The sequence below is a fragment of the Centroberyx gerrardi genome, chromosome 9, assembly GCF_048128805.1.
Source record: "Centroberyx gerrardi isolate f3 chromosome 9, fCenGer3.hap1.cur.20231027, whole genome shotgun sequence".
Lineage (NCBI taxonomy): Eukaryota > Metazoa > Chordata > Actinopteri > Beryciformes > Berycidae > Centroberyx > Centroberyx gerrardi.
Genome location: NC_136005.1, coordinates 14,945,925 through 15,089,055, shown reverse-complemented (window position 1 = coordinate 15,089,055; position 143,131 = coordinate 14,945,925). Strand labels below are relative to the sequence as shown.

Below are 143,131 nucleotides of genomic sequence, written 5' to 3'. Positions count from 1 at the left end.
TGGTCAAAGCAGAGGTCAGAGTCAAATAACACTGCCGCCGGTTTAATATAGGCCGAAAATCCGAAATAATGTTGCCAAGAGGGAGCATACAAAATGGAGAATAGCAGTGTTGGGCAAGCTACTTGGAAAATGTAGTGAGCTCTACATTAAATGAAGCTCCACTACATTGAAGCTATCCCCAAGAGAAATGTAGCTAGCTAAGCTACGAGCAACATGGCAAAAGTAGTTTGCTACATCGAAGCTACTTTTTTTTTTTTTTACATTGCATCGCATTACAACAAAAACAAACAAACAAAAAAACATGTGCTCCACATAGCCTAATAACATAAAGCAAAGTGCTGAGAGTGTGTGTATGTTCATCTATGTTTGTTTGTGTGTGTGTGTGTGTGTGTGTACACTTGTGTTTGCATGTGTATGCTCAATCTAGTGGAGACTTGGGCACATTAGCAGGATAAAGCTGTGGAGACGTACTTTAACAAACTCTTTTATCTCAACTCAAACCACAGTAGCAAAAGAGTAAAGACCTGACGCGTGTTAACTGTATTCCCTGCACCAGAGATGTCGTAGGCATCAGCCCAAGGATTGGTAAGTGATGTCACCGTCATACCGAAGTGCCTCCATCGACACAGTTCCTCCGTGTGGCGCTGGCATCACGTACCTATCCTTAGCAGTATTATTCCAGACCGCAGCAGAAAGCTCCGCTGCGCTTGAGCTTTAGAAATGCTTGGGAAAATGTAGCTTTTGTGGACGTTACCGCACTACTTGAACAATAAAACAGCTTCGCTACTAAAAACGCTATTTGATTCAAAAACAGCGATGCTACCACCACGCTACTGAGAAATGTAGTTAAACTAGTAGCGCCGCTACTTGTAGCGACGTTACTGCCCAACACTGGAGAATAGTAGAGGGCCAAGAAGTGACCCCTGAGGGATGCCACAGGTGATACCCACTACAGATGAACAAGCATTCCAACAACAGGGAAATTCCTCCCTGTGAGATAGGATTTAAACAGATTCAGAGCAGTATCAGTAATGCCAATGCAATTTTTCAAGACACCTAAGAAAGGTCAAGCAGTCGCTGTACCATCTAGCGCTATAAAATCAGACTGACATTTTTGAAAGATGTTATTGTTCGTATAGGATGTTAACTGTGTGGAAACTTCTTTCTCCAATACCTTGGACAGGAAAGGCAGTTTAGATATTGGTCTATAATTATCAAGGACAAGGAGGTTTTTTTAAGTAGTGGTTAAATTAAGGACATATTTGAAGTAGGAGGGGACAGAACCAGTAAATAAAATGTTATTTATAATTAGAGATGTTCCGATACCATTTTTCCCTTCCCGATACCGATTCCGATACCTGAACTTGCGTATTGGCCGATACCGAGTACCGATCCGATACCAGTGCGTTAAAAATATATATATACTATATTATTATTATTTTTTAACAGCTGTATACTACTAACCCTGTATGGATGCGATATGATTGCTATCATTGTTGTATGGCCTGGCTCAGGTTAAACCCTTTGTAAAACATGAACAAATACATACAGAGAATGAATGCCATAGAACTTTCTTTTATTATCTAGTTTGACAGTCAGTCATAACTTAAGAAGAACATAAATAAAACAATCTAGGAATAAATAACAATTCCTTTAAAAAACTGTTAAAGTGCAGCCACAATTTAGTAAAATAAAAGACATCTAAAATTTTAAATAGTACAGTAACAGTATAAAACAGTAGTGCAACAGCAACTTAAAAACTAAATAAATCTAGGAATAAATAACAATTCCTTTAATAAATTGTTAAAGTGCAGCCACAATTTAGTAAAATAAAAAAATGTAAATAGTACAGTAACAGTATAAAACAGTAGTGCAACAGCAACTTAAAAACTAAACATTCAAAAATAAACAAGAATTACAATTACAGTGTAAAACAAAAGAGCAGCAGTTACACAGTAAACAAAAGTTCAAACAAGTAGGCTACACATTGCAGTAGCAACTTAGTATTGCTCACAATTTCAAGAGCAATGGCAGGTTCTTCTTCAAGAAGATGAGCATTTCTGCTCTCTCTCCTCCTAGCCTGTTCCTCCTTGCATCAGCAATGTTGGAGGCTGCGCTGAACAGTCTCTCGCTATCCACACTGGTACAAGGAGCACAGAGAAATTTTGCAGCAGTGGCAGCCAGGGTGGGAAACCGAACTTGGTTGCCTCTCCAGTACTGGAATGGGCTGTCTGAGCGCGGGATAGTTTGCTCTGTCAAATATGTCTGTATTTGAACCTGTGTGCTTGTGCTGCTTGCCCCACGTTCCTCATCATGCTCCTGCAGGATTTCCTCAAACAGGCCCTTCAAGCTGCTGCTGCTGCTTGGCTGTGCTTCCATACGTGGGGCCTTTTCCGACGCTGGCTCTGCTGCCTCAGTTGTAGTCCTCCTCAATGACTCCTCCGTCTTCTCCACCTCTTGAGTCAGTGCATCCTTTGCATGCTTGATGCTGTCTGCACTTGTGAAGTATCTGAAATAACAATAAAACATAATAAATAAATGTCTAAAATAAACAACAACCTCCTCCATAGTAGCTCTTGGTGGTGACAGACATAGGTTAATGCAATAGTAATGCATATGATGCATGTGCATAAAATAATAACAATGCAATGTCTAGATATCTAGAACACTATTTCTAAGTTTTGTTTATAATATGGACTATTACATTTAATAAGCATACTATTAGACATACCTGTCTTTGAAACGCGGGTCCAAGAGAGTGGCAACTGCATACAAGGGCTCATCCTCGATGGTTCTGAATCTTTTGTTGACAGACTCTAGAAGGGTAGTTTTCATCGTTTTTATACCCGTGTCCTCCTGGTTCTCCCGAGCAAGCAGCCGTTTTAGCACTGTGACCGAGGGGATAACTTCAGCTGCAGAGGAGGTGGAGGAGCTAATCTGTCTGGTCAGTTCTTAAAATGGTGCCAGAACGGCGATGGTTTTCTCCAGCAAATCCCACTGGTTGGCTGTCAGGGTCGCTGGCAGGTCGTGGTCAGCTCCATATGATGAAATCGATCGCTTCTGCTCCAGTAGACTCTCGACCATATAGAACGTGCTGTTCCACCTCGTTGCCACGTCTTGGTGCAAACGTTTGGTGGGCATTTGGAAATCTTTCTGGATATCCTCCAGGTGTGTAGTAGCCAGTGGCGAGTGTTTAAAATGCCCAACTATCTTTCTACCATTCGCCAGCGCATCACTCACACTTCGCTGTGATAGTAGCCCTTCGTGCACCACCAGCTGGATCGAGTGGGTGAAGCATCCCAAACTCGACACGTCCATCTCGTCCATCGCTTTCTTCATGTTGCTTGCGTTGTCGCGCAAAACAACATGAACATTGGACTTGGGGATGTTCCATTTTACCAGCATCCCTTCAATTGTTTCGGCAATTGACGTGCCAGTATGTGACCCACAGAATTCATTTGCTTGCAGCACCGCACTTCGAAGAGCAAATGTCGAATCCGTGTCCACCCATTGTGCAGTTAAACTGAGCAAAGACATTGGGCACACGTCGGAGCTCCAAATGTCAGTCGTAAAGCTAATCGCCTGCACGTCTTTTAGCCTATATGAAATGTGTTCCCTCACTGTCTCGTATAGTTTGGGGAGGGCAGTTTTGGAGATGTATTTGCGACCTGGCAAAATGTACCGTGGCTCCAAATGATCCATTAAGCGGCAAAATCCCACGTTTTCAACGACCGACGGGTTGGTCGTCCAGAACAATGAATTCGACAAGTTTGTCGGTTATCTTTGTTGCTTTTGGGCTGTCTTTGTGGAATTTATCGCGTCGTTGGAATGCGGTTTCCAACGTTTGCTGCTGCAGTTCGTCCTTTTTTTCCCCCTTTGCCTTGGTGAACTCATCGTGCTCTTTCGCGTGATGCGTCTTCAAATGCTTTATAAGATTGCCGGTGTTGAAATTGGCAACACTAGTGCCACCCCTCGAAACTAAAGCCTTGCATACTGTACACGTCGCCGTTTTACTGGTGGGATTTTCCAGTGTAAAATATTGCCAAATTGCTGACATTTTGCTAGCTCTGACTAACATTACACTCTCCGCTAGCACCGCACGTGTTGTTGTTTGCCTGTGTAGCGTAAATGAAACAGTAGTTGCCAGTGGCAGCCTGGTGGCAGCACAGCGCAACTTGCTGTGTAGGCTACTGTTTTAGAGCGGCGAAGAAGAATTGATTTCCGTGAAAACGGCCGTTTTATCTGGGTGAAACTACTTTAAAGTTGTTTTTTTTCGGGGCTAATAAATGACGTGATATTGGATCGGTGCATAGACTCGCGTACTCGCCGATACCCGATCCAGCATTTTAGGCTGTATCGGAGGCATTTCCGATACTGGTATCGGTATCGGACCAACACTATTTATAATCAATACGATTTAAGTGCCAATTGCATCAAGAACATCTTTTAGGAGTTTAGTTGGAATCATGTCCAACATGAGGATTTGAGAAATAGCTTAATTTCTAGAGTAGACTCATCTGTTAAAACAGTTAGCAGGTATTGAGGATATTGTGTGACTACCCAATTCTGCTACCAGCATTTTGTAAATGAAAACTCTTTAGGAATTCCTTAATTTGGGCCCTAGCTGGTGTTTTTCTCTTCAACCAGAGTCACATGGCGGTTTATTTTGACTGCTTCAGAAATGGTCTTAATTGTGTCACCTCAAAGACCTGACCACAAATCCCAAAGACTAAACTAGCAGTGGATATGGGGACAAATGCATGGAACTAATGGAGAATACTTTGGCTGCTAGCTCAGTGTATCTAACATATTCCTTTCATATTCCTCATCTATTGTATCTTCCCAGTGAGCTCTACAATGTGAACAGGCCACTGAATGTTGGACCACAATACCAATCTGCTGTTTCTCTCTCAGTTTGCAGAGAAATATGGAAACATTTTCAGCCTTCGACTCTTTGGTGGAAGGATTGTGGTAATCAACGGGTACAAGCTTGTGAGAGAAGCCTTGGTCGAAAGAGGGGAGGATTACACAGATCGCCCTGTCATCCCGCTGTTTCAGGAAACGTTTGGGAATAAAGGTAGTGTGCGTTGCATTTTGTTTGAAAACGTTGCTAGTGATTGTACCTAAGTCTACTCAGGACAGTAGTATCAGGTAGGACACACAAATACGTAATGTGTCTAGTTTTGATTTTAAATAAAAAAGTTATTCGAAAGAATTGCCTTTGAGACCATCTCAAGTGTACTGTTTTATATTAAAGGATATGGCTGGTATTTTTTAATGCATTGCTTACCGTCAACAAATCCTATGAAAATAACATAATCAACAATGCGTTTGCTCTACTCCCGTTACTTTCTGACTTCCCACGTACCATTTTTAGCCGTCAATCCGGAAGTCATTGGCTCCAATTGTAAGCTAAAAACCTTTAAATACAGCTCACAAAGACATAGTTTCAATTTAAAAAATTGCTAACTGTTACCACGAAAAGTCATGCTGTTGTAGTTATTACCAAACCAAATTCAAATGGGAACAAATTCTTCATTACGCCGGGGACTATTTTCGGTGCTACGGAACTACTTTCCTGAGATCGCAAACGTCTTTACAGCCGGCTTATTAAGTTGTTTGAGGAAAAAGTCGGCTGGCCCGGTCCATCGCGATGATGAAATATGTTGCCCAGAGCAACGGCATGGGTCTTTGACGTGTTTTTAACCGTTTTTTTTAATACAATGGAGTTCTATGGCTACATGGACGAGACTTCTTGGCAAAACAAAATCATTGCTGATTTTGTTATTTTCATAGGATTTGTTGACGGTAAGCAATGCATTAAAAAAACACCAGCCTTATCCTTTAACACCTCTTTTGTGCAATGAAAAGGGATGAAAAACACTGTTGCTTTCAATCTACGCGTTCAGTCTACGCTGTTTTATGTTCCCAACAGGTTTGGTGGCATCAAATGGCTATTCGTGGAAGCAGCAGCGGAGATTTGCTCTCCATACACTCAGGAACTTTGGTGTGGGCAAGAAGACCCTCGAACCATCCATCCAGCAGGAGTGCCACTATCTGAATGAGGCCTTTGCTCATCAACAAGGTATTACACAAATGGTGGAAAACACTGTCTCAGGAAATGCTCCAGAATCTCCTGTAAGTGCTTAATTGGTTAAGATGTGGGAACAGGGCTGACCAAGTGAGATACATTTACATCCTTTTCATGGTCAACAAACCATTCTGTGACCGTGCGTGTCCTGTGGATGGGAGTATTGTCACCACTGGATGAATGTGATTACTCAGATTTGTTGTATAGTTCTTGACATTTACCCTGCTGTGGGTTCAATGGATCAGAACCATGCCAGTAAAAAGCAGCCCACACTGTAACACAGCCACCTCGCGTGTGACGACCCATCTGACCATATGACTTTTTCCACTGCTCAGTACACCGATGCTTGTGTTCTTTGTACCACTTCACTTGCAAAGGTGTATTTTTATGTGTAATAAGGGGTTTATGCACTGCAACCCAAGTATAGTATCCCTCTATAAAGTTTTCAAGGAACTGTTCTTGAAGAATGATGAAACTACCTGCTCACACCTTAGATTGACATGCAGTTGACTGATTCAGAATTGCTCATCCATGTTTCCTTGCATCCCGCACCAATGGGCATTGTGGCTTGGGAGTATGCCATTCTTTCAACAGCTGTGCCTAATTGATGATGTATTTCCCTGTAATTTGCCAACATCACTTGTCAAACATCAGCAAGTTGAGCAGTCTCTAACAGTCACCCCTCTCAGTCACTGAAATCTCTTCTTTGAGTTGTGGTAGTCAAGATATTGGATAATTGGGTCTGTCCAGCATTTTTACACATGAACTCTAAACATGATGGGATGTTAATTGCTTGATTATGTGAGGGACCACACCTGTGTTAAAACCTGTAAAAAAAAAAGCTAGACGTAGTGAGTGTGACGTCACCCATAGGTTCCTGAAGGGCTGTTTTGAAGCCAGAAGATTGGGTTTACGATCGCCACCATGTTGACATTTTTTAGGCGCCAGCGCAGCCAAAGCGAGCCTGAGGGTTGTCCGCAGAGTCGCAGCACCGCCTACTGTTGGTCTGTAATCGGCGACCTGTTGGTCACTGGGCAGGCGACCTGTCAATCACTAGGAAAACAACCCCGTTTTATATCTGTTATATCCTGTTAATGATACCATGTAAAAAAAATGTATTGATTCTATACTTTGAGTGAGAAGTTGGGATGTGGTCCCATTGACTTGCATGGAGTTGGGCCGGGTTTGGAGCCTTTTTGGAGCCAGCCCCTAGCAGACGTTAGAGGAATTGCTGCCTGCCGCCACTTCCTTATTGGCTTCAAAATTCACCTGTGGTTTTGGCCACTTGGTTAAAACTCAAGTGTATGCTTGAGTTTAGTAGTATGTATTTGTTATATCTACTTGGTCTAATCATGTATAATCAATATCCAATAGTGCTTTTCCTTGCTTGCGGCTCATTATACCTTTTAGGTTTTGACCGTTGGCCCTATGTTTCACAATGTTTCTTTCGCATTATCTCTTCATTTTTCAGGTGAGCCCTTCAATGCCCAGCTGCTGGTGAACAATGCTGTATCCAACGTAATCTGCTGCTTGGTGTTTGGGGATCGTTTTGAGTACAGTGACAAGCAGTACCAGTCTATCCTTCAGGACTTCAATGAGTTGGTGTACTTAGAGGGAGGGACATGGGCACAGGTGAGCCTCTACGTTACACGGAAGGACAGGCATTATGAGGATTTTTTATGTTAATTTAATGCAGTAACGTATAACAAGAAGAGCAATAATGTCATACACAAGGCTATATCCAGCCTGACCACAGAAACTAGCAATGAGCATTGATTGTTGAAGATCCCCATTTGTTTGCGTGTATGTTTGTGTGCGTGTGTGTGCATGCAAATCAGGCTGTTAAGCTGGCATCTGTTTGGGTAACTGTGTTTGCTCTATAGATTTACAACATGCTGCCCTGGCTGATGAAGAAGCTCCCTGGACCTCACCAGAGGATATTCGCTCTGACATATAAGCTGATTGACTTTGTGAAAATTAGGATCAAAGAACACAGAGAAGACTATGACCCCTCATCGCCAAGAGACTACATTGACTGCTTCCTCTCAGAAATGGGAGAGGTGTGTGTGTGCATTTGCTAGTATGTGTCTGTGTTTGCACATGTGTATGCAAATTTGTTGTATTGGGCTTAAAATAGTGTTTGTTTTCTGTGCATTTTCTACTAATGAAATGGCTGTGAATGTTGACAAGCCACTGATTCTTGCAGTTGCTTTGTTGTGTTGTCAGTAGAAGGAGGATCCAGATTCTGGGTTTGATCTGGAGAATTTGTCTTTTTGCGCCCTGGACCTGTTCGCCGCTGGAACTGAGACCACAACCACTACTCTACACTGGGGACTGCTATACATGATCTATTACCCACACATACAAGGTGTGTTTGCGTGTGTGTGTATGTGTGTGTGTTAGGGAGAGAGTGAGAGAGTGAATGTAGGGTGGGCGGCAGGTTCTGTGTTGCTTGCATTCTTCAAGGGTGTGTGGCTGTCATAGACATAATTTTCTCAGCAGCCATGTACGAGGGACACCAAATCAGACATTGTTTCCTGTTCTTTCTATGTGCAGAGAGGGTCCAGGCTGAGATCGATACTGTAGTTGGTTCATCCAGGCAACCCTCTGTGACCGACAGAGAAAACATGCCCTATACTGACGCAGTCATCCATGAGATCCAGAGAATGGGAAACATTGTGCCCCTGAATTTGGCCCATATGGCAACCAAGAACACCACGCTGGGCAAGTACACTATCCCAAAGGTACATGATGCACATGTGAGAAGGAATTGCTGTATGTGACAAGGATTGTCGTCTAGGACACTGGAGAGTTAGTTCTTGTTCTCACCCATAGTTCATTAGGCACCAAATGACAACCCAACACAACATAAATTAGACACCACCAGTGGGTAAGTCTCTCTTCAACCCCTCCAGGGTTGAATCAACAGTCTCTGTATAAATGTTCCCTTTGTGGGTATAGAGTCCATCAGTCTGCAGCCTTTTCAGGTCAGGCATACAGACACGCTCCCCTGCTTCAGTCCATGGGCTCCTCTCACATGTAGACCAGAGATTTTCTGTCTTGCAGCTACTGAGAGAGACATACAAATGGGAAAAAGATAATTTGGTGCTAATGTGCCTTGTTGGCCAGCTGGGCCACTCCTGACTCTCTGACTCCCAGCCGGCACTCGATCCCAGCCCCGCCTGCCATACTGTAAAATATATTGTGTAAACCACCTTGTCATGCTTGTTGTGTCGTTTGTTTATTTCTCCCTTGTTTTAATTATTTTTGTTTGTGAAACACTTTATGACAAACTTGTTTTGTAAACAGCGAAAGGTTGATTTGATTTGCTTTCTTGATTAATGCTCTAAACTCAGGGCACCATGATCCTGCCCACGCTGCACTCAGTTCTACATGATGAGTCTGTGTGGGAGACTCCACACTCTTTCAACCCTCAACACTTCCTGGACCAGGATGGCAAATTTAGGAAGAGAGAGGCCTTCCTTCCTTTTTCAGCCGGTCAGTAGTTACAACCAAAAATCAATTACATGCTGTTTTAACCAAGTGATAATATTTACTCATTTCAGTTCTATGGTGGATCCTTACTCTTAAAACCCCTTGCACCCTGAGTTTCCCCTAAATTTCTCCTTAAGTAGCTTCAAAATTCTTTTTTTTTTTTTCATACTGTATGACAATGTTACATATTCTGCATCTGCTCATTCCAACGCTTCATTGAAGCTGTAGCACGCTTATATTGAGTGAAATATTAAAACCCAAGATTTTTCTATGGCTGCACCATTACATCAAATGGAGAAAGTCATATTTGGTATCTTTGCAAACCTTGGGATCTTGACTAGAATTTAAAATAAAGTTCTGTGAGTTTGAACAAAGCTTTGCCACGAAATTGTGCATTTATAATGATGGTCCCGCCGGTTGTGAATCAAACTGAACTAGAGTATTATGTCTTCCCAGGTAAGCGTGCATGTCCTGGGGAACCACTGGCCAGGATGGAGTTATTCCTCTTCTTCACCTCCCTCCTTCAGAGGTTCTCATTCTCTGCACCCACTGGAGAGGAGCCCAGTCTGGACTTCAAGATGGGAGCCACTCACTGTCCCAAACCTTACCGCCTCTGTGCCATACCAAGATAAACCACTCACTGTCTCTGACCTGCTCTACCCTCTAATGATAAATCCCATGCTTAACAAAGAAATAAGACAAACGGCGCAGTACCTCAAGCAGCATAAACTTTAAAAATGTTCTTTTTATTGCCCAAGGCCGAGTGGCACTGTGCTTTGTCATGATAAACCGTCAATGCGCAAATCTTTATGAAAATTTTGATCAACATTCTAAATTTTATGTCTGTCTGTCAATTTACTCAAATACAGAAGTTGTTTTCCACAGCAGTTACCCTATGTTATACCTTGAAAAGGTCTTCTGTAATCTGTATCACCATGTTGTTTTAATGTCCTATAGTGTAAGCAAAACATAATTTGGAAACATTTTATTCTCAATAAGCCTGTCCAATAATCCTGTATATAATATTTTTAAATATGTAATAAAATCCTTGAAACAAAAGATGATGTCAACCTTTTTTAAAGAATTATCACTGAACTAAATTCAGAATACACTTAACATTGTATAATAGATCTGTTTGTACTTGAATGTAAATAAATTATCCTGAGATTCAGTTCCTTGTGCTCATTCTTTATCATAATCTTATAATAATGGAAGAATTTTACAACTTCACTGCATTAGATTCAATAGCAGTGTCATGTTTGTGACTTTCAGTCCCTGCTTCATTGTCTAGTTTTTGTATTTCTATGTGTATTATGGTCCCTGTCTAGTTCTACATGCCATGTTCTCTGTTTGCCCCAGCTGTTTCTGATTTGTAATCACCTCCCCATGTGTATATTAGTCTTGTTCCCCAGTCAGTCTTTGTCAGATCATTATTTCCTGTTACGTGTCAGTTAAGTGCTCCCGTCTCTGTTTACCTGTTGTTTCCTGCACCCGTTATATTAAACACCCAGTCTTGGGGTTTGATCACTACCTGCCTCGCTGTCCTGCATTTAGGTCCTCACCACACCTCATCGTGACAAGCAGGCCTAAAAAAAAAACCTCACTGTTTGAATGGCAGGAGAGCTAAGGCCTCATAGTGCAGCAGGCTAATATAGGCTACAATCATAAATCAGATGTGCTATATTGGCAATAAAACATTCAGAATAACATTTATTAACCTTTTTCAAATAGTTTTTTTCAAATTTGTTTTTTTGTTCAAAAGCTTTGTGAGAGGAGTGGAGGAGCCTGAATAGCAGGCTTCAAAAAACAAATGTTATGTAACACTGGTGGCCTCTCAGGTCTGTAGGGGAAAGTGGAAAACAAAGGTGGAACTTGAACTCTTCCAGTCGGGTTGTTTGTTCAACTTGGTGCATGAGTGTGTGTGTGTGTGTGTGTGTGTCAAGTCAAGTCAAGTTTATTTATATAGCCCTTTATCACAAGCATGTCTCAGAGGACTTTACAGAGAATGTGTCTAGCTAGGTCTAACTAAACACAATCAGTGGTAAACAAAATGATGTAGGACAAGCATAATGAAAAACACAAGGTAGGTAGGAGCAGATTTAGCGAGACAAACAATCTGCCTATTCTATATAGCCTAACCTACCCGGCACCCCAGCCTTAGATCCTAAATGCACACAAGGAAAAACTCCCAGGAAAAACCTTAGTGGGAAAACTTGGTGTGTGTGTGTGTGTGTGTGTGTGTGTGTGTTGTGTGTTAGGGAACTCTTCCAGACAGATTAGAATAAATAAATGAACAATTCTAAGACAAATTCTTATTTAGTAGACACCCTCAATGCAATCAGCAAATCTTTTACCATGTAAATTTTAGGCATATTTGCATATGTTTTTGAAGATTTTGACTTGTAGAGGGAATATCATTTTAGAATTTTCTCCACCTATATAACTCATGTATAAACGTTACAAATGGTACAAAATATTTAGTTGTCACAGCAGGGCCGGTTTTAGCCTGCTATATTAGGGTGGGCTGGTAGAAATAATAGGTGGGCAACTTGGGCGGTAGCTAGCCCAGAGGTTAGAGAAGCAGACTAGTAGTCTGAAGGTTGCCGGTTTGAATCCCTGGCCAGATTGCACAAAAATCTGGCAAAAGGACAGCTGGCAACCAGAGGGTTGTCAGAGTCAAGATCAGATGCAAGCTCCTGCCATTGTGCCCTCAGGCCTCTCCAGCTTATGGCTGTGTGTTTGTGTATGGGGTGTTTGGATGGGTTAAATGCAGAAGATTAATTTCCCCATGGGGATTAATAAGTAGTAAATAAGTAGTATTCTATTCTATTTTATTCTATTCTAATTTATAAAGAACAATTTGAAGCAGGGAAATTGGGAGGTAGTGAAGCAGCATTTCTAAGTTTGCTGCTACCCTATGATTTGAGTCAGTGGAGGGCAGATTGATTTACCCTAAAATAAAAAAATTCCTTCATCCAGATTTTAACATAATCAACTCCATAATGTTTCTTTTCATTGGATGAGCTTAGTTCTCAAATAAAATTAAAACCTAATCCAGTGAGACTTCTCACCATAGCCAATATTTACAAAAATAGAAGGTAGTCTTATTCAAACTCAAATTGAAAAGTGACAAAGAAAACAACTTTGAAAGCAGATTGACTTATCCTAAAATAAAATAAAAACCTTCATCCATATTTTAACATAATCAACTCCATAACATTTCTTTTCATTGGATGAGCTTAGTTCTCAAATAAAATTAAAACCTAATCAAGTGAGACTTCTCACCATAGCCAATATTTACAAAACTAGAAGGTAGTCTTATTCAAACTCAAACTGAAAAGTGACAAAGAAAACAACTAAATCAACTAACTCAAGCCTATAGGCTACTCAAACTTCAATGTAACTATATAGAAATATGGCATCCAACAGGGCAAAATCAGAACAACATTTTATAAAACGTTTTTTTCACTTTGTTAGGTACATCCAACAGCAACCTGAAAATCCATATGTACAGTATATCAGTGTCTTTCATAATCGTAATTGTGCTTTGGCAACACATGTCAAATACCATGCCAATAAAGCCTATTGAATTGAATTGAATTAAATTGAGAGAGAGAGAGAGAGAGAGAGAGCAAGAGCGGTTACGTTCTAAAGCACAAATAAACCTCCGCACAACCCTGCGGGAAGTGCCGCAACGCCTGATTTGGTGTGAATACGGCCACACTCTGTGCAGCGGACGGGTCTGCTTCAGAGGGGGGGCGTGGGCAGTGGGCGACTTTGGAGGCGGGCCGTAGGCTGCCCACCCAATCAGAAGTTAGAAACGGTACTGGTATTTTCTGTGCTATTTTTCCATTGGCTGAACAAAAACATTTTTTTCTTAACTTTTGATTGGCTGAGCCCACCCCTGCCCATAGCTACCGCCGGCCTTGTGTCACAGCCTACTATCAGTGCAGTAGCCTATCAGAAGCTCCGGCAATAATGTAATAAGCAATCAAAGGTCACTCACAATAAAACATTTCCCCGTTCATAATGACTTCACTGTCGACTGGCCCAGTCGAGCACTCATGTTACGGCAATCAAAACAGAATAACAAACACTTAACGTTTGCTGCTCCTAAAAATACCAAATGGAAACACTACATGACGTAATAGCCCTGGAATGGATGGACGGGAGGAGTGCTTTGATATTTGTGTGTGTTTTCTTGTTATTTGCTGATGTTTTGAAGAACAGAGTCCCGAGAAACTTTCCTCCTGGACCGTGGTCTCTTCCTCTGATTGGTGACCTTCATCGCATCAAACCCAGTGAAATACACCTGGATTTCACCAAGGTAGGTAATGTGACGTAGTTCTGGTCTTCAGTTCGGATTCTGTCACATTCGGAGCCTTTATAAAATATCCGATAAACACTGCGACCGTGTAACGGTGAGACCATGGAAACAGAATCAATACAATAGACACTTCCTGATGGATCAAGGTCATCCATCAATCCAAGAATGCCAAGTCGATAGGGGTCCACAGAACTTGAATGGATATAAACGGTCTTTCACTTTCAAATCAACGTTCCTGGATGGTCGGAGTGGCGGCCATTTTTATGTGAGGCTAACGTTAGCTCTGTATGAACTGACTTGCAGCAAGTCACTGCAGGTGAGAGGTTTTACAGCAACAACCAAAGCAGTGGAAAACTGGCATTGCAGCTGAATTAAGTTGTCACCTTGCCTCCACTGAGCTCTTTTATCAGCTGCTGCTGTCTTTGTAAGTAACGTAGGTCAAAGGTTTTGACATCTGTGCAGTTAGTGGAAGTGGTTAAAGTTGAATTCATCAGTTTAAGCCGATGTCCATTAGCTGGTTGAAGTTAGCGAATGCTAACTTTTCTTCTCCACTAAAGCTAGGCTAAGCTATGTTAGTTTATATCATTTAAGGGGCTAAAGTTGATGATGCTTACCAGCTAGGTTTGCTAATATGCTGGTTTTGACGAGAAGAGCTAGCGAGAAAAGCACAATCTTTGATAGTGCTACGTTAACCTTGTCGCTAACGCCAGCTTTCCATAGAGTTTTGACAAGTTGCTAAGTACTCATGCAACAGACTCGTCTGCAAAGTTCTCAAGCAAGTGTGACACACTTTATGGCCTGAATGCTCGGACTTGCGCTGTCACTATATCAACTAAAAATGGCAAACAGTGGAAGGACCATGTTATCCATTCAGGTTCTGTGCTTGGGTCCTTGTGGAGAACTTCTTCCCAAGTTGTCTTGTTGATAACGAAAGTAAGTACAAAGAAGCTTCCTTGCAGTTTGAGATGGGCTGTAACATTTTGGCTCTCAGACCCAAATCTGAGAATATTTTTATTGTTAGATATGACTTTGTCCAGAATTCAGAGACTATCTGTACTGTAGGCAGTGTTGTGCAAGTTCACACTTCACAAGAGCTAGCTCAAAGTTCAGTTGACACAGATTAAAATGAACTAGTTCGCGTTCATAGTTCACAATTTTGAATTTTGAACTAAGTTCACAGTCCCAAAAAATGAACTAGTTCACGTTCATTTCTTCCGTTTTTTTTTTTTAAATGAGCTGCTCCGAGCTATTCTTTTTCAATAGAACCTCCTCCTACCCATCCATCCCCAGCCCCCAATCACTGCCACTGCCCACTTCCCAAACTAAATTAATTACTGTATACTAATATAGAATCACAGACAGAGATTACTTTTAAAAGCCAAGAAAAACCAATGTGAGTATATGCTTTACCACTTGAACAATGTGTCATATTATGCAGAAAGTGAAAAAAAAAAAGTTGCAGTAAGGTATACTGTAGATGCAATGGAAATTTTATTTAGCCTGCATGAACCAAATTATGCAGCAGTTCAAAAACATAAAATAGATTCATATGCTTCCAAGCGAGCTGATACAGGCTCCACCACTGGCTTCATTACAGTCGCTAGCTGAAAGATGTGCTAAGATTTCAGTTCTGCAGAGCACACAATTTAGAGTATTTAGAGTACTTCAGCAGTACCGGTAGCTGCGTCTGAATTGCCAGTTGCACTAGCCATGCTGGGTGCCGTAAATCCTCGGGTGCCGTAAAACACAGTGCGTGAGCGTTGTTAACTCTTGCGGGAGTTAACGACGCTCACGTTCACGTTCATTAGTTGCAAACGGATACGTTCAGTTCACCGTTCATCAAAAACATGAGCACGTTCAATGCACAACATTGACTGTAGGTAGAGAGATAACAGTGAATGATGATCTAAATGATCTAAATAGTCATTCTTCTACATTCTGTAATTGCAGTAACTTATTGTAAATTAAATGATACTGAAGTTTAACAATTCATCAATTTGCTGGGGACCCCCTGAACCCCCTCAACTCAACTCAATGAGAGAGCTTCAACTTAGACCAGAGTATAGAAAATTATTTGTCAAGATCAGCAAAGGACAGATAGAATCTGATTTTTGTGATATTTCTCAGTTGGAGGAAGCAGGACTGAAAGACTCTCTTAACCTGTTGGTCAAAGCAGAGGTCAGAGTCAAATAACACTCTCAAGTTTCTAGCCACAGGTTTAATATTGGCCAAAAGTCCTAAATGATGTTGCCAAAAGGGAGCAAATGAATAGAGAATAGTAGAGGGCCAAGAACTGACCCCTGAGGGATACCACAGGTGATACCGACTACAGATGAAGAAGCATTCCCATCAACTACAGAGAAATTCCTCCCTGTGAGATAGGATTTAAACAGATTCAGAGCAGTATCAGTAATGGCAACCCAATTTTTCAGGACACCTAAGAAGGATACCATGGTCAACAGTGTCAAATCTAGAAGAGAGAACAGTTGCCCACATTAGATGCCATCAACAAATCATTAGTAACCCCTGCAAAGCAGTCTCTGTACCATCTAGCGCTATAAAATCAGACTGAAATTTTTGAAATATGTTATGGTTCAGATAGGATGTTAACTGTGTGGGAACTACTTTCTCCAATACCTTGGACAGGAAAGACAGTTTGGAAAGGATATCAAGATTCGTTTTTTCACTAGTGGTTAAATTAAGGGCATATTTTTTTAGTAGGAGGGGGCAGAACCAATAGTTAAAATTAAATAAACTATTTATAAACAATAAAATTGATGTGCCAATTGTATCAAGAACCTCTTTTAGGAGTTTTAGTTGGAATGATGTCCGACAGGAGGATTTGAGAAATGATTTCTACAGTAGACTCATCTATGTTAAACAGTTACCAGGTATTGAGGATATTGTGAATGAATGAATAAATTCATCTTTATTTGTCCGTTAGGAAATTTGTTCTGTACAATCATCGGTGGCAAACGACAAACAAAAGGAAATAAACATTATCACAAGCAAGACAGGACATCACATTAATGTCATAACAGGACACAAAACATACATGATTGGCAATGGGGGGAAATGGGGAACAATAGGGAACAGTGATCAGAGTCTGTTGTTGATTAGTCCTATGAATGTTTTATTTGTTCTTCTTGTCCTGTGAAGTGGGGTCCGAAACCTGCGTCCTGATGGGAGTAGTTCATATTGGCTGTTGAGTGGATGAGTTGTGTCTTCTATGATCCGGTTTGCCTTGTGTATCGCACGGGATGTGAACAGTGATGTAATGTCCCGGCATTTGATTCTGCAGATTTTGCTTGAGATATTAACAGGCCTGGAATTAAGCCATTTTTAGGGCAAGGCCACTTTGGCCTTTGATAAATACAAATTTATTGGGGCATCGCGGCCAAAATGTAGGGCACCAAGGCCAAAACCAATGGTTATTAAAATCCTTTTTTCAGTCCTTTTTCCTCAACAAAATAAATATCCTAATAGAAAAATTAAGTGCTGCAGTGTGATACAGCACATATGTAAGATGGCTCAGACTGCAAAGTTAGTTACATGTCCAGTAACACACGATAACGTAAGTGTAACCCAGGCTATTTTCTGTAGCTACAAATTACAAATGTCCCCTAAACTGTAGAGATTTTTTCCTATCTTTAATCAAGAGCGTGGTCTTTCAATTTGAGAGCATGATTTATTGATTTCATGTTCAGATTTTGTAATGCTTTCCCTCAAACCCTGTCCTCGCACTCAAATATCTCCTGCTTGCACTTAGATTTGCTCTGCTTCTGCTCAAACTGTATGCTTGCACTCAGATATAATGTTGCTTGCACACAGATTTCCTGCGCTCCAGCTTCAGCCCTTCTCCTCGCACTCAGGCTGCTTCTGTGCGCTCGTGAAACGTCTGCTCTCGGATTTCTGCTCTGCTCTCGGATTTCTGCTCTGCTCTCAGATTTTTTGTGCAACAACCCTGTCAAAATTCCCCAACCAATAGAATGCCAGGTGTAGTGTTGACCAATGAAATGATCCCTGCCTCGTTGCGGGTGCGTTTGCTTTACTTCTTAGAGCATCCCGTACGGGCGGTTACTGTTTAACCGGGTTCATCCACTCCCGCCCTCCGGGGCTTTATTAAATACGACTTTTGGAATAAAAGGACAGTTAATGTATATACCAGCGCCTGTACTTTTTCTTTTACTATAATAGCTACATAAAATAGTAGCCGTATAGCACACCGGCCTCCCGTCGGTGTGCTAGAGGAGAAAACAACGTCACCTTCATGACTCAGGAGCGGGAGTCTCGCGGATCACTGGCCAATATGGACCGCCAAAGTCAAGGACCTCAAGTAAGTTTTTTATTTTAATGGTGCTATTACTTCCTTCAAATTGAATTGGTTAAGTCATATTTGCGGCATAAGAATACATCCATGATAATATGCTTGGCTTTCAAGTGTTGTACGTTATGGGAACATTGTTGCTAGGCAACTAACAACAAAATGGACGCCGCCGTGTTTCATTTTTTTCCTGTATTTTAGTGTTTAGAAATGGGAGAAGTACCAACAGCAAAAGTAACCAGCTAACACATTAAGACAGTAGAAAACAAAAGTAAATTCAATGAGCAACTACATTTTAAAAACGCAATTGGTGTGTTGTGTATATATCCTTCTCTTCAAATGATGTTTACCTTTGCTGTGTCAAAGTCTGCTCTATCAGAAAGGTTTCACATATTGGAAATACGGTAAACACGTCCCCACTTGCAGGTATCATATCTGTAACATATCTACAATTAAATCAGTTACATTGCAGACATTAAGCACTAGCTTTCCAGTTGAACAACGAGGGGTCTGTTACTGTTAAAGCTGAGGAAATCCTTAAATTGTGTCACAGATATTATTCCAATTTATTCCAATCTCAGTTAATGCTACAGCGTGATTACTGGAGATTGAGATACACATTTAGCTACTCATAATTTCTCTGGGTTTGACTGGGTTTATAAGCATTAATTAATGGCTTCATTAATTTTTAATAAATCATTTACTAATGCTTTGAAAATCATTTAGAAGTCATTAATAGGCAATGTAACTGATTTAATTGTAGATATGTTACAGATATGAACATGATACCTGCAAGTGGGGACGTGTTTACCGTATTTCCAATATGTGAAACCTTTCTGATAGAGCAGACTTTGACACAGCAACGGTAAACATCATTTGAAGAGAAGGATATATACACAACACACCAATTGCGTTTTTAAAATGTAGTTGCTCATTGAATTTACTTTTGTTTTCTACTGTCTTAATGTGTTAGCTGGTTACTTTTGCTGTTGGTACTTTTCCCATTCCTAAACACTAAAATACAGGAAAAAAATGAAACACGGCGGCGTCCATTTTGTTGTTAGTTGCCTAGCAACAATGTTCCCATAACGTACAACACTTGAAAGCCAAGCATATTATCATGGATGTATTCATATGCCGCAAATATGACTTAACCAATTCAATTTGAAGGAAGTAATAGCACCATTAAAATAAAAAACTTACTTGAGGTCCTTGACTTTGGCGGTCCATATTGGCCAGTGATCCGCGAGACTCCCGCTCCTGAGTCATGAAGGTGACGTTGTTTTCTCCCCACCGACGGGAGGCCGGTGTGCTATACGGCTACTATTTTATGTAGCTATTATAGTAAAAGAAAAAGTACAGGCGCTGGTATATACATTAACTGTCCTTTTATTCCAAAAGTCGTATTTAATAAAGCCCCAGAGGGCGGGAGTGGATGAACCCGGTTAAACAGTAACCGCCCGTACGGGATGCTCTAAGAAGTAAAGCAAACGCACCCGCAACGAGGCAGGGATCATTTCATTGGTCAACACTACACCTGGCATTCTATTGGTTGGGAAATTTTGACAGGGTTGTTGCACAAAAAAATCCGAGAGCAGAGCAGAAATCCGAGAGCAGAGCAGAAATCCGAGAGCAGACGTTTCACGAGCGCACAGAAGCAGCCTGAGTGCGAGGAGAAGGGCTGAAGCTGGAGCGCAGGAAATCTGTGTGCAAGCAACATTATATCTGAGTGCAAGCATACAGTTTGAGCAGAAGCAGAGCAAATCTAAGTGCAAGCAGGAGATATTTGAGTGCGAGGACAGGGTTTGAGGGAAAGCATTACAAAATCTGAACGTGAAATCAATACATCATGCTCTCAAATTGAAAGACCACGCTCTTGATTAAAGATAGGAAAAAATCTCCATACTAAACGCCTCACATGCAGACTATCGGTAGACGCTACAATTTACCGATGTTCCCTAAACGCCTCATGCAGGCTACTGCTACTGATAGCGTTTTTGCTGCTCTCAACCCGGTTAATTTTGCTATATTCTTCATTACAGCGGCTAATTACCCGCTATACATTTAAACTTACACTAGTTCTGCTCAAGCACTCATAGCTCTCTCCTTCTTTTAGCAACTTTCTCGCTAATCCCACAGTTGTTTACACGCTTTTCAGATCTGCTAGTTACTTAGCTTAGCAGTTAGCGATGGCGTCTCTTTCTCCCTCTCAGTTTAATTAATAATTAGCTGTTAATGTTTACGTTAACGTTACACATATATTTGCGGAAGTGGGAGAAATCTCGCGCTACTGTTGAATTCCAGCGTGATGACGGAGACACTGGGAAACGTGAGTTTGTTTATTTGCTGCATCGCATGTAGTTTGAAATGAGGAAATCCGCAACTTTCTTTTAAAGACGAGATGAAATGAAAAATGCCTTTTTAACCCTTTTAGATCACATCCCCGGTCATACTGTGCACCTATTTAACAATATATGCCAAAAAAAATACCAAAAATCAATTTCATTGTATTCTTATATCAAAATTCAATCATGTTTTCTTCCTGTAAAACAAAATATGCCGTGTGCTTACGTAAGCATGCCCGTAACTAATTTCAACCAATAATATCATGACATCCACCCATCAATCAATCTTCAACTTTTAGCGCACAGAGCTAAGATTCATTAGTTAGCTAGCTAGCAACAGCATGGTACTTCGGTGTGTCTTCGGGTGTTATGACACACCCACTTTTCAACGTTCAAATCAAATTCCTTCCAACGTTATGTCCCGCCTGTCTTTCCTGTTTCACTCGGAAATACGTCACGATACGGAAGTTAGATACTCTCGAAATGCCGTTTCATCTCGACTTTAAGGGTACAACGGCCAGTTCAAAACAGGGCATGCCAAACTGGCCGCGTGGATAGTTAATTTTAGAAGGGGCATTACGGCCACACTCCGGGGCATCCACGGCACTGGCCGTTTGGCCGTGGTATAATTCCTGCCCTGTATTAATGATTTTTGTTATCTTGTTTTTATTGACGTGTGTTAAGGAACTAAACCAGGCGAGGAATCCAAAGTGTGACTACCCAATTTAGCTACCAGCATTTGGTAAATGAAAACTTGCATCTTTAGGATTTCCTTAATTTGTAGCCTACCTGGTGTTTTTCTCTTCAACCAGAGCCACATGGCTGTTTAGTTTGGCTGCTTAGGAAGCTGTTTTAATTGTCACCTCAAAGACCTGACCACAAATCCCAAAGACTAAACTAGCAGTGGATATGGGGACAAATGCATGGAACTAATGGAGAATACTGTGGTTGCTAGCTCAGTGTATCTAACATATTCCTTTCATATTCCTCATCTATTGTATCTTCCCATTGAGCTCTACAATGTGAACAGGCCACTGAATGTTGGACCACAATACCAATCTGCTGTTTCTCTCTCAGTTTGCAGAGAAATATGGAAACATTTTCAGCCTACGACTCTTTGGTAGAAGGATTGTGGTAATCAACGGGTACAAGCTTGTGAGAGAAGCCTTGGTCGAAAGAGTGGAGGATTACACAGATCGCCCTGTCATCCCGCTGTTTCAGGAAGCGTTTAGGAATAAAGGTAGTGTGCGTTGCATTTTGTTTGAAAACGTTGCTAGTGATTGTACCTAAGTCTACTCAGGACAGTAGTATCAGATAGGACCCACAAATACATAATGTGTTGATTTTAAATAAAATTAAAAAAGTTATTGGAAAAAATTGCCTTTGAGACCATCTCAAGAGTACTTTTATATTTTCTTTTATACTTTTTATATTTTTTTATATTGTTGTGTATATGTTTTATATTAACACCTCTTTAGTGCAATGAAAAGGGATGAAAAACCTAAACACTGTTGCTTTCAGTCAGTTCCAGTTGCTTCCAGTCTACGCTGTTTTATGTTCCCAACAGGTTTAGTGTTTTCAAATGGCTATCAGTGGAAGCAGCAGCGGAGATTTGCTCTCCATACACTCAGGAACTTTGGTGTGGGCAGGAAGACCCTCGAACCATCCATCCAGCAGGAGTGCCACTATCTGAATGAGGCCTTTGCTTATCAACAAGGTATTACACAAATGGTGGAAAACGCTGTCTCAGGAAATGCTCCAGAATCTTCTGTAAGTGCTTAATTGGTTAAGATGTGGGAACAGGGCTGACCAAGGGAGATATCACTTGCAAAGGTGTATTTTTATGTGTAATAAAGGGTTTATGCACTGTAACCCAAGTATACTATCCCTCTCTATGAAGTTTTCAAGGAACTGTTCTTGATGAAACTACCTGCTCACATTTAGATTGATTCAGATTCAGAATTGCTCATCTGTGTTTCCTTGCATCTCGCACCAATTCATGGGCATTGTGGCTTGGGAGTATGTAATTTTCTCCATACTTGCGCCTAGTTGATGATGTATTTCCCTCTAATTTGCCAACATCAATTGAGCCTGGTCCTTGTCAAACACGTTGAGCAGTCTCTAACAGTCACCCCTCTCTCACAATCACTGAAATCTCTTCTTTGAGCTGTGGTAGTCAAAATATTGGATAATTGGGTCTGCCCAGCATTTTTACACATGACTCTAAGCATGATGGGATGTTAATTGCTTGATTATCTGAGGAACCACAACTGTGTTAAAACTCAAATGTATACTTAATTTTGGCAGTTAGCCGTGGTATGTATTTGTTATATCTACTTGTTATAATCATACATAATCAATATCAAATAGTGCTTTTCCTTGCTTGCGGCCCATCATATGTTTTACGTTTTGACCATTGGCCCTATGTTTCACAATGTTTGGGTCTCTTTCGCATTTTTCAGGTGAGCCCTTCAATGCCCAGCTGCTGGTGAACAATGCTGTATCCAACGTAATCTGCTGCTTGGTGTTTGGGAATCGCTTTGAGTACAGTGACATGCAGTACAGGTCTATGCTTCAGGACTTCAATGAGTTGGTGTACTTACAGGGAGGGGCATGGGCACAGGTGAGCCTCTACGTTATATAGAACAGGCTTTATGAGGATTTTTATGTCAATTTATTGCAATAAAGTATAACAAGAGCATTAACGTCATACACAAGGCTATATCCAGCCTGACCACAGAAACTAGCAATGAGCATTGAATGTTGAAGATCTGTTGACGGATGTGTGTGTATGCATGCATGCAAATGTGTGCAGGCTGTTAAGGTGGCACACTATCTGTCTGGGTAACTGTGTGTTTGCTCTATAGATTTACAACATGCTGCCCTGGCTGATGAAGTGGCTCCCTGGACCTCGCCAGAGGTTTTTTGCTCTGTTGGATAACCTGATTGACTTTGTGAAAATTAGGATCAAAGAACACAGAGAAGACTATGACCCCTCATCACCAAGAGACTACATTGACTGCTTCCTCTCAGAAATGGGAGAGGTGTGTTTGTGTGTGCATCCTCTATGCATTTTCTAAAGAAATGGCTGTGAATGTTGACAAGCCACTGATTCTTGCAGTTGCTTTGTTGTGTTGTCAGTAGAAGGAGGATCCAGATTCTGGGTTTGATCTGGAGAATTTGTGTTTTTGCACCATGGACCTGTTCGCCGCTGGAACTGAGACCACAACCACTACTCTACACTGGGGACTGCTATACATGATCTACTACCCACACATACAAGGTGTGTGTGTGTGTGTGTGTGTGTGTGTGTGTGTGTGTGAGGGAGAGAGTGAGTGTATGGTGGGCGGCAGGTTCTGTGTTGCTTGCATTCTTCAAGGGTGTGTGGCTGTCATAGACATAATTTTCTCAGCAGCCATGTACGAGGGACACCAAATCAGACATTGTTTCCTGTTCTTTCTATGTGCAGAGAGGGTCCAGGCTGAGATCGATACTGTAGTTGGTTCATCCAGGCAACCCTCTGTGACCGACAGAGAAAACATGCCCTATACTGATGCAGTCATCCATGAGATCCAGAGAATGGGAAACATTGTGCCCCTGAATTTGGCCCATATGGCAACCAAGAACACCACGCTGGGCAAGTACACTATCCCAAAGGTACATGACGCACATGTGAGAAGGAATTGCTGAATGTGACAAGGATTGTCGTCTAGGACACTGGAGAGTTAGTTCTTGTTCTCACCCATAGTTCATTAGGCACCAAATGACAACCCAACACAACATAAATTAGGCACCATTAGTGGGTAAGTCTCTCTTCAACCCCTCCAGTGTTGAATCAACAGTCTCTGAATAAATGCTCCCTTCGTGGGTAGAGTCCATCAGTCTGCAGCCTTTTCAGTACAGCCATACAGACACGCTCCCCTGCTTCAGTCCATGGGCTCCTTGCTCTTGTAGACCAGTAATGTCAGCAAAAGGTTGATTTGATTTGCTTTCTTGATTAATGCTCTAAACTCAGGGCACCATGATCCTGCCCACGCTGCACTCAGTTCTACATGATGAGTCTGTGTGGGAGACTCCACACTCTTTCAACCCTCAACACTTCCTGGACCAGGATGGCAAATTTAGAAAGAGAGAGGCCTTCCTTCCTTTTTCAGCCGGTCAGTAGTTACAACCAAAAATCAATTACATGCTGTTTTAACCAAGTGATAATATTTACTCATTTCAGTTCTATGGTGGATCCTTACTCTTAAAACCCCTTGCACCCTGAGTTTCCCCTAAATTTCTCCTTGAGTAGCTTCAAAATTCGTTTTTTTTTTTTTCATACTGTATGACTATTACATATTCTTCATCTGCTCATTCCAACAGCTTCATTGAAGCTGTAGCACGCTCATATTGAGTGAAATATTAAAACCCAAGATTTTTCTATGGCTGCACCATTACATCAAATGGAGAAAGTCATATTTGGTATCTTTGGAAACCTTGGGTTCTTGACTAGAATTTAAAATAAAGTTCTGTGAGTTTGAACAAAGCTTTGCCACGAAATTGTGCATTTATAATGATGGTCCCGCCGGTTGTGAATCAAACTGAACTAGAGTATTATGTCTTCCCAGGTAAGCGTGCATGTCCTGGGGAACCACTGGCCAGGATGGAGTTATTCCTCTTCTTCACCTCCCTCCTTCAGAGGTTCTCATTCTCTGCACCCACTGGAGAGGAGCCCAGTCTGGACTTCAAGTTGGGTGCCACTCACTGTCCCAAACCTTACCGCCTCTGTGCCATACCAAGATAAACCACTCACTGTCTCTGACCTGCTCTACCCTCTAATGATAAATCCCATGCTTAACAAAGAAATATGACAAACGGCGCAGTACCTCAAGCAGCATAAACTTTAAAAATGTTCTTTTTATTGCCCAAGGCCGAGTGGCACTGTGCTTTGTCATGATAAATCATCAATGCTCAAATCTGTACGAAAAATTTTGATCAACATTCTAAATTTTGTCTGTCTGTCAATTTACTCAAATACAGAAGTTGTTTTCCACAGCAGTTACCCTATGTTATACCTTGAAAAGGTCTTCTGTAATCTGTATCACCATGTTTTAATGTCCTATAGTGTAAGCAAAACATAACTTGGAAACATTTTATTCTCAATAAGCCTGTCCAATAATCCTGTATATAATATTTTTAAATATGTAATAAAATCCTTGAAACAAAAGATTATGTCAACCTTTTTTAAAGAATTATCACTGAACTAAATTCAGAATACACTTAACATTGTATAATAGATGTTAGACTCGTTCAGGCCAAAATCCAACTTGTACTTGAATGTAAATAAATTATCCTGAGATTCAGTTCCTTGTGCTCATTCTTTATCATAATCTTATAATAATGGAAGAATTTTACAACTTCACTGCATTAGATTCAATAGCAGTGTCATGTTTGTGACTTTCAGTCCCTGCTTCATTGTCTAGTTTTTGTATTTCTATGTGTATTATGGTCCCTGTCTAGTTCTACGTGCCATGTTCTCTGTTTGCCCCAGCTGTTTCTGATTTGTAATCACCTCCCCATGTGTATATTAGTCTTGTTCCCCAGTCAGTCTTTGTCGGATCATTATTTCCTGTTACGTGTCAGTTAAGTGCTCCCGTCTCTGTTTACCTGTTGTTTCCTGCACCCGTTATATTAAACACCCAGTCTTGGGGTGTGATCACTACCTGCCTCGCTGTCCTGCATTTAGGTCCTCACCACACCTCATCGTGACAAGCAGGCCTAAAAACAAAAACCTCACTGTTTGAATGGCAGGAGAGCTAAGGCCTCATAGTGCAACAGGCTACTATAGACTACAATCATAAATCAAATGTGCTATATTGGCAATAAAACATTCAGAATAACATTTATTAACCTTATTCAAATTTCTTTTCTTCATCACGTTTAACCTGTAAAGTCCATACACTCAAACAGTGTCTGTAAATTCATGATAATCTTGTAGAAGACCTCTGTCAAAATCACAGTCTGAATGCTGTGGTGATCATGCAGACACGTGATACCCCACTTGGTGGTGTTCTTGTTCTTGGTTCAAAACCAGGCCCAGACGGCGTGTCACCCTCCTGCCTGAAAGTCTGTGCTGACCAGCTAGCCCCCATCTTTACACGGATCTTCAACAGATCACTGGAGCTGTGTGAAGTCCCCTCCTGCTTCAAACACTCCACAATCATCCCGGTCCCCAAGAAACCCTCTATCACAGGATTAAATGACTACAGGCCCGTCGCCCTGACGTCTGTGGTCATGAAATCCTTCGAGAGACTGGTGTTGGCCCACCTGAAAGACATCACAGGCTGCCTGCTGGACCCCCTGCAGTTTGCTTACCGGGCAAACAGGTCAGCAGATGATGCGGTCAACATGGGACTGCACTACATCCTGCAACACCTCGACTCCCCAGGGACATACGCAAGGATCCTGTTTGTGGACTTCAGCTCGGCGTTCAACACCATCATCCCAGAAATCCTCCGCTCCAAACTCACCCAGCTCGCTGTGCCAGCCTCCACCTGTCAGTGGATCACAGACTTCCTGACAGACAGGAGGCAGCAGGTGAGGCTGGGGAAAATCATATCCAGCACCCGGACAATCAGCACTGGCGCCCCCCAAGGATGTGTGCTCTCCCCTCTGCTCTTCTCCCTCTACACAAATGACTGCATCTCAGGAGACCCATCTGTTAAACTCCTGAAGTTTGCAGACGACACAACGGTCATCGGCCTCATCCGAGACGGTGACGAGTCTGCATACAGACGGGAGGTTGAACAGCTCTGGTGTGGTCATAACAACCTGGAGCTGAACAAGCTCAAAACTGTGGAGATGACAGTGGACTTTCGGAGGAGCCCCCCAACACTGCCCCCCCTCACCATACTCAACAGCACCGTGTCTGCTGTGGAAAACTTCAGGTTTCTGGGATCCACAATCTCCCAGGACCTAAAGTGGGCATCCAACATAGACACACTCATCAAAAAGGCCCAGCAGAGGATGTACTTCCTACGCCAGCTCAGGAAGTTCAACCTGCCTCAGGAGCTGCTGATCCAGTTCTACTCTGCAATAATCCAGTCTGTTCTCTGCACATCCATCACAGTCTGGTTTGGATCGGCCACCAAACAGGACAGGAACAGACTACAAAGGACAGTCAGGACGGCAGGAAAAATCATTGGTGCCAACCTGCCCTCCATTCAGGACTTATACATCTCCAGAGTCAGGAAACGGGCAGGAAAGATCACTGCAGACCCATCACACCCTGGACACAACCTGTTCCAACTCCTCCCCTCTGTACGCCAAAACAACCAGACACAAGAACAGTTTCTTCCCACAGGCCATCACTCTGATGAACACTTAAATCAGTCATACAGTGACAGAAACTATACCTGGGCAATAAACCTGTAACACCTACCTCATGTATATAGTATATAATGACCCCCCCCATGTATGTAATGTGTAATACCTCATGTATATAATGTAACCTGTTACACCAACAACTCCATATTTATTCCAGCATCTTTGCACTCTGCACCATTGCACTATTGTCCTTTGCTTACAAAGGATATTTGTACGTAGTAGTTAAATGTTTAGGCTTACCTCTGTTCATCTTGTTGTCCTTGGTTTTAGCTGTATATCTATTCTGTGTAAGTATATTGAGAGCAACGAAAAACCGGAGTCAAATTCCTTGTATGTGTACACAGGGGCGGAAATTACGGGGGGGACAGGGGGGTCCGGACCCCCCCTTCCTGGGACTAACAGAGAGATGTCCCCCTCAATATATCATTGTAAACATAACAATATAATTTTAAATAATATAATAATATGCATTGAAAACACTTGTGCTAATTATAGACGCAAAACAATGCGTTTTTAAGTTTCGAAAGATTGCGTCCCCCCCTCATATGCCTCACAGTGGTTTGGTCCACTGCCTACCTGCCTCCCCGAACCCCCCCACACACACATTAGCCCTCGGTACGAGTGTGTGTGGAGGATCTCTGGAAGTGTGTCAGTGGTGGCAGACCTCCAGTAAGAAGCTACTTTGCAAAGGTTAACTTAAAACAAAGGATGTGTCAGATATTTTTCTTTACTTCTACCACTCAATAGAATAAAACACATTCACAATTGTAACCAGACTACATTTTGTTCGCTCCATTACCTCGCGGTTGAATCTTGTGCGTCAGCGTGTTGGTACGGAGCCGCGTCTCCTAATGCATGTGTGTGTATGGAGGCAGGAGGTCTATCCACAATTAAAATCATCATAAATCACTGAATTTTCGACCAATTTTCAAGCGGTTTGGTTTGTTACAAATGCCAGACATGTATTTATGATACAGGATATTTGGTTAAATTAAAATGCGGGTTTTCATACCAAAATACTTCATCTTTTGTAGATGGTAACAGTAATATTTCTATACTATAATATTTAAGATTAACTTACCCTACGTAATTAGGTTCTAAGTATATTATTTTTTTCTTACTGCATGTAAAATGGCTGCCACTATGTTATTTTGTTCATAATTTTGGAAATAAATGAAGACTTAATTAATAAAAAAGACATAATTACAACAAACATTATGTTAAAATATAAGTAAGTTTCAGGCAGGCTTCATAGCATTCTGGACTTTTACACATTGACAGCAAAACATTAGAGATCTGCTTTTTAGGGAAAACTAAATCTAATTAGGCAATTAGCTTTAGTTCAGTTAATGGGTGTTGCATCTCACCTATTACTGTAAATAACCTGCATGCTGTGTGTGTGTGTGTGTGTGTGTCTATTTGTCAGCCAGTCAATTAAAATGGCAGAGAAAAGAAAAACAGACATCCGATCATTTTTCAGTGCACCGAAACGCCAAGTAGAAAGACCCCAGTAATATCAAAGGCAATTTGATAAAATCTTCATAAGAAAGGAATGAAGTGCTTATGGAAATGTTTCATAATGGACCTCTATATACATTTAATACAACAGTACTTTTGGCGGCACCTTTGGTGTCCCCTTCAGGAATTGCTCTTGAGAAATCTTTCTGTTTATTGTCCCCCCCAACAGTGAAATGAAATATCCGCCCTTGTGTGTACATACTTGGCCAATAAAGCTGATTCTGATTGTGATTCTGAAAAGCTTTGTGAGAGGAGTGGAGGAGCCTGAATAGCAGGCTTCAAAAAACAAATGTTATGTAACACTGCTGGCCTCTCAGGTCTGTAGGGGAAAGTGGAAAACAAAGGTGGAACTTGAACCCTTCCAATCGGGTTGTTTGACAATTCTAAGACAAATTCTTATTTAGTAGACAGCCTCCATGCAATCTGCAAATCTTTTATGTAAATTCTAGGTATATTTGCATATATTTTTGAAGATTTTGACTTGTAGATCCACCTGGATTTCACCAAGGTAGGTAATGTTGCGTAGTTCTGGTCCTCAGCTCTGATTGGCTGAGTAATGTTCAAAGCCGTTATATAATATCCGATAAACGCTGCGACCGTGTAACGGTTAAGACCATAGAAACAGAATAAATAGACACTTCCTGATGGATCAATTAAGGTCATCCATCAATCCAAGAATGCGCAGTCGATATTTGGGTCCTTGTGGAGAATGTTCTTCCCAAGTTGTCTTTGGGATAACGAAAAGTACAAAGAAGCTTCCTTGCAGTTTGAGATGGGCTGTGTGCTTCACATCGCACGCGTGATTAATTAAGACACACAGATGTTCAGTTTCCCACCTGTTTCAACTGGCTCTGTGTACTGTAGACCAGTGATTTCAACCTTTTTCATATCATGGACACCTAATTTAGTCCACATTTGAGCCCATTTGATGAGATTTTGTCTCTCGGACCCAAATCTGAGAATATTTTTATTGTTAGACTCCGTATTGTAGGTAGAGAGATAACAGTGAAACTATGATCAAAATAGTCATTCTTCTACATTCTCTAATTGCAGTAACTTCTTGTAAATTAAATAATACTGAAGTTTAACAATTCATCAATTTGCTGGGGATCCCCTGAACCCCCTCAACTCAACTCAATGAGAGAGCTTCAACTTAGACCAGAGTATAGAAAATTATTTGTCAAGATCAGCAAAGGACAGATAGAATCTGATTTTTGTGATATTTCTCAGTTGGAGGAAGCAGGACTGAAAGACTCTCTTAACCTGTTGGTCAAAGCAGAGGTCAGAGTCAAATAACACTCTCAAGTTTCTAGCCACAGGTTTAATATTGGCCAAAAGTCCTAAATGATGTTGCCAAAAGGGAGCAAGTGAATAGAGAATAGTAGAGGGCCAAGAACTGACCCCTGAGGGATACCACAGGTGATACCGACTACAGATGAAGAAGCATTCCCATCAACTACAGAGAAATTCCTCCCTGTGAGATAGGATTTAAACAGATTCAGAGCAGTATCAGTAATGCCAACACAATTTTTCAAGACACTTAAGAAGGATACCATGGTCAATAGTGTCAAATCTAGAAGAATCAAAATAGAACAGTTGCCCGCATTAGATGCCATCAACAAATCACTTTTTACCCCTATCAAAGCAGTCTCTGTCCCATCTAGCGCTCTAAACCCAGACTGAAATTTTTGAAAGATGTTATTGAACCTGGTTGACAGAACCAGTAGATACAATTAAAAATATAGCCGTAAGCGGCAATTGCGGGGTCAAAGCACAATTTGAAAAGACAGGTCTAGTATTGATTTTAAATAAAATTAAAAAGTTATTGGAAAAAGTTGCCTTTGTACAGAAGCGTATTGCATTCACCAAAGAAAAAAAGATCGGAGATGGTTTCTCGTAATTATGATTTCCGTATATCATAAGTATGACTTAAATACGAGATAAAGATCTTGTAATTATGAGAAAACTATCTTGTAATGATGAGATTTTTATCTCGTAATTATGAGATCTTTATCTTGTAATTATGAGAAAACCTATCTCATAATTATGAGAAAATTGATCTCGTAATTACAAGAAAAAAATGCTTCCGGTTTGGACGTTTGGCCTTCAAAATAAAAGCGCGAGAAATATGCAGCGTTTATAGTTAAAAATATTATTTTAATTTTAATTTTTAGTTAAATACAAGGTAATTGGTTTAAAACAGTATTTCTACATGTTTAAAATCTCGCGCTTTCATTTTGAAGGCTAAACACCCAAACCGGAAGTATTCTTTTCTCGTAATTTCGAGATAATTTTCTCATAATTAAGAGATATTTATCTCAAAATTACGAGATTATGAGATTCTAAATGGTGTCCCACAAGGGTCAGTTCTTGGTCCGCTATACTTTTTTCTGTGTACATGCTACCTCTAGGGCACATATTCAGAAAGTTTTGCATAAACTTTAGTCTAGTAAATTAGTTCTTGTTCTCACCCATAGTTCATTAGGCACCAAATGACAACCCAACACAACATAAATTAGACACCACCAGTGGTAAGTCTCTCTTCAACCCCTCCAGTGTTGAATCAACAGTCTCTGTATAAATGTTCCCTTCGTGGGTATAGAGTCCATCAGTCTGCAGCCTTTTCAGGTCAGGCATACAGACACGCTCCCCTGCTTCAGTCCATGGGCTCCTCTCACATGTAGACCAGAGATTTTCTGTCTTGCAGCTACTGAGAGAGACATACAAATGGGAAAAAGATAATTTGGTGCTAATGTGCCTTGTTGGCCAGCTGGGCCACTCCTGACTCTCTGACTCCCAGCCGGCACGCGATCCCAGCCTCGCCTGCCACACTGTAAAATATATTGTGTAAACCACCTTGTCATGCTTGTTGTGTAGTAGTTACAACCAAAAATCAATTACATGCTGTTTTAACCAAGTGATAATATTTACTCATTTCAGTTCTATGGTGGATCCTTACTTTTAAAACCCCTTGCACCCTGAGTTTCCCCTAAATTTCTCCTTGAGTAGCTTCAAAATTCGTTTTTTTTTTTTTTTCATACTGTATGACAATGTTACATATTCTTCATCTGCTCATTCCAACAGCTTCATTGAAGCTGTAGCACGCTCATATTGAGTGAAATATTAAAACCCAAGATTTTTCTATGGCTGCACCATTACATCAAATGGAGAAAGTCATATTTGGTATCTTTGGAAACCTTGGGATCTTGACTAGAATTTAAAATAAAGTTCTGTGAGTTTGAACAAAGCTTTGCCACGAAATTGTGCATTTATAATGATGGTCCCGCCGGTTGTGAATCAAACTGAACTAGAGTATTATGTCTTCCCAGGTAAGCGTGCATGTCCTGGGGAACCACTGGCCAGGATGGAGTTATTCCTCTTCTTCACCTCCCTCCTTCAGAGGTTCTCATTCTCTGCACCCACTGGAGAGGAGCCCAGTCTGGACTTCAAGTTGGGTGCCACTCACTGTCCCAAACCTTACCGCCTCTGTGCCATACCAAGATAAACCACTCACTGTCTCTGACCTGCTCTACCCTCTAATGATAAATCCCATGCTTAACAAAGAAATAAGACAAACAGCGCAGTACCTCAAGCAGCATAAACTTTAAAAATGTTCTTTTTATTGCCCAAGGCCGAGTGGCACTGTGCTTTGTCATGATAAATCATCAATGCTCAAATCTTTATGAAAATTTTGATCAACATTCTAAATTTTATGTCTGTCTGTCAACAACTCCATATTTATTCCAGCATCTTTGCACTCTGCACCATTGCACTATTGTCCTTTGCTTACAAAGGATATTTGTACATAGTTGTTAAATGTTTAGGTTTACCTCTGTTCATCTTGTTGTCCTTGTTTTTAGCTGTATATCTATTCTGTGTAAGTATATTGAGAGCAACAAAAAACCGGAGTCAAATTCCTTGTATGTGTACATACTTGGCCAATAAAGCTGATTCTGATTCTGACTATGGAAGTGTTTCACTAGTTAGTAGAAGATTAATTTCCAGTTCCCTGATTTGCTGATGAGGTAGTGGTGTCATTTAAAACTTTGTTTTAAGATTGTTTGATTTAAGCTTTGCATAGTTTGTTGGACTTCAGTAGCATAGTTTGATTTTAGAGAAGTTTTCATTCATCATTTTATTTGCTTCCTTGCCCAGCAACATTATCAACATTATCACCAAAAATAAAGCTGGTAGGCCATTGACAGGTTACAACAGCGTGACAAAGAAAGAAGAGTTCCCTGACTGCCCCGCAAGGCTTTGTGGGTATTAGAGTCTTTGTGATTATCACAACACAACAGTTCAAATGGCTGTATTTTCTTCAAATGTCAACATATCAACATGTTGCTTAGTAGAATGATGTTTCGAACCTACAATTTAAAGTGGACTGATTAGTATGTCATGATTTTACAGTCAGTCTAACTTTTTGCACACAGTTTTGTCTCGTCCCAGACGCATGCAGAACACATTCCCATAAACATCAGACATGGGTGCAGGAGCAGAAAATAAGTCCCCTTGTCCATCACGTGTCTCTGTTTGTCTCAGGACAATATTTTCAAAACAATATTACTTGCAATCAACAAGTTTTTAACATTGTTTTCTGTTACTTTTCTACTTCAACTGTATTTTTTTTCTGTTGGAGCAAAGTTCCCTGTAAATTCCAACATTTAGGTAATGTTTGTATACTCTGCTGCTGTAAAGTCAGTGGTGTTATGTTAGAAAATGAGGGTCTCATACATTTGAAGCAAGGAACTCACACAATTCTTTCACAAGGGAAGTATCAGTATCAGTGTTTGCTCCACCATTTAGTCCTAGTTAGAGATGGGTGGTAGTGCACTGACTGATGATCTATGTACATAACAGGAGAGAGAGTTGAGACATCCCTTTGTTAACCAAATAAGAGTACAGAGTACAGCAAATACAAATACAGCAAGGAATGAGATGAAAAAAGACCAAAGACATGAATATAACAAAAAGAGGAAAAAACAAAACCTTTCAGCCACCTCCCATCTCCTGTCTACTTTGCCTAACACCCCTCAAAATGCAGCTCCTCTCCCCTGACAAAACATTAGAGCTACCAAAGGATTATGCAGACTTTCAAAAGAAAAGCCATCACTGTTCTATCTCCAAAATCTCTGATGATTCCTATGATGTGTAAAGTGCAGGTCAGCTGACTTTATAAGTGACATAGATCTCTGTCCTAACATTAGTTTTAACCTCTTTGTTCTGAGAGAACTCAGTAGATATATTTCTGTTATTATTATGAACCTTATTCCTTTGAATAGTAAAATTTTGTAAAATGTTGTTATTTTGGGAACATTGCCACAGGTTGTGAGGATAAGAAAATGTCCGTATAGTATAATACAGATGTTTGCCTGATTGTAATTTTTTTTTAAAAATGTATATATGTATGTATGTATGTATGTATGTATGTATGTAAAATCTTGTATTAATAATGATCTTTACCCTTTTTCATTACTATTGTTATTTTGAGCATTATCTTATCTTATCATTGAGTATTTGTATTATATTGCTTCCTTGTCAGGACGGCAGGAAGAGCTCTCATTAAATTGGCAGCTAATGGGGATCCTACAACATAAATAAATGAATAAAAAATACAAAACACAATACACTTGCCATGTAGTTATTGGCCAAAGATGTGATAAAAGATGACATAGCAAAGAAATAATTTTTGTAATTTCAGCTAGAGTTGAGCCTCTTTCCTGGATCATAACAGTTTGTTTCTCCCAACGTGGTTTTGTCACTAAGTTGTTTTCTGTTACAGACCATCGGTTAGATAATTGATTAGATGAAGAGGCTTTATTGAGATTTTACATGGTTCAGCGAGCCTTGGCATAGACCTTGAAGGGATAAGGTGTGCGTGTAATTCCAACGATCCCTTCTGTACTCAACTCTACTCCATCCAGAGTGGAGAAAGAGAACTTCTGGAATAAACTGACGAAAAACAGGAACAGCTCCATCTTGGCTAGGCCTTCTCCTAGACACACACGTTTCCCTGAAGAATACACATGTAGGGATACAAGCTCAGGATCACATAATATTCCAGATTTATCAGAACAGGTTAACAATTAGGGATAAGTTAGTTTACCTGCAGAGAAAGGCAAGAACGCTTCTCTCCTCACAAACTTGCCCTCAGCATCCAGGAAGTGTGCAGGGTTGAAGGTGTCTGGAGTCTCCCATTCATTCTTGTCAAACAGCACAGAGGTCAGGTTGGGCATCAAGGACGTACCCTAAACACGACCCAGAGGTTAACACCAAGCAATGCTGCAACAACAACATTGGCTGACTTAATCCACATTTTTTCCAAGAAACATGAACAAAACCAAGCCAGTTTAGACTACTTGAATGACTGAAGTCTGAGTAGATGCACCTTGGGTATGAAGTAACCCCCCAGTGTTGTGTCCTTGGCGGCCATCCTGTGTCCGTTGAGAGGAACAATGTTTCCCATCCTCTGGATCTCATGGATGACAGCATCAGTGTAGGGCATGTTGGGTCTGTCGGCCATAGTGGGCTGGCGAGTCTGTCCAATCACTCTGTCTATCTCTGCCTGGACTTTCTCTAGGTAGTGAAATAGACAGATTTAACCTAATAGCAATTAGGGAAAAAAGGTTCAGGACAGCAACTTGATCCCATCAATCATCTTTATAGGCCAAAGCGTTTCAGAGCAAGCTCTTTTGTCAGGGCACAATACATAAATGAAAGACCATGCACATTAAAACATTACAGCAGACAGACATTATCTCTAGTATATTTCTATTCCCAAAAAGAAGCATTCTCATTCCCTGCCTCCCTACACAGGACAGGTGTTGCTGTTTCTCAAATCAAGTCTGCCTGAGTGTTTTAATGTGCATGGTCTTTCAGTTATGTGTTGTGCCCTGATGAAGTAGCTTCCACCAAATCACATGGGATAATGGGGTGATAAGGGATCAAATTCCTGTCCTGACCTTTTTTCCCCACTGTTATTAGTTTTAGTTCCCTGGAGGACCAAAGGACCCCTTTGGTCCTCAGGGTCCTTTGGGAAAAACTATTCTGTATGGTTAAAGCGTCTCACTACTACAAGGATTCAAGCTTTATAAAAGCAAATAAGCAAAGCATATCAATTTTTTTTTTTCAATTTCACAGTGAGCTCACGGTTTAGGATTTCACCTACCCTGGATATTGGGGTACGTGATGAGGTAAACAAAGGCCCACTGCAAAGTGGTGGAGGTGGTCTCAGTTCCAGCCAGGAACATATCAAGAGAGCACAGAGCCAGGGTGGCCTCATTGAAGCCTAGATCAGACTCTCCTTTGTGCTATTGAGAAATGGAGAAAAGATATACAGTATTGAATGAATGGTAGCTTGACTGACAGAAAGGGCAATGATTGTACAGCATGTGTGCAGTGTAGTTGCTCACATACATTTTCCATTTCCATGAGGAAAGCATCAATGTAGTCCCGGGGATTGCTGGGGTCCAGGTCCTGCTTGTGCCTCTTTATCTCTTGACTGATGAAGCCTTCCAAGTACTTGTAGTGGCTAAAGATTTTGTTGTGAGGACCTGGCAAATGCTTCATCACTTGAGGGAATGCGTCATACAGCTACAGGAAGAAAAGTGACGTTGGTTTCATTTATGACATTTGCCTTTACCTTCTTCACTAAATCTGTGTCCAGGGACAGTGTAGCAACTCATTCTCTGCCTGTGAGACCACATGGGCCCCCTGAGGATAGACCAACAGAGCTGCCCCTCTTTTTTTTACCCTCCTACCCTTCCTACTAAAGAAAAAAAATCTTAGAAGAGATGTCTCTATCTACTTTAAAAACACAATGACTGCGGGACTTCCGGGAAGATGGCGGAGGGAGTAGCTGCATAGTTAACCAACTCTCTCAAGTCGGTTAAAATAAACCCACAAAATACATGTAACTCGATAGACAAAAGTAAGATATGAGTGGGGGAAGTATGCGGAGAAGCCGGAAAAGCAACAAACAGCAAAAAAAGGTTGAAGAACAGATAATGGAAGAACATGAGGAACACGAGGAAGACCCAACGGGGAAAATGGACCGACAGGACCACGTGGAGACACTGCGAGTTGGGCTTGCTACTATCAGCAAAGATATAAATGAGCTCAAGCAAGAGTTACGACACAAAATAACTACATTTAAAGACGAACTGAAGAGAGAGATGAAGCAAGAAATCACCAATCTCCGACAAGAAATAGACCGTAAGCTCACAAAGAATAACAATGAACTACAGATACAAAAGGTGACCATTGCCGAAGCCCAGGAACGTATAGCAGAATTGGAAGAGTGGTAGACGGAGGTGAATGTTACACTGTTGGGGATGTCGGATCAGACACGTCAGATGCAAGAAAAAATAACCGATCTCGAAGGGAGATCAAGGAGAAACAATATCCGAATCTTCGGCGTACTGGAGGACACGGAAGGTAGCTCCGCTAGCAAATACCTGGAGCAACTCCTAAACACCGAACTCGAGCTGCCTGACGGAACTAATCTTCAGATCCAACGAGCCCACAGAGCCCTCGCCCAAAAACCGAGCCCGAGTGCTGCCCCCAGATCAATTGTGGCCAACTTTTTACAGTTTGAAACAAAAGAAATGATTCTGAAGAAAGCGTGGCAGAAGAAGATACATGTAGGGGGTAAACAAATCTTCTTTGATCATGATTACGCTACCGAAATTGTCCAGAAACAAAGGGCATATATGGGCATTAAAAAGGTACAGGGAAAAAGGAATCCGTTTTCAGACACCGCTCACAAAAATACGGATTCATTGGAACAACGGAGTGAAGACGTATGGAAACGCCAGGGAAGCCACACGGGACATGAAAGAAAGAGGCTACATGGTGGATGTACCAGGCGGGGACACTGAACCTGCGGCGGAGGGGAGGATCCGAGGAGGGTCAGAATGGCAGCGAGTGAAGGGGAAAGAATGAAGACGGGATACAGCGCACCGAACGAGAGAAAAGCTACAAGAATATCAGTGGAGATCTTAGGACTGTTTTGCTTAAGGGAAGAGGTAACACTGTGGATCAGAAAAACACAGGTATGGTTAAGGACCAAGACAACATGATTAGGTAGAAGAGAAGGGATGATGGAAAGGTTTAAACGGGCAGACTTTTGAACAAAGAATATTTGGTAAGCACTGAATGGAACTTTATCCACATACTGGATTAAAATGACTATGATACTGAAAAATAGATCCACAGTAGGAATATTTGAAATCTTTCAGACTTCTTTAAGTTATATAATACATTAAGAACCGACTGAGAGAGGTCGAGTTATTTAAGTTGGACATGTCTAGACATCGTGGAACCCCACTGGTTGGGTATAGTCCTAGGTCTAGGGAGGGGCCCTCTTTAGAGATGAGGATTTCCCCTACACCCACCAACGGTGATTTGGGGAGGAATGAGAGATTACCCCATGTTTTGAAGTCCTCTTTATTTTTGGTTTGTGTTAGTTCAGAACTGTTTGGGAGCACATATTCAGGGAGTAGCAAAACATAAGGATGTCTAACAATATCAAGATAATGTCACTGAACGTGAATGGTCTAAACTAGGGGTGTCACGATTTCGATTCTAAATCGAAAATCGATCAAAATGAGCGTTCGATTTCGACCTTCGAAATCACAAGCAGGTTCGCGATTCTCCCAGTATTTTTTTTCTCTCCACCCCTGCCTACTTGCACGTGTCTGAAGAAAAAAAAAAAAAAAACATTTCAATGACGACACAGGTAGCTGCTACAGAGCGCCCGTTCTATATTTCACTATAGCGCCCAAGAGCGCCCGTCATTTTAAATCATTTAAAATGTACCAAAAACTGAAAATCAAGTTATCAGCTTTGTTTTATACTTCAAGTTGTCATCGATGATGTTGGGGATTGTTTTCGAGCCACACACACTCTAACAGACACAAACTAACACAGAGAGACAGACCAGGGAGGCGGAGACACAAGGGAGGCAGGGAACACAGAGAAACACAAGGAAAACTAGAGTCACGGCAAGAGACATGACAGGACCACCCCCTCAATGGGCGCCTCCTGGCGACCCACCAGGCTTATCAGGATGCTCACGGTAGAAATCATGGATGAGAGAGGGGTCCAGAATGTCACGCTTGGGGACCCAACAACGCTCCTCAGGACCGTATCCCTCCCAGTCCACCAGAAACTGGAACCCCCGGCCACGGCGGTGGACATCCAGGAGTCGTCGGACAGTGTAAACTGGGTGGTCGTCGATCATCCGAGGAGGCGGAGGAGGGGCGGTGGGAGGCGACAAGGGACTGGAGGAGACAGGCTTTAGAAGAGAGACATGAAACGTGGGATGGACCCTCATAGAGGCAGGCAACTTAAGGTGCACAGCAGATGGATTGACGATCCTCTCAATTTCAAACGGACCCACATAACGGGGTGCTAACTTGCGAGATTCCGTCAACAGAGGTAAGTCCCGGGAGGGGGTCCGGTGGCGATCGGCAAGATGCTGGTTGCGGGCCGTGAAGCGGAGAAGGGCGGCACGAGTCGCCTTCCAGATACGACGACACCGCTGGAGGTGAACCTGCACCGACGGCACCCCCACTTCCTCTTCCTGAGCAGGGAAAAGGGGAGGTTGGAAGCCCAGAGAGACTTGGAAAGGGGTCATACCTGTGGCGGAGCTGGTGAGAGAGTAGTGGGCGTATTCGACCCAGGGTAGGTGCGAGCTCCAGCTGGACGGATTGTGCACTGTGACACACCGAAGAGCTGCCTCCAAATCCTGGTCAGTTTGGCCGTTCGTCTGGGAGTGGTAGCCAGAGGAAAGACTGCGGGTGGCACCCAGAGCCTGGCAAAAACTCTTCCACACTTGGGAGATGAATTGTGGTCCTCTGTCACAATGTCCTGTGGAATGCCGAGGGGAGTTTGGGAAGGGGAACAAAGTGGACTGACTTAGAAAACTGGTCAACTATGGTAAGTATGGTACCTGAGTATGTATGTATGTATGTATGTGTTACCTGATGATGGAGGTAAGCCGGTAACGAAATCCACTGCTATATGGGACCAAGGGCGGCTGGGAACGGGTAGGGGTCGCAGTAATCCAGCTGGAGGTTGATGAGAAGATTTACTGCGGGCACAAACAGAGCCGGCAGACACAAAACCCCTGGTATCCTTCTCCATAGAGGGCCACCAGAACTGCCGCTTGATGAAAGAGAGCGTGCAATGGAGACCAGGGTGGCAGGAGAGCTTCGAGGCGTGTCCCCACTGGAGAACCTGGGACCTGGCGGATTCTGGCACAAACAGATGGTTAGGAGGGCCATTACCTGGGTCTGGCTGGGTGCGTTGCGCTTCTCGGACAACATCCTCCACCTCCCACGTAACCGCAGCCACCACGCAGGTGGAGGGAAGGATGGTCTCAGGCTCGGAGGAAGATCTCTCAGGGGCAGACTGGCGGGAGAGGGCATCAGGCTTGACATTCCGGGAACCAGGGCAATAGGTGAGGGTGAAACTGAAGCGGCCAAGGAACAATGCCCACCGAGCTTGGCGAGAGTTAAGTCGTTTGGCGGAACGAAGATAGGAGAGGTTTTTATGGTCAGTCCAGACAATGAAGGGATGTTCAGACCCCTCCAGCCAGTGTCTCCACTCCTCCAAAGCCAGAACCACCGCCAGGAGCTCTCGATTCCCCACGTCATAGTTACTCTCCGCAGGGGAGAGACGTCGGGAGAAGAATGCACAGGGATGTAGTTTCATGTCATCTGCAGCACGCTGAGAGAGCACAGCCCCCACTCCCGAGTCTGAAGCATCCACTTCCACCACAAACTGCTTAGAGGGGTCTGGGTTAGGGTTGGGCAATAGGACGAATATATCGGCTATCGGCGATTGGCTGAGTCCATCGGCGGTTGATTTTTTTGGGCGATTTTTGTCATTTTATTTTGCTAATTTAATGGTAAATAATTAACCTGTAAAGCGCAATTCAAAGCGTGTGCGAATAGGAACTGGCAGTTGGAGTTGGGCGCCGTTATCCCATATTTAAACGACATCACGTCTCCACCCTCTCTCTATGACAGTTGCCTTTTCACTCCGCCTTCCAGAGTGGCGTTTAGTACAACCATAAACATAAACACACTTGATTTCCGACGTGATCCGAAGAACCAGTTATATATAACATAAATATATGCGTGTGTGTGACCTCACCGTCACACTTCTAGCCCGTGATGCTAATTTTCGCTATGTTCAACTCAGATCGGGCAGCGACAAACCCATTTCAGATCCAGTTTTTAAGTCGCTAACACTTAACATAATCAAATGGGATTTGGCACTAATTAGCGTTGCAGCTAGCGGACTTTTAGATCGCTAACGTTTTTAGCATAAGTCAATGGAGTTGAACATAGCGAAAATTAGCATCACGGCTAGTGGACATTTTCTCTAGTTAGCTAACATTACATAGCCTACTAGAAGTTGACTCTGTCGCTGTGAGATGTGCGCGACTCACATCTACGGTTGACTCAGATCGGGCAGCGCCAGTGTGTACAGTTTAGTTTTTGATTAAAGTGAAGGGGGTTAGCCCCGAAGTTAGCGACAATGGCTAACCTGACCAGGCTCACTTAAGGTGGACTGACCTTTAAGGTGGACCAGCTATTGTCATTGTAGTGACAATCTTAGCCGTTTTGACACCCGGCGAATATATCGGCAATCGCCGGTTGTTGGGCTGACGGTGGCCGGTAGGAAAATTTTGACATATCGCCCAACCCTAGTCTGGGTGAATCAGGACTGGAGCGGAGGTAAAGAGTCTCTTAAGGTGGTTGAACACGGTATCAGCCTCGGGAGTCCAAGAGAAGGGGGAGACTGTGGAGGTGAGCCGGGTTAGGGAAGCTGCCACTCTGCTGTAGTCTTTGATGAACCGCCTGTAGAAGTTAGCGAATCCCAGGAAACGCTGGAGTTGCTTCCGGGCGGTGGGCCTCGTCCACTCCGACACTGCCTGGATCTTGGACGGATCCATCTTCACCTGTCCCTGCTCAATGATGTAGCCCAGGAAACTCACAGAAGACTTATGAAACTCACATTTCTCGGCTTTCACAAACAGCTTGTTTTCAAGTAGGCGACGGAGCACTAACCGAACATGCTGAGTGTGTTCCTCCATGTCACGAGAGAAGATCAGGATGTCATCCAGGTATACGAAGATGAAGGGCATCACCAGGTACTCGAAGTGTCCCAGGGGGGTGTTAAACACCGTCTTCCATTCATCTCCGTCTCGAATCCGAATGAGATGGTATGCGTTACGGAGATCCAGCTTGGAGAAGACCGTGGCCTGTTGCAGGGGCACAAAAGCAGAGTCAATGAGAGGAAGCGGATACTTGTTCTTTACCGTTATATCGTTGAGGCCACGGAAATCGATACAGGGATGTAGGGTGTGATCCTTCTTCACCACGAAGAAAAACCCCGCTCCAACGGGAGAGGAGGAAGGGTGAACAAGCCCGGCAGCCAGGGAATCATGAATGTACTTCTCCATCGCTTCTCGCTCTGGACGAGACAGGTTGTAGAGTCGACTGGAGGGCAGAGGAGCACCAGGTAGCAGATCGATGGCGCAGTCATACGGCCGGTGAGGAGGTAAGGAGAGAGCCCGCTGTTTACTGAATACCTCTCCCAAATCATGGTACTCAACGGGCACAGAGGAGAGATCAGGAGGCTCAGGTGAGGGAGAGACAGCGGACTCACCGGGGGCCAGAGCAGATTGGAGGCAATGAGAATGACAGAAGACGCTCCAACTCACCACTGAACCCGTAGACCAGTCTATATGAGGGTTATGCAACTCTAACCAGGGCCGACCCAGAACCACAGGAGCGAGCGGAGAGGAAATAAGGTGGAGCTGAATGGCCTCCCGGTGGTTTCCCGAAATGAGGAGGTTGAGGGGTACAGAGTGGTGGGTGACCCGAGCCAGGAGTCTGCCATCCAGTGCATTAGCGTCCAGCGTAGTAGGAAGAGCCTTGGTGGATATACCGGCTTGAGAAACTAGTGTGGCGTCAATGAAATTCGCATCGGCGCCGGTATCAACCAGAGCAAGCACAGGGATGGAATCTTCTCTCCAGAGCAGGGAAGCATGGAACTGCATACGAACGCGGGGAGTTGAAGAAGAGATGGTGGTATGGCTCATCAGTAGTCCCACCGCCACTGACGAGCCTCCTCTTTTGGCCGGAGCGGACATGCTGCCAGGAAGTGACCGTCCTGACCGCAGTAAATGCAGGTGCTGGTCCTCATCCGATGTTGGCGTTCCACTGGGGAGAGATGGGTCCGACCCAACTGCATGGGCTCGTCCACGGAGACAGCGGGCGACTGGCTGGCGGTAGCACTGAGGGAGGCTGACTGGTTAGGGCTGCTTCGGGAGGGGGAGATACACGATCAAACATACGGGACAAGGAACACAAGAATTAACTCTGACGTGAATACAGAGCGACCGAGAGTGTGTCTACCACAGGTTAGGTGGAACAATCTGGCGATGAATGGATGACAAGCCAGGGTAGATATACTGGTGGTGATGAGTAATGAGGTTCAGGTGTGCAGGTAAATCAGGAGCTGAGGAGAGAGGGAGCCACGCCCACACCACACACACTCTAACAGACACAGACTAACACAGAGAGACAGACCAGGGAGGCGGAGACACAAGGGAGGCAGGGAACACAGAGAAACACAAGGAAAACTAGAGTCACGGCAAGAGATGACAGATGAACCGGAACCAGAAAATACTGTATATCTGGTGACAGTTTGATTTTCCCCGGGTTTAGTCGTCCTCCAGCGGTAAAAATGGCTTCGCCGGCTAAGCGTCATGCTTTTAAAACCTTCTGGAAGCTGTCAGATTGTGCTGTGAGACAGAACCTGACCCGCAATATGTAGTGGAAAGTTCCGAAGAGAAGTTACGAGTTGAAGTCTTTTGATTGAAATCGCTTGTTCTTGCTCAATAAAACAAGACACAAGATCACCTTCACTAAACAGCGGGACTACCTGCTCTCACCGCCGGAGACGGATGCTGTTTTCCGGGAGGCAGTGCGCCGAAGAGTCGGTAGGAGGACTGGCCGGGTTACAGCGACTTTTATCCATATAAGTTTGGCGACTTTTTCCATATTTGTTTGCCGACTATTATTGTCTGATCTTATTACTGTGTGGGCTGAAGCGCTGGAGGTTTTGTATGGATTTTGAAAGCTTATAGCCAAGATAGGAAGGATCTGTTTTGTTGTCATACTGTGAATGACACTTCAGTAAGGAGACGCCCTGAATCGCCTTGCCATGTATTTGGTACCAAATTAAAGGGAAAGTTGTGTTTTTTTAAATGGAAAAACTTTGAAAAAAATTTGGCCATATGGCCTTCGTGTGGTAGCCTGGTAAGACCATCCTGATCACGTGACCTCACATTCTGTTTCGCTCCACGGATCAGTCTGGACTTCCAGCCGCCCACATCAATTTCAGTGGGCGGGAGTACTTGCCTTGACAGACAAACTCCTTCAGCCAATCAGCGAATCCAAATTCAAATCCAGTCGGAAGAACGGCGAAAACGTCTTTTCCGCCCAGAAACTCCGCTAGTGCATACTCTTGTTCTTGTTTAATTGTTGTTATTGAGTCTATTTCTGCAATAACTGCACTTATGGCTGTGTTTACTCTACTAACGTTAACGTTACCGCTCGTTGCTTCGGGAGACGCCATTACTGTTTTGCCAGCGGCGGCCTGTATTTCACGTCATCAACTACGACGCAGTCCCTGATTGGCCCGGTTACATTTTAATTTCAAGAAATCGATGTGGGTGGCTGGAAGTCCAGACTGATCCGTGGAGCGAAACAGAATGTGAGGTCATGTGATCAGGATGGTCTTACCAGGCTATTAGTTATATCACACTTGATACCATCTTTTTAAAGAAGAAATGACAGTTGTCAGGGCATAAAACCAATGATCTGTTGATCTTTACAGATCAAGACTTGATAGTTTAACAATGGCATAGCCATCAGTGCTGAAAAAAAAACCCTGTTTAAATCGAAAATCGAATCGTGACCTTAAAAATCGAAAGTCAAATCGAATGGTGGATTTGGAGAATCGTGACACCCCTAGTCTAAAAACACCAATGAAAAGAGAAAGGGTTATGACAAAATTGAAAAAGGAAAAAGTACAAATCGTATTCCTCCAAGAGACCCATTTATCCCAGTTAGAGTATGGAAAACTAAAAAGGTATGGCTATAGGAATTTATATTACAGTTCATATAAAGAGGGACGCAGAAGAGGAGTTGCAACATTAATATCAAACGCAACCCAGTTTGATTATGAAAAGGAATTCAAAGATAAAGAAGGAAGATATATTATAGTAAAGGGAAGGTTAGTAAATGAACCAATAACACTGATAAATGTATATGCACCCCCAGAAAGCAATAAATATTTTTTCAAGTCCCTGTTCGATGTTATAGCTGTAGAAACAGAGGGAACCTTAATCTGTGGGGGAGATCTAAATGTTGTTATGAATCACAGTATGGATACAACGAGTCTCAAAAGAACTAAAATGCAATTAACAAGGTTCATGAATATGTCATTGGAAGAGATGGGGATGATTGACATATGGAGAAACCTGCATCCTTTGGAAAGAGATTTCACACATTATTCAGCTGCTCATAAAGTCCACTCAAGGATAGACTATTTTTTTATGAATATAGGTGATAGCCACATAGTGAAGGAATGTAGGATTGGAGGGGCAGATGTGTCAGATCATAATCCACTCTATTTAAAAATATGCCTAAATAACAGAAAACGACACACAATATGGAGACTCAATGTGGGAATATTGAATAATGAACAAAGAAAGGAGATGATAAAAGCAGAAATAAAAAGATACATAGAGGAAAATGACAATAGTGCAGTAGACCCAACAATATTTTGGGACGCCATGAAGGTGGTCATTAGGGGAAAATTGATAGCTGAAACTGCACGTGTAAAAAGGGCTAAATTAGAGGCATATAGAAACTATACTGAAAGATTAAGAGAATTGGAGCGGGATTATCAGAATACAAAAGATCCAAAGGTATATCAACAAATTAAGGTCTTCAAAACTAAGATAAATGACATACTACTGGATGAAGTTGAAAAAAGGAACAAGTTTCTGAAACAGAACTACTATGAAGCAGACCCGAGGGCCACTAAACTGTTAGCAAAACGTATACGTAAACAACAAGCAATCAATAATATACATAAAATCAGGGACCCTCACACAAATGAGCTAACATATACACCAGAGGATATAGAGAAAATCTTTCAGGGGTACTATGAGGAATTATATACACAACCCGCATCCGCAGATAAAGAAGAAATGAGAGCATTTCTAAATTCATTGGATTTGCCATCAATTGGCTACCTACAAAATGATATACTAACGGCCGATATTACAATGGAGGAGGTGACAGATGCAATAAATAAATTAAAAAATAATAAATCTCCAGGTGGTGATGGATACCCCGCAGAGTGGTACAAGATGTTCAGGGATGAACTGACACCACTACTCCTGGCCTCTTTTAATTGGACACTCCAAAATAATAAAATACCACCATCATGGACTGAAGCAATAATTTCAGTCATCCCAAAACAAGGAAGGGATAAAGAACACTGCGGGAATTATAGACCAATTTCAATATTAAATGTAGACTATAAAATATATACAACAATTATTTCTAAACGATTGAACACCTTTATAACATAAATGATAGAAGAAGATCAAACAGGATTTGTAAGAGAACGTCAAACGCAGGATAATATCAGAAGAACCTTACATATTGTAGATCAAGCACAGAAGAAAAAACAAAGTACTATATTAGTAAGCATTGACGAAGAAAAAGCTTTCGATCGTGTAAATTGGAAATTTCTCTATGAAGTGTTAGAACGATTCGGATTTAGCAGTAGATCAATACAATGCATAAAGACACTATATCAACAGCCTACTGCTAGAATTAAGATAAATGGAAACCTGACAGACAAAATTAGTTTGCAGAGGTCAACTAGACAAGGATGTTGTCTATCACCCACTCTATTTGCTCTTTTTATAGAGCCTTTGGCACAAGCAGTTCGTCAAAACAAAGAACTTAAAGGAGTTATGGTAAATGGCATGGAACATAAAATAGGACTCTTTGCTGATGATGTCATAGCCTTCCTTGAGCAACCGAATAAATCACTTCCTGTACTGATGAAGCTTCTAGAAACATATGGACACCTTTCGGGATATAAAATTAATGTTTCAAAAACACAGGTACTAACACTTAATTATACTCCATCAAAAGAGATTCAGGAATCATTTAATTGGAATCTAAAGAAAATTAAATATCTAGGGGTTAACATCACTAAATGACTATTTAAACTATACAAAGCAAACTATAATAAGATAAATCAAGAGATTCAAAAAGACATTGAAAGATGGTCTACTCTACCACTGGATTTTAGCTCGAGAGTTGAGACCATCAAAATGAATGTGCTACCTAGGCTTCTTTACTTATTCCAGTCCCTACCTATAGAGGTCCCTCAAACTCAATTTGTGACATGGGACAGGATAATATCAAGGTTTATTTGGGGGGGCAAAAAGCCTAGAGTTAGGTATGAAACTCTCCAGCTACCAAAAGATAGAGGGGGCATGGGTCTCCCAAAACTGAAAGAATACTTTTATGCTGCCCAGTTGAGATATATTGTATGTTGGTGTAAACCAGATTATACAGAAAAGTGGAAGGAAATGGAAAAAAAGTATGGGGAATATCCAATTCAGAATATTATTGGAGATAAAGAAGCTTACAAGAAAGTTAAAAACCATATGGACTCAATTACACTGTTTACTTTGGAATTATGGTTCAGAATAGTTAAAGATCACAGGATGAAGAAGGATACAAATTTGCTAAAATGGGTAGCATTTGATAGTAATTTCAAACCGGCCAGGTATGATAGAGGATTCAAACAGTGGGTAACCAAGGGAGTCACAGCATGGTGTACTTTAGAGAAGGATGGGGAGCTAGAGAGTTTCCAGAATATGAAAGATAAATATAATTTGGGGAAGCATGAATTCTACAGATACTTACAACTAAGGGATTACTATAAGAAGGAAATCAAAATAGACCCCTCCGTGGAAGTGAATGGGGTGATCCAAATTATAACCAATTCGTACAAGGAAACAAAAATTAGAATTATATTTGCACTATATCAAGCATTGATGACAAATAAGTACTCGACTAAATATATAAAGGAAAAATGGGAATCAGAGTTCAACATACAAATTTCAGATGATTGGCAAAACGTGGAAAATACACCAGACATCCACCAATTCAAGGATATGGAGGTAATTCTCTTGGAAAAATTTGATTCGTTTTTTTTATCACACCCAAGGTCAAGAGTAAATATTCAAACATAAATCTACCATGCTGGAGAGAATGTGGAGCATTAGATGCAGATCACTCACATATATTTTGGAAATGCCACAAAATATTAATGTTCTGGAAAATGGTATACAAAGTTTTGCAAAAGATACTAGGATATGATATCCCTATGAGCTACATGATACTCTATTTGTGTAATCTTACTGAAAAAAATGTACAATTAAGGGATAGGTATCTGGTCAAAATATTGTTAATAGCTAGTAAAAAAGCTATCACAAGGAAATGGGGTAAAGTGGATCCCCCTACTCAGGAACAATGGATAGAGATAGTAGAGGAAATCTATATAATGGAAAAACTGACATATCGTTTGAGGCTGCAAGACAGAAGCTGGAAAACACAGCTGGAAGAAAAGTGGGAGAAATGGACATTATTCAGGACCCAAAGCAGCGACGAAGACAACTGATTTACAGACAAAGGACAATTGATTTAGTGGATGAAACTGTGAGAATGGACGGACTACTGAGAATGCAACTCCCAAACAAAAAACCCTTTTTTTTTCTTTTCTCTTTTTGTTTGTGTACATGTTTAACTGTTGGTTTTACATGTTTATAAATGTTGAACTCAATAACTAAAGTGGAAAACTAAACAAAACACAATGACTGAATTGAAAGGATATTGTTCTCTTACTTGACCCCATACGGAGCCCTCCAGCAGAATGGCTTCAGACAGATACTGTAGCATGATCTGGAAGTTGTGGTCGTTGTAGTCAAACCGTCTCCCCATCACCAACTGGCAAATTATGTTGGACACAGCATTGTTGAAGAGGCCTGCTGGGTTGAAAGGTTCACCTGGAGGAAAGGAGTCCATTATTTGATGCGATCATATCTATTGAATTATAACTTCCGAACAACTACTACCTCTTACCTTTCTCCATCTCTTCTTGTAGGTAGCGACTCTCCTTACAGATACACTGTTCCATGAGGCTTTTGCCCAGGCCGAAGCTACGTAAGGTAGACAAGGCAAAGCGCCGCTGTCTCTTCCATCTTTCACCATTGCTAAATAACAGACCAGCTATGGACAAGCATAAATAATACAAAGTATAAGGTAGTATAGAAGGTAGTAGGTAAGTATAATTTAGAAGCAATACACAGTATAAGGAACTGATTCCTGTACACCAAGAGAGAGGTAGAGGTAGGGAGGGAGACAGAGGGAGAGAGATTTTCACCTGAGGTTCCTGAATAAATCCTGTCAGCCACTGCACTGGAGGGTCGGTCCACAAAGTTCTCAGCCTGTGTCACTATGGCTTCCTTCACCATCTTGTACCCAGACACAAACACCATCTTATCCTTGCCAAGACGGATGCTGAACACATTCCCATAGACATCGGCGAGCTGTGGACATTAAACCAGAGAAGAGCCAACATTGGTGAATCAGCAAGAATTAATCACATGGTGGGCAACTTTTGAAAGAAAACTACATTTCCTAAAAATAATGTATGGGCTAGCAGCTAGAAAAGTGCTTGCTTCAGCATGACAGGTTATTTTTTCCTGTGTGTTTGCAATTTGACCACCAGATGTCTAGGTGAAGGTATGAAGAACTAGCTAGATGCTAAGGTTTTGGAGAGAATAATGTAATACATAGTAAAAATGGCATGTGTTTCCTAGCTTTCAGTTTGTTAGACAACTAAATACCCTTTAGTTGTTGTAAATGGTCTTTACTTCATGCTAAATGCTAGTTATCATTTAGCCTATCGGTCTTCTTGGAATAATATCACAATAAAATGTAAATGTGAAAATGAAATTCTGAATAGCAAAACTGAAATTCAAGAAAACTGGGAAAGATGAAAGAGTAATTTTTACAATGAGAAGTTAAATATAAAAATTAAAATTAAAGCATTAGCAATTCCATTATGATTTTGAGTCTTTTATCCTTAATCGTTCTCATAGTTTAAGGGCCCTAAGGTAAAACCTCTCTAGTTAAAAAGCTTACCTTTGTAAAATAAATGTGAGGCTGTTTTGTGTCAACACTGAAGAAGTTCCCCACAAGGGGGAGAGCCAGCGGACCTGGAGGATAGTTTGGAGGATTCCTGTTTCTGAGGAAATCGGCGATCAGGAGGAACAACAAAATAAACAGCAGTATCGCCTTGAGGTCAAGCCCCAACAAAATGTTATAAAGCCACATGGTTAAGCAGAGCCAGACCAACAGCTGACCAGTGTGGAAAATGTCGCTCTTCCTGTTTTTTTGCTGCTGCGGGTGCTTCTTCACACTTGACAGTACAATTCTTCCATTCACACACCCAGTGACTGCATACAATAAAATTACATAACAAAAAAAAAATAGAAAAATACTAAAATAACTGACGTCAATGTCTGTACAAAGGTGCTCAGAATCAATTGGTGCCTTCAAATGGGGTCGCGTTTACCGTTTTCACGAGAAGAGTCCATATGAACGCCACCCTCCTGTGGTATTCACGACTTCGGAAGTGGAAATTTTCTGAAAGCTCCGAGTTCACGAGTTGTGACGTGTTTGTTGACGTTTTCAGAAATGGCGGAGGCCATGGAAGTTCATTTTTCGGTGGATGGTAAGTTAATATATTGTAATTTTAGTCGTATAGAGTTTTTCTTAGTAATTTTATAATATGTCTGAGGAAAATGTTGATATTCCCAACGGCCTCATCTTTTTCCTCTGTCATTATGCCTTTGCATTTCCTGCATTACGTTACCCGCTCGCTAGCTAGCTAAATTGTTAGCCTTGGTGGCTCCTAGACGCAGCGTTGCCTAGCAGCGGTGCTCTCACGATTTAACCACTTGAACGCCAAGCATATCGTGTACACGACTTCCCATGTCGTAACCACGAGCTCACGAGTGAAGGCAGCAAATGTCACGGCCTTACATAACCAACTACAGACCACACCTACTTATCCCGTTGATAAACAGGACTGGACATCCATCTCCTTCACAGAGTTAGGACTGAATGATAAAGCAATATCACACGAGAGGGAGTGCTGTTGTACTGTATATCAGCACGGCTGTGATTCGGTTGGCGGCCTCGTGCCGAGAGGGATAGCATCACAGCCGTGCTGATATACAGTACAACAGCACGACCTCGAGTGTGATATTGCTTTTATACAACAGTTGTATAAACAAAGCTATTCATCAAGTAATGGTAATTTGAGACAACAGATGATTTTTATCTGTTGTCTCCGCCAACAAAAACAGTTCCCTCAAGTGTTGCCAAGCAACAGGTAAACTGTTTCCCGACTGCAAGCTAGCTAAGCTAGGTACTTTTAGGTTAGCACAGACGATTTCAGCTTACTTTCTTCCCAATCTTCTGCCTCGGCCGACCGTTCATAATTGAGGTCAAATGTATCCATATTTGCGTTGTCGCTACTAGGTGCGAATTAAGTTAGAGTTTTGTGTGGACGTGTACTGGCAATATCTGGTAAGCATTTGTTTGTTGCACAACACTGTATTGTCTGCTAGAAGTGCTAACCAGCTGGTTAGCTTGCCAGCTACTCAGCTAACGTCAGATGACGTTGTGGTGATCCGCTTTTTATTTCTCCTCACAAGAAGCGCTCCAGGCAGAGCTTTCTCCACACAGAAAAACGCTATCCTAATCAAGGTTACATTAGAACAGCTGTGAAGCGGAGTGATACATACAGTACAGCGTCCCAGTGCTGTTATCATAATTGAGGTCACTGTATATCAGCACTCATGGAATGCCTCTTGTCCAATCAAATTGCTCGACCGGAACTAACTGTTGTATAAAAACCTAAATAATTATTATCATGCCGAAACATAAACAACATGCTGAGCATCATGAGCAGCAACTTTCTCATTGAAGAAATGTGATAAAATGTGATCTGAACTGTTGTTTAGAGCAGTTCTCAACAAGTGCAAAAGATAAAACATTAACTATGTGATCTGAGCTTGGATGTTAATGCCGTTGTGAACAAGAGAGCAGAGTGCAGATTGAAAAAGAGAGTGGGAATGAAAGGAGCTTAATGATTCAATATCATGACTGGCAAATTCAATATTTTACTAGTTTTTATGCTTGCCAAACGGTTAAGTATCTAGCCTACATGTGCTGGTGTCGTGAAATATTATTTGTTTCCTTGCCCAGTAACATCAATATTACCAACAAAAATAAAGTTTGTAGTGGCAATTAACAACTTACCACAGTGTGACAACGAAAGAAGAGTTTCCCGACTGCCCCGCAAGCCATTGTGGGTATTAGAGTCTTTGTGATTATCACAACACAACAGTTCAAATGGCTGTATTTTCTTCAAATGTCAACATATCAACATGTGGCTTAGTAGAAGAGAGAGAGTTGAAACATCCCTTTATTAACCAAATAAGAGCACAGAGTACAGAAAATACAAATACAGCAAGAAGGAATAAGCTGAAAACAGACCAAAACATACACATAACAAAAAAAAGAGGAAAAAACAAAAGCTTTCAGCCACCTCCCATCTCCTGTGCCTAACACCCCTCAAAATGCAGCTCCTCTTCCCTTACAAAACATGAAGCTGCCTTGTAAGCCCAAATCTTCTCAAAGATGAAGAGAAGCTTCTGTCAGTGGAGAAGTAGCTTGATCCTGCGGTTATGTCCATGTAGCATTTAAAGACGAGATGAAATGAAAAATGCCTTTTTAACCCTTTTAGATCACATCCCCGGTCATACTGTGCACCTATTTAACAATATATGCCAAAAAAAATACCAAAAATCAATTTCATTGTATTCTTATATCAAAATTCAATCATGTTTTCTTCCTGTAAAACAAAATATGCCGTGTGCTTACGTAAGCATGCCCGTAACTAATTTCAACCAATAATATCATGACATCCACCCATCAATCAATCTTCAACTTTTAGCGCACAGAGCTAAGAGGCTAAGATTCATTAGTTAGCTAGCTAGCAACAGCATGGTACTTCGGTGTGTCTTCGGGTGTTATGACACACCCACTTTTCAACGTTCAAATCAAATTCCTCCCAACGTTATGTCCCGCCTGTCTTTCCTGTTTCACTTGGAAATACGTCACGATACGGAAGTTAGATACTCTCGAAATGCCGTTTCATCTCGACTTTAACTGACCACTAGTATGCACATTTTCTGTTCACCTCTCCTTTTTTATTTCTTCCATTATAGCTACCAAAAGATTATGCAGATTTTTGAAAGAAAAGCCATCACTGTTCATGAATATCTCCAAAATCTCTGATGATTCTTATGATGTGTAAAGTGCAGGTCAGTTGACTTTATAAGTGACATAGATCTCTGTCCTAACATTAGTTTTAACCTCTTTGTTCTGAGAGAACTCAGTAGACATATTTTTATTACCCATAATATTTGGTATTGTAATTGGGAAATGCATTTGTAAAATTTGTTTTTATTTTGTTGATCATGGGAACATTGCCACAGCTTGTGTGAATAAGAAAACGTCAGTATAATATAATATAGATGTTTGGTGGTCGATCAATAAAGCTTGATTGTAATTTTTTAAAAATCTATGTATGTAAAATCTTGCATTAATAATGATACTTTACCCTTTTCCATTACGATTGTTATTTTAAGCATTCTCTTATCTTATCATTGATTATTTGTAGGTTATTGTATTGCTTCCTTGTGAGGACCCCAGGAAGGGAAAACTAGCTGTCATTAAATTGGCAGCGAATGGGGATCCTAATAAAAAACAAAGAGATACAAAACACAATACACTTGCTATGTAATTATTGGCCAAAGATGTGATAAAAGATGAGCTAGTAAAGAAATATTTTTGTAATTTCAGCAAGAGTTGAGCCTCTTTCCTGGATCATAATTACAAACTGTAGTTATGTGGTGGTTTTGCCACATAAGTTTTCTGTTACAGATCATTGGTTAGATTATTGATTAGATGAAAAGGGTTCAGTGAGATTTTGCATGGTCAGCGAGCCTTGGCATAGACCTTGAAGGGATAAGGTGTGCGTGTAATTCCAACGATCCCTTCTGTACTCAACTCTACTCCATCCAGAGTGGAGAAAGAGAACTTCTGGAATAAACTGACGAAAAACAGGAACAGCTCCATCTTGGCTAGGCCTTCTCCTAGACACACACGCTTCCCTGAAGAATACACACACAGATACACATGTAGGGATATAAGCTCAGGATCACATAACATTCCAGATTTATCAGAACAGGTTAACAATTAGGGATAAGTTAGTTTACCTGCAGAGAAAGGCAAGAACGCTTCTCTCCTCACAAACTTGCCCTCAGCATCCAGGAAGTGTGCAGGGTTGAAGGTGTCTGGAGTCTCCCATTCATTCTTGTCAAACAGCACAGAGGTCAGGTTGGTCATCAAGGACGTACCCTAAACACAACCCAGAGGTTAACACCAAGCAATGCTGCAACAACAACATTGGCTGACTTAATCCAAATTTTTTCCAAGAAACATGAACAAAACCAAGCCAGTTTAGACTTGAATGACTGAAATCTGAGTAGATGCACCTTGGGTATGAAGTAACCCCCCAGTGTTGTGTCCTTGGCGGCCATCCTGAGTGCGTTGAGAGGAACAATGTTTCCCATCCTCTGGATCTCATGGATGACAGCATCAGTGTAGGGCATGTTGGGTCTGTCGGCCATAGTGGGCTGGCGAGTCTGTCCAATCACTCTGTCTATCTCTGCCTGGACTTTCTCTAAGTAGTGAAATAGAAGGATTTAACCTAATAGCAATTGCGGAAAAAAGGTTCAGGATGGCAATTTGATCCCTTCAGCTGCTCTATCCCCTTTATAGGCCAAAGCGTTTCAGAGCAAGCCTCTTTGTCAGGGCACAATACATAAATGAAAGACTGTGCACATTAAGGAGTTGCTGATAAATCTACAACCGGATAGACCAGTGGTGAGCACAGCTGACGATCCTCTGCCTAAGAGGATCGTCAGCAGGAGCTGACAGGAGCAGGCACAGTCCGCTTCCCACACATCTGAGCCTACTCCCGTGGAACTGAGCACGGTTCCGAGGATGATATCCGATGTGATATCAGCCTCTACAAGCGCTTTTCTCAGGCGAGCCCCACAAGCTGCCGCTTTCATGGTGCCTACTTCTCTACTGAGGAGCTCCATTGGTGCTGGCCAGACCCCTAGTCCCTCTCCCACCATAACTCTGATGGTAGGCCCTAACCTCCATGCAGGCAGGCATCTATTGGCTGGACCATATGCTGGCTGTGGAGCCACCAGTTGCCTCTTTTATTGTCACTCCAGAGGAGGTCCTAAGGCCATGGCTCATTGAAGCCCAGATCAGACTCTTATTTATGCTTTTTCCTGGCCCCAGTGCCCAAGTACAGATGATGTCTTCACGAGATGGTATAATATTGCAGCTTGTATGGGCCACATCGGCAACTCGATGTCCCACCTTATGTTGATCTTTTATCTCGGAACTCAGAATCTTGGTGAGAAGATTCTGTAGGGACATGCCTCAGGATGATGGGGGCTTATATAGGGGGAGGGCATTGCTGGCCCACGTCATTAAGGGTCACACATGACCTTGTTGGTAATAACACTTGATCTGCACATGCGCGAGAGGGATAGCATCCAGTGTGAAGCACTGCCTCTGGCTCTCATCCAGAATTCATAGAACCGAAGTTACATCCGTAAATCTCGTTTGAATGTGCATGGTCTTTCATTTATGTATTATGAGCTGACGAAGTAGATTAATCTGAAACATGTGGTCCAATAAGGGTGATTAAAGGGTTCAAGTTGCTGTCCTGAACCTTTTTCATCCTTTTTCTATTAGCTTTGGCTATTGCTAGTTTCCTGGGTGGAGCACCCCTTCAGAGGCCCTTGGGGAAAAAAAAATGTGTAGGTTAAAACGCCTCACTACTTCAAGGATTCAAGTTTTAGAAAACCAAACAAGCAAAGGCTACGGACCCTCATCCTATAAAATATTTTTTGTTTACAATTTCACAGTGAGCTCAGGGTTTAGGATTTCACCTACTCTGGATATCGGGGTGCTTGATGAGGAAAACCAAGGCCCACTGCAAAGTGGTGGAGGTGGTCTCAGTTCCAGCCAGGAACAGATCGAGAGAGCACAGAGCCAGGTTGGCCTCATTGAAGCCCAGATCAGACTCTCCTTTGTGCTTTTCAGAAATGGAGAAAAGGTATACAGTAGAGAATTGAAGAGACAGAAAGGGCAACGATTGTACAGCATGTGTGCAGTGTAGTTGGTCACATACATTCTCCATTTCCATGAGGAAAGCATCAATGTAGTCCCGGGGATTGCTGGGGTCCAGGTCCTGCTTGTGTCTCTTTATATCCTGACTAAGAAAGTCTTCCAAGTGCTTTAAGTCGGTAAAGATTTTGTTGTGAGGACCTGGCAAGTGCTTCATCACTGCAGGGAATGCCTCATACATCTATTGGAAGAAAACAGTCAGTGAGGTTGGTTTCATTTATGACATTTGGTTTTACCTTAATAAATCTGTGTCCAGGGACAGTGTAGCGACTCATACTCTGCCTCTGAGACCACATGGCCCCCTGAGGATTGGCTCCCACCAGAGCTGCACCTCTTTTATTAGCCTCCTACCCTTCCTACTAAAGAAAAAAAATCTGAATTGAAAGGATATTGTTCTCTTACTTGACCCCATACGGAGCCCTGCAGCAGCATGGCTTCAGACAGATACTGTCGCATGATCTGGAAGTTGTGGTCGTTGTAGTCAAACCGTCTCCCCATCACCAACTGGCAAATTATGTTGGACACAGCATTGTTGAAGAGGCCTGCTGGGTTGAAAGGTTCACCTGGAGGAAAGGAGTCCATTATTTGATGCGATCATATCTATTGAATTATAACTTCCGAACAACTACTACCTCTTACCTTTCTCCTTCTCCATCTCTTCTTGTAGGTAGCGACTCTCCTTACAGATACACTGTTCCATGAGGCTTTTGCCCAGGCCGAAGCTACGTAAGGTAGACAAGGCAAAACGCCGCTGTCTCTTCCATGTTTCACCATTGGTTATGAACAGACCAGCTGTGGGCATGCCTGGAGAAGTAATACACAGTATAACGCTTAGGGGAACTCAATCCTGTACTGCATGAGAGAGGGAGAGGTAGGGAGGGAGAGAGATTTTCACCTGTGGATTCTAAGCAAACCCTATCAGCTATTGAACTGTATGGTCGATCCACAAAGTTCTCAGCCTGTGTCACTATGGCTTCCTTCACCATCTTGTACCCAGACAGAAACACCCTCTTATCCTTGCCAAGACGGACGCTGAACACATTTCCATAGACATCGGCGAGCTGTGGACATTAAACCAGAGAAGAGCCAACAGGTGAACCAGCAAACATTACTGCATTGTATGACAAAAAACAAACATTTCCTGAAGAAAATGTATGGGCTAGCAGCTGGAAGTGTGCTTGCTTCAGCATGAAAAGTTAGAGTTTAGCTCAGAAGTTATTTGTTTTCCCTTTGTGTTACAATTTGACCACCCCATGTCAGTATTCACCATTCGTTTCTATGGGACAAAAATTAAGAATAAATGTGAAATACCTTTAAAAATGCATAAAGAATATCCAAAGGTTGAATACATCATATCTCCTAAAGCACCTGAACAATTTAATAATAGTTAAATGAAACTTAAGCATAAGTCCAGGCAGGAAGACTATACTTCACTCAAATCCATTCCCTCTACCCCTTCTCCACCTCTTCCCACCTAATCAGTTAAGGCTACATCTCTTTGGTTCTACTTCATTCAAATTATCCTGTCATTAGTGTGCTTGCCGTAGGCAGAGCACACTCTTACTATCTTGCATACTTATTATTATTTTTATTCTTATTCTTCTTCCGGACAAAAGTTTAGCATGCATCTCCTCCTACAGTTTTTACAGTACATAGACATATTAAACATCAAAATGCGCGGCTCATTGAGGAATCGTGCGCTATTACTTTTCTAAAAGATCCGTCGTAAGCTCTTTGAGATATTAATGATTCAATGGCATTTTTAGACGCAATACACACCATTTGTAAAAGGATGAGAACCTGAGAACCGTGTGGACTCAATCACAGGATCACAGAGCCAGAAATGTAAGTTTGGTTTTGTCCTTGTTTCTCCGCGGAGATCGGGAGCCTCCCACTCAGTAGCTGAAGCTAAGGTAGAATCAGATCAGTATGGATGTATTTGGACTTTTATTCTGTATATTAAAAGTCTACAGCGGAGTTTTTAATGGCTGGCTTGATGCATTTGGGACAGACGGACCACGCTGCGGAGATCGGGACGTCTGGTTTCTCACACACAGTAGCTGAAGCTAACTGAAGCTACGGTACACACACAGAGTATGGTGGTTTCTGCGCGTCGGCCGACGCTTAACGGAGCTTCTCACGAGCTCAGTTTTGAAGCTAGAGCGGAGCTTTTTTTATTATCGGAAACTAGACATCCAGACGAATACGTAGGTACCAGCCATGTTATGTAACATAGCTCCAAAGTCGGCGAAGTTTTTGACAAAGGTAAATGGGCATGACTATTTTCAAACGGGTCCCTTGACCTCTCACATCAATATATCTGAATGGTCATTAGAACCGCAAGAGTCTTAGCTTTACAGCCATATCTGACATATGTCAGCTACATAGGGTATATGAGCTCCAGGGTACTAAAGACACAGTGTTCTGCATGCAGTGAAAAGATGTTATTCTCACCTTTTTTTCTTTCCCTATTTCTGCACACTGTGGTACCTAAACAGTCATGGAATTGTAGAAATTGGGTATGGCTACAAAGCTGAGACTCTTGTGAATCCAAAGAGCCCAATTGCATTCATGTGTGATTAAATATGGCCTCATAGTAACCATTTCAATGTGATGACAGCATTTTTTATAACTTGACCTTACTGTATAAAATGACATGAAATGAAATGGTCGAGCTCATTCATGTCAGTGCTTCGACACAGCCAGCAGATGGCGACAGAGACCATGAGTTCCCCACATGGGCTTTCTGTCAGCCTCGGCGCCGACTTTGTGATGCGTTTAGGATCCTTGGAAAGCTGGGAATCTGTAGTTTCGTTCGATACCAAACATGTTGCTGTGCAGTGATGAGAAAACGTAACTGGCTCTGTTTACTGAGTCTAGTCTGTCAAAATGCTAACAATTGCAATGTTGCACCGCTTAGCAAAGCTAGTGAACGCCAAGTCTAAGGGCAGGGGCATTGCAAGAGCGGCAAGCACACTTAAATTTTCTTTAGAAAATTTAGCCTTTTCTAGTTTGCTGCTTATTATCCAATCAGTTTAAATGAATTAATGAATAGATGAACTTTATTTATATAGTACCTTTCATGCACAGAATGCAGCTCAAAGTGCTTTACAATTCAGCAGCAAGTTTAAAAACACACACATGCACAAGGAAGGGGAAGAAAATAAAATAGCAATTATTATTAATAATTGCTATTAATAATATAGCATATAAAACTTTTTTTTTGGAAAGAAAGAGAAGACTGCATACAAAATAGAATGATAAATAAAGTTAATAAATAAAAGATTAGATAGGGAAAATAATTAAAGATTTAAAACAGACAACTGCTAGTTATAGGCTATAGTAAAAAGAAAAGTTTTGAGCTGTTTAAAACTGTTTAAAACTGTCCACTAATGACTGTCTAATATTTAAAGGTCGGGTGTTCCACATTTTCGGGGCGTAGTGGCTAAAGGCAGCATCTCCAAAACTCTTCAGAGGTGTTCCAGTTGTTGTTGCTGTTAATGGTCTTGACTTTAAGCTAAATGATAGTTATTATTTACTGGCCTTCTTGGAATAATGTCACAATAAAATGTAAATGTAAAAAAGAAAGTCTGAATAGCAAAATTGAAAAAAGAGAACCAGAAAAGATGAGACAGCAATTTGAAAAGTTAAATCTAAACTATAAAATTAAAGCATTTAGAAATTCCATTATGATTTTGAGTCTTTTATCCTTAATAGGTCTCATAGTTTACAAGTGTCCTAAGGTAAAACCTCTCTAGTTAAAAAGCTTACCTTTGTAAAGTAAATGTGAGGCTGTTTTGTGTCAACACTGAAGAAGTTCCCCACAAGGGGGAGAGCCAGCGGACCTGGAGGATAGTTTGGAGGATTCCTGTTTCTGAGGAAATCGGCGATCAGGAGGAACAACAAAATAAACAGCAGTATCGCCTTGAGGTCAAGCCCCAACAAAATGTTATAAAGCCACATGGTTAAGCAGAGCCAGACCAACAGCTGACCAGTGTGGAAAATGTCGCTCTTCCTGTTTTTCTGCTGTCGTTGTCGATGCACCTGTGGGTGGAAATGCTTGTTCACAGCTGATAATATAATACAGAATTGAATAGAAAAAAATAGAAAAATCAGAAACTAACTCTGAGTTCAAAGTCTGTGCAAAGGTGCTCAGAATCAATGCCACAGCCTTACATAACCAACTACAGACCACACCTACCTACCCGTTGATAAACAGGACTGGACATCGATCTCCTTCATATGACAGGACTGAGTAATGATATTTAAATACCTAAATAATTATTATTATGCTGAAACATAAACAACATGCTGAGCATCATTCATAAGCAGCGACATTCTCAGCACAGCAATATGAAAAAATGTGATTGGAAATGTATAAATGCAAGATAAAGATAAAACATTAACTATGTGATGTGAGACAGAGTTTGGATGTTAATCAATGTCAAAGTAAACAGTGTAAAATAAACATTGCAGAGTGCAGTTTGAGAGGAGCGTGGGAATGAAAGGAGCTTAACTGGTCCATTGTATGGAGTTGTATGGAAACATTTTGGTTTCCAAGACAAACAAAAAACGAACTATCTCTAAGAAAACAGAAAAAAAACCTCTCAGGGTAATAGTATGTAATCTGTCACAGATCTATTTTTGTTCAAATGGTGAAAGTCATTCATGTGTTATGAGGGATATTTTTCAAGATTATTTTCAAGTTTTTTTTTTTTATTATAAACTATTAAATGGAGAGTGACAAAAGAGATGGGGGAAAAAGAGAGGGGGAGTAACGTGACAAACATCAAGACATGGCTTCAAACACACAACATTGGTGGTAGTCTTCTTAGCCTGCAGAGCTAGTTACCCATCATTAAGCATCATTAAAGGGTGCAAAGTTTACAGGAGTGCCTACATATTTTGGTGCAAAGTATCATAGTACACAAAAAGCATCTGTAATTACTGCATAAAAACAAGATATGCTTTATTAGAGCACTTTAGTTTCATTGCAGATGTCATTCATTTAATGGAGGCTAATCCACGTTTACACAATCAATATAATGACTGGCAAATTCAACATTTTTCTTTCATAGTTTTTATACTTGTCAAAAGGTTGTCAAAAGGTTAAAAGGCTGTAGTATTTTCATTAGGTCCTTGTTGAACTGAACATCCCTGGCATGCCTGATATGGCCATTTTTCAGTGCAGTTGCATTGGAAGATTGCTTTTCCATTTCACATTTCTCTGCAGCTCAAATTGCATATGGAAGTGTTTCACTAGCTAGTAGAAAATTAATTTCCACTTCCCTGATTTCTTGATGAGGTAGTGGTTTCATTTTACAACATTAGTTTAAGTTTTACATAGTGTTTGTTGGACTTCTGTAGCATAGTTCTATTTCAGAGAAGTTTTCATGCTTATTGATAATTTGGTTCCTTGCCTAGCAAACATAAAACTAAACAAACAAACAAACAACTAACCCTACAAACAAAAATACAGATGGTAGCAGCAATGAACAGGTTATCACAATGTGACAAAGAAAGCATTGAGTTCCCTGACTGTCCCGCAAGGCATTTTGGGTATTAGATTCAGAATTGAATTAGATGATTTCAATTGGATGTCGTAATTTTACAGTCAGTTTAACTTTCTGTGCATTTTTTAAAAGTGATTAATGGTTAAAAACTTGGCCATTTTGGACCAATTCCTTAGTGCTTTGCAAACTAAGAAAAGGTATATCAATTTAATGTACTTGCCACATTTCGTGTCATTCATGATTAGAAGATTTTTCATGTTTTTTCAAAATCTTCAAAAATGTGTGGCATTTGGCAGATATTGTCTGGCAGATATTTCATGTTGGGCATGTCAAGATACACATCTGTACCACGAGAAGAGCTGGATAGGGCAAGAAGGTCACCGAGGCAGGGCTAGCATCTTGAACTCCTCAGGGGAATGGGTAAAGCCCATCACACCCTCCATGCTGGGCATTTCTCCAGGAACAGGGGAGATGGTGAAACGTTGGAGTAGAGCGGCAAAGAAAAGGAACAGCTCCATTCTGGCCAGGTGCTCCCCTATACACACACGCTTACCTGTGGAGAAAGAGTCAACAGTAGCTAAAGTTTAGCACTTTCTTAACCTAAATATGTGTTGCTATCAGTAACTATATGATTATTAATCTTACTGTGTCTTAGGGAGCAAGAAATTCTCATTTCTAAATGTGAACCCAAATCATTCTTGTAAACTGAATAGTATGAGAACTGTTGAAAATGAAGTAGAATGGGACGGACCTGCTGAAAATGGTAAGAAGGCTTCTCTTCTGCGGAACCGGCCCTCTGAATCCAAGAAGTGTTCAGGGTTAAAAGTATCTGGAGTCTCCCACTCATTCTTATCAAACAGCACAGATGAAAGGTTTGTCATAATAGCTGTGCCCTGGAAAAAGGGACATGAGATGCTTGTGATACCAGTTGTATGTTAATAATTTACTAATTTAATGTCTTGAAATTTAGCCAGCGGTGAGTCTTGCTAAAAGTCCTTTACCTTGGGTATGAAGTATCGCCCCAGCATAGTGTCTTTACTGGCCATTTTGGGGAATCCCAGAGGGACAATATTTCCCATTCTTTGAGTCTCATGGATGACAGCGTCAGTGTAGGGCATTCTGGGTCTGTCAGCCATCGTGGGCTGACGGGATTGTCCAATCACTCTGTCTATCTCTGCCTGGACCTTCTCTGTGTGATGAAACCAAGTCAGAACAGCGATGTGATTTCATAAACTGCAGCTCATTGGGCGTTTTACAGTTGAAATGCCACAAAAATGGGTATGCCAAAACACCCATAACCTATATGGGAAAGTTCAATTACTTAATACGGTTAATGAGGAGGATTTCACTCACCCTGTATCTCTGGGTAGTTCATCATGAACACCAGGGCCCAGCGTAAAGTGGTAGCAGCGGACTCTGTCCCAGCCTCAATCAGGTCGAGAGTGCATATCATCAGAGTCTCTGTGTTGAAGCCAGCCTGAGGATCCACCTTCCTCTGGCAATGAGACAGCAGAAAATAGTTATTTTATGTTATTATGCATTGTGCTGTGCTATTATCGGCTACTTTATGCATTAATCATGGATGGAATATGACATTTTACATGTAGAATTTGCCATTCCGATAGTAGCATTGTGAGCTGGATAGTGGACTTCCGTTCTGACAGATTTAATTTTATTACTGTAACTTCCCCCGGGGTTTTGTTCTTTCCCTACTCTTGTACATTTTATACACTAATGGTTGCAACAGCCAATATGTAGATAGACATTTTGTCAATTCTGTAATTTTAACCTCTTGAAGGAGGGGGAAAGTGGACATGGCCATGTTGTTGATGACTATGCCATGGCGTGATGAATTCTTCTGTGAGTTAAATGTTCTCCAAAATAAGGACAAAAAAAAAGAAAAGAAATGAACTCTTTGCTCTTTTAGCATAATAAAATAACAACCTTGTTTATCTGAGGTTTATTGAGCCTGTTTTAACCTTTGGTATTATAGCCTGATTGGGCAGCTGAAGCATTAGCCAAAGATCAGACTGGAGAACCTGATGAAAATATCCAGCAGGGTTTCTGAGCCAGGCAGAACTGATTGAAATCTTTCGAAAGGCATGTGGTGAGGAAGGCCAAAGCTATTTTCGACTGCCCTAATCGCCCTGTAGAGTACAGTTTAAGTGGATGCCCTCTGGGCGCCACTTTAGTGTCTAAACTCAACACTAAAAGAACCTCACTTCAATTAGTTTTCTTGTTTTGCACATGAAGTGATGTAGAGTTTTATGTTTTATGTATTGTTACATGTACAAGAAGTGTGTATTTTGCACTGATGAGTGGGCTTTTATTATTGCTTTCTATCAAGCTATTGACTCCTTGCCTGGTTTTATCAACTGATGTAGGTCCATATAGTATACTGTATGTTGTGGCATTTTGTTGTGTTTCAATTTCCTTTTATATTGTGCATTTTTATTGCATGTGTTTATGTGTTTTTACTGTAAACCCTGTATGCAAACCAAATTTCCCTTACAGGACAATAAAATTTGCATTGCATTGAATTGAATTGAACTTTGTTCCAGGGAGCTTTATATAAAATGTAGAAATATCTTACCTTCTCCATCTCTGCCAGGTATGTGTCTACATAATCACGGGGATCCTCTGGGTTCCACTCCTCCTGGTGCTTCTTTATTTGCTCCTGCAGGAAATCTGTGATCTTCTTGTAGTTGGAGTGGATGGTCTGGTGAGGTCCTGGCAGGTACTTCAGCAGGCCCGGAAAGGCATCGTAGAGCTGGTTAAGGGACGACTCTCAGATCAGTGGCAGGCCAATGGTGCAATGCGTTTTGTGATCGTAAAATAACGGCTGAGCTACGTTAATGGATGTTGAATTACCCACCTGAGCTCTAGCTGTTCCAGCGAGCAGAACAGCCTCATTGTCCAACCGCAGAAGGTTTTGAAAGCTTTCATCGCTGTAGTCAAAGCGATGTCCGAAGACCACAGAGCAGATGACATTACCCACAGCACTGTTGATGGTGTAGTCATCTATGAACTGATGATAGAAAATGTTTAGATATGATGGCAGTACACTGTTGACACCCTTGTGCATGGTGAAGTTATCACCAGTGAGTGATTTAATGAAATGTAACAAGGCCAGTGGTGTGGGGAGAAACTAACTGTTTTCCCACAGATTTTCCTTAAAATCTCCAGATAACAAGATGGATGTATTCAACAATTTGTACTAACAAGGGGGATGCTAACCCGATTCATCCCCTGCAAATCACCCCATGGTTATAACAAGTCTGTGCAGTATTTTTATATGAGCCTGCCAGGATTGTGTTGTTGGTGTTCTGCATTTATTCACAGAACCAGCAGACTAGTCCATATAATCTACTTGCCTTGCTCCTCTTTGAAGGCCTCACAAAGGAAGGTGCTTTCCAGTTCACTATGTTTCTCCAGCGACTTCTTGCCTTCTCCAAAGTAGTGCAGGTGGGTGTGGGCAAACTTCCTCTGCATCTTCCATAGGTAACCGTTGCTTAAAACTATGCCTGTGAGTACATTATTCAAACTATTATTAACAATGCAAATGGGGTCTCTGCAAAGATGGGATTGTTGCATATAGTCTGAATATAAACATGTGTTGTGCCTATTTATTCATTACAGCTATTATAGATTTTATACAACCTGCAATTACCTGTCTTGATCAGGAAAAAAAACAAGAAAAAGTGATGCCTCATGATGTATATCAACTATGACCAGATTGTCTCTTATGCTTGAACACAGCAAAAATAAAAAGGTTGTTTTAACAGCTTTACCCTGGAGAAAGGAGCATGATTCAAGAAAGATAGTTGTGATCTCACTCACTCACTCGCTCACTCACTCACTCATTCACTCACCAAGGCCTTTGAAGACAACATCAAAGAGAGGGACGATGGGTCGGTCAGCAAAGCTATCCAGCTGGTTGACCAGGGCCTCTTTGACCATCTTGAATCCCGAAATAAACACCATCCTATTACCGCCTCTCCTCAAGCTGAACACTGGGCCATACTCCTCAGCGAGCTGGATGGGGAGCCATGATATCAATAAGATTGTATTACAAAACAGGAAATGTTTGACAATAAGTGACGACCTGAGCATTTTTGAATCTTCAAATGTCAGCATAATAGATGGCATAGAAATAAAGGCTATTTTTGTAAATTGTAACACTTGAAATTTAACAGCTTGAAATTTAATGTTGAATTGAGTAAAATACATGAATACTGATTGATATCCAATTAGCACGTGGTGAGAAACCAGTCCTTTGAACTGCAATTTGTTGTGTGAACGAATGAATGTTGGTTTAGTTTCTGTTTAGAAAAAAACCTAAATTCGGTAGGCCAAAGTGTTATTGTTCATCTGACCTTGTCCATGGTTTTGAAGTCTACTCCAGTGAAGACATTCCCTAGAAAAGGCACAGCCCAGGGTCCAGGTGGAAAGTTGTTTGGTGCCCAGTGTCTGACCACATCAGTCACCAGTAACGCCACAAAGATGAACACCAGCCAACCTGTAAGGTCCATACACTCAAACAATCTCTGTAAAATCATGATGATAATCTTGCAAAAGCCCTCTGGCAAAATCACAGTCTGAATGCTGTGGTGATCATGCAGAGACGTGATACCCCACTTGGTGGTCTTCTTCTTCAAAAGCTTTGTGAGAAGAGTGGAGGAGCCTGAATAGCAGGCTTCAAAAAACAAATGTTATGTAACACTACTGGCCTCTCAGCTCTGTCGGGGAAAGTGGAAAACAAAGGTGGAACTTGAACTCTTCCAGTTAGCAAATCTTTAACCATGTAATGTACATTTTAGGCATATTTGATTTTTGAAGATTTTGACTTGTAGATGGAAAATACTGAGCTAGTATATTACTCCAGTGTTTACAAACGCTACAAATGTAAGCAAACTTTTTACAACCTCAAAATACATCAATTTAGCTGTCACATCAGTCCCAGTATCAAAAGCTCAGGCAATATATATTTCATTAATCAAAGGTAGTCTGGTAGGTGACTACACACGCACGCGCGCACGCGCGCACACACACACCCCATTTCCGCCTTCTTAACAAATTCACCAGTTGAGTCGAGCAGCACTCGTACTAGAATCGCTTAACAAACATTTTACGTGTCCTGCTCCTGAAAAATACCAAATGGAAACGTTATATGACGTAATAGCCCTGGGATGGATGGACGGGAGGAGTGTTTTGATATTTGTGTGTGTTTTCTTGTTGTTTGCTGATGTTTTGAAGAACAGAGCCCCGAGAAACTTTCCTCCTGGACCATGGTCTCTTCCTCTGATTGGTGACCTTCATCGCATCAAACCCAGCGAAATACACCTGGAGTTAACCAAGGTACGAGTGGGCAGGCATGCGTTACAACAGTTATAAAACAGATAGTTTCAGCAGGGCCGTGTACTGGTATATGCCAGTGGTCAGTGACATCCGCTGTCCGTGTAGTAAGATATGTTGCTCAGTGCGACAGGCTACCACATGCCCACTATAAACTCACTGAGTAGCTGCCATAGATACGCTAAGTCCCTGTAGTAATACAAGCCCATAGAAATATTACTTGATTTTGCGTTGTTTTAGGCTGTATCTTTGGCTTCTGCTCTTTAGTTTATTATCTGCCTTGTCAGCTCTGTGCCTAGAAATGAATAACCTAAATAGACATGCCTGTATTAGCTCCTTATTTTTTTATTTTTTTTAATCTCACCTACGAAAATGTGTTATTTGTGTTCAAATAAATTCTACCATATTTGAACCACCCCTATCTATGCCTACTGCCACCACTGATCATACAACCTCATTGCACCTACATTCAGGCTTACAACATCTCTCTGAATATTTCCAACCTCACCGTTAATTTTAACAGCAACGAGCTACAGGGACAGCTAACCCATTAGTAAAATCTGCCAACCATCCCGGGATTATGGGACAATTCTCCCCCACTCAGAGGTCCAGAAAGTGCATTGTATGAACAGCAACAGGCATACCCATGAAACAAGTATACCAAGAATTGAGGATATTGTGTGACTACCCAATTCTGCTGCCATCATATGGTAAAAGAAAACTTGTGTCATTATGATTTCCTTAAATTGAGCCCTACCTGGTGTTTTTTTATCTTCAACCAGAGCCACATGGCTGTTTATTTTGGCTGCTTCATAATTGGTCTTAATAAATCAAACAAATCCCAAAGACTACACCAGTGGTGGATTTGGCAATAAATGCATGGCACCCAACATTCATGGAGTATAACCCGAATTTCCAGCTTTTATAGTTAACCTTGGCGTCATACTATCTAACATTATTCCTTTCATATTCCTCATCGATCACATTTTCCTAGTGAGCTCTACAATGTGAACAGGCCGCTCAATGTTGGACCACAATACCAATCTGCTGTTTCTCTCTCAGTTTGCAGAGAAATATGGAAACATTTTCAGCCTTCGACTCTTTGGTGGAAGGATTGTGGTAATCAACGGGTACAAGCTTGTGAGAGAAGCCTTGGTCGAAAGAGGGGAGGATTACACAGATCGCCCTGTCATCCCGCTGTTTCATGACACGTTTGGGAATAAAGGTAGTGTGTGTTGCATTTTGTTTGAAAAAGTTGCTTGTGATTGTACCTAAGTCTACTCAAGACAGTAGTATCAGATAGGACCCACAAATAAATAATGTGTCTAGCATTGATTTTAAATACAATTTAAAATATATTGGAAAACATTGCCTTTGAGACCATCTCAAGAGTACTGTTTTATATTAACACCTCTTTCGTGCAATGAAAAGGGATGAAAAACCTAAACACTGTTGCTTTCAGTCAGTTCCAGTTGCTTTCAGTCTACGCTGTTTTATGTTCCCAACAGGTTTGTTGCTATCAAATGGCTATCAGTGGAAGCAGCAGCGGAGATTTGCTCTCCATACACTCAGGAACTTTGGTGTGGGCAAGAAGACCCTCGAACCATCCATCCAGCAGGAGTGCCACTATCTGAATGAGGCCTTTGCCCATCAGCAAGGTATTACGCAAATCTTAATTACTTTTTAACAAGCAACAACTCATTAGTTCTTCTTAACCAGCTACAGGGCAATATGTGTGTATTACCTGGATATGTGATTGACCCCAAGCCACCCATAGTTGGGCCTCCCAAAGTATCCATCCCTCTAAATGCTTTCATGATCTATTTTGATGCAATATGATAGAAAGCATATTAACAAGCACCATGACGATAAATGACCTACGAAACTACAGGTAGGTGCCAGAGTAAAGGAATCACCAGCATAAAGAGTCTTAACATGGCGCTGGGCCAACATGGGCTACCAGAACAACTTCAGTGCACTGGCTTGGCATAGATTTTTAAAATGTGTGGAACTAAATTGGACAGATAAAAAAACATTCCTCCTCAAGAAATTCTATGATTTGGTGATTAATATGGATGATTTGGTTTTAATAATGTGGTGGAATACACTGCCTCAGGTAATGCTTTAGAATCTGTGCTAAGGCATGTACCATGTAACCATCCTGGGTTTGAATCCGGTCTGGGACCTTTGTCACATGTCATCCCCTTCTCTATCTCCTAATCTTTCCTGCCTATCTACTGTCAACTATCCAAAAAAAAGGCAAAATGCACAAAATGTAGCTTGGGAGTATGTAATTCTCTCCACAGTTGCGCCTAGTTGATGATCTCTTTCCCTCCAATTTGCCAACATCACTTGAACCTGGTCCTTGTCAAACATCAGCAAGTTGAGCATTCTCTAACAGTCACCCCTCTCTCAAATTCACTGAAATCTCTTCTTTGAGCTGTGGTAGTCAAAATATTGGACAATTGGGTCTGCCCAGCATTTTTACACATGACTCTAAGCAATGGCATGTTAATTGTTGATTATCTGAGGAACCACATCTGTGTTAGAATTCAAGTGTATACTTCATTTTGGCAGTTAACTGTATTATGTATTTGCTATATCTACTTATCAACTAATTACCCATAATCAATATCCAATAGTGCTTTTCCTTGCTTTCTGCCCATCATACATTTTACGTTTTGACGATTGGCTTGGCCCTATGTTTCACAATGTTTCTTTCGCATTATCTCTTCATTTTTCAGGTGAGCCCTTCAATGCCCAGCTGCTGGTGAACAATGCTGTATCCAACGTAATCTGCTGCTTGGTGTTTGGGGATCGTTTTGAGTACAGTGACAAGCAGTACCAGTCTATCCTTCAGGACTTCAATGAGTTGGTGTACTTAGAGGGAGGTACATGGGCACAGGTGAGCCTCTAAGTTACACGGAAGGACAGGCATTATGAGGATTTTTAAAGTGAATTTAATTATAATATTTTGGTGTGCAGAGTGGTCTGTGGGAAGGTAATGGTTCTTAGATTGTATGATAGTGTCAGATGGGCAGTGCCGAAGAAGGACTAGTGCTGACTCCTGAACATCTGGCTGGGCCTGCGCTATCCAGACCTCAGCACTGTCAGACCTGGCGGTTGAGGGAAGATGGCTGATAACTGCTGGGTGGCGGCTTGCCCACTGGTGCAGCTCAAAATCCCGTCCTGCCAGGAGTGCTTGCAGCTTGTCTACCAGGGTCCTTGCTTCCTCTTCTGATGACTCTGTAGTAGGTTGTCCACATACGAGTTGAGAACTGACTCTCGCAGAGAGAGAGAGAGAGGCAGCCACTTCAATGGCACAACAGAATCAACCTGAAATACTTAACATGTTTGTGTAATTTGAACACATGTAAATTCCTCAACACACAACATTTAACCAGAAATACTTCACTTAGAGATGGGCTGGGTGGACTGACAGACATTATCCGAGAGGTTGACTTTACGAACTTTACGAACATGGTCCATTTTCCATTCAGTGTGACAGTATAGGAATTAGGCTACTGAATATAGGCAACTATTTTGTCTGCCACCAGTTAGTGATGTCAGAGTTCTTCATCACAAATCTGTCACAAGTCTGTGGCTTAAGGCTATGTTGAACCTGATCATCCTGTGCCCTAAAAGAATTGATGGAACGAATGAGTGGACAGCAGCTACATGATATGAATCTATCTGTGAAAGACAACTTTTCCCAGGCTAAGATGGCAGACTATCTGTCTGGGTAACTGTGTGTTTGCTCTGTAGATTTACAACATGCTGCCCTGGCTGATGAAGTGGCTCCCTGGACCTCACCAGAGGATATTCGTTCTGATGGATAAGCTGATTGCCTTTGTGAAAATTAGGATCAAAGAACACAGAGAAGACTATGACCCCTCATCGCCAAGAGACTACATTGACTGCTTCCTCTCAGAAATGGGAGAGGTGTGTGTGTGTGTGTATTTGCAAGCGTGTGTGTGTGTGCGTGTGTTTGCATGTGTGTAAGGAAATTTTGTTTGGTTGTATTGGGCTTAAAATTGTGTTTGTTTGTCCTCTCTGCATTTTCTAATGAAATGGCTATGAATGTTGACAAGCCACTGATTCTTGCAGTTGCTTTGTTGTGTTGTCAGTAGAAGGAGGATCCAGATTCTGGGTTTGATCTGGAGAGTTTGTCTTTTTGCACCCTGGACCTGTTCGGCGCTGGAAGTGAGACCACAACCACTACTCTACACTGGGGACTGCTATACATGATCTATTACCCACACATACAAGGTGTGTTTGCGTATGTATGTGTGTGTGTGTGTGTGTTTGTGTTAGGGAGAGAGTGAGAGAGTGAGTGTAGGGTGGGTGGCAGGTTCTGTGTTGCTTGCATTCTTCAAGGGTGTGTGGCTTTCATTGGCATAATTTTCTCAGCAGCCATGTACGAGGGACACCAAATCAGACATTGTTTCCTGTTCTTTCTATGTGCAGAGAGGGTCCAGGCTGAGATCGATACTGTAGTTGGTTCATCCAGGCAACCCTCTGTGACCGACAGAGAAAACATGCCCTATACTGACGCAGTCATCCATGAGATCCAGAGAATGGGAAACATCTTGCCCTTGAATTTGGCCCATATGGCAACCAAGAACACCACGCTGGGCAAGTACACTATCCCAAAGGTACATGATGCACATGTGAGAAGGAATTGCTGTATGTGACAAGGATTGTCGTCAAGGACACTGGAGAGTTAGCAGGCGATCACACTGAGAAACGTCGCTACAGGCGCAGCCGCGTCAAAAACACCTAGGCAGACCGCTGTCGGGCAAAACAGCTTGGTGCGCCTGTGGAGCAGGGCTGTGTGTGCGACCGGGTTAAAGGCCGCTAATATCAGCTTTTCATCTGTGTTTGCCAGTGTCCCACCGTTCCCACCACATCAAACCGCATCAAAACAGGAAGGAAGCCCGCCTTCTGCTTGATTTGATTGGCTGCCTGGCCCAAATGTGACATTGACGAGCGGTGCGACTCCGCGCCTTGCGCTGAAAAGTCGAGAATATTTTAACTTTTATGTGCGCCTAAAAATCGCCAGAAAAACGCGACGCGTGTCGCAAGAGAAGAGCGCGCCCTAGGCGCGCCGTACCATAGGAAAACAATGGTTTTGGTGGCGACGCGTTTCTAGCGACGCTTCTCGGTGTGATCGTCCCCTTAGTTCTCTTTTTTGCCCATAGTTCATTAGGCACCAAATGACAACCCAACACAACATAAATTAGACACCACCAGTGGGTAAGTCTCTCTTCAACCCCTCCAGTGTTGAATCAACAGTCTCTGAATAAATGTTCCCTTCGTGGGTAGAGTCCATCAGTCTGCAGCCTTTTCAGGTCAGGCATACAGACACGCTCCCCTGCTTCAGTCCATGGGCTCCTCTCACATGTAGACCAGAGATTTTCTGTCTTGCAGCTACTGAGAGAGACATACAAATGGGAAAAAGATAATTTGGTGCTAATGTGCCTTGTTGGCCAGCTGGGCCACTCCTGACTCTCTGACTCCCAGCCGGCACTCGATCCCAGCCCCGCCTGCCACACTGTAAAATATATTGTGTAAACCACCTTGTCATGCTTGTTGTGTCGTTTGTTTATTTCTCCCTTGTTTTAATTAGTTTTGTTTGTGAAACAGTTTATGACAAACTTGTTTTGTAAACAGCAAAAGGTTGATTTGATTTGCTTTCTTGATTAATGCTCTAAACTCAGGGCACCATGATCCTGCCCACGCTGCACTCAGTTCTACATGATGAGTCTGTGTGGGAGACTCCACACTCTTTCAACCCTCAACACTTCCTGGACCAGGATGGCAAATTTAGGAAGAGAGAGGCCTTCCTTCCTTTTTCAGCCGGTCAGTAGTTACAACCAAAAATCAATTACATGCTGTTTTAACCAAGTGATAATAATAAAAAACATTTTTTATAATAATTGTTTTACTAATTTCAGTTCTATGGTGGATCCTTACTCTTAAAACCCCTTGCACTCTGAGTTTCCCCTAAATTTCACCTTAAGTAGCTTCAAAGTTGGAACAAATTTTTTTTCCATACTGTATGACAATGTCACGGACATATTCTGCATCTGCTTGTTCCAACGCTTCATTGAAGCTGTAGCACGCTTATATTGAGTGAAATATTAAAACCCAAGATGCCATTTTGGCTGCATCATTACATCAAATGGAAAAAATCTAGATGTTTTGTGCACCATGTTATACATATTTCCTTGTAATTCAGTAATTCAGGTATCTTTGGAAACCTTGGGATCTTGGCTAGAATTTAAAATAAAGTTCTGTGGGTTTGAACAAAGCTTGGCCACAAATCATACATTTATAATGATGGTCCATTTTGTAGTTTTTTTTCAGCTACTTATTTAGTCTGTATCTGGAGTTTTGTTTCCCCCCCATTATTTAGTAACAAAGAAACACTAGTAATTGATAAGGCTTTGCTTTTGTAGATGGGAAGTGAGGGGATTAATGCCCACATCCTATCCTTATGTGCTGCAGCGATCTACTGTGGATCCCATTGAAACATTTGTGAATCATACTGAGTATTATGTCTTCCCAGGTAAGCGTGCATGTCCTGGGGAACCACTGGCCAGGATGGAGTTATTCCTCTTCTTCACCTCCCTCCTTCAGAGGTTCTCATTCTCTGCACCCACTGGAGAGGAGCCCAGTCTGGACTTCAAGTTGGGAGCCACTCACTGTCCCAAACCTTACCGCCTCTGTGCCATACCAAGATAAACCACTCACTGTCTCTGACCTGCTCTACCCCCATACTTAATAAAGAAATAAGAGAAATGGTGCTGCAGAACCTTGAGCAGCATAAACTTTCAAAATCGGAAATTTTCTTTTTATTGCCCAAGGCCGAGTGGCACTGTGCTTTATTATGATAAATCATCTAAATCATCAAATCTTTACGAAAAATGTTATCAACATTCTAAATTGTATGTCTTCCTTCTGTGTACTCAAATACAGAAGGTGTTTTCCACATCAGTTACCTCTATGTTATACCTTAAAAACATCTACTGTAATCTGTATCACCATGTTGTTTTATAATAATAATATAATAATGTTTTTATAATGTCCTATAGTATAAGCAAAACATAATTTGGAAACATTTTATTCTCAATAAGCCTGTCCAATAAACCGGCATATTATACTTGTAAATATGTAATAACATCCTTGAAACAAAAGATTATGTCAACCTTTTTTTAAGAATTATGAGAGAACCAAATTCTTAATACACTTCACATTGTATAGTAGATTTGTCAGACTCGTTCAGGCCAAAATCCAACTTGTACTTGAGTGTGTAAATAAATGATCCTGAGGTTCATTTCCTGCTCATTCTTTATCATAGTCTGATAATAATGGAAGAATTTTACTACTTCACTGCATTAGATTCAATAGTAGGCCTTCAAGTCTTCCAGTAAGGTTGTGCATGAGTGTATGTGTGTGTGTTGTGTATTCCAGATAGATAAATAATTTAACAATTCTAAGGCAAATTCTTAGACAGTCTTGATGCAATCAGCAAATCTTTTACCACATAAATTCTAGGCATATTTGCACGTTTTTGAAGATTTTGACTTGTAGAGGGAATATCATTTTTAGAATTTTCTCCACCTAACTCAAAATACTGATGTACTGTAAAACGTTACAAATGTTGCACGTCACAGCCTACTATCAGTGCAGTATCAGAAGCTCCGGCAATACTGTAATAATTCAGCAATCAAAGGTCACACAAAACATTTCCGCGTTCATAACAAATTCACCGTCGACTGGCCCAGTCGAGCACTCGTCTTACGGAAGTCAAAAGAGAGTAAACATTTGACGTGTCCTCCGAAAAATACCAAATGGAAACATTATATGACGTAATAGCCCTGGAATGGATGGACGGGAGGAGTGTTTTGATATTTGTGTGTGTTTTCTTGTTGTTTGCTGATGTTTTGAAGAACAGAGCCCCGAGAAACTTTCCTCCTGGACCATGGTCTCTTCCTCTGATTGGTGACCTTCATCGCATCAAACCCAGCGAAATACACCTGGAGTTAACCAAGGTAAGTACGTAGTTCTGGTCCTCAGTTCTGATTGGCTGAGTCACGTTCGAAGCCGTTATAATATCCGATAAAACTAGTGATGGGAATTATGGCTCTTTGATGGGAGCCGGATCTTATGGCTCCGTTCCTTTCCGAGAGCCGTTCAAAAGAACGGCTCATCGTTCTTTTTTCTTTTTCTTTTTTTAGGGGGCGGGGGTTACTAGGTTTATCTGCGAAATGATCACTAGGATAATGATAGGGTAAGATTTGGATCAGATTCAAATTTAGACATCCCACCAATATAATTTAATTTAATTCGTATGTGTGAACTAGGTTTAGCAGCACTAAATTACTCGTATTGCCAGACCTAATGTCAATGATCTGCATTGTAAACATTACACAAGGTGACGCCACATCCCTCTGCTTTGTCAGTGAATTTACTACTTTGAATTTACCCTCTGTATGAAATGTGTTATGTAAATAAAGTTGCCTTGCCTTGAATGCAATTCATGCAACACTTAATATTGGAAAACTTTTTATTGGCACAATAAAAAAAACCAAGTATAATCAACTTTTGTGCAAAACAGATTTTAGTGCAAATCAGATAGATAAACAATTATCTGAAAAACATTTCACATGAGAAAATTTTTAAGAATACTACAACAACTTATCAAAATAATAATACTTTGTGCAAAAGGCCCATACTACAGCCAACTTCTGCACAACATTTCAATATTATAAAAATAGAGAAAAATTAAATAAAATAGAGAAAAATATACAGATACTACTAGTATAAACCCTGCAATGGACTAGTGAACTGTCCTGGGGTGTGTACACCTGAGCTGCTTTGACAAAAACAGGAGATGAGCTCCTGGCCTATGAGCCACATCGGCTCAAACAAGGCTTACTTACTTGTAAACAATAACATAATAATACTCACAGGTGTGTGAATTGACCTGGATATGAAGCGTCCGTAGCGCAAAATAATATAACGTTAGTTTCTAAAGAGATAAGATGGAGCCTTCTCCTCTCCTCTCTCCTCTCGTAAAAAAAAAAAATTCAGCAGCGGCGGTCATATTTCAGCACCTTGCGAGGCAGCTGGATTCGCGAGATCACGATCACGCGAGACCATCTGGCGCGTCAGGTTAAGTGGATTTAGGGCAGGCAGTGAAATTTGGGCACAACAATAAAAAGAACGGCTCTCAAGTACGACTCGGTTCCCTTCGTTCGTACCAAAGAGCCGTTGAAAAGCATCGGATCGTTCGCGAACGTCACATCACTAGATAAAACTGACGAAGCTGAAGTTAGCTCCAGATTCGTAGCTCCCTATTCGCGGCTGGTGATGTGCGACCGGGAACGAGTCGATTTTTTCGAACATAGTTTTATTAATGACAAACTGGGAATACTTTGTTAGTTAGTATTTCACTTCAGGCCACTGTGTGGGATCATTAATCCAGCTTTATTGGAGCAATAAAAAAGGACATTGATGGAGGCTAATTAAGGGTATTTATTATGTAGGCTACCTCTCCCTCTCTGTTGGAGGCAGGACCGCCACTTTTGCCTGTTTGTAGGCAATATTGTTTCCCCCCATGGTGGGCGTGGCTTTAGACGCGCTCTGCAGTGTGTCTATAACAGAACTTTGAGACTTCCAAGAAAAAAACACTTTAAATGACAAGTTTGGCGATTTTGGACCTAGTCTATATATAATTTGTCTCTTACATGTAGTACTTGAACCCATAATACTGACTCCCAAGTCCGCTGTCGGTTGGGTTGAACCTGCGAGCTCTGTTGCTATCCTGTTGCTACTAACAATCAGTCCAAATGGGGTATGCTAAAATATCTCCAAAAAAGCCAGACTGTGAAAACAATATGGCGACCAACCAACGTATTTATATTCACAGCCCAGAAAGCAGCAGCACCGCAGCATTTTCACTCAGTGGATATAGTCTTCTGCCAAACTCTGCCTGCCTCCATGTGCAGTTGTTACAATCTGACCTGACCGTCCGCAAAATCATGCCAACAGTAATGCACTTGCCTGGACCTTAGGACAACCAAACGATCCCTAGTAGATATCTGCCAGGAATCGGGCTCATAGGAGGACAGAAGATCAAACGGGCGAGACCCAGTTTAGCCTTAAAAGTCATCATCAATTTGATTCTAAATTCAACAGGTAGCCAGTGTAAAGAGGCTATGGCTGATATGATCGTACTTCCTGGAATTAGTTTGAAGCCTTGCAGCTGCATTCTGTTCAAGCTGCAGGTGATTGAGAGAACTTCAACTTAGACCGGAGTATAAAGAATTACAGCAGTCATTTGTCAAGATCAGCAAAAGAAAGATATATTCAGATTTTTGTGATATTTCTCAGTTGGAGGAAGCAGGACTGACCAACTTTCTTAATCTGTTGGTCAAAGCAGAGGTCAGAGTCAAATAACACTTCCAAGTTTCTAGCCGCCGGTTTAATATAGGCCGAAAATCCGAAATAATGTTGCCAAGAGGGAGCATACAAAATGGAGAAAAGCAGTGTTGGGCAAGCTACTTGGAAAATGTAGTGAGCTCTACATTAAATGAAGCTCCACTACATTGCAGCTATCCCCAAGAGAAATGTAGCTAGCTAAGCTACGAGCAACATGGCAAAAGTAGTTTGCTACATCAAAGGTACTTTTTTTTTTTTTTTTTTTTACATTGAACCAACTTCATGCCAAATCAATGTTAACTCAGTGATCAAGAAAAACTGTCAAACAAATAGCAAAAAATTGTTAAGTTCAATTGTTTATTATAAAACAAGCTGTGCCTTTGCGAGCAACTCCTCTTATAACAATACCAATTTGGCAACAAAAACAAACAAAAAAACATGTGCTCCACATAGCCTAATAACATAAAGCAAAGTGTTGAGAGTGTGTGTATGTTCATCTATGTTTGTTTGTGTGTGTGTGTGTGTGTGTGTGTGTGTGTGTGTGTACACCTGTGTTTGCATGTGTATGCTCAATCTAGTGGAGACTTGGGCACATTAGCAGGATAAAGCTGTGGAGACGTACTTTAACAAACTCTTTTATCTCAACTCAAACCACAGTAGCAAAAGAGTAAAGACCTGACGCGTGTTAACTGTATTCCCTGCACCAGAGATGTCGTAGGCATCAGCCCAAGGATTGGTAAGTGATGTCACCGTCATACCGAAGTGCCTCCATCGACACAGTTCCTCCGTGTGGCGCTGGCATCACGTACCTATCCTTAGCAGTATTATTCCAGACCGCAGCAGAAAGCTCCGCTGCGCTTGAGCTTTAGAAATGCTTGGGAAAATGTAGCTTTTGTGGACGTTACCGCACTACTTGAACAATAAAACAGCTTCGCTACTAAAAACGCTATTTGATTCAAAAACAGCGATGCTACCACCACGCTACTGAGAAATGTAGTTAAACTAGTAGCGCCGCTACTTGTAGCGACGTTACTGCCCAACACTGGAGAATAGTAGAGGGCCAAGAAGTGACCCCTGAGGGATGCCACAGGTGATACCCACTACAGATGAACAAGCATTCCAACAACAGGGAAATTCCTCCCTGTGAGATAGGATTTAAACAGATTCAGAGCAGTATCAGTAATGCCAACGCAATTTTTTAAGACACCTAAGGTCAAACAGTCGCTGTACCATCTAGCGCTATTAAATCAGACTGAAATTTCTGAAAGATGTTATTGTTCGTATAGGATGTTAACTGTGTGGAAACTTCTTTCTCCAATACCTTGGACAGGAAAGGCAGTTTAGATATTGGTCTATAATTATCAAGGACAAGGAGGTTTTTTTAAGTAGTGGTTAAATTAAGGACATATTTGAAGTAGGAGGGGACAGAACCAGTAAATAAAATGTTATTTATAATCAATACGATTTAAGTGCCAATTGCATCAAGAACATCTTTTAGGAGTTTAGTTGGAATCATGTCCAACATGAGGATTTGAGAAATAGCTTAATTTCTAGAGTAGACTCATCTGTTAAAACAGTTAGCAGGTATTGAGGATATTGTGTGACTACCCAATTCTGCTACCAGCATTTTGTAAATGAAAACTCTTTAGGAATTCCTTAATTTGGGCCCTAGCTGGTGTTTTTCTCTTCAACCAGAGCCACATGGCGGTTTATTTTGACTGCTTCAGAAATGGTCTTAATTGTGTCACCTCAAAGACCTGACCACAAATCCCAAAGACTAAACTAGCAGTGGATATGGGGACAAATGCATGGAACTAATGGAGAATACTTTGACTGCTAGCTCAGTGTATCTAACATATTCCTTTCATATTCCTCATCTATTGTATCTTCCCAGTGAGCTCTACAATGTGAAGAGGCCACTGAATGTTGGACCACAATACCAATCTGCTGTTTCTCTCTCAGTTTGCAGAGAAATATGGAAACATTTTCAGCCTTCGACTCTTTGGTGGAAGGATTGTGGTAATCAACGGGTACAAGCTTGTGAGAGAAGCCTTGGTCGAAAGAGGGGAGGATTACACAGATCGCCCTGTCATCCCGCTGTTTCAGGAAACGTTTGGGAATAAAGGTAGTGTGTGTTGCATTTTGTTTGAAAACGTTGCTAGTGATTGTACCTAAGTCTACTCAGGACAGTAGTATCAGATAGGACCCACAAATATGTGGGTATGTGTATGTATGTATAATGTGTCTAGTTTTGATTTTAAATAAAAAAGTTATTGGAAAAAATTGCCTTTGGGACCATCTCAAGTGTACTGTTTTATATTAAAGGATAAGGCTGGTGTTTTTTAATGCATTGCTTACCGTCAACAAATCCTATGAAAATAACAAAATCAACAATGCATTTGCTCTACTATCGTTACTTTCTGACTTCCCACGTACCATTTTTAGCCATCAACCCAGAAGTCATTGGCTCCAATTGTAAGCTAAAAACCTTGAAATACAGCTCACAAAGACATAGTTTCAATTTTAAAAATTGCTAACTGTTACCACGAAAAGTCATGCTGTTGTAGTTATTACCAAATCAAATTCAAATGGGAACAAATTCTTCATTACGCCGGGGACTATTTTCGGTGCTACGGAACTACTTTCCTGAGATTGCAAACGTCTTTACAGCCGGTTTATTAAGTTGTTTGAGGAAAAAGACGGCTGGCCCGGTCCATCGCGATGATGAAATATGTTGCCCAGAGCAACGGCATGGGTCTTTGACGTGTTTTTAACCGTTTTTTTTAATACAATGGAGTTCTATGGCTACATGGACGAGACTTCTTGGCAAAACAAAATCATTGCTGATTTTGTTATTTTCATAGGATTTGTTGACGGTAAGCAATGCATTAAAAAAACACCAGCCTTATCCTTTAACACCTCTTTTGTGCAATGAAAAGGGATGAAAAACACTGTTGCTTTCAGTCTACGCGTTCAGTCTACGCTGTTTTATGTTCCCAACAGGTTTGGTGGCATCAAATGGCTATTCGTGGAAGCAGCAGCGGAGATTTGCTCTCCATACACTCAGGAACTTTGGTGTGGGCAAGAAGACCCTCGAACCATCCATCCAGCAGGAGTGCCACTATCTGAATGAGGCCTTTGCTCATCAACAAGGTATTACACAAATGGTGGAAAATGCTGTCTCAGGAAATGCTCCAGAATCTCCTGTAAGTGCTTAATTGGTTAAGATGTGGGAACAGGGCTGACCAAGTGAGATACATTTACATCCTTTTCATGGTCAACAAACCGTTCTGTGACCGTGCGTGTCCTGTGGATGGGAGTATTGTCACCACTGGATGAATGTGATTACTCAGATTTTGCTGTATAGTTCTTGACATTTACCCTGCTGTGGGTTCAATGGATCAGAACCATGCCAGTAAAAAGCAGCCCACACTGTAACACAGCCACCTCGCATGTGACGACCCATCTGACCATATGACTTTTTCCACTGCTCAGTACACCGATGCTTGTGTTCTTTGTACCACTTCACTTGCAAAGGTGTATTTTTATGTGTAATAAGGGGTTTATGCACTGCAACCCAAGTATAGTATCCCTCTATAAAGTAAAGGAACTGTTCTTGATGAAACTACCTGCTCACACCTTAGATTGACATGCAGTTGACTGATTCAGAATTGCTCATCCATGTTTCCTTGCATCCTGCACCAATTCATGGGCATTGTGGCTTGGGAGTATGTCATTCTTTCAACAGCTGCGCCTAATTGATGATGTATTTCCCTGTAATTTGCCAACATCACTTGTCAAACATCAGCAAGTTGAGCAGTCTCTAACAGTCACCTATCTCAGTCACTGAAATCTCTTCTTTGAGTTGTGGTAGTCAAGATATTGGATAATTGGGTCTGTCCAGCATTTTTACACATGACTCTAAACATGATGGGATGTTAATTGCTTGATTATGTGAGGGACCACACCTGTGTTAAAACCTGTAAAAAAAAGCTAGACGTAGTGAGTGTGACGTCACCCATAGGTTCCTGAAGGGCTGTTTTGAAGCCAGAAGATTGGGTTTACGATCGCCGCCATGTTGACATTTTTTAGGCGCCAGCACAGCCAAAGCGAGCCTGAGGGTTGTCCGCAGAGTCGCAGCACCGCCTACTGTTGGTCTGTAATCGGCGACCTGTCGGTCACTGGGCAGGCGACCTGTCAATCACTAGGAAAACAACCCCGTTTTATATCTGTTATATCCTGTTAATGATACCATTACTTTGAAAATCACCATAAGGACACACATTAGAAGAAGTGAAATTAGCTACTGACACCATTACCTGTTGGCGAAAAAATGTATTGATTCTATACTTTGAGTGAGAAGTTGGGATGTGGTCCCATTGACTTGCATGGAGTTGGGCCGGGTTTGGAGCCTTTTTGGAGCCAGCCCCTAGCAGACGTTCAGGAATTGCTGCCTGCCGCCACTTCCTTATTGGCTTCAAAATTCACCTGTGGTTTTGGCCACTTGGTTAAAACTCAAGTGTATGCTTGAGTTTAGTAGTATGTATTTGTTATATCTACTTTGTCTAATCATGTATAATCAATATCCAATAGTGCTTTTCCTTGCTTGCGGCTCATTATACCTTTTAGGTTTTGACCGTTGGCCCTATGTTTCACAATGTTTCTTTCGCATTATCTCTTCATTTTTCAGGTGAGCCCTTCAATGCCCAGCTGCTGGTGAACAATGCTGTATCCAATGTAATCTGCTGCTTGGTGTTTGGGGATCGTTTTGAGTACAGTGACAAGCAGTACCAGTCTATCCTTCAGGACTTCAATGAGTTGCTGTACTTAGAGGGAGGGACATGGGCACAGGTGAGCCTCTAAGTTACACGGAAGGACAGGCATTATGAGGATTTTTTATGTTAATTTAATGCAGTAACGTATAACAAGAAGAGCAATAATGTCATACACAAGGCTATATCCAGCCTGACCACAGAAACTAGCAATGAGCATTGAATGTTGAAGATCTCCATTTGTTTGCGTGTATGTTTGTGTGCGTGTGTGTGCATGCAAATCAGGCTGTTAAGCTGGCATCTGTTTGGGTAACTGTGTTTGCTCTATAGATTTACAACATGCTGCCCTGGCTGATGAAGAAGCTCCCTGGACCTCACCAGAGGATATTCGCTCTGACATATAAGCTGATTGACTTTGTGAAAATTAGGATCAAAGAACACAGAGAAGACTATGACCCCTCATCACCAAGAGACTACATTGACTGCTTCCTCTCAGAAATGGGAGAGGTGTGTGTGTGCATTTGCTAGTATGTGTCTGTGTTTGCACATGTGTATGCAAATTTGTTGTATTGGGCTTAAAATAGTGTTTGTTTTCCGTGCATTTTCTACTAAAGAAATGGCTGTGAATGTTGACAAGCCACTGATTCTGGCAGTTGCTTTGTTGTGTTGTCAGTAGAAGGAGGATCCAGATTCTGGGTTTGATCTGGAGAATTTGTGTTTTTGCACCCTGGACCTGTTCGGCGCTGGAACTGAGACCACAACCACTACTCTACACTGGGGACTGCTATACATGATCTATTACCCACACATACAAGGTGTGTTTGCGTGTGTGTGTATGTGTGTGTGTTAGGGAGAGAGTGAGAGAGTGAATGTAGGGTGGGCGGCAGGTTCTGGGTTGCTTGCATTCTTCAAGGGTGTGTGGCTGTCATAGACATAATTTTCTCAGCAGCCATGTACGAGGGACACCAAATCAGACATTGTTTCCTGTTCTTTCTATGTGCAGAGAGGGTCCAGGCTGAGATCGATACTGTAGTTGGTTCATCCAGGCAACCCTCTGTGACCGACAGAGAAAACATGCCCTATACTGATGCAGTCATCCATGAGATCCAGAGAATGGGAAACATCCTGCCCCTCAATGTGCCCCATATGGCAACCAAGAACACCACGCTGGGCAAGTACACTATCCCAAAGGTACATGATGCACATGTGAGAAGGAATTGCTGTATGTGACAAAGATTGTCGTCTAGGACACTGGAGAGTTAGTTCTTGTTCTCACCCATAGTTCATTAGGCACCAAATGACAACCCAACACAACATAAATTAGACACCACCAGTAAGTCTCTCTTCAACCCCTCCAGGGTTGAATCAACAGTCTCTGAATAAATGTTCCCTTTGTGGGTAGAGTCCATCAGTCTGCAGCCTTTTCAGGTCAGGCATACAGACACGCTCCCCTGCTTCAGTCCATGGGCTCCTCTCACATGTAGACCAGAGATTTTCTGTCTTGCAGCTACTGAGAGAGACATACAAATGGGAAAAAGATAATTTGGTGCTAATGTGCCTTGTTGGCCAGCTGGGCCACTCCTGACTCTCTGACTCCCAGCCGGCACTCGATCCCAGCCCCGCCTGCCACACTGTAAAATATATTGTGTAAACCAACCTTGTCATGCTTGTTGTGTCGTTTGTTTATTTCTCCCTTGTTTTAATTAGTTTTGTTTGTGAAACACTTTATGACAAACTTGTTTTGTAAACAGCAAAAGGTTGATTTGATTTGCTTTCTTGATTAATGCTCTAAACTCAGGGCACCATGATCCTGCCCACGCTGCACTCAGTTCTACATGATGAGTCTGTGTGGGAGACTCCACACTCTTTCAACCCTCAACACTTCCTGGACCAGGATGGCAAATTTAGGAAGAGAGAGGCCTACTTTCCTTTTTCAGCCGGTCAGTAGTTACAACCAAAAATCAATTACATGCTGTTTTAACCAAGTGATAATATTTACTCATTTCAGTTCTATGGTGGATCCTTACTCTTAAAACCCCTTGCACCCTGAGTTTCCCCTAAATTTCTCCTTAAGTAGCTTCAAAATTCTTTTTTTTTTTCATACTGTATGACAATGTTACATATTCTGCATCTGCTCATTCCAATGCTTCATTGAAGCTGTAGCATGCTTATATTGAGTGAAATATTAAAACCCAAGATTTTTCTATGGCTGCACCATTACATCAAATGGAGAAAGTCATATTTGGTATCTTTGGAAACCTTGGGATCTTGACTAGAATTTAAAATAAAGTTCTGTGAGTTTGAACAAAGCTTTGCCACGAAATTGTGCATTTATAATGATGGTCCCGCCGGTTGTGAATCAAACTGAACTAGAGTATTATGTCTTCCCAGGTAAGCGTGCATGTCCTGGGGAACCACTGGCCAGGATGGAGTTATTCCTCTTCTTCACCTCCCTCCTTCAGAGGTTCTCATTCTCTGCACCCACTGGAGAGGAGCCCAGTCTGGACTTCAAGATGGGTGCCACTCACTGTCCCAAACCTTACCGCCTCTGTGCCATACCAAGATAAACCACTCACTGTCTCTGACCTGCTCTACCCTCTAATGATAAATCCCATGCTTAACAAAGAAATAAGACAAACGGCGCAGTACCTCAAGCAGCATAAACTTTAAAAATGTTCTTTTTATTGCCCAAGGCTGAGTGGCACTGTGCTTTGTCATGATAAATCATCAATGCTCAAATCTTTATGAAAATTTTGATCAACATTCTAAATTTTATGTCTGTCAATTTACTCAAATACAGAAGTTGTTTTCCACAGCAGTTACCCTATGTTATACCTTGAAAAGGTCTTCTGTAATCTGTATCACCATGTTTTAATGTCCTATAGTGTAAGCAAAACATAACTTGGAAACATTTTATTCTCAATAAGCCTGTCCAATAATCCTGTATATAATATTTTTAAATATGTAATAAAATCCTTGAAACAAAAGATTATGTCAACCTTTTTTAAAGAATTAACACTGAACTAAATTCAGAATACACTTAACATTGTATAATAGATGTTAGACTCGTTCAGACCAAAATCCAACTTGTACTTGAATGTAAATAAATTATCCTGAGATTCAGTTCCTTGTGCTCATTCTTTATCATAATCTTATAATAATGGAAGAATTTTACAACTTCACTGCATTAGATTCAATAGCAGTGTCACGTTTGTGACTTTCAGTCCCTGCTTCATTGTCTAGTTTTTGTATTTCTATGTGTATTATGGTCCCTGTCTAGTTCTACATGCCATGTTCTCTGTTTGCCCCAGCTGTTTCTGATTTGTAATCACCTCCCCATGTGTATATTAGTCTTGTTCCCCAGTCAGTCTTTGTCGGATCATTATTTCCTGTTACGTGTCAGTTAAGTGCTCCCGTCTCTGTTTACCTGTTGTTTCCTGCACCCGTTATATTAAACACCCAGTCTTGGGGTTTGATCACTACCTGCCTCGCTGTCCTGCATTTAGGTCCTCACCACACCTCATCGTGACAAGCAGGCCTAAAAAAAAAACCTCACTGTTTGAATGGCAGGAGAGCTAAGGCCTCATAGTGCAGCAGGCTAATATAGGCTACAATCATAAATCAAATGTGCTATATTGGCAATAAAACATTCAGAATAACATTTATTAACCTTTTTCAAATTGTTTTCTTCCTTCATTACATTCAACCTGTAAGGTACACTTAAACAGTCTCTTGTAATGATAATCTTGCAACCTCTAAAATCACAGTCTGAATGCTGTGGTGATCGTGCAGACAAGTGATACCACACTTGGTGGTGTTCTTGTTCAAAAGCGGAGAGGAGTGGAGGAGCCTGAATAGCAGGCTTCAAAAAACAAATGTTATGTAACACTGGTGGCCTCTCAGGTCTGTAGGGGAAAGTGGAAAAGAAAGGTGGAACTTGAACTCTTCCAGTCGGGTGGGTTGTTCTACTTGGTGTGTGTGTGTGTGTGTGTGTCAAGTCAAGTCAAGTTTATTTATATAGCCCTTTATCACAAGCATGTCTCAGAGGACTTTACAGAGAATGTGTCTAGCTAGGTCTAACTAAACACAATCAGTGGTAAACAAAATGATGTAGGACAAGCATAATGAAAAACACAAGGTAGGTAGGAGCAGATTTAGCGAGACAAACAATCTGCCTATTCTATATAGCCTAACCTACCCGGCACCCCAGCCTTAGACCCTAAATGCACACAAGGAAAAACTCCCAGGAAAAACCTTAGTGGGAAAACTTGGAAGAAAACTTGGTGTGTGTGTGTGTGTGTGTGTTGTGTGTTAGGGAACTCTTCCAGACAGATTAGAATAAATAAATGAACAATTCTAAGACAAATTCTTATTTAGTAGACACCCTCAATGCAATCAGCAAATCTTTTACCATGTAAATTTTAGGCATATTTGCATATGTTTTTGAAGATTTTGACTTGTAGAGGGAATATCATTTTAGAATTTTCTCCACCTATATAACTCATGTATAAACGTTACGAGGTTAGAGAAGCAGACTAGTAGTCTGAAGGTTGCCGGTTTGAATCCCTGGCCAGATTGCACAAAAATCTGGCAAAATGACAGCTGGCAACCAGAGGGTTGTCAGAGTCAAGATCAGATGCAAGCTCCTGCCATTGTGCCCTCAGGCTTCTCCAGCTTATGGCTGTGTGTTTGTGTATGGGGTGTTTGGATGGGTTAAATGCAGAAGATTAATTTCCCCATGGGGATTAATAAAGTAGTATTCTATTCTATTTTATTCTATTTTAATTTATAAAGAACAATTTGAAGCAGGGAAATTGGGAGGTAGTGAAGCAGCATTTCTAAGTTTGCTGCTACCCTATGATTTGAGTCAGTGGAGGGCAGATTGATTTACCCTAAAATAAAAAAATTCCTTCATCCAGATTTTAACATAATCAACTCCATAACATCATTCATCATCAACACATTCTCAAATAAAATTAAAACCTAATCAAGTGAGACTTCTCACCATAGCCAATATTTACAAAACTAGAAGGTAGTCTTATTCAAACTCAAACTGAAAAGTGACAAAGAAAACAACTAAATCAACTAACTCAAGCCTATAGGCTACTCAAACTTCAATGTAACTATATATAAATATGGCATCCAACAGGGCAAAATCAGAACAACATTTTATAAAACGTTTTTTTCACTTTGTTAGGTACATCCAACAGCAACCTGAAAGTACAGTATATCAGTGTCTTTCATAATCGTAATTCTGCTTTGGCAACACATGTCAAATGCCATGCCAATAAAGCCTATTGAATTGAATTGAATTAAATTGAATTGAGAGAGAGAGAGAGAGAGAGAGAGAGAGAGAGAGAGCAGCGGTGGTCGAGCGAGCTAGAGAGTGAATGAAGAGAGGGAGCGGTGGTAGCGAGAAAGCCGGTGAATCAGAGAAATATAACGTTGTTTCACAGCGGTTAAGTTCTAAAGCACAAATAAACACGCTCACACCTCTGCACAACCCTGCGGGAAGTGCCGCAATGCCTGATTTGGTGTGAATACGGCCACACTCTGTGCAGCGGACGGGTCTGCTTCAGAGGGGGGGGCGTGGGCAGTGGGCGACTTTGGAGGCGGGCTGTAGGCTGCCCACCCAATCAGAAGTTAGAAACGGTACTGATATTTTCTGTGCTATTTTTCCATTGGCTGAACAAAAACATTTTTTTCTTAACTTTTGATTGGCTGAGCCCACCCTTGCCCATAGCTACCGCCGGCCTTGTGTCACAGCCTACTATCAGTGCAGTAGCCTATCAGAAGCTCCGGCAATAATGTAATAAGCAATCAAAGGTCACTCACAATAAAACACTTCCCCGTTCATAATGACTTCACTGTCGACTGGCCCAGTCGAGCACTCATGTTACGGCAGTCAAAACAGAATAACAAACACTTAAGTCTGCTGCTCCTAAAAATATCAAATGGAAACACTACATGACGTAATAGCCCTGGAATGGATGGACGGGAGGAGTGTTTTAATATTTGTGTGTGTTTTCTTGTTGTTTGCTGATGTTTTGAAGAACAGAGTCCCGAGAAACTTTCCTCCTGGACCATGGTCTCTTCCTCTGATTGGTGACCTTCATCGCATCAAACCCAGCGAAATACACCTGGATTTCACCAAGGTAGGTAATGTGACGTAGTTCTGGTCTTCAGTTGGGATTCTGTCACATTCGGAGCCTTTATAAAATATCCGATAAACACTGAGACCGTGTAACGGTGAGACCATGGAAACAGAATCAATACAATAGACATTTCCTGATGGATCAATGTCATCCATCACTCCAAGAATGCCAAGTCGATAGGGGTCCACAGAACTTGAATGGATATAAACGGTCTTTCACTTTCAAATCAACGTTCCTGGATGGTCGGAGTGGCGGCCATTTTTATGTGAGGCTAACGTTAGCTTCTGTATGAACTGACTTGCAGCAAGTCACTGCAGGTGAGAGGTTTTACAGCAAGAGCCAAAGCAGTGGAAAACTGGCATTGCAGCTGAATTAAGTTGTCACCCTGCCTCCACTGAGCTCTTTTATCAGCTGCTGCTGTCTTTGTAAGTAACGTAGGTCAAAGGTTTTGACATCTGTGCAGTTAGTGGAAGTGGTTAAAGTTGAATGCATGAGTTTCAGCCGATGTCCATTAGCTGGTTGAAATTAGCGAATGCTAACTTTTCTTCTCCACTAAAGCTAGGCTAAGCTATGTTAGTTTATATCATTTAAGGGGCTAAAGTTGATGATGCTTACCAGCTAGGTTTGCTAATATGCTGGTTTTGACGAGAAGGGCTAGCAAGAAAAGCACAATCTTTGATAGTGCTACGTTAACCTTGTCTAACGCCAGCTTTCCATAGAGTTTTGACAAGTTGCTAAGCACTCGTGCAACAGACTCGTCTGCAAAGTTCTCAAGCAAGTGTGACACACTTTATGGCCTGAATGCTCGGACTTGCGCTGTCTCTATATCAACTAAAAATGGCAAACAGTGGAAGGACCATGTTATCCATTCAGGTTCTGTGCTTGGGTCCTTGTGGAGAACTTCTTCCCAAGTTGTCTTGTTGATAACGAAAGTAAGTACAAAGAAGCTTCCTTGCAGTTTGAGATGGGCTGTAACATTTTGGCTCTCAGACCCAAATCTGAGAATATTTTTATTGTTAGATATGACTTTGTCCAGAATTCCGAGACTATCTGTACTGTAGGCAGTGTTGTGCAAGTTCACACTTCACAAGAGCTAGCTCAAAGTTCAGTTGACACAGATTAAAATTAACTCATAGTTCACAATTTTGAATTTTGAACTAAGTTCACAGTCCCAAAAAATGAACTAGTTCACGTTCATTTCTTCCGTTTTTTTTTTAAATGAGCTGCTCTGAGCTATTCTTTTTCAATAGAACCTCCTCCTACCCATCCATCCCCAGCCCCCAATCATTGCCACTGCCCACTTCCCAAACTAAATTAATTACTGTATACTACTATAGAATCAGACAGAGATTACTTTTAAAAGCCAGAAAAACCAATGTGAGTATATGCTTTACCACTTAAACAATGTGTCATATTATGCAGAAAGTGAAAAAAAAGGTGCAGTAAAGGTATACTGTAGATGCAATGGAAATTTTATTTAGCCTGCATGAACCAAATTATGCAGCAGTTCAAAAACATAAAATAGATTCATATGCTTCCAAGCGAGCTGGTACAGGCTCCACCACTGGCTTCATTACAGTCGCTAGCTGAAAGATGTGCTAAGATTTCAGTTCTGCAGAGCACACAATTTAGAGTATTTAGAGTACTTCAGCAGTACCGGTAGCTGCGTCTGAATTGCCAGTTGCACTAGCCATGCTGGGTGCCGTAAATCCTCGGGTGCCGTAAAACACAGTGCGTGAGCGTCGTTAACTCTCGCGGGAGTTAACGACGCTCACGTTCACGTTCAGTAGTTGCAAACGGATACGTTCAGTTCACCGTTCATCAAAAACATGAGCACGTTCAATGCACAACATTGACTGTAGGTAGAGAGATAACAGTGAATGATGATCTAAATGATCTAAATAGTCATTCTTCTACATTCTGTAATTGCAGTAACTTATTGTAAATTAAATGATACTGAAGTTTAACAATTCATCAATTTGCTGGGGACCCCCTAAAACCCCTCAAGGACCCCTGGTGGTCCCCGGCTGCTGAGACTTGATCCTTTGTCCTTTCATTCTTTTGTTTTGGAGTTGTGCTTCACATATTAGCTACGTAAAACATGTCATGGAGGACTCAAGAACACACATTGATTATCAGCCAGTATGTCTTTTGGTACATTTAAAGATGGTTGCCATAGAATGTTTGATGTTGTAGTCGTTAATTGCCTTAATTGCGTTAATAACCTTTTCACGGCTGTCAAACAACATAGGAATTTATGCTAGCATTTTCCAACAAAAAAATATTTCAAAGGATAAGTTTGGTGATTTTGGACCTAGGCTAGATATAATTTGGCTCTTATATGTAGTACTTGGACCTGCAGATAATACTGACTCCTGAGTCAGCTGTCAGTTGAACCTGTATTTTTATTCACAGCCCAGAAACTCTGCCTGCCTCCATTTGCAGTTGTTACAATCTGACCTGACCGTCCGCACAATCATGCCGCCAGTAACACACTTGCCTGGACCTTTGGACAACCAAAAGATCCATAGTAGATTATCTGCCAGGAATCGGGCTCATAGGAAGACAGAAGATCAGAAGGGGCAAGACCCAGTTTAGCCTTAAAAGTCATCAGTAAGATCTTAAATTTGATAATATATTTAACAGGTAGCCAGTGTAAAGAGGCTAAAATGGGGCTGATATGATCATGCTTCCTGGAATTCGTTTCAAGCCTTGCAGCTGCTGTACAAGCTGCAGGTGATTGAGAGAGCTTCAACTTAGTTAGAGAATAGAGTATAGAGAATTATTTGTCAAGATCAGCAAAGGAAAGATAGAATCTGATTTTTGTGATATTTCTTAGTTGGAGGAAGCAGCTAGCCGCAGGTTTAATATTGGCCAAAAGTCCGAAATGATGTTGCCAAGAGGGAGCATATGAATATTGAATAGTAGAGGGCCAAGAACTGACCCCTGAGGGATACCACAGATGATGCCCACTACAAACAAAGCATTCCCATCAACTACAGAGAAATTCCTCCCTGTGAGATAGGATTTAAACAGATTCAGAGCAGTATCAGTAATGGCAACCCAATTTTTCAGGACACCTAAGAAGGATACCATGGTCAACAGTGTCAAATCTAGAAGAGAGAACAGTTGCCCACATTAGATGCCATCAACAAATCATTAGTAACCCTTGCAAAGCAGTCTCTGTACCATCTAGCACTATAAAATCAGACTGAAATTTTTGAAATATGTTATGGTTCAGATAGGATGTTAACTGTGTGGGAACTACTTTCTCCAATACCTTGGACAGGAAAGACAGTTTGGAAAGGATATCAAGATTCGTTTTTTCACTAGTGGTTAAATTAAGGGCATATTTTTTTAGTAGGAGGGGGCAGAACCAATAGTTAAAATTAAATAAACTATTTATAAACAATAAAATTGATGTGCCAATTGTATCAAGAACCTCTTTTAGGAGTTTTAGTTGGAATGATGTCCGACAGGAGGATTTGAGAAATGATTTCTACAGTAGACTCATCTATGTTAAACAGTTACCAGGTATTGAGGATATTGTGAATGAATGAATGAATTCATCTTTATTTGTCCGTTAGGAAATTTGTTCTGTACAATCATCGGTGGCAAACGACAAACAAAAGGAAATAAACATTATCACAAGCAAGACAGGACATCACATTAATGTCATAACAGGACACAAAACATACATGATTGGCAATGGGGGGAAATGGGGAACAATGGGGAACAGTGATCAGAGTCCGTTGTTGATTAGTCCTATGAATGTTTTATTTGTTCTTCTTGTTCTGTGAAGTGGGGTCCGAAACCTGCGTCCTGATGGGAGTAGTTCATATTGGCTGTTGAGTGGATGAGTTGTGTCTTCTATGATCCGGTTTGCCTTGTGTATCGCATGGGATGTGAACAGTGATGTAATGTCCCGGCATTTGATTCTGCAGATTTTGCTTGAGATATTAACAGGCCTGGAATTAAGCCATTTTTAGGGCAAGGCCACTTTGGCCTTTGATAAATACAAATTTATTGGGGCATCGCGGCCAAAATGTAGGGCACCAAGGCCAAAACCAATGGTTATTAAAATCCTTTTTTCAGTCCTTTTTCCTCAACAAAATAAATATCCTAATAGAAAAATTAAGTGCTGCAGTGTGATACAGCACATACCGTATTTCCTCTAATAGTGGCCTGTAGTCAATTAAAAGCCGGGTCTCTGATAATGGCCAGGGCCGTGGTCGACACGAACAAATAAAGGCCGGCCTCAAATACAGGCCGGGGAAAAAAACAAAGGAAACAAGACTAGGTCAAAACCTAGTATATGGCTGGACCGTGTCCATCTCCTCTCTCCGCCGCTGTCCTCTCCACCGGGCCAACGGCCCGTACCTATCGGGGACACCCGGTGACACATCGGCGTCGGGACCTGCCGAAATCTCGGCCGGATCACCGGGAACAAATCGGCAGCCAGCTATCAGCACTGGCCGGAACCGTGTCCCCGGGAAACTCGAAGCGTCGGCAGTAAGCCCTCGGCGCACCGAAACCTCCATGCCGCCGACAGAACAGAGGGCTGTCAGGTGGACTGAGCTCGCGCATCGAAATAAACGGCGATATGATATAATTGTATAGATTCTACTTTAGCTTCAGTTAGCTTCGGCTTACATGCAAACAACGGTGGATACCGGTAAACTCCTGGTGCCTGTTATACATGTAACTGTAGTTTGTAGCGTACAAGTGAAGAACCCGGTTAAACAGTAACTGCCCGTACGGGATGCTCTAAGAAGTAAAGCAAACGCACCCGCAACGAGGCAGGGATCATTTCATTGGTCAACACTACACCTGGCATTCTATTGGTTGGGGAATTTTGACAGGGTTGTTGCACAAAAAATCTGAGAGCAGAGCAGAAATCCGAGAGCAGAGCAGAAATCCGAGAGCAGACGTTTCACGAGCGCACAGAAGCAGCCTGAGTGCGAGGAGAAGGGCTGAAGCTGGAGCGCAGGAAATCTGTGTGCAAGCAACATTATATCTGAGTGCAAGCATACAGTTTGAGCAGAAGCAGAGCAAATCTAAGTGCAAGCAGGAGATATTTGAGTGCGAGGACAGGGTTTGAGGGAAAGCATTACAAAATCTGAACGTGAAATCAATAAATCATGCTCTCAAATTGAAAGACCACGCTCTTGATTAAAGATAGGAAAAAATCTCCATACATTACGACCACACTCCGGGGCATCCACGGCACTGGCCGTTTGGCCGTGGTATAATTCCTGCCCTGTATTAATGATTTTTGTTATCTTGTTTTTATTGACGTGTGTTAAGGAACTAAACCAGGCGAGGAATCCAAAGTGTGACTACCCAATTTAGCTACCAGCATTTGGTAAATGAAAACTTGCATCTTTAGGATTTCCTTAATTTGTAGCCTACCTGGTTTTTTTCTCTTCAACCAGAGCCACATGGCTGTTTAGTTTGGCTGCTTAGGAAGCTGTTTTAATTGTCACCTCAATGACCTGACCACAAATCCCAAAGACTAAACTAGCAGTGGATATGGGGACAAATGCATGGAACTAATGGAGAATACTGTGGTTGCTAGCTCAGTGTATCTAACATATTCCTTTCATATTCCTCATCTATTGTATCTTCCCATTGAGCTCTACAATGTGAACAGGCCACTGAATGTTGGACCACAATACCAATCTGCTGTTTCTCTCTCAGTTTGCAGAGAAATATGGAAACATTTTCAGCCTACGACTCTTTGGTGGAAGGATTGTGGTAATCAACGGGTACAAGCTTGTGAGAGAAGCCTTGGTCGAAAGAGGGGAGGATTACACAGATCGCCCTGTCATCCCACTGTTTCAGGAAGCGTTTAGGAATAAAGGTAGTGTGCGTTGCATTTTGTTTGAAAACGTTGCTAGTGATTGTACCTAAGTCTACTCAGGACAGTAGTATCAGATAGGACCCACAAATACATAATGTGTTGATTTTAAATAAAATTAAAAAAGTTATTGGAAAAAATAGAATAGTAAAGAGTACTTTTATATTTTCTTTTATACTTTTTATATTTTTTTATATTGTTGTGTATATGTTTTATATTAACACCTCTTTAGTGCAATGAAAAGGGATGAAAACCTAAACACTGTTGCTTTCAGTCAGTTCCAGTTGCTTCCAGTCTACGCTGTTTTATGTTCCCAACAGGTTTAGTGTTTTCAAATGGCTATCAGTGGAAGCAGCAGCAGAGATTTGCTCTCCATGCACTCAGGAACTTTGGTGTGGGCAAGAAGACCCTCGAACCATCCATCCAGCAGGAGTGCCACTATCTGAATGAGGCCTTTGCTCATCAACAAGGTATTACGCAAATGGTGGAAAATGCTGTCTCAGGAAATGCTCCAGAATCTTCTGTAAGTGCTTAATTGGTTAAGATGTGGGAACAGGGCTGACCAAGGGAGATACATTTACATCCTTTTCATGGTCAACAAACCGTTCTGTGACCGTGCGTGTCCTGTGGATGGGAGTATTGTCACCACTGGATGAATGTGATTACTCAGATTTTGCTGTATAGTTCTTGACATTTACCCTGCTGTGGGTTCAATGGATCAGAACCATGCCAGTAAAAAGCAGCCCACACTGTAACACAGCCACCTCGCATGTGACGACCCATCTGACCATATGACTTTTTCCACTGCTCAGTACACCGATGCTTGTGTTCTATGTACCACTTCACTTGCAAAGGTGTATTTTTATGTGTAATAAAGGGTTTATGCACTGTAACCCAAGTATAGTATCCCTCTCTATGAAGTTTTCAAGGAACTGTTCTTGATGAAACTACCTGCTCAAACTTAGATTGACATGCAGTTGACTGATTCAGAATTGCTCTGTGTTTCCTTGCATCTCGCACCAATTCATGGGCATTGTGGCTTGGGAGTATGTAATTTTCTCCATACTTGCGCCTAGTTGATGATGTATTTCCCTCTAATTTGCCAACATCAGTTGAGCCTGGTCCTTGTCAAACACGTTGAGCAGTCTCTAACAGTCACCTCTCTCTCACAATCACTGAAATCTCTTCTTTGAGCTGTGGTAGTCAAAATATTGGATAATTGGGTCTGCCCAGCATTTTTACACATGACTCTAAGCATGATGGGATGTTAATTGCTTGATTATCTGAGGAACCACAACTGTGTTAAAACTCAAATGTATACTTAATTTTGGCAGTTAGCCGTGGTATGTATTTGTTATATCTACTTGTTATAATCATGCATAATCAATATCAAATAGTGCTTTTCCTTCCTTGCGGCCCATCATATGTTTTACGTTTTGACCATTGGCCCTATGTTTCACAATGTTTGGGTCTCTTTCGCATTTTTCAGGTGAGCCCTTCAATGCCCAGCTGCTGGTGAACAATGCTGTATCCAACGTAATCTGCTGCTTGGTGTTTGGGAATCGCTTTGAGTACAGTGACAAGCAGTACCAGTCTATCCTTCAGGACTTCAATGAGTTGGTGTACTTAGAGGGAGGGACATGGGCACAGGTGAGCCTCTTCATTATATAGAACAGGCTTTATGAGGATTTTTTATGTCAATTTATTGCAATAAAGTATAACAAGAGCATTCACTTCATACACAAGGCTATATCCAGCCTGACCACAGAAACTAGCAATGAGCATTGAATGTTGAAGATCTGTTGACGGATGTGTGTGTATGCATGCATGCAAATGTGTGCAGGCTGTTAAGATGGCACACTATCTGTCTGGGTAACTGTGTGTTTGCTCTATAGATTTACAACATGCTGCCCTGGCTGATGAAGTGGCTCCCTGGACCTCACCAGAGGTTTTTTGCTCTGTTGGATAAGCTGATTGACTTTGTGAAAATTAGGATCAAAGAACACAGAGAAGACTATGACCCCTCATCACCAAGAGACTACATTGACTGCTTCCTCTCAGAAATGGGAGAGGTGTGTGTGTGTGTTTGTGTGTGCATCCTCTATGCATTTTCTAAAGAAATGGCTGTGAATGTTGACAAGCCACTGATTCTTGCAGTTGCTTTGTTGTGTTGTCAGTAGAAGGAGGATCCAGATTCTGGGTTTGATCTGGAGAATTTGTGTTTTTGCACCATGGACCTGTTCGGCGCTGGAACTGAGACCACAACCACTACTCTACACTGGGGACTGCTATACATGATGTACTACCCACACATACAAGGTGTGTGTGTGTGTGAGGGAGAGAGAGAGTGAGTGAGAGAGAGAGTGAGTGTATGGTGGGTGGCAGGTTCTGGGTTGCTTGCATTCTTCAAGGATCTGTGGCTGTCATAGACATAATTTTCTCAGCAGCCATGCATGAGGGACACCAAATCAGACATTGTTTCCTGTTCTTTCTATGTGCAGAGAGGGTCCAGGCTGAGATCGATACTGTAGTTGGTTCATCCAGGCAACCCTCTGTGACCGACAGAGAAAACATGCCCTATACTGACGCAGTCATCCATGAGATCCAGAGAATGGGAAACATTGTGCCCCTGAATTTGCCCCATATGGCAACCAAGAACACCACGCTGGGCAAGTACACTATCCCAAAGGTACATGACGCACATGTGAGAAGGAATTGCTGAATGTGACAAGGATTGTCGTCTAGGACACTGGAGAGTTAGTTCTTGTTCTCACCCATAGTTCATTAGGCACCAAATGACAACCCAACACAACATAAATTAGGCACCATTAGTGGGTAAGTCTCTCTTCAACCCCTCCAGTGTTGAATCAACAGTCTCTGAATAGATGCTCCCTTCGTGGGTAGAGTCCATCAGTCTGCAGCCTTTTCAGTACAGCCATACAGACACGCTCCCCTGCTTCAGTCCATGGGCTCCTTGCTCTTGTAGACCAGTAATGTCAGCAAAAGGTTGATTTGATTTGCTTTCTTGATTAATGCTCTAAACTCAGGGCACCATGATCCTGCCCACGCTGCACTCAGTTCTACATGATGAGTCTGTGTGGGAGACTCCACACTCTTTCAACCCTCAACACTTCCTGGACCAGGATGGCAAATTTAGAAAGAGAGAGGCCTTCCTTCCTTTTTCAGCCGGTCAGTAGTTACAACCAAAAATCAATTACATGCTGTTTTAACCAAGTGATAATATTTACTCATTTCAGTTCTATGGTGGATCCTTACTCTTAAAACCCCTTGCACCCTGAGTTTCCCCTAAATTTCTCCTTAAGTAGCTTCAAAATTCTTTTTTTTTTTCATACTGTATGACAATGTTACATATTCTGCATCTGCTCATTCCAACGCTTCATTGAAGCTGTAGCACGCTTATATTGAGTGAAATATTAAAACCCAAGATTTTTCTATGGCTGCACCATTACATCAAATGGTGCAGCCAAAAGTCAAAAGTCTAGATCTGTTTGTTCACCATTTAAATACACATTTGTCTGTAATTCAGCAAGACATATTTGGTATCTTTGGAAACCTTTGGATCTTGACTAGAATTTAAAATAAGATTCTGTGGGTTTGAACAAAGCTTTGCCACGAATCGTGCATTTATAATGATGGTCCCGCCGGTTGTGAATCAAACTGAACTAGAGTATTATGTCTTCCCAGGTAAGCGTGCATGTCCTGGGGAACCACTGGCCAGGATGGAGTTATTCCTCTTCTTCACCTCCCTCCTTCAGAGGTTCTCATTCTCTGCACCCACTGGAGAGGAGCCCAGTCTGGACTTCAAGTTGGGTTCCACTCACTGTCCCAAACCTTATTGCCTCTGTGCCATACCAAGATAAACCACTCACTGTCTCTGACCTGCTCTACCCTCTAATGATAAATCCCATGCTTAACAAAGAAATAAGACAAACGGCGCAGTACCTCAAGCAGCATAAACTTTAAAAATGTTCTTTTTATTGCCCAAGGCTGAGTGGCACTGTGCTTTGTCATGATAAATCATCAATGCTCAAATCTTTACGAAAATTTTGATCAACATTCTAAATTTTATGTCTGTCTGTCAATTTACTCAAATACAGAAGTTGTTTTCCACAGCAGTTACCCTATGTTATACCTTGAAAAGGTCTTCTGTAATCTGTATCACCATGTTGTTTTAATGTCCTATAGTGTAAGCAAAACATAACTTGGAAACATTTTATTCTCAATAAGCCTGTCCAATAATCCTGTATATAATATTTTTAAATATGTAATAAAATCCTTGAAACAAAAGATTATGTCAACCTTTTTTAAAGAATTATCACTGAACTAAATTCAGAATACACTTAACATTGTATAATAGATGTTAGACTCGTTCAGACCAAAATCCAACTTGTACTTGAATGTAAATAAATTATCCTGAGATTCAGTTCCTTGTGCTCATTCTTTATCATAATCTGATAATAATGGAAGAATTTTACAACTTCACTGCATTAGATTCAATAGCAGTGTCATGTTTGTGACTTTCAGTCCCTGCTTCATTGTCTAGTTTTTGTATTTCTATGTGTATTATGGTCCCTGTCTAGTTCTAGGTGCCATGTTCTCTGTTTGCCCCAGCTGTTTCTGATTTGTAATCACCTCCCCATGTGTATATTAGTCTTGTTCCCCAGTCAGTCTTTGTCGGATCATTATTTCCTGTTACGTGTCAGTTAAGTGCTCCCGTCTCTGTTTACCTGTTGTTTCCTGCACCCGTTATATTAAACACCCAGTCTTGGGGTTTGATCACTACCTGCCTCGCTGTCCTGCATTTGGGTCTTCATCACACCTCATCGTGACAAGCAGGCCTAAAAAAAAACCTCACTGTTTGAATGGCAGGAGAGCTAAGGCCTCATAGTGCAACAGGCTACTATAGACTACAATCATAAATCAAATGTGCTATATTGGCAATAAAACATTCAGAATAACATTTATTAACCTTATTCAAATTTATTTTCTTCATCACGTTTAACCTGTAAAGTCCATACACTCAAACAGTGTCTGTAAATTCATGATAATCTTGTAGAAGACCTCTGTCAAAATCACAGTCTGAATGCTGTGGTGATCATGCAGACACGTGATACCCCACTTGGTGGTGTTCTTGTTCTTGGTTCAAAACCAGGCCCAGACGGCGTGTCACCCTCCTGCCTGAAAGTCTGTGCTGACCAGCTAGCCCCCATCTTTACACGGATCTTCAACAGATCACTGGAGCTGTGTGAAGTCCCCTCCTGCTTCAAACACTCCACAATCATCCCGGTCCCCAAGAAACCCTCTATCACAGGATTAAATGACTACAGGCCCGTCGCCCTGACGTCTGTGGTCATGAAATCCTTCAAGAGACTGGTGTTGGCCCACCTGAAAGACATCACAGGCTGCCTGCTGGACCCCCTGCAGTTTGCCTACCGGGCAAACAGGTCAGTGGATGATGCGGTCAACATGGGACTGCACTACATCCTGCAACACCTCGACTCCCCAGGGACATACGCAAGGATCCTGTTTGTGGACTTCAGCTCGGCGTTCAACACCATCATCCCAGAAATCCTCCGCTCCAAACTCACCCAGCTCGCTATGCCAGCCTCCACCTGTCAGTGGATCACAGACTTCCTGACAGACAGGAGGCAGCAGGTGAGGCTGGGGAAAATCATATCCAGCACCCGGACAATCAGCACTGGCGCCCCCCAAGGATGTGTGCTCTCCCCTCTGCTCTTCTCCCTCTACACAAATGACTGCACCTCAGGAGACCCATCTGTTAAACTCCTGAAGTTTGCAGGTCATCGGCCTCATCCGAGACAGTGACGAGTCTGCATACAGACGGGAGGTTGAACAGCTGGCCCTCTGGTGTGGTCATAACAACCTGGAGCTGAACAAGCTCAAAACTGTGGAGATGACAGTGGACTTTCGGAGGAGCCCCCCAACACTGCCCCCCCTCACCATACTCAACAGCACCGTGTCTGCTGTGGAAAACTTCAGGTTTCTGGGATCCACAATCTCCCAGGACCTAAAGTGGGCATCCAACATAGACACACTCATCAAAAAGGCCCAGCAGAGGATGTACTTCCTACGCCAGCTCAGGAAGTTCAACCTGCCTCAGGAGCTGCTGATCCAGTTCTACTCTGCAATAATCCAGTCTGTTCTCTGCACATCCATCACAGTCTGGTTTGGATCGGCCACCAAACAGGACAGGAACAGACTACAAAGGACAGTCAGGACGGCAGGAAAAATCATTGGTGCCAACCTGCCCTCCATTCAGGACTTATACATCTCCAGAGTCAGGAAACGGGCAGGAAAGATCACTGCAGACCCATCACACCCTGGACACAACCTGTTCCAACTCCTCCCCTCTGTACGCCAAAACAACCAGACACAAGAACAGTTTCTTCCCACAGGCCATCACTCTGATGAACACTTAAATCAGTCATACAGTGACAGAAACTATACCTGTGCAATAAACCTGTAACACCTACCTCATGTATATATATAATTACCCTCCCCCCCATGTATGTAATGTGTAATACCTCATGTATATAATGTAACCTGTTACACCAACAACTCCATATTTATTCCAGCATCTTTGCACTCTGCACCATTGCACTATTGTCCTTTGCTTACAAAGGATATTTGTACATAGTAGTTAAATGTTAAATGTTTAGGTTTACCTCTGTTCATCTTGTTGTCCTTGTTTTTAGCTGTATATCTATTCTGTGTAAGTATATTGAGAGCAATGAAAACCCGGAGTCAAATTCCTTGTATGTGTACATACTTGGCCAATAAAGCTGATTCTGATTGTGATTCTGAAAAGCTTTGTGAGAGGAGTGGAGGAGCCTGAATAGCAGGCTTCAAAAAACAAATGTTATGTAACACTGGTGGCCTCTCAGGTCTGTAGGGGAAAGTGGAAAACAAAGGTGGAACTTGAACCCTTCCAATCGGGTTGTTTGACAACTCTAAGACAAATTCTTATTTAGTAGACAGCCTCGATGCAATCTGCAAATCTTTTACGTAATCTTTTATGTAAATTCTAGGTATATTTGCATATATTTTTGAAGATTTTGACTTGTAGATGGAAAATCAATTTTTGGTAACTATAGTAACTCAAAATAATACATTAATTTAGTTGTCACAGCCTGCTATCAGTGCAGTATCAGAAGCCCTGGCAGTAATGTAGTAAGTAATCAAAGGTCACTCACACACACACACACACACACAAATAAAACATTTCTGACTGGCCCAGTCGAGCACTCGTGCTACGGCAGTCAAAACAGAATAACAAACACTTAACATCTGCTGCTCCTAAAAATACCAAATGGAAACACTACATGACGTAATAGCCCTGGAATGGATGGACGGGAGGAGTGTTTTGATATTTGTGTGTGTTTTCTTGTTGTTTGCTGATGTTTTGAAGAACAGAGCCCCGAGAAACTTTCCTCCTGGACCATGGTCTCTTCCTCTGATTGGTGACCTTCATCGCATCAAACCCAGTGAAATACACCTGGATTTCACCAAGGTAGGTAATGTTATGTAGTTCTGGTCCTCAGCTCTGATTGGCTGAGTAACGTTCGAAGCCGTTATATAATATCCGATAAACGCTGCGACCGTGTAACGGTTAAGACCATAGAAACAGAATAAATACAATAGACACTTCCTGATGGATCGATTAAGGTCATCTATCAATCCAAGAATACGCAGTCGATATTTGGGTCCTTGTGGAGAATGTTCTTCCCAAGTTGTCTTGGGGATAACGAAAAGAAGTACAAAGAAGCTTCCTTGCAGTTTGAGATGGGCTGTGTGCTTCACATCGCACGTGTGATTAATTAAGACACACAGATGTTCAGTTTCCCACCTGTTTCAACTGGCTCTGTGTACTGTAGACCAGTGATTTCAACCTTTTTCATATCATGGACACCTAATTTAGTCCACATTTGAGCCACGGACCCCATTTGATGAGATTTTGTCTCTCGGACCCAAATCTGAGAATATCTTTATTGTTAGATATGATTTTGTCCAGAAAGACTATCCGTATTGTAGGTAGAGAGATAACAGTGAAACTATGATCAAAATAGTCATTCTTCTACATTCTCTAATTGCAGTAACTTCTTGTAAATTAAATAATACTGAAGTTTAACAATTCATCAATTTGCTGGGGACCCCCTGAACCCCCTCAACTCAACTCAATGAGAGAGCTTCAACTTAGACCAGAGTATAGAAAATTATTTGTCAAGATCAGCAAAGGACAGATAGAATCTGATTTTTGTGATATTTCTCAGTTGGAGGAAGCAGGACTGAAAGACTCTCTTAACCTGTTGGTCAAAGCAGAGGTCAGAGTCAAATAACACTCTCAAGTTTCTAGCCACAGGTTTAATATTGGCCAAAAGTCCTAAATAATGTTGCCAAGAGGGAGCAAATGAATAGAGAATAGTAGAGGGCCAAGAACTGAGCCCTGAGGGATGCCACAGGTGATACCGACTACAGATGAAGAAGCATTCCCATCAACTACAGAGAAATTCCTCCCTGTGAGATAGGATTTAAACAGATTCAGAGCAGTATCAGTAATGCCAACACAATTTTTCCAGACACCTAAGAAGGATACCATGGTCAACAGTGTCAAATCTAGAAGAATCAAAATAGAACAGTTGCCCGCATTAGATGCCATCAACAAATCATTAGTTACCCCTATCAAAGCAGTCTCTGTACCATCTAGCGCTCTAAACCCAGACTGAAATTTTTGAAAGATGTTATTGAACCTGGTTGACAGAACCAGTAGATACAATAAAAAATATAGCCGCAAGCGGCAATTGCGGGGTCGAAGCACAATTTGAAAAGACAGACAGTCAAAACATTACAAAATGTAGAAAGACACAAAAACTGACATGTTGTGAAAACCTGGCATGCAGGCTTTTGTGTTGGCCCATGACCTCTGTCAAATTAATCTTTTAACAACCTCATTGTTGAAGTTACTCAAAACAGCCAAACGCTCTATTACTTGTTCTTGACAAGTAATGGCTTCGGAAAGGAGAAGCCTGGATTTGAACCCACAACCTTCCACATTCGAAGGCTGATGCTTTATCTACTGACCCAAACGCCTGCTATAGGTTTACTGAGGAGAAACTAACTAAAGGGAGAAGTAGAGAAGTCCGCCCAACACCGAACCAGCTGGAAAAAGTTCATGAATGACCTATGCTCCCCAAAGAGCAAAAGGGTTTAAGCAAGTAAGCAAAGCACTAATTAATGTATGACGATTTCAAAAATCATATTGTTTTTTTCCTGTAACGTACGGTTTAGGAGGACAGCACTGTGGGATCACAGTCAGTTTTTGCTATAAACAGAGGGGGGCGACTTCAGAATCGGGGGTAGGTACAAGTGTACGGAAGATTTATCTCTCTTCAGCCTCTCTAGGACATACGGCTGATTTTTAATGCATTTTTGAAGTCGTGACTTTAATACCTATGAATATTTGGCTATTATGCAATAAGCCACGCCCACTTTCATCAATAATGACCACATTTATTGAATCGACTTGGACATCACCCTAGAACATGTGTAAAAAATGTCATACAAATCTATGTAGTCAATTATGAGATATGAGCTTTTTGCATTTGTAGCGCCCACTAGTGGTAGAGCTCAAAATGCTTTTGTGGATGTGTTCAAGCAGCACTCCTCAACATGTGTTTTAAATTTTGGCTTGATCAGATGAATGATTAATGAGTTATGGCCAATTTAGTGTTAGGACGTGTTTCGTTAAAAGTTTATTGGTCGATAAAAGCCAAACCATTTGGCCTATCAATAACTTTTATACAACTTCAAAAAAATAGTTTCTTAAAGAATTCAAAATGGCGGACAATGCAATATGGTGGACATCGGAAGTGATATATGGGTTGGACTCGGCACCTTCCAAAGAATCTAGGGACACAAGAATTTTCAGACTACGACACATGGTTCAGAAGTTATTGGCCAAAATGTAAAGTTGCTTGTTACAGCGCCTCCATCTGGCCAATATGCGTGGGCTGCCTTGCCTCAGTAGTGGGGGGCCATAGGAGCCCACCTGCCAAATGTGGTTGCTGTATACGGTTTCTGAGCTGCAGACACTTTTAGGGGAGAAAAAGAAAGAAAGAAAGAATTCCAGCAAAAACAATAGAGTTCCAGCACTACGTGCTTGGACCCCTAATAAAATTAAATAAAATATTTATAATCAATTGCATCAAGAACCTCTTTTAGGAGTTTAGTTGGAATGACATCCGACAGGAGGATTTGAGAAATCATTTCTACAGTAGACTCGTCTATGGTATTGAGGATATTGTGTGACTACCCAATTCTGCTACATTTGGTAAATGAAAACTTGTATCTTTAGGATTTCCTTAATTTGGGCCTTATACCTGGTTTTATCTTCAACCAGAGCCACATGGCTGTTTATTTTGGCTGCTTCATAAGTGGTCTTAATAGCGTCAACTCAAAGACCTGACCACAATTCCCAAAGACTAAACCAGTGGTGGATTTGGCAATAAATGCATGGCACCCAACATTCATGGAGTATAACCCGAATTTCCAGCTTTTATAGTTAACCTTGGCGTCATACTATCTAACATTATTCCTTTCATATTCCTCATCGATCACATTTTCCCAGTGAGCTCTACAATGTGAACAGGCCGCTCAATGTTGGACCACAATACCAATCTGCTGTTTCTCTCTCAGTTTGCAGAGAAATATGGAAACATTTTCAGCCTTCGACTCTTTGGTGGAAGGATTGTGGTAATCAACGGGTACAAGCTTGTGAGAGAAGCCTTGGTCGAAAGAGGGGAGGATTACACAGATCGCCCTGTCATCCCACTGATTGATGACACGTTTGGGAATAAAGGTAGTGTGTGTTGCATTTTGTTTGAAAACGTTGCTAGTGATTGTACCTAAGTCTACTCAGGACAGTAGTATCAGATAGGACCCACAGATATGTAATGTGTCTAGTATTGATTTTAAATCAAATTAAAAAGTTATTGGAAAAAATTGCCTTTGTACAGAAGCATATTGCATTCACCAAAGAAAAAAAAATCGGAGATGGTTTTCGTAATTATGCGTTTATAGTTAAAAATACAATTTTTATTTTTATTTTTAGTTAAATACAAGGTAATTGGTTTAAAACAGTATTTCTACATGTTTAAAATCTCGCGCTTTCATTTTGAAGGCTAAACACCCAAACCGGAAGTATTCTTTTCTCGTAATTTCGAGATAGGTTTTCTCATAATTAGGAGATAGTTTTCTCATAATTAGGAGATATTTATCTCCAAATTACAAGATTATGAGATTCTAAATGGTGTCCCACAAGGGTCAGTTCTTGGTCTGCTATACCTTTTTCTGTGTACATGCTACCTCTAGGGCACATATTCAGAAAGTTTGGCATAAATTTCATTGTTATGCTGACAATACGCAAATCTACCTCCCTGTAACAGCCAATGACTCCTCCAACCTTCTGAATCTAGAGAACTGCTTATCCAAAATCAAAAGCTGGATGTGTAGAAACTTATTGCTCTTAAATGCCAGTAAAACTGAGATGTTGCTGGTTGGTCCAGCCAGACATAGGTCTCTGTTCAAAGATGTGACCATAAACCTTGATGGCTGCTCAATTTCCCAAAGGCAGACAGTCAAAATCTAGGAGTAGTTTTTGATTCCTCTCTATCCTTTGAACCACACATTAAAAACATCACTAAATCTGCTTTCTTTCACCTACGCAATTTAGCTAGGATTCGCCCAATTCTTTCACTGGCGGATGCTGAAACCCGAGTACATGCATTCATAACATCAAGAATAGATTATTGCAATGCACTCTTCTCCGGCCTACCTTCAACTACAACAAAGGGTCTTCAATTAGTCCAAAATGCAACAGCTAGAGTCCTAACCAGAGCAAGGAAGTTTGGCCATATAACACCAACACTTATATCCCTGCATTGGTTGCCGATACAGGCCAGAGCTGATTTTAAGGTGCTCCTCCTGACCTACAAGGCCTTAAATGGATTGGCTCCGACATACATATCCAACCTGATTAAACCGTATATTCCAGGGCGCCCTTTGCGCTCTCTAGGTGCTGGTTATCTGACGGTCTCCAGGTTTAACAAAAAAACAGTTGGGAGCAGAGCATTTACACATCGCGCCCCTTCTCTGTGGAATACTCTTCCCTCAACTGTAAGAGAAGCGGACTCTGTTGAAATTTTTAAATCTAGGCTTAAAACCCATCTTTTCTCTCTACACTATGGCTCTCCCTAGTTTCACTGGCTGGATGTACATATTATCACTTAGTAACAACTTATCAATGTTTTACTATTGTAACTATTATTATTATTATTACCACCTCTACCACCTCTACCACCTCCATTTAATTTGAATTCTGTCATGTGTATGTGTATCCATGTGGGTATGTCTGGATGTGGGCATATCAGTGCAAATGTATTTGTGGTTATGCGTGTGTGTGTGTGCATACATTCTTAAATGCTTTTATTTTGTTGTGAAGTGTGCAGAGACCCCTTGGGGTGATGTTACACTATAAATAAATAAAAACTGAACTGAACTGAACTAAGTCATAATTATGAGATACGGAAGTCATAATTATAATAAGCCATCTCTGATTTATTTTTTCTTTTGTGAATGCAATAGGCTTCCATACCTTTGTGACCATCTCAAGAGTACTGTTCTAGATTAACACCTCTTTTGGGCAATTTAAATGGATGACAAACCTAAACTTTCAGTCAGTTCCAGTTGCTTCCAGTCTACGCTGTTTTATGTTCCCAACAGGTTTAGTGTTTTCAAATGGCTATCAGTGGAAGCAGCAGCGGAGATTTGCTCTCCATACACTCAGGAACTTTGGTGTGGGCAAGAAGACCCTCGAACCATCCATCCAGCAGGAGTGCCACTATCTGAATGAGGCCTTTGCTCATCAACAAGGTATTACACAAATGGTGGAAAACACTGTCTCAGGAAATGCTCCAGAATCTCCTGTAAGTGCTTAATTGGTTAAGATGTGGGAACAGGGCTGACCAAGGGAGATACATTTACATCCTTTTCATGGTCAACAAACCGTTCTGTGACCGTGCGTGTCCTGTGGATGGGAGTATTGTCATGCTGGAAAATTCCACTCTCATCAGGATAGGAACGTTTTACCACTGGATGAATGTGATCACTCGGATTTTGCTTTATAGTTTTTGGCATTTGCCCTGTTGTGGGTTCAATGAACCTGAATCGTGCCAGGAAAAAGCATAGTATATAGATATATATCTATATATGTAGATATATAGATATATATATGTGTATATATATATATATATATATATACATATATATATATATATATATATACATATATATATATATATATATATATATATATATATATATATATATATATATGTATATGTACAGCATATAGTATAGTATAGTAAGTATACTTAATTTTGGCAGTTAGCCGTAGTATGTATCTGTTTTGTTATAACCATGCATAATAAATATCAAATAGTGCTTTTCCTTGCTTGCGGCCCATCATACATTTTACGTTTTGACCGTTGGCCCTATGTTTCACAATGTTTGGGTCTCTTATCTGCATTATCTCTTCATTTTTCAGGTGAGCCCTTCAATGCCAAGCTGCTGCTTACCAAGGCTGTATCCAACGTAATCTGCTGCTTGGTGTTTGGGGATCGCTTTGAGTACAGTGACAAGCAGTACCAGTCTATCCTTCAGGACTTCGATGAGTTCATGTGCTTACAGGGAGGGATATGGGCACTGGTGAGTGTCTACGTTTTACAGAAGGACAGGCACTATGGGGATTTTTTATGTAATTTTTTTGCAATAAAGTATAACAAGAGCATTAACGTCATACACAAGGCTATATCCAGCCTGACCACAGAAACTAGTAATGAGCATTGAATGTTGAAGATCCCCATTTGTGTGTGTGTGTGTGTGTGTGTGTGTGTGTGTGTGTGTGCATGCAAATCAGGCTGTTAAGATGGCAACTATGTGTTTGCTCTGTAGATTTACAACATGCTGCCCTGGCTGATGAAGAAGCTCCCTGGACCTCACCAGAGGATATTCACTCTGACACATAAACTGATTGCCTACGCGAAAATTAGGATCAAAGAACACAAAGAAGACTATGACCCCTCATCACCAAGAGACTACATTGACTGCTTCCTCTCAGAAATGGAAGAGGTGTGTCTGTGTGTGTGTGTTTGCACGTGTGTAAGGAAATGTGTTGTATTGGGATTACAATTGTGTTTGTCTGTTCTCTGCATTTTCGAATGAAATGGCTGTGAACGTTGACAAGCCACTGATTCTTGCAGTTGCTTTGTTGTGTTGTCAGTAGAAGGAGGATCCAGAGTCTGTGTTTCATCTAGAGAATTTGTGTTTTTGCACCATGGACCTGTTCGGCGCTGGAACTGAGACCACAACCACTACTCTACACTGGGGACTGCTATACATGATCTACTACCCACACATACAAGGTGTGTTTGCGTATGTATGTGTGTGTGTGTTTGTGTTAGGGAGAGAGTAAGAGAGTGAGTGTAGGGTGGGCGGCAGGTTCTGTGTTACTTGCATTCTTCAAGGGTGTGTGGCTTTCATTGGCATAATTTTCTCAGCAGCCATGTACGAGGGACACCAAATCAGACATTGTTTCCTGTTCTTTCTATGTGCAGAGAGGGTCCAGGCTGAGATCGATACTGTAGTTGGTTCATCCAGGCAACCCTCTGTGACCGACAGAGAAAACATGCCCTATACTGATGCAGTCATCCATGAGATCCAGAGAATGGGAAACATTGTGCCCCTGAATGTGCCCCATATGGCAACCAAGAACACCACGCTGGGCAAGTACACTATCCCAAAGGTACATGACGCACATGTGAGAAGGAATTGCTGTATGTGACAAGGATTGTCGGACACTGGAGAGTTAGTTCTTGTTCTCACCCATAGTTCATTAGGCACCAAATGACAACCCAACACAACATAAATTAGACACCACCAGTAAGTCTCTCTTCAACCCCTCCAGTGTTGAATCAACAGTCTCTGAATAAATGTTCCCTTCGTGGGTAGAGTCCATCAGTCTGCAGCCTTTTCAGGTCAGGCATACAGACACGCTCCCCTGCTTCAGTCCATGGGCTCCTCTCACATGTAGACCAGAGATTTTCTGTCTTGCAGCTACTGAGAGAGACATACAAATGGGAAAAAGATAATTTGGTGCTAATGTGCCTTGTTGGCCATCTGGGCCATTTCTGACTCTCTGACTCCCAGCCGGCACTCGATCCCAGCCCCGCCTGCCACACTGTAAAATATATTGTGTAAACCAACCTTGTCTTGCTTGTTGTGTCGTTTGTTTATTTCTCCCTTGTTTTAATTAGTTTTGTTTGTGAAACACTTTATGACAAACTTGTTTTGTAAACAGCAAAAGGTTGATTTGATTTGCTTTCTTGATTAATGCTCTAAACTCAGGGCACCATGATCCTGCCCACGCTGCACTCAGTTCTACATGATGAGTCTGTGTGGGAGACTCCACACTCTTTCAACCCTCAACACTTCCTGGACCAGGATGGCAAATTTAGGAAGAGAGAGGCCTTCCTTCCTTTTTCAGCCGGTCAGTAGTTACAACCAAAAATCAATTACATGCTGTTTTAACCAAGTGATAATAATAAAAAACATTTTTATAATAATTGTTTTACTAATTTCAGTTCTATGGTGGATCCTTACTCTTAAAACCGCTTGCACTCTGAGTTTTTACTTAAAAAAGCTTAAAAAAAAAATAAGTCTTGCATTTTTGGGTACTTTTAGCCTGTAGCTGGAGTTTTTCTTTTTCATTATTTAGTAACAAAGAAACACTAGTAATTGATAAGGCCCAAGGCTGTGGGGATGCAGTTTGATTTTGTAGAAGGGAGGTGAGGGGATTAATGCCCACATCCTATCCTTATGTGCTGCAGCGATCTACTGTGGATCCCATTGAGACATTTGTGAATCATACTGAACTAGAGTATTATATCTTCCCAGGTAAGCGTGCATGTCCTGGGGAACCACTGGCCAGGATGGAGTTATTCCTCTTCTTCACCTCCCTCCTTCAGAGGTTCTCATTCTCTGCACCCACTGGAGAGGAGCCCAGTCTGGACTTCAAGATGGCAGGCGCTCACTGTCCCAAACCTTACCGCCTCTGTGCCATACCAAGATAAACCACTCACTGTCTCTGACCTGCTGTACCCTCTAATGATAAATCCCATGCTTAACAAAGAAATAAGACAAACGGCGCAGTACCTCAAGCAGCATAAACTTTAAAAATGTTCTTTTTATTGCCCAAGGCCGAGTGGCACTGTGCTTTGTCATGATAAATCATCAATGCTCAAATCTGTATGAAAAATTTTGATCAACATTCTAAATTTTATGTCTGTCTGTCAATTTACTCAAATACAGAAGTTGTTTTCCACAGCAGTTACCCTATGTTATACCTTGAAAAGGTCTTCTGTAATCTGTATCACCATGTTGTTTTAATGTCCTATAGTGTAAGCAAAACATAACTTGGAAACATTTTATTCTCAATAAGCCTGTCCAATAATCCTGTATATAATATTTTTAAATATGTAATAAAATCCTTGAAACAAAAGATTTTGTCAACCTTTTTTAAAGAATTATCACTGAACTAAATTCAGAATACACTTAACATTGTATAATAGATCTGTTAGATTTGTTCAGACCAAAATCCAACTTGTACTTGAATGTAAATAAATTATCCTGAGATTCAGTTCCTTGTGCTCATTCTTTATCATAATCTGATAATAATGGAAGAATTTTACAACTTCACTGCATTAGATTCAATAGCAGGCCTAAAAAAAACCTCACTGTTTGAATGGCAGGAGAGCTAAGGCCTCATAGTGCAGCAGGCTAATATAGGCTACAATCATAAATTAAATGTGCTATATTGGCAATAAAACATTCAGAATAACATTTATTAACCGTATTCAATTTTTTTCTTCCTTCATCACATTCAACCTGTAAGGTACACTTAAACAGTCTCTTGTAATCATAATCGTGCAAAAGACCTCTAAAATCAGTCTGAATGCTGTGGTGATCATGCAGACAAGTGATACCACACTTGGTGGTGTTCTTGTTCAAAAGCTTTGTGAGAGGAGTGGAGGAGCCTGAATAGCAGGCTTCAAAAAACAAATGTTATGTAACACTGGTGGCCTCTCAGGTCTGTAGGGGAAAGTGGAAAACAAAGGTGGAACTTGAACTCTTCCAGTCGGGTTGTTTGTTCTACTTGGTGCATGAGTGTATGTGTGTGTGTGTGTGTGTGTGTGTGTGTGTGTGTGTGTGTTGTGTGTTAGGGAACTCTTCCAGACAGATTAGAATAAATAAATTAACAATTCTAAGACAAATTCTTATTTAGTAGACACCCTCAATGCAATCAGCAAATCTTTTACCATGTAAATTTTAGGCATATTTGCATATGTTTTTGAAGATTTTGACTTGTAGAGGGAATATCATTTTTAGAATTTTCTCCACCTATATAACTCATGTATAAACGTTACAAATGGTACAAAATATTTAGCTGTCACAGCCTACTATCAGTGCAGTATCAGAAGCTCCGGCAATAATGTAATAAGCAATCAAATGTCACACACGCACACAAATAAATTTCCCCGTTCATAATAACTTCACTGTCGACTGGCCCAGTCGAGCACTCATGTTACGGCAGTCTAAACAGAATAACAAACACTTCACATCTGCTGCTCCTAAAAATACCAAATGGAAACACTACATGACGTAATAGCCCTGGAATGGATGGACGGGAGGAGTGCTTTGATATTTGTGTGTGTTTTCTTGTTGTTTGCTGATGTTTTGAAGAACAGAGTCCCGAGAAACTTTCCTCCTGGACCATGGTCTCTTCCTCTGATTGGTGACCTTCATCGCATCAAACCCAGCGAAATACACCTGGATTTCACCAAGGTAGGTAATGTGACGTAGTTCTGGTCTTCAGTTCTGATTCTGTCACATTCGAAGCCGTTATAAAATATCCGATAAACACTGTGACCGTGTAACGGTGAGACCACGGAAACAGAATCAATACAATAGACACTTCCTGATGGATCAATGTCATCCATCAATCCAAGAATGCCAAGACGATACGGGTCCACAGAACTTGAATGGATATAAACGGTCTTTCACATTCAAATCAATGTTCCTGGATGGTCGGAGTGGCGGCCATTTTTATGTGAGGCTAGCTTCTGTATGAACTGACTTGCAGCAAGTCACTGCAGGTGAGAGGTTTTACAGCAACAACCAAAGCAGTGGAAAACTGGCATTGCAGCTGAATTAAGTTGTCACCCTGCCTCCACTGAGCTCTTTTATCAGCTGCTGCTGTCTTTGTAAGTAACGTAGGTCAAAGGTTTTGACATCTGTACAGTTAAAGTTGAATTCATCAGTTTCAGCCGATGTCCATTAGCTGGTTGAAGTTAGCGAATGCTAACTTTTCTTCTCCACTAAAGCTAGGCTAAGCTATGTTAGTTTATATCATTTAAGGGGCTAAAGTTGATGATGCTTACCAGCTAGGTTTGCTAATATGCTGGTTTTGACGAGAAGAGCTAGCGAGAAAAGCACAATCTTTGATAGTGCTACGTTAACCTTGTCGCTAACGCCAGCTTTCCATAGAGTTTTGACAAGTTGCTAAGCACTTGTGCAACAGACTCGTCTGCAAAGTTCTCAAGCAAGTGTGACACACTTTATGGCCTGAATGCTCGGACTTGCGCTGTCACTATATCAACTAAAAATGGCGCTATGGCAAAAAACCATGACAAACAGTGGAAGGACCATTCTATCCATTCAGGTTCTGTGCTTGGGTCCTTGTGGAGAACTTCTTCCCAAGTTGTCTTGTTGATAACGAAAGTAAGTACAAAGAAGCTTCCTTGCAGTTTGAGATGGGCTGTAACATTTTGGCTCTCAGACCCAAATCTGAGAATATTTTTATTGTTAGATATGACTTTGTCCAGAATTCCGAGACTATCTGTACTGTAGGCAGTGTTGTGCAAGTTCACACTTCACAAGAGCTAGCTCAAAGTTCAGTTGACACAGATTAAAATTAACTCATAGTTCACAATTTTGAATTTTGAACTAAGTTCACAGTCCCAAAAAATGAACTAGTTCACGTTCATTTCTTCCGTTTGTTTTTTTTAAATGAGCTGCTCCGAGCTATTCTTTTTCAATAGAACCTCCTCCTACCCATCCATCCCCAGCCCCCAATCACTGCCACTGCCCACTTCCCAAACTAAATTAATTACTGTATACTACTATAGAATCAGACAGATTACTTTTAAAAGCCAAGAAAAACCAATGTGAGTATATGCTTTACCACTTAAACAATGTGTCATATTATACAGAAAGTGAAAAAAAAGTTGCAGTAAGGTATACTGTAGATGCAATGGAAATTTTATTTAGCCTGCATGAACCAAATTATGCAGCAGTTCAAAAACATAAAATAGATTCATATGCTTCCAAGCGAGCTGGTACAGGCTCCACCACTGGCTTCATTACAGTCGCTAGCTGAAAGATGTGCTAAGATTTCAGTTCTGCAGAGCACACAATTTAGAGTATTTAGAGTACTTCAGCAGTACCGGTAGCTGCGTCTGAATTGCCAGTTGCACTAGCCATGCTGGGTGCCGTAAATCCTCAGGTGCCATAAAACACAGTGCGTGAGCGCCGTTAACTCTCGCGGGAGTTAACGACGCTCACGTTCACGTTCATTAGTTGCAAACGGATACGTTCAGTTCACCGTTCATCAAAAACATGAGCACGTTCAATGCACAACACTGACTGTAGGTAGAGAGATAACAGTGAAACTATGATCTAAATAGTCATTCTTCTATATTCTGTAATTGCCATAACTTATCGTAAATTAAATGATACTTAAGTTTAACAATTCATCAATTTGCTGGGGACCCCCTAAAACCCCTCAAGCACCCCTGGTGGTCCCCGGCTGCTGAGACTTGATCCTTTGTCCTTTCATTCTTTTGTTTTGGAGTTGTGCTTCACATATTAGCTACGTAAAACACGTCATGGAGGACTCAAGAACACACATTGATTATCAGCCAGTATGTCTTTTGGTACATTTAAAAATGGTTGCCATAGAATGTTTGATGTTGTAGTCGTTAATTGCCTTAATTGCATTAATAATCTTTTCACGGCTGTCAAACAACATAGGAATTTATGCTAGCATTTTCCAACAAAAAAACATTTCAAAGGATAAGTTTGGTGATTTTGGACCTAGGCTACTATATATATAGGCCGATTTTTGTGATATTTCTTAGTTGGAGGAAGCAGCTAGCCGCAGGTTTAATATTGGCCAAAAGTCCGAAATGATGTTGCCAAGAGGGAGCATATGAATATTGAATAGTAGAGGGCCAAGAACTGACCCCTGAGGGATACCACAGATGATGTCCACTACAAAGAAGCATTCCCATCAACTACAGAGAAATTCCTCCCTGTGAGATAGGATTTAAACAGATTCAGAGCAGTATCAGTAATGGCAACCCAATTTTTCAGGACACCTAAGAAGGATACCATGGTCAACAGTGTCAAATCTAGGAGAGAGAACAGTTGCCCGCATTAGAGCCATCAACAAATCATTAGTAACCCTTGCAAAGCAGTCTCTGTACCATCTAGCGCTATAAAACCAGTCTGAAATTTTTGAAATATGTTATTGTTCAGATAGGATGTTAACTGTGTGGGAACTACTTTCTCCAATACCTTGGACAGGAAAGACAGTTTGGAAAGGATATCAAGACTCGTTTTTTCACTAGTGGTTAAATTAAGGGCATATTTTTTTAGTAGGAGGGGGCAGAACCAGTAGATAAAATTAAAATTAAAATAAATAAAGTATTTATAATCAATAAAATTGATGTGCCAATTGTATCAAGAACCTCTTTTAGGAGTTTTAGTTGGAATGATGTCCGACAGGAGGATTTGAGAAATGATTTCTACAGTAGACTCATCTATGTTAAACAGTTACCAGGTATTGAGGATATTGTGAATGAATGAATGAATTCATCTTTATTTGTCCGTTAGGAAATTTGTTCTGTACAATCATCGGTGGCAAACGACAAACAAAAAGAAAAGAAACATTATCACAAGCAAGACAGGACATCACATTAATGTCATAACAGGACACAAAACATACATGATTGGCAATGGGGGGAAATGGGGAACAATGGGGAACAGTGATCAGAGTCTGTTGTTGATTAGTCCTATGAATGTTTAATTTGTTCTTGTTGTCCTGTGAAGTGGGGTCCGAAACCTGCGTCCTGATGGGAGTAGTTCATATTGGCTGTTGAGTGGATGAGTAGTGTCTTCTATGATCCGGTTTGCCTTGTGTATCGCACGTGATTTGAACAGTGATGTAATGTCCTGGCATTTGATTCTGCAGATTTTGCTTGAGATATTAATGATTTTTGTTATCTTGTTTTTATCGACGAGTGTTAAGGAACTAAACCAGGTGAGAAATCCAAAGTGTGACTACCCAATTTAGCTACCAGCATTTGGTAAATGAAAACTTGCATCTTTAAGATTTCCTTAATTTGTGGCCTACCTGGTTTTTTTCTCTTCAACCAAAGCCACATGGCTGCTTAGGAAGCTGTTTTAATTGTCACCTCAAAGACCTGACCACAAATCCCAAAGACTAAACTAGCAGTGGATATGGGGACAAATGCATGGAACTAATGGAGAATACTGTGGTTGCTAGCTCAGTGTATCTAACATATTCCTTTCATATTCCTCATCTATTGTATATTCCCAGTGAGCTCTACAATGTGAACAGGCCACTGAATGTTGGACCACAATACCAATCTGCTGTTTCTCTCTCAGTTTGCAGAGAAATATGGAAACATTTTCAGCCTTCGACTCTTTGGTGGAAGGATTCTTGGTAATCAACGGGTACAAGCTTGTGAGAGAAGCCTTGGTCGAAAGAGTGGAGGATTACACAGATCGCCCTGTCATCCCACTGTTTCAGGAAGCGTTTAGGAATAAAGGTAGTGTGCGTTGCATTTTGTTTGAAAACGTTGCTAGTGATTGTACCTAAGTCTACTCAGGACAGTAGTATCAGATAGGACCCACAAATACATAATGTGTGTAGCGATACCAGGGAGACATTTGCAGAAAGCCCACAACCTTTCTGTTGTCTTCTTGAATCAACACCAAATGGCCTATCACAACAAGTGCCCATAAAGGTGTCGAATGGACACAGTCCATGGCTCAAGGAGTTGAGTCTATGCCAGCCAGAGATGTCTCCACAGGACAGCTCAGGAAATTAACGACAGGATACCAACCCGGCGAAGAGCTTTGAAACTCACACATTCCATAATTAACGACCTTTATCTTTCAGCCATCAGGAGGAGAAGGACTCAAGAACTCAGGAATACTAATGAACTATACAATCACACATCCATACTTCTCACACATCTGAATATAGGGAATCACCCTCCTTTCTTCATTTGGAGTACCAGACTGTTCTGGTTAATCAGAAGGGACAGTCACCATTGGGTGAGAACGGGAATACACACCGTGTCAATACGAAGGAACCAATGACTGCTGTTGACACTATCCAGAGTCTCATCACTACCCCCTCTCTAAATCAGGACAGTCATAAATCTCTTCCCTTTTTACATTCCTTTAAAACCTACTTTCAACTATATTTTCCCAATGTCTTTAATGGATCTATTTTGTAGTTTGAAGTATACTAGATGTGTTGACTATAGGCCCATATATATGTTGAAGATGTTCAATAGCTAAAGTTACATGCACAGACCATGATGCGTTAAATGATTGAAGTGTATCAGATATTCATCCAGAGACACTCTCCTATTTTCATGGTCCTACACTGCCACCTTGTGGTCATTTATAGCGACGACAGGTCCGTATAAAATGTCAGTGCGTCCAAATGTCTTAAATGTTTAAATTGTCTTTCTCATATTGATCACGAAGTTAGAGACCCAAGTCACATATACGAGTTAACTTGATGAAGACTTTATAGCCACAGATTGTACCAGGAAGGTATTTGATGTCCTTATATTGATGTGCTAGCTATATAAGTTTGAATGTAAGTTGACAGGTTTTTATTATTTCGATCAATTGACAACAGTAATTGGTGGAGATGTAAAATACCGACATATTATTTTAAAAGGAATCTTTATTAAGATCACTTAGTAATAGATCCCAAAATAAAATAGACTAGAGGAATGATTCCTCTTGCATTCCTTTCCCCCCTCCCTCTCAGTTCGGAGTGAAATCTTCTCAAACAAAGAAATTAATTAGTAAACAGAAAAAGAGCGCGAAGCGTGATTTGCATGGCAAACCACGCCTGAGAATTCAAAGAGCTATAAAATGTTCTTATCTGGGTTTTCAGACAGTTCAACATTCCGCCCTCGCCAAGAAACCTGCTGAAGCCAAGACCAACAATTTAGCTACAATTCGACTTTAGCTGAAACTTAGAGTTTGAACCTGGAGTTAGAGACGTCTTCTCCAGATGAACTTAAGAATCTCTTACAAGAAGTTTGAACCTCGCGTCTAATAGTTAAGAAGTTATCAACGCTCGGCCAAGCGAAGATCATTTTCGAAGCTATTTAGGAACGAGATAATTTAGTTTTATAACAGTTAGAAGAGCTAGAAACGTCAACTCTTCCAAGACCAGCAGTCAAACGCTGATGCAACATCGCCGCAGTGTTCCACATCCAGAGAGGCCTGTTGTCTACAGCTGTGAAAAGCCGGTAGCGCTGCTTGCCTCGACGTGACAATAACACATCAGAGACCAGCTGTTCCACCAGCGTCTGCCGTTGCCAGGTAACCGGCCACGCCAAGTCTGTCTCTCCGAGCTTAGCGGGACCAGACAACCCGACCGGCAGGACTTCTCAACTGAACAAAGTAGGCTCTGATTATCCACGTCTTTACTGCTGAGAGTTGATGCAACAGCTTAGATTCAAATTACTTAAATAGATCAGGAAAAGTTAGGCTTTTATAGTCTAGTTGCCCCGTAGCTTTCCGCCTCGTTTCTCTGGTTGATTGATCCATACATACCTCCATTTACTGCTGCCAATTCTTATTCCCATATTTCATTATCATTTCCCTTTCACTCTTATTTTGTTTCATTGCATTTCATGTCTATTTTTAGTCTATAGTTTCTGTGCTTCATTCTGGTGATCAATATACGTGCCTTATATTGCTTATCTCATTGAATTTGTTATGCTTGTATAGTTAAATAAATATTCCCATTTATTACAGAGAAATTGTTATGTGTTTCCTTACTTGCAGAGTAAAGTAATCCCTGTATTGAAAAGATTTCACGATCTTTAGACTGATGACTGATTAGTATAAGTAAAGGTCCTTCATCTACGAAGGTGGTGCCCCTTACGAGTGTAAATTGATATCAAAGTTTCATATTTTCATACCTTTACTAAATTCTAGATTTGATAATTTCGACTCTACACGCTACATGTGTCTAGTATTGATTTTAAAGAAAATTAAAAAGTTATTGGAAAACATTGCCTTTGAGACCATCTCAAGAGTACTGTTTTATATTAACACCTCTTTAGTGCAATGAAAAGGGATGAAAACCTAAACACTGTTGCTTTCAGTCAGTTCCAGTTGCTTCCAGTCTACGCTGTTTTATGTTCCCAACAGGTTTAGTGTTTTCAAATGGCTATCAGTGGAAGCAGCAGCGGAGATTTGCTCTCCATACACTCAGGAACTTTGGTGTGGGCAAGAAGACCCTCGAACCATCCATCCAGCAGGAGTGCCACTATCTGAATGAGGCCTTTGCTCATCAACAAGGTATTACACAAATGGTGGAAAATGCTGTCTCAGGAAATGCTCCAGAATCTTCTGTAAGTGCTTAATTGGTTAAGATGTGGGAACAGGGCTGACCAAGGGAGATACATTTACATCCTTTTCATGGTCAACAAACCGTTCTGTGACTGTGCGTGTCCTGTGGATGGGAGTATTGTCATGCTGGAAAATTGGACCATTTAACTTTTTCTACTGCTTAGTACACCAATGCTTGTGTTCTTTGCACCACTTCACTTGCAAAGGTGTATTTTTATGTGTAATAAAGGGTTTATGCACTGTAACCCAAGTATAGTATCCCTCTCTATGACGTTTTCAAGGAACTGTTCTTGATGAAACTACCTGCTCACACTTAGATTGATTCAGATTCAGAATTGCTCATCTGTGTTTCCTTGCATCTCACACCAATTCATGGGCATTGTGGCTTGGGAGTACCGGTAATTCTCTCCATACTTGCGCCTAGTTGATGATGTATTTCCCTCTAATTTGCCAACATCAATTGAGCCTGGTTGTGCTGCCTTTAGAGTTAAGTTAATAATTTAAATAAGTTATTAGTTAAATAAGTTAAAAAGTGAGCGCTCTGTTCTCTGTCAGTTCTCGGAAACAGCGTCAGAGTGAGTGCTCTGTTCTCTGTTGGTTCTTGGAAACAGCGACAGAGTGTGCGATCTTCCCGTCTCTGGGCTGCTCTCCTCTTCGGTCTCCTCCGTTAGCTTAGCTTGCTTCAGTTGAGCTCAGACAAGCAAGACGGACAATGCTGGATATATGTTGTTGCTGAATGTATTTCTGATATGCTTCTGCCTTGGAGACTATTTGTCTGTAAGTAATATGTGTAAATAATTAGGAAGGAATATCATGTTAGAAACTTTTCTATTGGTTTGCTAAAACATGTGCTGTGTTAGCTAGCAGTTAGCAGTGCTAACTGCTAGCTAGGTTCACTAATTGACTGTGACTTGTTGCTGTTGTGGTAGTTGAGCTGTGTTCTTTATACAGTACTATGCTGCTTTATACTTTGGTAGGTATTGTGCATTTATGTAGTTATGTGTATAATACTTACCATCTATTTGGATATGTTAATGTCCGTATACTGATTTATGTTCTTATCTCTGTAATGTTTCAGTTTTACAAACAAAATCAAAAGACCAGAAGAAGAAACAAAACCTCAGTAAAATACAAGAAAAGTCAAGCCTTGTGTGTTTATTGGAGAACTTTTGAATGTTAACTGGCTGTCTAGCTTTGCACAAGAGTACGCGCTGCAAGGGCAGCACAGTAAAAAGACAAGAGCACGGCGGGCTCAAGCACTCGAAAACAATACTCAGCAAACATGAGTCTACGCTCAGGAAGAAATTATATTAAGGAAGACACCACTATGCAGCAAAATGAAGCTAGTGGAGAACAACAAGCAGAGGTTGTAGATCAAGCGACCAAGAGGAAGGAGCCTCCTCGAGCATTTGATGCTAAGTCACAGTCATCTAGAGCATCCACTAGACCCTCTCAGCGATCATCATCAACAGCCTTTTCAGCCACAAAAGCCTATTCTAAGGCAAAAGCTGCCCGGGCTCAACTAGCTTACGCCGAAAGAGAAGCTGACATGATGAAACAGAGAGCGGACCTGGAAGCAAGCCTGCTAAAACAAAAGGCTAACTACGATGCTAGTCTCCATCTTCTCCAGTGCCAAAGAGCTGCTGCAGCAGCTGAGGCTGAAGCTACAGCCTATGAGGAAGCCGAAGTTGAAAGCGGGGAGCTCGTTCGAGAACCCTACGTTAAAGACGAGCCCTTCAGTACAGTCCAACGCACTGGTGAGTACGTTCAACAGCAGTCGGAGTTCTTTACGGAACTGCCTTCGAAACACGTAGCAGTGGAGTCACATGGGATAAAAATAAATAAATTGGAAATACCTGACGCTAAACCAGTAACTTATCATGGTATCCAAAGCAACACACAGCCAGTTTACAAAGACACAGGAAAAGAGTCAACAATGAATATGTGTCCGGGCAAGACTTACCCTCATAGTACTCCGAAGCACACAGTCAATCCTGAAAAAGAATACTTACCTGAGCCTAAAGGTGCACAAGATTTTGCAAGATACCTCATCCGGAGAGAAATGGTGAGTGCTGGTCTTCTGCAATTCGATGACAAACCCGAAAATTATTGGTCATGGAAAGCCTCTTTTCTAAGTTCTACCAAGGACTTGAATCTCTCAGCCAGGGAAGAACTGGACCTGATGACAAAGTGGCTTGGAGCTGAATCGTCAGAACAGGCAAAGAGAATTCGTGCAGTGCATGTCCTCAATCCCGCAGCAGGTGTCAACATGGTTTGGCAACTGCTTGAAGAGTGTTATGGGACACCAGAGGTCATCGAAGACGCACTGCTCAAAAAGATTGAACACTTTCCGAGGCTGACCAATAGAGATAATGTTAAGCTGAGAGAGCTAAGTGACATTCTCCTTGAACTGGAGTGTGCTAAGCAGGACGGTGCTCTACCAGGGCTCTCGTATTTGGATACAGCTCGTGGGGTAAAACAAATAGTGGAAAAGCTCCCCTATAACCTCCAAGAAAAATGGACAAGCCTTGGAAGTAAGTACAAGGAGGATTACAGAGTGGCTTTTCCTCCCTTCTTTTTTGTTTGTTCAACAACAGGCAAAGATAAAAAATGATCCGAGCTTCACTATATCCACCTCCAGCAGTCATGCCTCTTTCAGGACTGAAAAGCCTATGAAGTACAGTAATAAAGCCTCTGTGACTGTACACAAAACAGACATCCCGGCAGAGCCGTCAGGCATACAAACCAGTCCTGCTCTGAGAAAAATGGATGAACCAGATCGTCAGTGTCCAATACATAAGAAGCCCCACCCACTGAAAAAATGTAAGCTCTTTAGAGAAAAATCCTTAGAAGAGCGCAAAGCATACCTCAGAGAGAATCGCATCTGCTATAGATGTTGTGGGTCTATTCAACACATGGCAAAAGACGGCAAGATGACTGTTAAGTGCTTTAAGTGCAACAGTGATAAACACATTGCGGCACTGCATCCTGCCCTCCTCCCATAACCGCACGGAGTGCTATGGCTGACAAAGATGACAGCGGGGATGAAAGAGAAAGCTCATCTTCTTTAGTCACCTCCAAGTGTACTGAGATTTGTGGAAGTGCAAACGGTTCACACTCATGTTCCAAAATCTGCTTGGTGAAAGCATATCCTGCAGGAAAAAAGGAGAAGGCAATTAAAATGTATGCAGTGCTTGATGAACAAAGTAATAAGTCCCTTGCCAAGACAGAGTTCTTCAACCTCTTCGAAGTTAAAGCCAGCTCCACCCCATACACCCTGAGAACCTGTTCCGGGAAATCAGAGACTTCAGGTAGGAGAGCTGTTAATTTCATCATTGAGTCCATGGATGGGAAACTACAGCTTCCCTTACCCCCCTTAATAGAGTGTGACATGGTGCCGGACGATAGGACAGAAATTCCCTCCCCAGAGATTGCACACCATCACCCCCACCTACAGCCAGTCGCTAACAAGATTCAACCTGTAGACCGAGATGCTCCAATCCTCCTGCTCTTAGGGAGAGACGTCCTTAGGGTGCACAAAGTACGCGAGCAAATCAACGGGCCCCACAACGCGCCTTATGCTCAGCGGTTAGACCTAGGCTGGGTCATTGTTGGAGAAGTGTGCTTGGGAACAGTTCACAAACCATCAGAGGTCAATGTCTACAAAACAAACATACTGCACAACGGTCGCACATCCTTTCTCAGACCATGTCCAAACAGTATCCACGTGAAGGAAGACTACAGTGGCATGACCCAGCATCACAGTCCAACCTTCCCTGCATGTAAGGAGAACACAGGTCTCACCGCGACTGCAGACAACCTAGGGTGTTCGGTGTTTGACAGGTCCAAGGATGACAACAAACCAGCACTATCCATAGACAACAAAACTTTCCTGGCCATCATGGATGCAGAGGTCTGCCAAAATAAAGGAAACAGCTGGGTGGCACCGTTACCATTCCGCTCTCCTAGACGACGCCTTCCATGTAATAGGGAGCAAGCTTTGAAACGCCTCTGCTCACTACGGAGAACTTTGGAGAAAAAGTCAGAAATGAAAGATCACTATATCAAGTTCATGCAGAAGATGCTAGACAATGATCAAGCTGAGCCTGCTCCACCTTTGGACAAAGGTAAAGAACACTGGTACCTGCCAACGTTTGGTGTGTACCACCCGCAAAAGCCAGACCAGATTCGGGTTGTGTTCGATTCAAGCACTGAATGTGGTGGAACATCTCTCAACGATGTGCTCCTAAGTGGACCAGACTTGAACAACACCCTGTTGGGAGTTCTTTTGCGGTTCTGAAAAGATCCCGTAGCCCTTACAGCAGATGTGCGGCAAATGTTTTATTGCTTTGTCGTCCGAGAAGACCACAGAGATTATCTTCGGTACCTCTGGTATGAGGATAATGACATCAGCAAGGACGTGGTCGAGTACAGGATGAAGGTCCATGTATTTGGAAACAGCCCTTCACCTGCTGTAGCCATCTACTGCATGAGACGAGCAGCTCAAAAAGGTGAACAAGAACACGGTTCTGATGCAAGACAGTTTGTTGAGAGGCAGTTTTATGTTGACGATGGTCTCACCTCAGTTGCCACCCCTGAAGAGGCAATAGATCTCCTCACACGAACCAGAGAGATGTTAGCAGAATCCAACCTGCGACTGCACAAAGTGGCATCAAACAGTAGCCAGGTAATGGAAGCCTTCCCAGCAGAGGACCGTGCCAAGGATCTGAAGGATCTTGACCTTGGAGTGGATCCTCTCCCTCTTCAGAGGAGCCTGGGGCTCTCCTGGAGAGCCAAGAGGAGGAGGTGCAGATAGCAAACGCTGGGCTGTGCTCTTTACATGCATGTCAACCAGAGCGGTGCATATTGAACTCATTGAAACCATGTCAACAGACAGTTTTATCAATGCTCTAAGGAGGTTTTTCTCGATTCGTGGTCCAGCGAAACTTCTGCGGTCGGACAGAGGGACTAACTTTGTGGGAGCTTGTAAACAGTTGGATATAAATACAGACGACACAACAGTCAGGAAGTACCTCCTGGAGAAAGGATACTCTTGGGTGTTTAATCCCCCTCATGCTTCCCACATGGGTGGCTCCTGGGAGAGGCTCATTGGAGTTGCCAAGCACATTCTGGACGCAATGCTGCTTCAGACAGGACCAACACGTCTCACACATGAAGTCCTGAGCACTTTCATGGCAGAGGTGATGGCGATCATGAATGCAAGACCCCTTGTGTCCGTATCCACTGACCCAGATATGCCTACAGTACTCACCCCAGCGATGCTCCTTACTCAGAAGATGAGCGCTATTTTAGCCCCCTCTGGAAACTTTGGCACGGCTCAGTTGTACGGAAAGCAGTGGAAGCACGTCCAGTGTCTTGCTGACACTTTTTGGAAGAGATGGAAAGGAGAGTATCTGCCTACTCTACAGGGCCGCAGGAAGTGGACAAAAGACAAGCCAAATGTCAAAGTAGGAGATGTTGTCTTACTGAAAGACAGCCAGGCCCACAGAAATGAATGGCCAATGGGACTGGTCGTTAAGGCTTTGCCAAGCAGTGACAAGAGGGTCCGCAAGGTAGAGGTGCGGATTGTGAAGGATGGGATAGCCAAGGTGTTTCTAAGGCCGGTCTCAGAGACTGTAGTCCTTCTTTCAGAGACTGTGAAAGGACTCTAAGTATTGCTGCCATAGGACATTCCCCTTCAAGTTTGGTTGTATCTGTAGTGACATAATGTTATTATATCAAGCGGGGAGTGTGCTGCCTTTAGAGTTAAGTTAATAATTTAAATATGTTATTAGTTTAACAAGTTAAAAAGTGAGCGCTCTGTTCTCTGTTGGTTCTTGGAAACAGCGACAGAGTGTGCTATCTTCTCGTCTCTGGGCTGCTCTCCTCTTCGGTCTCCTCCGTTAGCTTAGCTTGCTTCAGTTGAGCTCAGACAAGCAAGACGGACAATGCTGGATATATGTTGTTGCTGAATGTATTTCTGATATGCTTCTGCCTTGGAGACTATTTGTCTGTAAGTAATATGTGTAAATAATTAGGAAGGAATGTCATGTTAGAAACTTTTCTATTGGTTTGCTAAAACATGTGCTGTGTTAGCTAGCAGTTAGCAGTAGCTAGTTGGTTCACTAATTGTGACTTGTTGCTGTTACTTAGTAACTTAGTTGAGCTGTGTTTTTTATACAGTACTATGCTGCTTTATACTTTGGTAGGTATTGTGCATTTATGTAGTTATGTGTATAATTCTTACCGTCTATTTGGATATGTTAATGTCCGTATACTGATTTATGTTCTTATCTCTGTAATGTTTCAGTTTTACAAACAAAATCAAAAGACCAGAAGAAGAAACAAAACTTCAGTAAAATACAAGAAAAGTCAAGCCTTGTGTGTTTATTGGAGGACTTTTGAATGTTAACTGGCTGTCTAGCTTTGCCCAAGAGTAAGCGCTGTAAGGGCAGCACACTGGTCCTTGTCAAACACGTTGAGCAGTCTCTAACAGTCACCCCTCTCTCACAATCACTGAAATCTCTTCTTTGAGCTGTGGTAGTCAAAATATTGGATAATTGGGTCTGCCCAGCATTTTTACACATGACTCTAAGCATGATGGGATGTTAATTGCTTGATTATCTGAGGAACCACAACTGTGTTAAAACTCAAATGTATACTTAATTTTGGCAGTTAGCCGTGGTATGTATTTGTTATATCTACTTGTTATAATCATGCATAATCAATATCAAATAGTGCTTTTCCTTGCTTGCGGCCCATCATATGTTTTGCGTTTTGACCATTGGCCCTATCTTTCACAATGTTTGGGTCTCTTTTACATTTTTCAGGTGAGCCCTTCAATGCCCAGCTGCTGGTGAACAATGCTGTATCCAACGTAATCTGCTGCTTGGTGTTTGGGAATCGCTTTGAGTACAGTGACATGCAGTACCAGTCTATCCTTCAGGACTTCAATGAGTTGGTGTACTTACAGGGAGGGACATGGGCACAGGTGAGCCTCTACGTTATATAGAACAGGCTTTATGAGGATTGCATGCAAATGTGTGCAGGCTGTTAAGATGGCAGACTATCTGTCTGGGTAACTGTGTGTTTGCTCTGTAGATTTACAACATGCTGCCCTGGCTGATGAAGTGGCTCCCTGGACCTCACCAGAGGTTTTTTGCTCTGTTGGATAAGCTGATTGACTTTGTGAAAATTAGGATCAAAGAACACAGAGAAGACTATGACCCCTCATCACCAAGAGACTACATTGACTGCTTCCTCTCAGAAATGGGAGAGGTGTGTGTGCATCCTCTATGCATTTTCTAATGAAATGGCTGTGAATGTTGACAAGCCACTGATTCTTGCAGTTGCTTTGTTGTGTTGTCAGTAGAAGGAGGATCCAGATTCTGGGTTTGATCTGGAGAATTTGTGTTTTTGCACCCTGGACCTGTTCAGCGCTGGAACTGAGACCACAACCACTACTCTACACTGGGGACTGCTATACATGATCTACTACCCACACATACAAGGTGTGCTTGTGTGTGTGTGTGTGTGTGTGTGTGTGTGTGTGAGTGTTAGGGAGAGAGTGAGAGAGTGAATGTAGGGTGGGCGGCAGGTTCTGTGTTGCTTGCATTCTTCAAGGGTGTGTGGCTGTCATAGACATAATTTTCTCAGCAGCCATGCATGAGGGACACCAAATCAGACATTGTTTCCTGTTCTTTCTATGTGCAGAGAGGGTCCAGGCTGAGATCGATACTGTAGTTGGTTCATCCAGGCAACCCTCTGTGACCGACAGAGAAAACATGCCCTATACTGATGCAGTCATCCATGAGATCCAGAGAATGGGAAACATTGTGCCCCTGAATTTGGCCCATATGGCAACCAAGAACACCACGCTGGGCAAGTACACTATCCCAAAGGTACATGATGCACATGTGAGAAGGAATTGCTGTATATGACAAGGATTGTTGTCAAGGACACTGCAGATTTAGTTACTTTTCTCGCCCATTGTTTATTCAGCACCAAATGACAACCCAACACAACATAAATTAGGCACCATTAGTGGGTAAGTCTCTCTTCAACCCCTCCAGTGTTGAATCAACAGTCTCTGAATAGATGCTCCCTTCGTGGGTAGAGTCCATCAGTCTGCAGCCTTTTCAGTACAGCCATACAGATACGCTCCCCTGCTTCAGTCCATGGGCTCCTTGCTCTTGTAGACCCGTAATGTCAGCAAAAGATTGATTTGATTTGCTTTCTTGATTAATGCTCTAAACTCAGGGCACCATGATCCTGCCCACGCTGCACTCAGTTCTACATGATGAGTCTGTGTGGGAGACTCCACACTCTTTCAACCCTCAACACTTCCTGGACCAGGATGGCAAATTTAGGAAGAGAGAGGCCTTCCTTCCTTTTTCAGCCGGTCAGTAGTTACAACCAAAAATCAATTACATGCTGTTTTAACCAAGTGATAATAATAAAAAAATGTTTTTATAATAATTGTTTTACTCATTTCAGTTCTATGGTGGATCCTTACTCTTAAAACCCCTTGCACTCCCCTAAATTTCCCCCTGAGTAGCTTCAAAGTTAGAATTTTTTTTTTTCCATACTGTATGACAATGTCACATATTCTGCATCTGCTTGTTCCAACACTTCATTGAAGCTGTAGCACGCTCATATTGAGTGAAAACCCAAGATGCGATTTTTTTATGGCTGCACCATTACATCAAATGGAAAAAATCTAGATGTTCTGTTCATTTTATATACATTTGCCTGTAATCCAACAAGGCATTTTGGTATCATTGGAAACCTTGGGATCTTGACTAGAATTGAAAATAAAGTTCTGTGGGTTTGAACAAAGCTTGGCCACGAATCGTGCATTTATAATGATGGTCCCGCCGGCAGGACCATCATTATAAATGTCATTCTTAGTATAGTATATAGTATAGTATACTTCTATTATTACTCCCTGTAATGTTTTCTTTTTTAATATTATTTTGTAATAAAGAAACGCTAGTAATTGATAAGGCCCAAGGCTGTACAGATGCATTTTGCTTTTGTAGAAGGGAGGTGAGGGGATTAATGCCCACATCCTATCCTTATGTGCTGCCTTAAGCGTGCATGTCCTGGGGAACCACTGGCCAGGATGGAGTTATTCCTCTTCTTCACCTCCCTCCTTCAGAGGTTCTCATTCTCTGTACCCACTGGAGAGGAGCCCAGTCTGGACTTCAAGATGGGAGCCACTCACTGTCCCAAACCTTACCGCCTCTGTGCCATACCAAGATAAACCACTCACTGTCTCTGACCTGCTCTACCCCCATGCTTAACAAAGAAATAAGAGAAATGGCGCAGTATAACCTTGTGCAGCATAAAGCTTCAAAATCTGAATTTTTCTTTTTATTGCCTATAGCCGAGTGGTTCTGTCCTTTGTCATGATAAATCATCAATGCTCAAATCTTTACAGCAATTTTGATCAACATTATACATTTTATTTACATACATTGTTTTCCATAGCCGTTACCCTATGTTATACTTTGAAAAGATCTACTGTCTATCTTTCTAATCTATGTCAACATACTAATCCTGTAATCTGTATCACCATGCTGTTTTACAATGTCCTATAGTATAACCAAAACATAATTCGGAAACATTTTATTCTCAATTAATAGCCTGTCCGATAAACCTGTATATTATATTATTGAAGTAATATTTGTAAATATGTAATAAAATAATTGATACAAAAGATTACATCAGCTCTGTATTAAAGAATTGTCACTGGGAGCTAAATTCTTAATACACTTAGTAGATCTGTCAGAGTCGCTCAGACCAAAATACAACTTCTACTCGACTGTGTAAATAAATGATCCTGAGATTCAGTTCCTTGTGCTCATTCCACCACTGTGTTCATGCCACATGTTCACATTGTGGTTTCAGTTTCTCTGAGGTTTGACAGATGTGAACTACATTCACTCAACCTAGAGAGTGTCATGTAGGCCTAGTCAAGTATAATTTATCAACTTGGTTCATTTAGGCATGCATGATGCCTGCAATCAAAGGGAAATTCAGTTTGTAAACTGGGGGTCAGGTACTATGTAGTATGAAACTGTATATGAGATATTTGTATGACATAATTTCACTCATATTTGACTTGTGACCAGTTTCATAGCTTTTTGTCTTCACACATTCAAGCAATGAGATTCTGCCTTATATATAAAATATAGTTCTTGCCTAATTTTCCTCAGATACAACCTTTCGTATTCAATACTGAGACTTGAGTTAGATTACTAGAAAACTAGAAAAGCAGAACTGTAGGGCTTGAGGTCTCTGTGATCTTAACATGAAAGTATACCTATTCTTGCTGCTGGGTTTTCCCTTCAAAGCTTTTGAAGTTGGAGATGGAAAATAAGTATCAACAAGGAAATCACACGATCTAGAGTGGCTCGAAAAAGTCACAGGCTCTGCTTTTCTTTCTCATACACAAACTCATTGTCAGTCTGAAGGATTATGAACAGAGGCACAAGGTGACTGTCTTTTTTAACTAAGTAACTCTCAATTGGCAAAAATATGGATTGTTTTAGTTTTTCAGGTGAAGTGACCAAATTCAGACCTACCTCAAGACAACTGTTCATAAGGTAGACCACATTATTTTCTTGGCATATTGTTTACATTCAGATACAACACTGAATTACAGTAATATGTTTGGTATGATGTGAATTAACTTATTATGATTTGATAGCCTTTGTTTGTCAGTCAATCCATCTCCAGCTCCATCGGCCTTATTCTGGTAAGAGGTGTCAGGACTGCTGGGAACAAGATAGAGAAGTCTAGTAACCAGACTAGGACAATGGTGCTGCTTTGAAGACCTGGCCAGAGAAGTCAGCACCTTTTACAAGGCAAAATCTGTCATACAGTATGTCATATGTCAGGTTGCTCACCTGATCATCTGCCAACAGCAGCAAATTTAGTGAGAGCAGGTTTTAAGGACACTGGTGTTTAAAGCTAACTGAGCCTTTGTGGTGAAGAATAGCAGGCTACTGAAGTAGAACACTGAATTGCTCAAACTAATGTTCAAAGTTTCTGCACTTGCTAAAAAAACCACAAAACTAGGTCATTGGCCCCCTTAAGAAGTTTCAGACGCACGGAAAAGATCAGTTTCTCATACACAATAAATCTTGCAACATCGGGCAAGGCTGTCACTTGAGGAAGATATAACTACGGCAAAGATCAAAATATAAACTCTAGATATATTGATAGCAAACCCCAATGAAGACATCGTTTTCAAAGGGTATGCAGATGATTGGAAATGCTGGTGAGCTTTATCTACATTTACGTGTTAAAATAATGTAATGGTTTGTAGTATCTGGTGAAGGAGTTAGAAAAATGTTAAAGAAATGAGTAATGCCTGTTATCTAATTTCAAGATATTTAGAAAAAAAAAATACTACGAATCTGTCACAGGATATGTAGCCTACCGTGAGAGATTTTTCAATTACGCGCAATGACAGTGACTGATGTAATTGCCTTACCTCTTATATGTCATGTTACATGTGTCAGACTGCTACTATGACTGGACCTTCTTGTTCTGTAAATGTTAGCAGCAACAAACCAGCACTAAAAAGAGGAACAGTTCAGCAAAACCTTGTGTTTCATCTGGAGTTTTCCCAGAACATCTCCAGTACACTCCAACTCTATGGAGTTAAGTTTTGAGGAGTCACTTTATCTACTGGGCTGTTATGGAAATTTCCACGAACTACTTTTAATTGTTGACTTATGATCAAAATAACTTTGATGACAGCTGCATCATAATGAGTGGATTATTTGTCATTAACAGAGACAGAAGATGAGCTGAGATGAATCTCTTCCAAACCATCTGGAGATGCACAATTATATTCCTCCTTAATTTTTCCAGACGTAAGTTGAATTACTATAATATGAAACTGTTCATCTATCTCTGTTTAGATTGTTTACTTATTTATTTGAAGATGTAGACAAACAACATGCAACAATGTATACAATCAAAAATAAAACATTTACACATTGCAGATAATTAAGGGACTAGCTGCCTCAAGCACAAGTACAGTGCCTGTTTCAGTGAGATTACTTTTCAGCTCTAATCCCTGCTGCTACCGGTCTGACTGCAGTGGTGAGGTATAAAGTGTGATGGTTTTTGGATAAACTTAAATATTCGAGGTCTGAGACATTTTTTCTTACACTATTTTTTGGCAAATATGCCTTATTGCAAAGTCCGCAGTGGAGAGTGGCGGTAAAAGTGGGGGGAGAGGGCATAGTGTATGAGCCAGACTAACGCATATAATGGTATATCGTAGTGTAGCAGGTATTCATATATACACATACCACTCAATTTTAATAGTGCTCTCTGCCTTTGAAAATTAGCATTTCTTGAACAGCAAAATCCAAATTTGATTTGATTTGATTTTTATTATTGTGTCATGCACCACATGGGCTTATGGGTTTACAAGACACAAGGGCATCACGTTGAACAAACAAAAAGAACCAGAAACAAATCAACCAATCAAAACATACAAATCAAAGTCATACATTCAAACATTCAAACAAGCAGCTTATCCCTTCTCAATCTCCACGCTTTCCAAATGAAACTCGCCACACCAAATCCTTCCTCTCTGACTAACCATTCCATCTTTATCTAATCTCCCAACCAGAACAGCTCAGGCTTCTTGTTTTGTATTTTCTCAAATAAAGGCAGGCTTAGTTCATCGTACAGCGGACAGTAAAACAAAAAGTTCACATATAGTACATAATCTCTCTTCCACAACAATAGAATTGAACCTGCCTCCCAGTTCTCAACTGGGCACACAAAGATCTTCTGGTTCTTTCCAAGGGTAATATAACATAAGGTTCTGGACTATACATCTTCTTAATTTGATTATATGGTTTGAGCCAGATGTCAGTAGCCCATGTTTCTTTATAGTCGAGAAATAACCTTTGTTCAATATAGTGAACGTTACATCCTGAACCATTTCTAAAAATATATTGCTGGTCAGCTTCACCAAATACAACATTCACATTATTACACCATAGATAGTTATGTGGATCGCCAGCACAGGTGCAAATTCATGCAGGCCCAGAAAGCAGCAAATTGGCCGGTTTTGAATGGCATTAACCTTGAAACTACCCCAGACTCCAGCTGCATAAAATAAAGTTGGGGATACACATACACCATAGAGCTTTGAAAATGTAGCATAGCCAAGTTCTTTATAGGCTTTCAATTTACTTATTACTGAACCCAGGGCTCTACCCGCAGCCCTCATCAAACGTTAAATGTTCTTCCATAATAAATCCAAGGTATTTATATGAGCTGGTATATGCTAATGACATAGCTCCAGAATTTAAATTAAAGGTTTTTCTACCTACTCCTGTTTTTCTAAAGTGCATGATTTGAGTTTGTGTTTGTTTTTCCTCTCTGGACAGACTGCCCTCTGCTCCCTGCTGGTTGCCAGTTAACTGTTAACTGCCTCGGCTACCTGACAGTGGAGCCAGATCCACTGTTCCTCATTGGCTCCGACCTGATGGTGTACTGTCACACCACAAAGTGTGACAGGAGGTGGGAATGACAGAGTAATGACACAATTATGATAGGACAGGATAGAATATGATATGATATGATATGATATGATATGATATTATATGATATATGATATATGATATATGATATGATATGATATGATATGATATGATATATGATATGATATGATATGATATGATATGATATGATATATGTTATATTCTGTATCTACTCTCCTTTTTAAAATTCGTTCAGTGTTCATATTAATGGATATCTCAAGAAACTGAGAACACTGTTGTTCTGTTCTGTTCTGTCATGTTCTCCTGTAGAAGCTTCTGGAGACAAAAAACAAAATGTTTTTCTTCTTATGTCACTTCCAGTTTTAGATTTTCCCTGCAGCTGAATGTGAATGGCCCGACCGTGCGGCCAGAGGAGAAAGTCAACTGTACCACAGTGAGATTCAGACTGACCAACGTCCGCAAGCCAAAAACTACAGTGACCTGCAAGCAGAGGGCAGGCGGGCGGACGCAGACTGTCTGCGGACTGGACCTGCATGGCGGATGTAAGTAGATGTTGTCTAAATGTTGCTAAAAGCTAGTAGAGTAGTTTTGACTACAATAACCAACTAAATAAAGGCTCTTATGCTGTGTGACTACATTATGATTGGAAGATACAGTATATTGTTCAACTTTGATTATGCTTTTCTTTAATTGTCTGGTAATATGCAGCCTGTTTCAAAAGTATTTTTATATACATTATTGATGCTCACTGTATTATTGAATAGTCTTCCTGTTTCTGGGTACACTTATCAATTGAATGTTGAATTATTTGGTTGAAATGTAAGTTAAAAAAGACAAAAATTTTACTTTTTTTTTTTCATTAAATATTCTTAAAAAGAGTATACCTTCTTTTGAAACACCCGGTATAACAGTGGGAAGGTGTCAGATGAGATATAATTGTGTTCCATCCTCTTCTAGTGCCTCCAGACAAGCCCACAGATATTAGCTGTGAAACATCAAGGAACTCAGATGTGATAGACTGCTCGTGGAACATCGGGCAGGAAACGCACTTACGCACTACCTATGACATTTCAGTCACCAGGTACGGTGTTACATTATGTTGCGTATGTGTTCAAATGAAACCTGCTGCCTTGCTTTCTTACAAAAAAACAACAACTATATGTTGCCAATATGTTGTGCGCACACAATTTCTACAATGACACTCATACGTCTTATAAATAGTAAAAATGGAGCCCAAGTACATTCTGATTGGATCCGCGATACTGGAGAATTCACTATGCCACGGACAGCGTTAGATGAAAATGAAATCTACCAGTTGATCGTCACTGCTGGCAACCACTTCGGCGCATCAAATTCAGATCCCTTCATCCTCTGTGTGAAGGATGTAGGTAAGCTTGCACTTAATATTTAAACATGCATAAACTCATGACCGTGGGTGTGTATACATACTTAATGTTTTGAGATTTTTGTAAAATCTAAAACAGTTAAGACATATTTTCTTCTCAGGAAGTTAGTCATCCTGTGCTGTGAATTGTCCCTTTTAGGCAGTTGGTCTATCACAGTTTGACTAATTTGACCTGGTTATCAGCCATCTGTTTCTTTGTATCTGCAGTATCTCTCTGTAGTGAATAATTGCACTACTGTCTCTCACACTCTCAGCAGCCTTTGTTTTAGTGAACTTTATCTCTTTTTCAGTTTTCGACTGTTAGCTGTTGCAACAGTATTTTTGACTCAGCAATCAACTGCTGATTGTTGCTGTATTATCCCAATGTCAGATACCCAAAGGTAAACAGGTAGCACACATCTTCAGGGTATTTGATGTTGGAACTATATGACTTTGGTCTAGCACCACAAACATACTACGTAGGCGCATCCTTTCATCGACCTAGTTACTATTGCTGTATTATGTTTGTTTTGGAGTTTAGCAAAAACCTATTGGCTAATTTCTAATGCTTATTGTTCAAAGACACTTACATGGATGATGGACAACCAAACAACTTGGTTCTTTTGTGTTGCAGTGATACCAGAGACCCCTCATATTATGCAGATAGAGTTTTGGAATAACTCCATAGCAGCCATGTTGCACTGGAGAAGCCCAGAGTCCCCAGACCGTCTCAGATCCTTCGTCAGGCTCAGCACAGATAATGCCTCCTGGGTAAATTGATGTTTGCAAAAAGATTTTAGTCACTACTGGTGGTAATGGTAGAATTGCATTTCTACCATTACATTATTTGCAGAATTGACCACAGTTGATACACAGGTGACCTAATTGCCTGATGTTTTGTGCAGGTAGAGGGAGAGGCAACAGAGCTCAGTAAGGGTCTGATACGAGTCGATGACCTGAAGCCTCTGACAGAATATGAGTTCCAGATCAGAGCATGTAACTCCACATCAGGACTCACCCCGACCAAGAGACCCACCTCCAGCAAGAGGCCGCTCTGCAGCAAATGGAGTCCATCGTTCAGGAGGAGAATCCCCGGCAAAGGCAAGCTCACAACCTGACTTTTAATGTGCCTGAAAACTCTTGCATATCACGTAACCGCTGTAACTGAAACTGCACGATGTTTGAGATTTTCACCACTCATAATAAACTATTGACTTGTGGTCAAACTTATCTTTAGGTCCGTCTCAGCAGCTGCATGTCTGGAGGATGTTAGGCGCCCAGAAGACAAATGGGCTGCGGACTGTGACCGTTTTATGGAAGGTAATGTGTGTTATCTATGAATGAGAAATGAATAGCTGCCTTCAGTATGAAATGTTTGTTTTACCACATGAAAGTGCCATGCTTCTGGCTCTTACATTGACACCACTGGTAGAGTGATTGGGTTATACATCTAAAGTTGATCATACTGCTTATTGAATAAAACAGACTTACTGGATGTTGTAAACATGGACTTGAGTAAAGTTTTCTCCCCAGCCTCCGTCTCCGGAGGATTACAGTGGTGAGGTGCAACAGTATGAGATCTTCCTGGATAAAGGTCCGAAGCAGAGAGTCACCTGTCCTGCTGCTGTGAACCGGTGTTCAGTTCAGGTGTCACCAGGCGTCCAGGCGCTGAGCGTCAGTGCCGTCACCTCATATGGGAAATCTCCACCAGCTGCTGTGCCACTCAGACACTCAGGTACAGCAACATTGTATACTGAGACAAAAACCTGTGTGCATGTTTTTTATATCTGTGAATTTAAAGCATAAAGCACAAGGAGGCATAATCTTATTTATGTAGGTGTTTCTGGACCGGCTCTGAGGGAGCTGGCTCCCGCAGGTGACGGCACTGTTGTGGTCGTCTCCTGGTCGTCTCCGGCGTCTGGAGGCCAGCTGCTGGACTATGTGGTGGAATGGACAAGTGGAGTTGCAGGGCTGCACTGGCAAAGAGTGGCCAAAGACCAAAACACCACACTTATCACAGGTAAAGTCACCATTAAGACAGCTGAGTCCATGTCTGCACACACAGAAACACACATACATGTACTACTATGATAAGTCTGTGACCCAGCTATGTCTTATTTGTATGTTGTTATCAATTCACAATATGCTGTGTCTGTCATGGTCTTGCTGTTTGTTTATATGTATGTTTGTAAAAAGTGGAGTAAAAACCCTCTTGGCTGTTCTAAAATCACTGTAAAGCACTATGTGAAATGACTTTTATAAAACCTTGGTAATGCACCATTGCATTAAAAAGGGAAAGAATCCAAATGTTCACCAAAAAAAAAAAAAAAAGATAGTTGTGTGTTTAGACTGTAAAACCTCAACGGTCATGGCTTAGTTTCTATTACAGTAACAACCACAAAATATACTCTCTCCCACGTGGTACAAAACGTAATGAGAAAGGACACAAGGGCCTCAACTGAGATCAAGCAGTGTACTCTAGTGGCTTGTTGGGGTATTACATTACTTTGTGTATTTTTCCATCATTTGAATCATCAGTCGAGGATTCAAATTCATAATACAGCTTAAGCCAAAGGTCAAAAGCAGTTTTGGCAATTTGTGAATTACCATTGAGAGTTTGAGACAATGATAAGAGACTGCTGCAGAGGGTGTTTAGTTTTCCCGGTGCTCTTTCTGTACTGTTTCAGGTCTGACTGCAGGTGTGAGGTATAATGTCTCTTTGTATGCTGTGACCACCAGGGGCGTGAGTGATCCATCATCTTGCCTGGTCTATTCCAAAGAACAGAGTAAGGTTCACAACTCACTCACTGTTTTTTTTCCCACAGCCCTAAATGCAAAGATCCTAAAAATGACCCCTGAAGGTCTAAGTTTAGCGCTTGATTGATTTTGCATGCTTGCTATCTATCCATGAATCAGACAATGAAAGAAATCGCTACATACTCAGTGGACAGTCCCATGCCTGGCATACAGTACCTACCATCCACTCTGTCTGTCTTCCAGAGCCAGTGTCCGGTCCCAATGTGTCGGTACTGGACCGTGAGGCCAAACGGATCCTGATCCAGTGGGAGGAGCTGGCTGTAGACCAGCATAGAGGCTTCATCACAAACTACACCATCTATCTCCGCAGACTACACTCCAACCACACAGAACACAGGAGTGAGGATTTTTATTCTTGTGCTCTGTCCCTGTGTGTGTGTGTGTGTGTGTACAGTACATGTGTCTGTGTGTCTAATGTAGGCTATTTTATGTCCATAAAAAAGTAGGTTTTCTGCACAGTAAAGCAACCCTACAGCTGACTTCTTTCAGCTGATTTTTTATTTTCTTGTGGTAAATATGAACTTTGGAACTATGAGTTTTACTTTCTCTATCAAAATTAAAGCACAGTTGGAATTTGATTGATCTTCAAAGGACACACAGCTCTACCTTTTTGTTGTGGGCCATTTCCTGCCATTTCTTGTACATCTATATGGTGTTCAGTTTGCGGTATGCTTATGTATGTACTTTACCTTTGTCAGGCTAATGCTTCGTAACAAGCCCATGTATATGCTAGAGTGTGGGAACTTACTATTCAGTAGTATGCATATGTTGTGTTTTAGCACAGCCCACTCTTACATAATGGAAAGTGCGTATCTTTCATCCCATTGATGCTCCCCTCCCACAAACCCACAGTGCATCAGCAGGGTTTTTCAGCTCTCAGTTCCAGTAATCCGGTGAACTGTCAATGCTAGACATTAATCTTTTCTGATGAATAGTTGATAGCTGCTTGTTGTATGAAGTCATATACATATTCTTTGTCTTTGGGGACTAATTTCACAGATAGCCTGAGTTGGGGTTATAACATAAGTTATACCTAAACCTAATTATGTACTAAACCTGTCTATTGTTTTGGGTAAACACCTGTTTGACAAAGTTCTAGACCAGGAATGCAAAGGACCACTAGTGAGCTGAATTAATATTTTAAGCACTGGCTGTCATATTAACATTTTCATGGTCTGTTCAGTGAATCATAGACTTATCTAGAACTTACTTTGACCACAAACAGGAAGCTCACTGCATATGAAGCCATGTGGCTGCATGCACACATGCAGCCCTGAGGCTGTTACTAACCAGCATGTTTCGCTCACTATTTCTGGAACTTCCTCTGTTGGTGAAAAGTCACCTGAGAAGTTACCTTTCTCTATTTCGATGTGACACCTTGTGTATACACTGGCTGCTGTTACTTTGTGTTATTCAAAATTATTTGAATGTGTATCTTATTCTCGTGCTGCTTACATTCCAAAACATACATTAGACTGTGAATGGCTGATGATGTCCCTAATAGAGATTATGGATGACAAAAACTCATATTGTGATGGTTTTTGCTACATTGCAATTCTGATATGAATCATCATACATAGGAATGCAGCTTTTTCTACATATATTTTTCTTCAGCAAATTAAAAAGTAAACTTAAAAAAGTAAAGGGGGGGAAATGAGAGGTTACGACAGAACTGGTAAAATCAAAAGATTTTTCCAGCATTCATCTTAATTTGTAGTCTTGGAATTCTGCACAATATGAGAATAATTAGGCTACTTTCCCACTGATACATAGCAAATGTAGCCTATAACATTTTGAAGTTATACTTGTCAATATTGCGATTAAAAATGTTGAATTAATTGCACAGTCCTAATAGAGAATAGCCTGATGGTCATTTGCCTCTCTCCAGTGACGGTGTCTGGCTCTGGGCTCAGACAGATGTGGCTGGACTGTCCTGAAGGATCTCTGGCTCTCTGGCTGTCTGCGTCCACCTCAGCAGGAGAGGGACCGCCGGGGAACCTGATCTCCTCTCAGCCTGCGGACCCTGCGGACTCTGCGGACCCTGCATGTCAGTCACTTGCTGCCATGTTATGACCCCATTAAAACCACACCCACAAACTTATTACTAGTAGTCTGTGTTTTGAAAGCATTTGGTAGTCGTTTATGAGGATTTCCTAGTCCAGTTCCAGTAACCATAATTGCCCTTTATTTTCTTTGAGCACCAGTAAGCATCTCTGACATCTAAACTTGTATACTGAGGTGTTCCTTTCCCTTCTTGTCTCCTCTAGATGACCTGTTGGTCGGGTTTGTTGTCACTGCTACGCTCTTTGTTGCGATCATAGCCAACTTGATGTGCTGGAGTTGTGTGAGGAAAAGGTAACATACAATGGTTTCTGCCTAAGGTGCTAAATAGTGCTTTATTGTCATCATGAGAAATGTAACTGTTCTCTCATTGTGCTCCAACTGTTTTGGAATGTATAGTACGTAGGTTTTGTTTTACTAGTAGCCATGGTGAATGCCACTGTGGTTTTACCACCTCCGTTTTCGCACAATGCCACACCACAGCAGTTGGTAGAAATAGAGAAGATCCAGCGACAGTTAAACAGAAACCTAAACCTAAAATCACCCCAGCCTGATAGGTGGCTTTGGTTCTAGGGATACTGCATAAGTACTTCATGCACTGTGAGATTGGGATAATTTATAATACACATATCAATATGTGTACATATTTTGAGCAGGAATAGTTTTTACTTTAATCACTGTGTTATCAAGGCTGTGGTTGTAATGTCTGTGGCAGAATAAACCTGTTTAAAATTGTATTGTATTTTCCTAAATGCAGTGCATGCAGCATCATTACTGCATGTGATAATAAAAACCTTTTTCTTCCCATCCAGGATAAAACAGAAATGTATATCCTTGGGACCTGCCTGTCTTGCTGAAAAGTTACCAAAACTGAGAAACAGTAATGCCATAAAACTACTGCAGGTAATCCAAACTACTGAAACCAACTTCTTTTTTTTTCTTTTTTTTTTCTTTTTTTTTTTATAATGTATATTTTATTTGCTTTTCTCACAAAAACAATACAAAAAAAAAAACAAATCCCAATATGGGTTGACAGACAAACACACAGTGTGTACAGACGTATACTCCCCACCCCATCCCACCTGCTTCCCACAAAAACAGACCCTTAAGACCCCCATAAAAAATAAATAAAAAATTGACCACTGCAGACCTCTTATATACACATATGCATCAGGAATTATTAATAGAGTTTAGAGAGAACATTTAGCATGTGTTTCATCGAAAGGACATCAAAGAGCATTAGTGGGTCCAGTGCGTATTTCAATTCCAAAAGGGGTATTTCCAAAATAAACAAGAGAGAGAAAGGAGATATAAGATATCATTTACCCTTCAGGCAGAAGTGATTGTCTAGTCTCGATAAACTTTCTAAGGGGAAACCATATCAGAGATAATGCATCACTTTTGAAACCAACTGTTTTGACATTCATGTTTACCTCAGTCTGTGTGCAGTACATTCACCACAATCTCCAAAACAACAACAGCAGCAACTGCAGCAGCAACAACAACAATAACAGCAACATCATATTATGGCAAAGATATTTCTGAGGGGAAAGAAATCAATTGGCTCCATTGTGACTGAGGGGCATTCTTTTCTGTTGTTGTCACCTCTATTATAATGAAATATTGAAAAACAGTACTCCGTTTCTCTCATTATAGAGGTGGTTCATTAGTCCGGACTAGGAAGTCAGGTCATTTTGTTACTTTCTGCGCTCACTCTGGCAGCATCCAGCTACTTTGTTTTGCTGTCAACCACTTTGTGAACTTCTTCCATGAACACTAGCGACTCGATGACAGATGTTTGTCTCATTTAACAGTGCCTTATTTACTATCTCCCACTTTCAATGATTCAGTCTGACTTAATCAAATGCATTATGTGTTTTCTTTTGCTCCCCAGCAGGACAGTGCCTTTGAAATATTCTCGTCGTGCAGCTACAGTGACCCTCCGCTGTCCCCCATCGAGATCTCCCAGGAGGAGAGGGAGGACCTGTACCCCATCATCTACATAGAGGGGGTCCACACCGGACTGGGACAGGCCGCAGCGGAGGCAACATTGCAAACGGCAGATGCCGGGACAGTGCTTCTTGACGGGCGGCTGGAACATGTTAGCTACAAACCCCAGATTGCTGCCTCAGCTCTACAAGAGGAGGAAGAAGAGGAAGAGGAAGAGCAGAGGGATGTAGCAGCCGGAGAGCAGGGAGACAGATGCTCAGTTATATCTGGAGGGTTTCTGGGAGGCTTGCTCTCCAGCGTGGAGGTGAATTTCCCCAATTCACCTCTGGGACTTACTTTCGGCTCTGTCCGTGGCCTTTTAGCGCCTAAAACCGCTGAAACAACAAGTATCTTCAGTAGAGACTTCTTGCTTGGAGAGAGTGGGATTGAGACTGAGGTGGAGATTGGCACTACGTCTCTGGATTTACTCCAGGGTGAGATAATGACTCCTGATGAGGCAGACATGTCTCCGTATATGGTTGAGACCATACTGACTAACGGTTATTTCCCTCAAGAAGCTGCTCTCGACAACGCTCACAACTAGATGAGACACATGAGAGACACGGAGGAAGAGGGATGTTGGGAGAGAGATGAACTGGTAATTCTGCACTACAAAGCCAAAAAGCATTAACACCTGAGCATGCAGAGACATTTTCTCCAAGTGATGAAACCTCATGCTTCAAATGATCAGTGACATTATTAAGAGCTGGTTATAATCATCCAGACCTCAATAAACAAGAAAATGCTGAGTAATATATGGGTTTTGATTGAATTTAATTGTAATAATAGTATAGGAATTTATAGCGGTTCTCGATGGATTGTGTTGCGTTTCCAATTTCCCCACTAAAAGTATGTTGAACCACTTGAAATAAATATACGAATGGAAGTTGATAATCGGTATACCTCATCATGTACATGCCTGTACTGTGCTCAAAATAACCATCCTGTTTGAACCACTGAAAGTGTTTGTGTTATTTTAATATCAAGATGTGACCTCTGTGTTGACATTACTAATGTTATCTGTGCCGTGCCCAAGTGCAAAATGTTTCCAAAACACAACCAGACCTACAGTCAGATTCGGGTTTCCCTCCTGACAGTAATGGCTGAACGATGCGTATGGTAATCTGCTCCTAGAGCTGTTGTTAAGTGCCTACCCATGTGCCACCTGCAGCTACAAGACGTTTCTAGGACTTCCTGAGAGAGCCGTCTCACTTCCTCCTTAGAGAGCTCAAACCAAGAACTGTCTAAATTTCAGGAGGTCGTCTCTTTTGCTTTGTTGACACTTGACTGAAATCACCTGTTTGCCACCTTTGAAAACA

At 41.4% G+C, this 143,131-nt stretch overlaps 9 protein-coding genes and 2 pseudogenes across 9 annotated transcripts in view; 8 read left to right on the top strand and 3 right to left on the bottom strand.

Moving 5' to 3' along the window:
• Nucleotides 1–10,675, top strand: part of LOC139926842 (cytochrome P450 2J2-like) — a 12,061-nt gene extending 1,386 nt beyond the window's left edge. Inside the window, exons 2-9 of the mRNA XM_071918686.2 lie at nt 4,915–5,077; nt 5,936–6,085; nt 7,563–7,723; nt 7,975–8,151; nt 8,321–8,459; nt 8,648–8,835; nt 9,448–9,589; nt 10,043–10,675. Of these exons, the coding sequence (XP_071774787.2) occupies nt 4,915–5,077; nt 5,936–6,085; nt 7,563–7,723; nt 7,975–8,151; nt 8,321–8,459; nt 8,648–8,835; nt 9,448–9,589; nt 10,043–10,218 (1,296 nt within the window). The 3' untranslated portion in view covers nt 10,219–10,675. The remainder of the gene's footprint in view (nt 1–4,914; nt 5,078–5,935; nt 6,086–7,562; nt 7,724–7,974; nt 8,152–8,320; nt 8,460–8,647; nt 8,836–9,447; nt 9,590–10,042) is intronic.
• A 3,037-nt stretch (nt 10,676–13,712) lies between these two features.
• On the top strand, nt 13,713–25,531 carry LOC139926843 (cytochrome P450 2J4-like). The gene is made up of 9 exons (XM_071918687.2): nt 13,713–13,913; nt 21,660–21,822; nt 22,150–22,299; nt 23,045–23,205; nt 23,450–23,626; nt 23,727–23,865; nt 24,052–24,239; nt 24,598–24,739; nt 25,193–25,531. The coding sequence occupies exons 1-9, from the start codon at nt 13,713–13,715 to the stop codon at nt 25,366–25,368; spliced, it is 1,497 nt and encodes a 498-aa protein (XP_071774788.2). The 3' UTR covers nt 25,369–25,531.
• A 9,774-nt stretch (nt 25,532–35,305) lies between these two features.
• On the bottom strand, nt 35,306–51,052 carry LOC139926840 (cytochrome P450 2J4-like). The gene is made up of 9 exons (XM_071918684.2): nt 50,798–51,052; nt 50,034–50,199; nt 49,733–49,879; nt 49,496–49,656; nt 36,885–37,061; nt 36,637–36,778; nt 35,857–36,044; nt 35,575–35,716; nt 35,306–35,481 (listed from the first exon to the last, which is right to left on the bottom strand). Exons 1-9 carry the CDS (start codon nt 50,987–50,989, stop codon nt 35,306–35,308), a joined length of 1,491 nt encoding a protein of 496 aa, XP_071774785.2. The 5' UTR covers nt 50,990–51,052.
• A 3,625-nt stretch (nt 51,053–54,677) lies between these two features.
• LOC139926846 (cytochrome P450 2J4-like) lies at nt 54,678–61,085 on the bottom strand. The gene is made up of 9 exons (XM_078285527.1): nt 60,776–61,085; nt 57,900–58,065; nt 57,644–57,796; nt 57,407–57,567; nt 57,009–57,185; nt 56,771–56,912; nt 55,288–55,475; nt 55,009–55,150; nt 54,678–54,903 (listed from the first exon to the last, which is right to left on the bottom strand). Exons 1-9 carry the CDS (start codon nt 60,965–60,967, stop codon nt 54,728–54,730), a joined length of 1,497 nt encoding a protein of 498 aa, XP_078141653.1. The 5' UTR covers nt 60,968–61,085; the 3' UTR covers nt 54,678–54,727.
• A 1,604-nt stretch (nt 61,086–62,689) lies between these two features.
• On the bottom strand, nt 62,690–67,104 carry LOC139926845 (cytochrome P450 2J2-like; annotated as a pseudogene).
• A 492-nt stretch (nt 67,105–67,596) lies between these two features.
• On the top strand, nt 67,597–75,199 carry LOC144539682 (cytochrome P450 2J2-like). Its single transcript, XM_078285562.1, has 9 exons — nt 67,597–67,875; nt 68,935–69,097; nt 69,381–69,530; nt 70,617–70,777; nt 71,638–71,814; nt 72,003–72,141; nt 72,340–72,527; nt 73,593–73,734; nt 74,444–75,199. Exons 1-9 carry the CDS (start codon nt 67,675–67,677, stop codon nt 74,617–74,619), a joined length of 1,497 nt encoding a protein of 498 aa, XP_078141688.1. The 5' UTR covers nt 67,597–67,674; the 3' UTR covers nt 74,620–75,199.
• Nucleotides 75,200–75,566: 367 nt separating this feature from the next.
• LOC144539683 (cytochrome P450 2J2-like) lies at nt 75,567–86,119 on the top strand. Its single transcript, XM_078285563.1, has 9 exons — nt 75,567–75,929; nt 80,284–80,446; nt 81,325–81,474; nt 83,012–83,172; nt 83,424–83,600; nt 83,770–83,908; nt 84,097–84,284; nt 84,892–85,033; nt 85,485–86,119. The coding sequence occupies exons 1-9, from the start codon at nt 75,729–75,731 to the stop codon at nt 85,658–85,660; spliced, it is 1,497 nt and encodes a 498-aa protein (XP_078141689.1). The 5' UTR covers nt 75,567–75,728; the 3' UTR covers nt 85,661–86,119.
• Nucleotides 86,120–89,047: 2,928 nt separating this feature from the next.
• On the top strand, nt 89,048–99,446 carry LOC144539658 (cytochrome P450 2J2-like). Its single transcript, XM_078285493.1, has 9 exons — nt 89,048–89,248; nt 94,949–95,111; nt 95,429–95,578; nt 96,598–96,758; nt 97,004–97,180; nt 97,289–97,427; nt 97,610–97,797; nt 98,156–98,297; nt 98,814–99,446. The coding sequence occupies exons 1-9, from the start codon at nt 89,048–89,050 to the stop codon at nt 98,987–98,989; spliced, it is 1,497 nt and encodes a 498-aa protein (XP_078141619.1). The 3' UTR covers nt 98,990–99,446.
• A 2,987-nt stretch (nt 99,447–102,433) lies between these two features.
• On the top strand, nt 102,434–111,511 carry LOC139908911 (cytochrome P450 2J4-like). Its single transcript, XM_071895781.2, has 9 exons — nt 102,434–102,660; nt 105,843–106,005; nt 107,928–108,077; nt 108,751–108,911; nt 109,158–109,334; nt 109,489–109,627; nt 109,820–110,007; nt 110,610–110,751; nt 111,159–111,511. Exons 1-9 carry the CDS (start codon nt 102,460–102,462, stop codon nt 111,332–111,334), a joined length of 1,497 nt encoding a protein of 498 aa, XP_071751882.2. The 5' UTR covers nt 102,434–102,459; the 3' UTR covers nt 111,335–111,511.
• Nucleotides 111,512–112,904: 1,393 nt separating this feature from the next.
• LOC139908910 (cytochrome P450 2J4-like) lies at nt 112,905–129,352 on the top strand (annotated as a pseudogene).
• Nucleotides 129,353–131,246: 1,894 nt separating this feature from the next.
• Nucleotides 131,247–142,774, top strand: il23r (interleukin 23 receptor). Its single transcript, XM_078285492.1, has 17 exons — nt 131,247–131,307; nt 131,829–131,908; nt 133,448–133,580; nt 133,922–134,103; nt 134,519–134,642; nt 134,783–134,949; nt 135,580–135,716; nt 135,851–136,046; nt 136,183–136,265; nt 136,479–136,680; nt 136,783–136,965; nt 137,633–137,731; nt 137,946–138,101; nt 139,651–139,809; nt 140,030–140,117; nt 140,636–140,726; nt 141,721–142,774. Exons 2-17 carry the CDS (start codon nt 131,848–131,850, stop codon nt 142,354–142,356), a joined length of 2,697 nt encoding a protein of 898 aa, XP_078141618.1. The 5' UTR covers nt 131,247–131,307; nt 131,829–131,847; the 3' UTR covers nt 142,357–142,774.
• The last annotated feature ends 357 nt before the right edge of the window (nt 142,775–143,131 follow it).

Excerpts from the sequence above, each read along its gene's own strand:
- LOC139908911 (XM_071895781.2), top strand. The coding sequence starts at position 102,460 with ATGGAAACACTACATGACGTAATAGCCCTGGAATGGATGGACGGGAGG. Across the intron at positions 106,006-107,927 it reads TGACACGTTTGGGAATAAAG|GTTTAGTGTTTTCAAATGGC; the intron begins GTAGTGTGTGTT and ends TGTTCCCAACAG. Across the intron at positions 109,628-109,819 it reads CTACTACCCACACATACAAG|AGAGGGTCCAGGCTGAGATC; the intron begins GTGTGTTTGCGT and ends TTCTATGTGCAG.
- il23r (XM_078285492.1), top strand. The coding sequence starts at position 131,848 with ATGAATCTCTTCCAAACCATCTGGAGATGCACAATTATATTCCTCCTT. Across the intron at positions 136,047-136,182 it reads GAGGAGAATCCCCGGCAAAG|GTCCGTCTCAGCAGCTGCAT; the intron begins GCAAGCTCACAA and ends ACTTATCTTTAG. Across the intron at positions 136,966-137,632 it reads AAACACCACACTTATCACAG|GTCTGACTGCAGGTGTGAGG; the intron begins GTAAAGTCACCA and ends GTACTGTTTCAG.
- LOC139926846 (XM_078285527.1), bottom strand. The coding sequence starts at position 60,967 with ATGTGGCTTTATAACATTTTGTTGGGGCTTGACCTCAAGGCGATACTG. Across the intron at positions 55,476-56,770 it reads CAAGCACCCCGATATCCAGA|AGAAAGTCCAGGCAGAGATA; the intron begins GTAGGTGAAATC and ends TTCACTACTTAG. Across the intron at positions 55,151-55,287 it reads GGGGTTACTTCATACCCAAG|GGTACGTCCTTGATGACCAA; the intron begins GTGCATCTACTC and ends GGTTGTGTTTAG.
- LOC144539682 (XM_078285562.1), top strand. The coding sequence starts at position 67,675 with ATGGAAACGTTATATGACGTAATAGCCCTGGGATGGATGGACGGGAGG. Across the intron at positions 69,531-70,616 it reads GGCCTTTGCCCATCAGCAAG|GTGAGCCCTTCAATGCCCAG; the intron begins GTATTACGCAAA and ends TTCATTTTTCAG. Across the intron at positions 71,815-72,002 it reads TCCTCTCAGAAATGGGAGAG|AAGGAGGATCCAGATTCTGG; the intron begins GTGTGTGTGTGT and ends TGTTGTCAGTAG.
- LOC144539683 (XM_078285563.1), top strand. The coding sequence starts at position 75,729 with ATGGAAACATTATATGACGTAATAGCCCTGGAATGGATGGACGGGAGG. Across the intron at positions 83,601-83,769 it reads TCCTCTCAGAAATGGGAGAG|AAGGAGGATCCAGATTCTGG; the intron begins GTGTGTGTGTGC and ends TGTTGTCAGTAG. Across the intron at positions 83,909-84,096 it reads CTATTACCCACACATACAAG|AGAGGGTCCAGGCTGAGATC; the intron begins GTGTGTTTGCGT and ends TTCTATGTGCAG.
- LOC144539658 (XM_078285493.1), top strand. The coding sequence starts at position 89,048 with ATGGAAACACTACATGACGTAATAGCCCTGGAATGGATGGACGGGAGG. Across the intron at positions 96,759-97,003 it reads AGGGAGGGACATGGGCACAG|ATTTACAACATGCTGCCCTG; the intron begins GTGAGCCTCTTC and ends TTTGCTCTATAG. Across the intron at positions 98,298-98,813 it reads CTTCCTTCCTTTTTCAGCCG|GTAAGCGTGCATGTCCTGGG; the intron begins GTCAGTAGTTAC and ends ATGTCTTCCCAG.
- LOC139926843 (XM_071918687.2), top strand. The coding sequence starts at position 13,713 with ATGGAAACACTACATGACGTAATAGCCCTGGAATGGATGGACGGGAGG. Across the intron at positions 22,300-23,044 it reads GGCCTTTGCTTATCAACAAG|GTGAGCCCTTCAATGCCCAG; the intron begins GTATTACACAAA and ends CGCATTTTTCAG. Across the intron at positions 23,866-24,051 it reads CTACTACCCACACATACAAG|AGAGGGTCCAGGCTGAGATC; the intron begins GTGTGTGTGTGT and ends TTCTATGTGCAG.
- LOC139926840 (XM_071918684.2), bottom strand. The coding sequence starts at position 50,989 with ATGTGGCTTTATAACATTTTGTTGGGGCTTGACCTCAAGGCGATACTG. Across the intron at positions 36,779-36,884 it reads TCCTCATGGAAATGGAAAAT|CACAAAGGAGAGTCTGATCT; the intron begins GTATGTGAGCAA and ends ATTTCTCAATAG. Across the intron at positions 36,045-36,636 it reads CACGTACCCCAATATCCAGG|AGAAAGTCCAGGCAGAGATA; the intron begins GTAGGTGAAATC and ends TTCACTACCTAG.